The sequence below is a fragment of the Zootoca vivipara genome, chromosome Z2, assembly GCF_965207765.1.
Source record: "Zootoca vivipara chromosome Z2, rZooViv2.hap1.1, whole genome shotgun sequence".
Lineage (NCBI taxonomy): Eukaryota > Metazoa > Chordata > Lepidosauria > Squamata > Lacertidae > Zootoca > Zootoca vivipara.
In genome coordinates this window covers 26,206,061-26,350,239 of record NC_142585.1, presented here as the reverse complement: position 1 = coordinate 26,350,239, position 144,179 = coordinate 26,206,061, and the positions used below count along the sequence as shown (strand labels likewise).

The window sequence follows — 144,179 nt, the reverse complement described above, 5'->3', positions numbered from 1 at the left end:
ATGATTTTATCATCAGCAACAACAACACACGTCCAATAATGAGGGACATATTTTCAATACAGTCAATGTTGCAACTTTAATCTAGAACCATCTAGGAATGTTAAACATTATTCTTCAGATTCCTCCCCTAGCAGAGACCCCAAACAAATACATCTCATCTATCTCTCTTTAGCAAACGGTTCATCTTTCTTATCGTTTTTTTTTTAAAAAATTACTTTCAATAAAGCATCAGCTCAGCTTTGACGTTGGAGCTGCTGTTTAGACATAAAAGAGATAATAACAAAAGTTTTTAATTCTGCTTTGCCAAGGGTCTTTATCCAGGAAAATGGCTGACCACTATTTTTTTCTTATTTCAATCCACACAATAAATGCTGTGGGATTTCTGACCCAGGAACAGCATCCAATCCAACTTCCTTATACCTAGAAAGAATTATTACCCTGAATAACTTGGTACCCTGATGCAATAAAATTGCACTGGCTGTTCTGAAGGATGAAGGGTAAGAAGGTGGGTGGGTGGAGGATGGGTGCAGAAGTGAAAGCAAACCTCTCCTTCCTGCTTTCTAATTAGCAGCTCGTATGCTGCCTTGATAAATTTAAAGCATTTTCTCTTGCTCTATAAGGGGTCAGTATTGGAACAGCAATTTATAAGTTTTGTGGATGACCAGATTCCCAACATAAAAAGACAAGTGATGTTGGATACCCACAGGGTTGTCAGGGAGATCCACAGTTTGAGCACGTTAGAGGAAAAGGCAGGGTATAAACACAAGAAATAAATAAAACTAATTAATAGAGTTAAGTAATAGGAGCTAAAAAGAAGCCAAGTACCCCCACAAGTTTTACCTATTTATTTCTTCTTCTTTCAAAGCAGAAACCATCCACACTCGTCTGCCAAGACACCTTGCAGCTGCCTAATGGTGCCAGATTGGTCCGTGAGTGAAAGTGGCGTTGAGTAAGAGTGCTTATCTTTGATTTTCAAGGTCCTTACTAGTTTTCATTTGTTTTGATTTGAATAGTTTTGAAGCCAGCTGGGTCAGCAGATGTGTTCTCACCAAGGCAGACTAGAGGAAGGGACTATTGCTTCCCTCGAATGGCATACTATACTTGTTGATGCATCCTAGAAAAGCATTAGTTTTTTTTGCTGTTGCAGTGCACTGTTGGTTTTTTTTTCTTAAAAAAACACATTTATTGAAAAGTTGCAATACAGTTGCAATACATTTTCAATCAATGTACAGTTGTATCTTGGTTGCTGAACGTCTTAGCTGCCGAACGTTTCAGCTCCCAAACGCCGAAAACCCGAAGTGAGTGTTCCAATCTTCGAACATTTTTTGGAAGCTGAACGTCCGATGGAGCTTCTGTGGCTTCCGACTGAGTGCAGGAAGCTCCTGCAGCCAATCGGAAGCTGCACCTTGGTTGTCAAATGGTTCTGGGAGTTGAACCAGAGTTAATCCTGGAACCTTCAACAACTAAGGTACGACTGTATCCCCTCCACAGACACCTCTGTGATGATGGAGGCATGAAAATATCCTGTTCTTCGTTTTAGTAAAGCAAACAGTCTAATTTGTCAGCACCTAAATGATTAGCTGGCACAGTGGGTTAAACCACAGAGCCTAGGGCTTGCTGATCAGAAGGTCAGCGATTCGAATCCCTGCAACGGGGTGAGCTCCTGTTGTTTGGTCCCAACTCCTGCCAACCTAGCAGTTCGAAAGCACGTCAAAGTGCAAGTAGATAAATAGGTACCGCTCTGGCGGGAAGGTAAACGGCATTTCCGTGCGCTGCTCTGGTTTGCCAGAAGCGGCTTAGTCATGCTGGCCACATGACCTGGAAGCTGTACGCTGGCTCCCTTGGCCAATAATGTGAGATGAGCGCCACAACCCCAGAGTCGGTCACAACTGGACCAAATGGTCAGTGATCCCTTTACCTTTACCTTTAAATGATATTGAGCGTCAGAACAACTTGGCCACAATAAGGAAATTTTGCCCATGGTATGACTATTTTCCACCTTCCCATTTCGACTCTCTAGCACCCTATCTGCATAACCTAGCAATTCTAAAATATAGACGCGCTTTTACCCATGCAAGATTGAATGTATTGCCCTTGGGTGTACTTGAGGGATGATTGCAACAGATTCCACATGAAAAACGCTTCTGTCCCTGTGGAGATAGCAGTACCGAATCGGTGGCGCATGTCCTTCTGGCTTGCACTCTTTATAAAGACTTGAGGAATGAGATTATCACCCTCTTTTGCTGTCCATCCCGGGTCGCCCAACCACTGCCACAGTGTCCTTTCTCTTGGCAGATCAAGATCTGCAGGTGACAGCAAAGGTTGCAAGGTTTTTAGCTGGGGCAATCAGAATAAGGTCCACTATTTGACTGTTGATTCAGGACCATAAAGTGTGTTTTATATAATCAATTTTTTATTTCTGTTCTTTCTTTATCACGTTGGTGTTTTGTTGGTTTGGTTGATGGCTGACGCAAATAAAGATTCATTCATTCAATATCCTGTTCTTCAATAAAAGAGAAAAAAGGAGACCAGATCGTGTCAAGGTAACTTTTTTGGAGATGCCTTTGAATAATTGCCGATGGTTTGTGAGGCGTTCTGATAGAGCATGCTCCAGATGTTAATAACCCAAGCCTCTGTTGGGGTATTAGAAGTTTCCTTCCATCACTGGGCAATATTAGTCTAGCTGCTGTGAAGAGGATGGAAATTAATTCTTTAGATTTAAAGGTAGAATTTGGGGTAATTATAAGCTTGTGGTCATGTTAAGCTTGTGTTATCTACTAGATCCTTTTCACATGTGCTGCTGCAGGGCCGTCTCAAGCCGGTCGGGCGCCCGGGCGCAGAGATTGCTCTGGCGCCCCCGCCCTGGTGGGCAGGAAAGCCGGGCCTGTGCTGCTGGCAAGCCAGGTGGTTGCAAACTTGTATTTGTGAAGTTGGTTATTCATTGTGTTAGTTTGGGCCCAGTTCTCCAATGTTAAGGTCACTTTACATCCTGATTCTGTCTTCTGCAGCACCCCTCTTTGCTTGGTGTCATCTGCAGCTTGGATGAGCATCCCCTCAATTCCTTCATCCGAAATATTTATTTTAAAAAGTGGTACAAAAACCAACCCAGGACAGAATCTTGTTAGTTTTTTCCAGGATGCTGAGGAAACATTTACCCGCCTCCAGTCTACAGGGACCTTCACTTGTTCTCCAAGATTATAGACAGAGGCTCTGAGATTGCACCCACAAGCTCCTTTAGTACCCTTGGATGCAACTCCTTAGGCCTCAGAGACTTGAATTCATTTATTTAAAGTAAATAAAGCCCTCCCCCCAATAATTTTATTTGATACACATTTTGTTGTAATGTTCATGAAAGGAAATACCAACAAGAATTCTTTCCAACAATAATTCTTTCCAAGCGTTAATTCTATCATGCAATAGCAAGCTATCACTCAGCTTTGGAACACATTTTTAAAAGAAAAGCATGACCAGCTTTTCAGATACCTTTCAATTGAATAACTTTCTTAAAAAATGCCTGAAGTAACTGATATTATAGTTTGAAGTCTTGTTCATTCTGTTATATTTTACTCCAAGAACACCCATTTATCCTAGACAGAACCCAATGAGGCAGACATGTACAGTATATTCATGCGTATAAGACTACTTTTTAACCCAGGAAAATCTTCTCAAAAGTCAGGAGTCGTCTTATACGCCGGGTCGTATTTCTTATATGGCGAGTATATCCCAAACTCTATTTTTTAACTGGGAAAGTTGGGGGTCGTCTTATACACCCAGTCGTCTTATACGCCGGAATATATGGGTATGTACAAAATATGTATTTCAATGTCATCCCATTGGGATTCCAAGTTGAATTTTTGCAGGTAGCTCTTAGAAATTTTAAATAATCAACAATTTTTTTGGAAATTATAAATCGTATTTTTAAATCACTTTTTAACATTTTCAATTTGTAAAATTTAAAGTCCATCATGTGACATATCATATTAAAGCCCATGAAGTTCTACAGAGATTTGTGTTTTTAGTTTTGATGTATCTCAATTCTGGGCTGAGCTTTTAAGGTTTTTGTGTAGTCCAGCAAGGCCAAAATTGACAATTTTTTGACATTTCAAACCCCCATAACTCACAAACGGGATGAGATAAAAAAATTAAAAATGTAGATTTAAACTTAGTTTTATCATTCAACAAGTGCACAGAATATTAAGAAAATTGGCTGCCATGAGATAAAAAAGTTGGATCGCTTGATATGGAAAATTACCCATGACAAATATGGATGACCCCAGTGCTTTTACACTTATTTGCTAACATGCTGAAAAGAGGTGTGGGGACTGCTGGGTAGATTGCTGTCCACACCACTTTCCTTGTATCTCCATCAGAAAAGGGGCTAAAAGGTTCTTTCATTATTTCTGGATCAGGCCCCTCTAGCACCCCAACCCCACCTGCTCACACCCAAAGGTGTGTGCAAGGTTGCATGCAAATTACTATTTGTGCCCCCCATATGTGACAATAAAGAATCTGCCTCAAACCAGGTTGGGCTCCTTCTCTGTTCAGCCCAAGATTGTCTATGCAGACCAGCAGCAGCTATCAGAAAGAGGAAGGGCCTTTCTCAGCATCACCTCCCACCCAATTCTTTTGACCGGAAATATGGATGTGAAGCTGTTAGGGGAGAGCATTGGTGCCAAAATGAGTTTGGCGAAGAACAGATTTTTAAGGGAGTATTTCTGGTGCGCGTGTGTTTGGAACTGCTATGCCCTTATATGCTGAGGCACAACATCGGGAAACTTATTGAACAACAGGCAAGCTTTGAATTTGCGGGGGGGGGGGGGGGGTTTAAAAAAGAAATAAAAATCCAGAAGTGCAAACTTTGAAGGGGAAAAAAGTTGCATGATCCCTCTTTTCCACAAGGCGGCAGTGCACTGTTGGGAACGTGAGGCAAGACGCAGGCAGAATCTCTGGCTCACAGTAAAAGTCACCACACAGAAACAGTCAATATTGTCCACCTCTTTTACAAAGACTTCTAAGTATAGCAAACTCACCAAGGTTTAAGACCTTTAGAAGCCCTAAGCACTTAAAAGATTTTGTACCCACCCCCCATTTATCTCTAATTCAAAATATAAACAATAATAAACCATAAAAGAAAATTGCTGTTGCTCTTGCTTTTATACCTCAACCACCACTGTATCGCTCACAGTTCCTCCTAGCTTTATCACAAGCTCTGCTGTTTAAAACTACGATTTTAAGGGCTGTCCTCTCTTTTTCTCTCTGCCCTGACCTCATGAAAATTCAGGGTTCTGATGAGGCATTAACAAATCCTCCAATGGGGGTTGCATAATGACAGCCTTACATTTTTATGTATAGGAAGATTTTCTTAAACATGAGAAGCTGCCATTCTGGCTCATGTCTGAGCACGTAATGTTCATCTAATTCAGCCCCCTGCAGTGAGGAATCTCAACACATGTTTCCCCCAACCAATTTGAAACCATACTGGCTTTGCTATGTGCTAGCAGCTTTTTTGCTGCAGCCTGAACACTATCAACACCAATACAAAATAATCCCAGCAGTAATGCAAATTAACACTTTGGGTGCACACTTTGCTGTACAATCTAGACATATCTACTCAGAAGTAAGTTTCTTTATGTTTAATGGGGCTTACTCTCAGGTGAGAAGTAGGAACACAACTAAACTTTTACTCTCAGGAGGAAGCAGTAGGAACACAACTAAACTATTATGAACGAAATGAAATGTACTCTGTAGCATTTTAAAATCCTGTTAATTAGCTGAGTGATTTTAGCTGTGGGGGTAGAATGCTGGAAAGGGAAGGTATATCTTTTTTTTGTGCTGAGAACTTAGGAAAATGTGTCTCTTTATAAATTTACCTGTAAAACTGAAATAGTGAATAAATGAATAAACTATTTTAAAAAATGAAAACAGCATACTCTGCTTTCCATAGCGCATCCAAAGTCGAATTGAGAAGAACAGAAGATGAGAGGCAGGGGCTGCGGCAATGGATTGGGCTGGATACTGTCTTTTGAGCTAACCTTCATCACATATTTATTGGGGGGGAGGATAAAATGGAAAGAGGGAGAATCACATATGCTACCTTGAGCTTCTTCGAGGGGGAAAATGTGCAATAGAAATGTAATAATAAAGAAATAAAATTATTTTTTAATCCAGTATTGCAATAAAAAAGAACAACCAACCTGTAATTAATCAGACAGGGCAGGGTTCTCATCTATTGTGATTAATAAGAAATTAATACTTTTGTCAGTATTAATTTTTAAAAGCTGCATCAGTCGGCTATTTCGTTTCATGCAATATGCTTTGTCTGCTTGTCTTTTTTGCTTTGATACTTTTCTTTCTGGTCAGACAGCAGACATAACATTTTAATATGTTTACTAGCAAATTGCTCACAAAATGTAGAGGGACACAGAAAGCTGCCTCATACCAAGAAAGTCCTCTGGTCCATTTAGCTCACTAGGGTTGCCATATGTCGGGAATATCCTGGACATATCTGGAACACTGCAGCCAGAGGCAGTGTCCAGATGGATATCGGCAAATGTCCAGGAAATTCTGGACATATGGCAACCCATGTTGGCGGTGTCGTTTTTTGCTGAATTTCCTTTAAAATAGCTCAAAAACGGTTTTTTGTGATTTTGCCAAAAGAGCTCAAGAACTTTTGTGTCCGGATTTTCACTTTTTGAAATACGGCAACCCCAGTCTACACTGATTGGCAGTGACTTCCAGGGTTTGAGTTGGGGGTCTCTCCCAGTCCTACCTGGAACCAGTGTCAGAAGTGCCTTTTCTAGGGAAAAGGGGTGCCAGTACTCACCATGAAGTTGTTATGGTAAGTGCCACACTTTAAACTTTTTTCGTGGGGAGGGGAGGAGGTGCCGGCTCCGAGACCTTTGAATACCCCAGAAAAAAGCCCTGCCTTTTGTTATCTTGAATCAGTTGGCGCCACCTATTGTCTGTCTATTCCATTCACATCACACAGAAAGTACAGTACTGTATTTGGGAAAATTACACATTCCATTTTATTTTTCTAGGAAAAAATGATGAAGTATAAATGCTGGGTCTGGGGTGTGTGTGTGTGTGTGTGTGTGTGTGTGTGTTGCTTAATAAGTAGGAGGGACAACCCCAAGTGAAGCAATTAGCAAAATACCCAACAATATTCACTTTTGTGGAAAGAAAGGGCAGCAGCCTATCATTATTCATTACTTCCACCACACCCACAGCAGAACATTGAAGTAAACTGAACCTATCTTTGCCATGGTTTCCAATAATGTGATCTTGGTGCTGCTTCACTGAAATACAGAGCCCTGCTTCCACTTAATCTGTTTCTCCAAGGTTCTACTTTCTTTCATTTATTCATTTTACAGGTTAACTCCTGATAAAGGTGTGTTTAATAGGGTTGCCATATATTGAAGAGCAGGAGTACCTGGCGTGCTCTGGTCCATGGGGTCATGAAGAGTCGGACACGATGAAACAACAACAAAATATTGAAGAGCAAAAAAGAGCACAGTCTGAGCCACTGCCAGCCTGAGCCAGGGAAATATGCGCACAGGCATGGATGCATGGGGCTGCCGCGCCCGTGTGCCTCTTTTCCAGGCTCAGGCTAGCAGCAGCCGTGGCATGCAGAGCAGCCCGAACTCCTGCTGCCCAAGCCTGAAAATCCCACACATTTGCTTTAAAATGTAAAAATCTGCCTGGATGGGGATGTTGCATAGGCATAGCCAGGAATTTTGTTGGGGGGGGGGAGCAGGAGTTTTGTTAGGGAGGGGCCGAACTGACCTGATTGGTCAGTTAGTTAAGTATTTCTATTGTTTTACTTGATGGGAGAGGGACAGCTGCCCCCCAAGAGGACATGTCTGGGTTTTCCTGGATATATAGCAACCCTAGAATCATTGACGATATAAAGCTAGCATGGGTAGGTAAGAAGCAACATCCCATAATGATTGTCATTGTTTAACACCCACGATACAGGACATGATCCACTGGGAAGTTCTCTAGCAGAAGCTCCACTAAAACTAATGGGAGCTGCTCAGAGGTATGGTCATGTCCCCCCCACCCCAAGCTCCCATTAATTACAGCGACAGTTCTGCTGAAGAACCTCCCAGGGGACAGTGGTGGTGCACACACATTGAGTGTGGTAGGGCATAGGGCAGGAGACTTAACAGTTGGTGGAGCCAGAGCCAGTGACAGAAAAAGCTAAGATAATAGCTTGCCTTTACTCTTCTCCCTTCTGATTTCTACCAGAGACAACACTGCTACTAATGAGGAAGTTGACAGGCAATGCCACCCACTACAAGAAGCCTGTGCCCCATTCATCCTAATGCCAGTGGATCACATCCTGTATCACGTGTACTATATAACGGCAAGAATTGTCCAACCCTTCCACCAGCCCCAGTTACCTGTGTACATTGTCGTGGAAGTTACAAAGCAAATAACTTTTAAGGATGGAATCTAAGCTGAGGTTGCTTCTTCATAGTTGGCAACAATAGCATATTATCTGGGTGGAAAGGACCCATCACCTACCGTAGTAGGTCAGTTATCACATAGGAAATTGTCTACATCTGATACCATTGTCACCAACGAAGGTTCGTATTCATCTGTGAATCATCCTGTCTCATCAGAAAATCTGATTATAAAGACCTTTCTGGTTGGCCGCAGATGCTCTCATCATAATGAGTTTCATTTATTTAAGATAATGAAACAAGCACTTAGAGTTTAAATCAGATATTACAGATCTCTGCACCTAACATCATGCAACATTAGGTGACTGGCAGATGGACATGGCTTGCCAAAATGGCATTACTTAAATTCAGAGACTTAAAAGCAATCTTTACTCCATGGTTGCACCGGGGAGGAAGTGAGTTTCGGCTTTCAGCTATTCTTACCTCTTCAGAAAAAGCAGCACTCTAGTGTGAGTCAAAAGAACCTTAAAAAAAAAAATCCCAAAGGAGGCGTGCACTCAAACACACATTATAAATACATTGTCAACTGCTGCACAGGAACAATAAAAATGCAATATAATGCCTATTTCTGATTTATTGTTTATTTTACTGTACTGCAATTTTTTTTATAAGCCTCTTGATTGTAAAAAAAGAAAAAGAAAATTCAAAGCATTTTACAAAGGGAATAAAACAAAATTATCAGTAACCCCCCCTAAAACATTCGAAACATAAAATGACCGAGAAATTATTATTATTATTATTATTATTATTATTAATAATAATAATAATTTACTATTTATACCCCGCCCATCTGGCTGGGTTTCCCCAGCCACTCTGGGCGGCTTCCAACAGAAAAATAAAACACAATAGTCTATTAAACATTAAAAGCCTCCCTGAGCAGGGCTGCCTTCAGATGTCTTCTAAAAGTCTGGTAGTTGTTTTCCTCTTTGACATCTGTTGGGAGGGCGTTCCACAGGGCAGGCACCACCACCGAGAAGGCCCTCTGCCTAGTTCCCTGCAACTTGGCTTCTCGCTCCTTCAGGTATACTGGACCGACAGGCAGGTAGGGTCTGAGCCTGCGTACCAGATGGAGCTGATAGACAGCTGCCCTGGACACAGAATTGACCTGTGCCTCCATGGACAGCTGTGAGTCCAAAATGACTCCCAGGCTGCGCACCTGGTCCTTCAGGGGCACAGTTACCTCATTCAGAACCAGGGAATCCTCCACACCTGCCCAAAAAACAGATTAAACATACATCAACGTTCTACTTGTCTGCATAATCTTGTCTGAAAAAAATGTTTTTAGGAAGCACCGGAAAGGGTATAGTGATGGCACCTGCCTGGTGTCAATAGCTGGGAATTTCAATGAGTAGGTGCTGAATCATTAAAAGGTTGATTTCTTACAAGTGCAGAATGGCACCTGTCACACCTGTAACAATGCTGGTTCAGCAGAACAAAGTAGCTGAGTGGAGATTTATGGGGTAAGTTGATCTTGCAGGAAACAGGTCCAAAATTGTTAGGATTTTATTTACTAATAGAAACACATTGAATTTGGCTTGGTCGCAACCAATGCAGATACAGGTGTTATATGCTAAGGAGGTCTCACTTCTGTCAGCAATTGTGCTGCAGCATTCTGCACTATTATGAATAATAAATGAAACAGTTACCTGGTTTAGGTTTGTACATTAGTGTTCTTGGAAGTGACTTGATAAGGGATGGTCTAGATCAGGGTTTCCCAAACTTGGGTCTCCAGCTGTTTTCGGTGTCTAGCCCTGATCATCCCTAGTCAGCAGGACCTGTGGTCAGGGATGATGGGAGGTGTGGTCCAAAAACAGCTGGAGACTGTTGGAGCAGCATCAGTGGCAAGGCACCTCGGAGCCCACACAAGTAAACTGGGCCTGGGGGAAAAATGAGCAGGGCTATGTTGCACTCAGTGTTGCAGCCTGAGGGTTGGGTACTTTGGAAGCCTAGCATTATGTTTAGCGATGATATCTTATTCAGAGCAGAAGGGGTGCATTTGTCACTAGTGGGGAATGAAGTCTGGTCTCTGGATTTAGCTGAAGGCCTTTGAGATTGGTTGTGTGTGGTTTGGTGGTGACCTGCCAAAGAGGGTTGGCCCATGTGGAGGATAAGGCATTGGGTGGATCCTTAGTCTAGGTGGCAATGAGGCGAGGGGTGGGCCATAACACTCTTCCAAAATGGCACTCCTGGAGGGATGCCCTGATGCAATGTCCATCCTTGGCTGACCCTTAACCCCGAGGTTATCAACCAGCAGACAGGCTGGTTGATCCAGGGTACATACCTGATGCCTTCGCCAAAACCTACTTACATCAGTAATCAATAAAGCTGTGGCCTATTTGAACCCAATACCTTTTGTCATGTGTCACCTTCCTCTCTTAGGGCCCTGCCACCTGTGTGCTCCCTGCACACCTTTCCTTTTCCTTTGTTTCGTGAACAGAGTCACTTGATTCATGCATTCATGTGCCACTAAAGAGAACAAAAGAGAACAAACCAGCTGTCAAAGGCATCAAGCTACAGTTCCCAAAGTTCCATGTGAAAAGGGATTGACTGTGAAGCCACTCTGGAAATTGTAGCTCTGTGAAGGAAATAGGGGTATCCTAACAACTCTCAGTACCTTAACAAACTACAGTTCCCAGGATTTTTTTGAGGAAAGTCATGACTCTTTAAGGAAGATAATACTTCCGTGATCTGCATAGTACAGATGGGGCCTAAGAAATAGCCCCAGAGTTTTATTTTTTCCTCTCCCTTCTCAATCCGCTTTCCTTTTATGTTGTATTTTTTTTAGATTATAAACCCAAGGGCAGGGCCCTGACAAAATTTTTCAGTTGAAGCATGTAAAGGAAGTCAGCATTATTATCCCACATCTTTGCAGGTGGGAGGCTGGGGAGAGACAAAGGCTGAGATGATGACATACCACAGACCCTCCAAGTGTCCCTATTTTCTAGGGACGTCCCTGATTTAGAGAAGCCATCTCCATTTCTGATTTGATCCCAGAATGTCCCACCTTTCCTTAAGATGTCCCTATTTTCACTGGAGAAATGTTGGAGGATATGGAGTTATCTCACCCCCGAGCCGTCTGAAGGCAATCCTGTATAGGGAAGTTTTTTAAATAATAATAATAATAATAATAATAATAATAATACAGTAATAATAATATATGTTTTATGTTTTTCTGTATGTTGGGTGCTGCCCAGAGTGGCTGGGTGGGGTATAAATAATAAAATTATCATTATGGAATGGGACGTCCCTATTTTCATCAGGGAAATGTTGGAGGGTATGATACCTAAAGGAACCTCACAAGTGGGAAATCCCTGTTCTGTAGTTTAGTTTCTTTTGCTGCTTACAAACAGTTTGCTTGGGGTGTGGCCCACTGAGATGTTCTCTTGCTCAAGCCACGTTTGAAATTATTGAAGCTGTGTTCTTGGGCTGCTACTCATTTCAGTTGCATCCAAGAAGAAAAACCTCCCATGCCAGAATATTATTAGCCTTTATTGGAATAAATTTAAATCATAAAATCATACAGTGTCATCCAAATACATTGAGAATCCAAACACATACAACATAAAATAAAAGACTAGATAGCCACCATTGAATAAATCAGGCAACTTTAGATTTAGCTTTTAAGATCTTAGCTAAATACTGTACCCCCAAACAATCTTGGTAGTTTCAGAAGTATCACCCCACAACAAATATTGGATTACAGACTCTTTGTAAATCAATATTTTAAACTGTAAGGGAGCCCCTAGGAGATCTCTGTGAAGGGTGTCACGAAGAGGGCAATCCAAAATTATGTGATATATTGTATCTTGTGTTTTCTTAGTACAGAAGCAGGAAGGGGATTTTTTTGAAACAAATACTTTAAGGGGGGGGTGCATTTAGATGAGCTAACATAAAAGCTCTGCAATGCAATGGAGTTTCTAAATTATAAAAGTAATTTAGGCATTACTCCATGGTGGGGCTGCAATCCTAAGTAAGCAGGTGAACATGCAAAAGGCTGGAAGCGGTAGAGTTTTTGGATTTCATGGTCTAGCAGTCTCTGCTTGATGAGAGAGAAGATTTGTGTCTCATCTGATAGAAGGGAATCTATTGCAATCCCTATTTGCCTAAAAACCATGTAAAATTATGTGTGTATCTCAGTAAAGTTAGTAGACTTTTGGGATCTATGTTAAAGTGCATTTTTTGCCAGTATTTGAAAGTCATAATCCAGCCCCTAGATTCTAAGAGATGCTGGCCTAACTCTGCACACATAGCAAGATAGGAGGTGTGTTTTGGAGCTCCTAGAATTTGTCAGAAGGAGGATGCCTGTACACCCTCAACTTTGTTGTTAAAGTCAATTATCCATAAGGGAATCCCATAAAGGAGTTTTGAAACGTTTTTTGCGCTATAGGCCCTAACCACTGCAGGCACATTCTGGTTACCATCGAAAAAATAGAATTGATTAATTCATGCTGCAGAGCATTTATGTCAGAATATTCTCGTGATGAGGAAGGATTTTCCTTTTCCATATTTCTGTCCCTATCCTCCTTTTGATGCACCCTACCTAAGCCCAGCAAGAGGTGGAGCTGTAAACTAGATTCATTTTAAGGGCCTAATCCATACCTCTCTGGCAGCAGATCAGCCTTTCTTGGAATGCTGTTACAGGCACTTAATTGATCTTAACTGTAAAATGAATTTCAGCCTTAGGGTCTGTTTGGGTACCTCTGGTTACTGCATCTATTATAATGACTTTCTTTCTTTTCCTTTTAAAAATGTGCCACCAAACATATACATGGTCTTTGGAGGATACTCCCTGGACTCAGCTATACAGCTGCAAATAAAGCAAAAGTGTGTTGTAAGTGCAATATACAATGTGACACTAGATAGCAATAGTGAGCCTTATGGAAAATTCAATGTATTTTTTTTAAAGAAAATGCTTTTTAAAAAGCATTTTCAAAAGGTTTTTAAACGTGTGTAGATTCCACCCATAAAACATTTTGTTTGCTTGCCTTTATATCCCAGTTCCCTTCCATCATGGAACCTGAGGCATGTTGTTTCTAGGCAATTGTGCATTATATGTTGAGACACCAAGCCACTGCAGTACTGGAAATGACAGCTTTGTATTCTTATTGTTTTGTAATCCGACTTTTGTAACACTATTTTTAAATAAAAAATATCATAGCGCTTTACAACACATTAAAATATCAAATAAAACAATCCAGAACAAAACAAATTCAAGCTTCAAGGAAAATACTTCAGATCCTTCTCAAAATGACATTTTGCTTTCCCCATATTTATTTATTTACCTACTTAATTTATATAGCTGCCCCATAGCTAGCAGAAGTACTCTAGGAAGCCAGTGCATGGTATGGTTAGCGTGTCACACCAGGACCTTGAGAGACCAGGGTTCAAATCCTCACTCAGTCATAAAGCCCCCTCAACAGATCTATAGGTGTGTGCCAAGTTATGTGCAAATTCCTATATGTGCCCAGTATGCGACAAGAAAGATCCTCGGTATTGATGTTCCTCCTAATTTTCAAAATTGTTCACGCACCACCACCCCACCCCGACACACACAACTTGATATTTTGAGGACATTCATCTCTGCACTGCCAATAATCGGTTGCACATTTAACCCACAAGATGGCAGTCTGGTGACAAATGTGAATGACCCCAGTGCTTTCGCACTCCTTGGTTGGCTGACATGCTGAAAAGAGGGGTAGGAATAGTTAGGGGTGGAGTTTTTGTAGAGGAATATTGTTAGAGGGAGGGAATGATGGCTTAATCCATGGGTAGGCAAACTAAGGCCCAGGGGGCAGATCCGGCCCAATCACCTTCTCAATCCGGCCTGCGGACGGTCAGGGAATCAGCGTGTTTTTACATGAGTAGAATGTGTCCTTTTCTTTAAAATGCATCTCTGGGTTATTTGTGGGGCCTACCTGGTGTTTTTACACGAGTAGAATGTGTGCTTTTATTTAAAATGCATCTCTGGGTTATTTGTGGGGCATAGGAATCCCCCCCCAAATAGTCCTGCCCCCCACAAGGTCTGAGGGACAGTGGACCGGCCCCCTGCTGGTCTTAATCCCTCCCCTCTACGTGCCCGTTGGGTGCTATTTCCAGCTTCCCTGCCCCCTCTCACGAACAGCTTTCTCTGAGGACCAAAATAAGTTTCAGAGTGGGAGGGCTTGGGGAGGGCTTGTGGAAAGGAATCAAAAGATTTGGGCAGGGGGCAGGCAGGGGGCAGGAGATGTAGCTTGGGCAGAGAGGGTGTGCCTGGAGAGGGATGTACAGCCTAGGGAGAGTTCCAAGGGCCAGAGAGAGAGACCATGAGGGGTGCATTTGGCCCTCAGGCCCCCTGTCCCTGGATCAGCTGATTCTTAAACTCCCATATTCAAGACTCCTGGTGGGAATTTCCTGGATTTTGTGTATTTGGGCCCATACAGTTTATTTTTCTTCTGTAATTGAATGGAATCTAACTGGAATAAAAACCAGATGTATTCCCTGCATTATGTTGGCACATAGCTTGGAGTCAAGATGAATGGCAACTGGGCATTTGGGAACAATTTAGTGTAGGGGGTTGACAGTTCTGATAGAACGTCCATATTTTCTGAGCAGAGGTTGCTTTGCTTCATCTATTGATTAGATCAGCAAATGGGCTTGTGAGGCATTTTCTCTCTCCCCGCTTTGATTCCATGTGGAGTCAGTGAGCTCTTCCCCTTTCCTGCTGGTTGTATTTTTCTTGATTGCAAACTGAATTCATTGCTTAAACATGGCTCACCTGTAAATGCATTTCTCTGCTCTTTATAGTGTGGGGGGGGGCGGCAATGTGGGTGATCATATCAAGAGCCAAATTAAAAAAGAGGCAGAAAGGAACACACCCTGCCTGGATTTTTCAAGAATTGAGAGGATGTTTCCTTTGTCATTCTTTAATTCACCTTTGAATTTACATGAGAAAATTGTAGTTTAGGTATTGCATTCCTTGATAAATGGTGTGTGTGTGTGTGTGTGTGTGTGTGTGTGTGTGTGTGTGAGAGAGAGAGAGAGAGAGAGAGAGAGAGAGAGAGAACAATGGGATCGGAAGAACAATGGTGATCTGCAATTTTGGTGGCATTTGGCAGTCATCATACTGTAAATAAGAAATAAAGGAGAACACTTTGAATGGGAGGGGGAGTCTGATTGCACACCCCTCCTTAAGTCTGTTTTTGGTGATCGGTTCAAGCTGTTTGTACAGCCTTGGTTTCTCAGCTGTTCTTGCCGGTAAAAGGAGGATAGGCTGTGGAAGCAGAAGGGCAATTATTCCTAGTATGTAACCCGACAGCCGAGTGTTTTGCGCACAGCAGCTGAGCTCAACCAGAATCCACACACTCACACTCTCACGACTGATTACTCATCTCCTGCCAACAGACAGGTTTCCTCAGGGCCTCACTGCTATCTTGGGGAATGTCTGGCAACCATATTCTCCAGCCTGAGGACACACATTTGATTCAGCATTACAAACTCCAGTGCAAGTTCAACTGATGATGCATCTGTTTCACCAGGGATATGGGAGTTAAAGAGAACTCATAAAATCCCGCAACCAGTAAATTATGTGATTGGAACATATATCACTAGAACTTTGGGGCATGCAGTTAAACTGAATCCTGGAAGCTTCAAGTTAGGCAGAACAAAGTGCACAGCACATAATTAAAGTAACAAATAGGAGGTAGTGGTGGTCATAAACTTGGATGCTTTAAAAAAAGGGTTAGCCATATTCATGAAAGCTATGGCTATCAAAGCGCAAAATATGGTCTGAAGCTCAACATCAAAAAAAACAAGATCATGGCCACTGGTCCCATCACCTCCTGGCAAATAGAAGGGGAAGAAATGGAGGCAGTGAGAGATTTTACTTTCTTGGGCTCCTTGATCACTGCAGATGGTGACAGCAGTCACAAAATTAAAAGACGCCTGCTTCTTGGGAGAAAAGCAATGACAAACCTAGACAGCATCTTAAAAAGCAGAGACATCACCTTGCCGACAAAGGTCCGTATAGCTAAAGCTATGGTTTTCCCAGTAGTGATGTATGGAAGTGAGAGCTGGACCATAAAGAAGGCTGATCGCCGAAGAATTGATGCTTTTGAATTATGGTGCTGGATGAGACTCTTGAGAGTCCCATGGACTGCAAGAAGATCAAACCTATCCATTCTTAAGGAAATCAGCCCTGAGTGCTCACTGGAAGGACAGATCGTGAAGCTGAGGCTCCAATACTTTGGCCACCTCATGAGAAGAGAAGACTCCCTGGAAAAGACCCTGATGTTGGGAAAGATTGGGGGCACTAGGAGAAGGGGACGACAGAGGACGAGATGGTTGGACAGTGTTCTCGAAGCTACGAACATGAGTTTAACCAAACTGCGGGAGGCAGTGCAAGACAGGAGTGCCTGGCGTGCTATGGTCCATGGGGTCACGAAGAGTCGGACACGACTAAACAACTAAACAACAACAACAACATGGCTATCAAAGACTATTAGCTCTATGGCTATGTTTTATCTCCACTGTTGGAGGCAGTATAGCCCTGAGTACCAGTTGCTGGAAATCACAAGTGGGTAGAGTGCTCCTGCACTCAGGTCCTGTATTCAAGTTTCCCACAGGCACCTGGTTGGCCACTGTGAAAACGGGATGCTGGACTAGATGGGCCTCTGGCCTGATCCAGGCTTATCTTATGTTCTTAGTTGCATAAGTGGATTTTAGTTGTAGATTTGCTCCTGCTGGAGAAAATTATAGTGGAAATGGGCTTGCTTGACTGGGTGCCCTGTAGTCAAGGGTGAACAGTGCAAAGCAGTTGTCATAAACTGGCTAAATCCAGAGGAGTAGTGGGAGGCACCAGCCAGGGAAACTTCTAGGGAACCCCCTAGGAAGAAGGCTCAGTGTCAGCAGATTTTGTGGTGGGACAGTGATGAGTGGTCAGAGCGAAAAGGAGCAAACTGGGACAGGGGCGTACCCAGGATCAAAACTAGGGGGGGGCAAGCCATGGTCATTCAGGGGCAGGGCCAAGGCACGGGAGGGGAGGGGCCACAAAGTGGGAATGTGGGCGGGGCTACGGAGCCCAGGTGAAACTGACTCTGGGAAGAAGTTTCATCCTGGGCGCCGCCCCGGGGGAGTGTGTGTGTGTGTGTGCGGCCAGGTGCGTCGCAATCGGGGTAGTGGGGGCTCCGGGCTCCACTTTGTGGGGAGCAGCGCGGCGCCCCCTCGCCACCTCCACCGACAGCTGCCCCGCCTGAGTAGGAGGAGGAGGGAGGGAGGGAGGGAGGGCTGGCGGAGCAACCGAGAAGCTGCGCACTCAAGTTGCCTCTGCTTCCCACAGACCCGGCGGGGGCGCGAGCTGAGGTCCGCCCTCCTTTCCCTCCGTTCCTCTCCGGGGGCAAGGCCTGGCTCTGTGGCTTAGAGCCCCTCCGCCTTCTCCGCCTCCTGCTGCGAAGCCCCCTCCCCTTTCCGCGGCTTCTGCTGCCGCTGCAGCCCAAACAGAAGCGGTGGCGGCATCTGCTGCGCACTTGGAGGGCGCGCCAACCTGGGAGCTGCTGAGGCGCCGCGCCGCCATGGGCTATGGTTGCAGCTGCCAGGAGCGGCCCATGTGCAGCCCTCGGAGTCGGGGCCAGTGGGGTTGTAGGATGTCAGAGCTATTGCAGCTTTGGAGACATCTGTTCCCTATAAAATGAATTGTTATGACTCAGGTCTAAAATTTATGCTTTATTTTGGTGGGTCATTTTTTATTAGCCCTTAGCAATGAATCATGGCCATTAGTGCTCAAGAATGTGCTAAAAATAGCAGCTTCACCCAAGTGGGCAGTAACTGAGCCGCCAGCAACACTTGTACTCTAATTAGGAGTGGACAAGTCGAATCCATTTCAGTCCCTCTGTTTCTCATTTCTCCAGACTTAAATTCTGTGCATATCATTTTTGTATACATTTGCAAATATGTTTTGAAAGGGGGAAAGTCTGCCTGAACTCTCATACACATTTTCATGTGTATACTAGGGCTAATCAGGGCCAGCGCGTCCAATGGAGGGGGCGCTGGCCAGCCTGCCTGCTGCCCGCTGCCCGCTGCCACCCCCACAGTGCTGCCTGGGGCCACCTCCACTGCGCCTGTCAGCTGTTGAGAGGCTTCAGGCCGCTATCCTGAGGCGTGCATGCCTCCGGAGAGCGGCCTGAAGCCGCTCAACAGCTGACAGGCGCAGTGGAGGCGGCCCCAGGCTCGCGCTCACTGTGTGAAGCTCCGGAGGTGCGCGGGGAGCGCGAGCCTGGGGCTACCTCGCCGTGGCTCTCAGCTGTTTAGCGGAGGCGCCCCCAGGCTCCCGCTCCCCGCGCGAAGCTCTGGAGGCGCGTGGGGAGCACGGGCCTGTGGCTGCCTCCTCTGTGCCTGTCAGAGCGGCTTCAGGCCGCTGTCCTGAGGCACACGTGCCTCCGGAGAGCGGCCTGAAGCTGCTCAACAGCTGACAGGCGCAGTGGAGGCGGCCCCAGGCTCGCGCTCCCCACACGAAGCTCCAGAGGCGCACGGGGAGTACGAGCCTGGGGCCACCTCGCCGTGCCTCTCAGCTGTTTTTTATTTTATTTTTGTTCTTCTATTTTCTATTTTATTTTTTATTCCACTTTTATTTTTTCTAAAAAAGGTAAACAACTCTGGGAAATGGGGGGGGGGCGGGGACGCCAGAAGGTGATCTCGCCTAGGGTGCAAAAAAACCCTAGCACCGGCCCTGGGGCTAATGTCCAGATCCTGAACTGAATTGAAACAACGCAGGCTGATCCAGCCTTGGTTTGAGACAACCCCAGATGGCCTTGGGTCAGGTCAGCCTGCCCAGAGTGATGCAGCACTGTCAAAATGAAATGTACAGTAGAGGGGCAGGGGAGTTACGGTACCTCTTCCCCCTCCCTTCTCCCTCCTGTTTAACAGGGTTTGGAACCCCAACTGAACATTAGGGATAGGCTCCTGAATTGATCTGTGGCCTGGATTTGAGTTGGGTCAGCTTGGATTGGACTGGGGGACCCTATATTGAGTGAGACCTTGGTCCATCTAGCACAGTACTGTCTAGACCAGGCATCCCCAAACTGCGGCGCTTCAGATGTTTTGGTCTACAACTGCCATGATCCCTAGCTAACAGGACCAGTGGTCAGGGATGATGGGGATTGTAGTCCAAAACATCTGGAGGGCCGAAGTCTGGGGATGCCTGGTCTAGACCGACTGGCCACAGATCTGCAGGGCTTTTGGCAGATATTGTTCCCAGACCTATCTGGAGATGCTAGGGACTGAGCCTGGGGTCTTCTGAATTTAGGGCAGATGACCAAACTGCAGGAGGCAGTGTGCAAGACAGGAGTGCCTGGCGTGCTCTGGTCCATGGGGTCACGAAGAGTCGGACATGACTAAACGACTAAACAACAAACAGTTCCACCACTGGCCATATGACTGTTATGTCAATAATAACTAAGGGATGGAGAGCAAGCATTATTCACAACGAAAAGAAGGTGATAAAAAAGAAAGAAAGAAAAAGAAAAAGACCAAGGGCCTCCTCTTTTTACCTACCCTTCTCCATGATTAGCGATGGGCAAATATGACATTTTCAGTTTTTCTGTTTCTCATTTTTCCCACCTTAAGTACAGTTCTCCATATTTCCACATCAGCATGTGAATTGTTATTATTTTAAAAGGCCTCATACTAAATTCATCAGTATCTTTATGTGATTTTCTCCCTATATGCATATTTTTGTATGCAATTTTGCCCAGTGCAGACATTTATTTATTTATTCATTGCAAAGCAATTTTCCCTGGTATAATGCACTTTCTGCATACTGCATATAATCTATTCCTTTTCATGCACACTTTGCCCTGTAAAATGTATTTTTGCACACATCGCTTGGCTGGAGAACTGCATTGCAAAATTTAGAGAAGTTTAACTCTCAAAGGATGGCTGTGTTTCAGTTCACGTATTCTTTCAGAAATTGCAAATTAATTAGGTTCACTTTTAAATGTGAACTGGATTAAATTTCTTCTCCATCCCTATGAGCATAATGTAGATGACTCTCTTTCTTAGCCTAACACATATGCATTCAGGGGCTAGTAACCGCAGAAGACTTTTTGCGGTATAAATCTCCTGGCTCTGCCCAAGCAGCAGCCTACAAACAGCTTATGAGTCTTAAGGTATTATAGTTGCTAATGAAAAGAGCTATACATTTCCAAATCCATCATGCATCGTTTTGTGTTATCATTCAGTGCAGCAATGCCCAAGAAAAGGCAATGTTTGAAAGGCTGATTACAAATCACTAATAAAAGGGAAAATTGGGGGAAATGTTGCAAGTTCCTCCTGGAAATTAATGGCAGCTAATGAGCCATTGTCAGAAATTGCAGCAGGGTGGGTAGGTGGGAAATCCTGGGCCAGTAATTTCTTTTTGTGTTTGGATCTGGATCTAGAGAGCCAGAATAAGGAAGGATAGTTAAAGGTGGATTTCATGGAAGATCCCATACTGTTGTAAATTTGCATGGCATAAAATACGTTAAATGTTGGCTTTGTGGTGCTGGCAAATGCACTATAATTTTTTTTTGGCACATATGATGTGCAGGCATTCCAACAGGCTGTAAAACTGAGGGAATGGAGGGAACTTTGGCTCGGCTTTGCTCCTTTGCTCTCCCCTCAACTGGCGCCTGGCAGCAGCCTTGCCATCAGGCTACACTTTTCATCCCTGTTGGTTATTAAAAGAACTGTAACTTTAAAAACATCTCTCCGAGTTTGCTTTTTTCTTCCTCCCATCCCATTTCTTCATCCTTTTGTGTTGCATATTTTTTTTAATGTATGCCCGAGGGCAGGAGACTGTCTTGTTTTGTTTTAGTTACAGATAGGTAGCCATGTTGGTCTGACGTAGTCAAAACAAAATTAAAAAAATCCTTCCAGTAGCACCTTAGAGACCAACTACCGTAAGTTTGTCACAGGTATGAGCTTTCGTGTGTGCACGAAATGGTGTGGCGGCCATTTTGGAACTGGGCAAAGCAGCATCAAAAGTAACTTCTGAGCATGCTCCGCCCAGTTCCAAAATGGCGGTAGCGCTACTTCCGGCCTGCTATTTCTGCCTGGTCCCTTATTTCTCCGACAGCAACTTGGCAGGTATGCATGGTGGGGAGAGTTGGTGTTGGTGGGGTGAGAAAAGGAGAGACTTAAACCCTATGTGCCAAGTGTCCTGGAAAAAATGGGACATGCCATTTTTTCATGTGAGATCACAGTGGCCATTCGGAGGGGGCACAATCTCCCCCCCCAAGTGCTTTCTTGGGGTGAGATCACAGGTCACATGATTCTCCTGGAGCACATCCTGGAAGACACGCGTCCCAGTTTTTTATCTGAATGGATGGTATGCTTAAACTTATTCCATATCACTTTCAGGTCATTTATGTGACTTAGCAAGCCAGTGGGCCTTAAGCTGGCAAAAAGGGTGGAATAGGGATAAATTACTCCAGCAAAACTTTTACTGGTGCAAGTTAAACTGGCTTTGTTTGGTTAGGGCCGCTCTGTTAGTCAGTTAAAAGGCAGATGCTTCATTGACTAAAAGTTATTCAGTATGTTGACAGCCCTCTTGATAATGCATGCAATGTAGTGTGAATAGAATCCATGCCAGTTATAAAAATCCAACCCATTATGGGCCTCTCTTGATATTTTTTCTATCTTGCCAATTTTTTTTACTACTTCAAACTCCCTCTCTCTCTTTCCTCTGAAATCTATTTCCCTGGGATATGGAGTACAACTCAGCTGATTTCTTGTTGGGGTTCCACAGAAAAGAAATGCTGCATCTGGTGGGAATTACACTGCTCTCCTTGAAGCAAAACGGCTGCCTGTGTAGGATAGCCTGTTTCCATGATTCTACAAATGACATTTCAGCCCCATTGTAAAGAATACACCACCAGGAAATAACACAACTTGTGACTGATGATACATTGGATCTGTGCTAGGTGGGAAATAATTCACATTTCCAACGCAAATACAACATGATCCTTTTTGATGGATTTAATGGGATTTACTTCCCTGTAATTTAAAATCTAATGATAAAAGAATCATTCGGTCTTGTAGCTCAGTAACAGTTTTGTATGATCATGCATCTGGCACAGTTTCTATTTGTTATCAAATTATATGGTAGTGTTTAGGAAATTGTTTTATTCTTAGAGTTCAAAAGGTCAGGGGTGCTAACTTGGGCTCCAGATTGTGGGTGCCCAGAAGCGCACATGACGTAACATGGCGTCATAATGTAGCCACATGAGATTGCGTCACATTACGTCATGCATGCCACCTCGGAGCCCCAGATGTCACATCCGAGACCCTCCGTGCCTCCGACCCGACTTCCAGTTTCTCCCATAAGTTGAGTCGGAGGCTCCATGAAGCCTTGGACACGACCTCCGAGCCCCACGAGACCTCTGATGTGACAACTTCCAGGGCCTCATGAAGCACCAGAAGTCTCATCGGAGACTCCATGGTGTGGGTGCCGAGCACTCACAGTTTTTTGTGGGTTCCCAGGGCCCCTATAGTTGGTGCCAGTGCAAAAGGCTATTAAACAATATGGAGAAGGGCAGTTTATTGAATGAAGGATCCCATCTTAGGGTGAACACAGACTTTTTTCCCCAACTAAGTGTGTGAAGGATTGCTAAGAGTAGTATCAGCAGGTTCTTCCCCCAAGATGTGTTGGCCATACAATTTGCATTAAACATAGTAAGCAGTTGTCCTGTCTAGCTCTGTATTGTTTGCAGCAGCAGTGGGAGACCTCTAACCCATAAGTTTTATTAGACCCACCAGGCCTCCCCACGTGGCTCATGAGGACATTTATTTCAAGCTATGCCCACCTCCCTACACCTGATGCCATATATGCTCTTGGGCTGCTGGGCTGAAACTTGCAAAGTGATGAGCTGAAGGTGTATGAGAGCACCAGTTTAATTTCAGTAGCACCCTGTGTAAGCCCAAAATTTCAGTACCCCACTCCTCGCCTTCTGTTCTGCTCAATTCGCTACGTCATAGTTGTGGCACTCTAGGCTCAGCACCCAGTGCAACAGAACTGGTTGTGCTGCCCTAAATCCAACTCTGTTTCAAATGTTAATTGTTAGGAGTCTATTTTTAAATCCTTAACTTCTTTTTTTAATTGAGAAAGTATGGCCTCTACATTCCAAGGACATATTCATTCACTGCCAATGCATGCTGATTTGAAGCTATAGCTGCAGTGCTGTTATAATTCATCATCTGCTGAAACTCTCTGCTTCCTTGCAACCATTAGCTCCTATGGCAACCAGTTACCTACTTGGGCAATTCATAGTCATGGTGGGGGGAGGTAAGATTATGCTAAGGCAATTTACCAGGAAGTGTTTTGACTATTGCAGCAGCCTTTGTTTTCTGCATACATTGAATTATACAGGCATTATGCTTATGTGTGCATATGGGTATATTATATGCATGTAATATAGTGTTTCATATTTTAATAAAGCAAAGGGGAGCAAACTTGCTTTTGCTAGAGATAGAGGAGTAAGATGGGAAGTAGAAAAAAATCTGTGTGGATTAACTTGACATTGAGATTTTCAGAAACTTCCATCACTAGGTTTACCCTATTTCTGTTTCTTTGTTTTGAAGTTAGCATGAAAATACATATGCAGTTTTGTATGCTTTTAACACAATATATCCCTTTTTGCATGTATCTGTTTGGGGTGAGAAAAAAGAAATAATGTTACTCGTCTAGTTTTTTGGAGGGCAATCCATTAATAACAACAACAATTATTATTATTATTATTTATTTATACCCCACCCATCTGGCTGGGTTTTCCCAGCCACTCTGGGTGGCTCCCAACAGAATATTAAAAACACAATAAAACATTAAAAACTTCCCTAAAGTAGGTGCCAGGTAGGTTCATGGCCTACTCTGCTAAATGACTTCATCTTCATTATGAAAAAACTGGAATAGCCTCAGGTTTTTTTTCCTTGCTAGCTTCCTTCCCTTCTTGGAAGTATCCTCTAGGACTACAGTTCCCATCATCCCTGAGCACTGGTCTGGCTACCTAGGGATGGTGGGACTTGTAGTCCAAAAACAGCTGGACCATTATTGAACAACAGTGGTACCTCGCAAGATGAATGCCTCGTGCAACAAAAAACTCGCAAGACAAAAGAGTTTTGTTTTGCGCGAGGGACTCACAAGACAATGAGGTTTTCTATGACCACCACTTTGTCTTGCGAAACGCGGCCATAGAATGTAGCGCGGGAAGGCGGCAAAGGAAGATCAGCTGTCAGCACGGGAAGCTGACAGCTGATCTTCCTTTGCCTTCTTCCACGCTACAGCTGGTTTCCCGGGGCTTGCCAAGCAAGCGGTGACAAGCCCTGGCAAGCAGCACCCGGAGCCGGAGTGCAGTGGGCGCTGCTTGCCAGGGCTTGCTTGTCGCCGCTTGCCTTGGCAAGCCCCAGCAAGCAGCGCCCGCCATGCTTTGGCACCAGGGGACTGAGCCGAAGCGCGGCGGTGCAGGGGCTGCCCCCGCCTGTCTTTCCCAAGCCAAGGGGACGACAGGAGGCGGCAGCCCTGGCAAGCAGCGCCCGCCGCGCTTCGGCTCTGTTCCCCGGAGCCAAAGTGCAGCGGTGCGGGGGCTGCCCCCGCCTGTCTTTCCTGAGCCAAGCGAGCAAGTGCTGCCGCCGCCAGTCCCCCGGAGCCCATAGGAACACATTAATTAAATTTCAATGCGTTCTTATGGGGAACGGTGCTTCGCAAGATGAATTTTTCGTAAAACGAATTGACCGGTGGAACGAATTAAATTCGTCTTGCGAGGCACCACTGTACATCACTGGGAAACAGGTGCAAACCAACTACTTATATACATTTCTGAAATACATTTCTGGGCCACTCCCACTCCCAACCGTGTCTACACTTCCTGTCTACACTTCCAAACTGTGAATCAAGACTTAAGAGTTCAAGGGCCAATGGCAAAGGCCCAAATCCTGAAATGTTCTGTGATTGGGCAACATGTATCGAATCAGAACACAGGAGCTCAGAATCCTTAGTTCATACTCAAGCTCAGGCAAACACAGACCACTGAATTACACATCAAAACCCACATTTGGGAAACCTTGCCCTAGGAAGAGAAAAGGGAGAGCTATAATTTTAAATAGTTTTTTAGGAACGAGGAGGCTTGGGGAAGAAGCGGGTCACCCCAATCATAGGCACCAATTCCCAGGAGCTGAGGCACTTTGGGGCTTCCCTTTGGGGGGGGCATTGATCAGAGGGCAGAGGAAGGTGAATGTGGAGCTGGGTGTGACATGGCTTTGGTGGTTGGCAGCTCCTGCTGCTGCTGCCGCCCCTGACTGAGGCTGACTTCCCCTGTCTTTCCTTTGCACAGGAGGGGCAGGGGGAGGATGGGGCCACTGGCTACTGAGGCCATGTGCTGCCACTGGGTTGAGCTCCGCTCCCTGGCTCTCATGAAATTGCACACATGATGTCAGGACGTTGCATGATATTGCATGTGTGATGTCAGGACGTTGCATCAGACCCCCACAATCTTTTCCAGAAGTTGATGCTTCTGATCTCAATTGTGTAATCTCATCATTTACAGCAGGGGTTGTCAACCTGGTCCCTACTGCCCACTAGCGGGCGTTTCAGGATTCTAGGTGGGCGGTAGGGGGTTCTACGGCACAAGCTGAATCCTCCTTCCATCGAGTGGGTGGTAAGGAAATTTTACCATCAAGAAAGATGCATTAGTGGGCGGTAGGTATTAAAAGGTTGACTACCCCTGATTTATTATAACCTGCTCTCACTGTGAATTTGGAAAGGAATTCACTTCTATTAAAAGCTAGGAGTTAGGACTTGGCTCGAGAACTGCTTTGCAAAATTCTGAGATATGTGAGTTTAGAAGGATGGCTGTGTTTTGGTTCATGAATTGTTTTAGAAAGTGAGTATCAGGGAGGTTTCACCTTTAAATGTAAACTGAATCAAATTCCTCGCCCATTCCTAGTTTCTACTTATTCAGCAACTGCACTTGGATCTTATAATGCACGACTCCTACAGACCATCAGAAGTCAACACTAAAGGATTGATTCCTTGAATGTCTGGAATGAATATTGTCTTGTAAAAGCAGCAGTTACACAGGTCAAAGTTGTAGAATGGCGATCCTTCAAGTTAACATTGTTTTTTGAAAGCAGGCCTTATATATAAACCAAAATCTCTTAAAAGATGTGGACATAACTGTATTTAAAGTGTCCCTATGGTTACTCCTTGAGAAAACATCAAGAGTTCATATAATTTGTCCAAGAATGTGCATTTTATGATCATGCCATGCAATGACAGAACATAGTTCTTAGTATCTTAATTGGGGGGGGGTGTTAATTAGTTTGTGGGGTTTTTTTTTGTTTTTGTTCTTGTTTTTATTATGTATTAGGTATTTTTATCTTGTTTTTATGTTGTGAACCGCCCTGAGTTATACAAATGAAGGGCGTTATACAACATTAATAAATAAGAATAATTATAACCCTCAAATCTCAACATATTATTTTTTATTTTGTAGAAAGCTCCATGTTTTTAGCTCTTATTGTTGCAAGAATGAGCTTGATAGTGATAGAACTGAATGAAGACACACCTCTTCTAGCAGAATTTAACAGGAGGGGAATTATGACCGTAATAATTTATGAACAGTTTTCTCCTCCTGCTGCTTTTATGAGGAGTTGTTTGTGGCCTTTTGATGAAGGGTGGCACACGCATCTCATAAATAAGTAATGCATACGGAATTTCTCCCCCATTACGAGCATTTTGCCCATAACATTTAGCATAAATCTTAATTTATGCATAATGAAGGACCAATTGTCAATCACACACTGGTGTTGTCCACACATTATCTGGTTTAACTCCACCATTTGGGAACTGCTGTGATGACTTGAGTTTGTTTTCTCTGAAAGTGTATGATAAATCCCATCCAATCAGGTATGATGTAGTGAACAGGAGAATGCCATGAAAGCATGAAGTCAATCAGATTTGGAAGCCATTGTGACTCAAGTTTCATTTCTCTAAAAGGGTAGTGATACATAATTTATATCCCATCTCAAGGTCATGTTCATGGTTCTCTGCCCCCACCTTATTTCACAACAACCCTGTGATATGGTGACTGGTCACCCAGTGGCTTTCATGGCGATTTGAACGGCGGTCTCCCAGATCCTTGTTCAACACTCTAACCATGCACATCTCTGTGTAAGATGCAACACTGTGTGTATGATGTATACTGCTTGATAAAAACAATTGTACAATTTCCCTGAAGAGATCCTTCCAGTTTTTCTTTGCCCGAGGCCACCTGGCATGTTTATTAAGGTGAAAGTTGTTTTCAGCCTTCACATAATCACCCCCAAGCAGTTCTGTGTTTAACCAGGAGGTCACTGTCTTGGCTCAGTTTTGTGGTATCTCTCCCTCCCACCCCTGCCATTCATCACCACATGTACTGTCACCGGTGGACAAACACAGACCAAGTAATACCAACTACTCACATCTCAATCATCCTTTGCATATCTGAAAATGTGTATCAAGTAGTTCAGGTGTCTTCCACAATTTCAGGCCCAGGACCCACTTTTAACCCAAAAATGCATATGTGGACCCATTTCTTAATGGGTTACCATGTATTTGCAGGGTGTTAGTGCTCCTGTTGCATCTTGTTGAAGCTCATTCAGCCATTACTTTATTTTTTATTTATTGATGAGGTCTATTCCTAGGACTTGGGCACTTAACTTGGCTGGAGCCAAGGGGGAAAGCCAAGCTGACCCAGTGTGGCTGGAAGGTGTCACCCTTTGCTTCCACAGTTGAATCAAAGCCAGCCGTGGATATAAAGAGCAGGCCAAGAGAAGTGAGAACAGTAGAGGGACCTGGTAGAGGTGTATAAGGGATGTGAGGAAGATCTGGCTGCAGCATCTGTCACCCCATTGATTGCCAGGGTTGATTCGGCTGATCTGGTTAGCTAGGCAGGTGTCTTCTCCCTCCCTCACTGCTCCATGTGCGTCCCTCCTGAAGCTGCGGACTCAGTGGAAGAGGACAACCATCCCAGATAGAAGGAGTGTACCGTTCTTCAGTAAAGGGTATATGATAGCTGCACTCCCTTGCTAGAACCTCCAAACAAGTTCATGGTAGAGGTGCATAAGGTCATGCTTGGTGTGGAGAAAGTGGATATAGAGAAGTTTTTCTGCCTCTCTCTCATACCCCCTCTCTCATACTAGAACCCAAGACAATCCAACGGAAGATTCAGGACAGGAGGGGAGAGTGTTTTTGTGCTTGAATCCTGCTTGAATCCCACAGGCACCTGGTTGATCTCTGTGAGAGCAGGATGCTGGACTAGGTGGGCCATTGGCCTGATCCAGCAGGCTCTTATGTTCTTATGTAAAATGTTTTCCACAGCATTGGGGAATTCCCAACTCACTTCTGAACCCAATCCAAAGTGCAGCTGTAAATGCTACACCCCTCATAAAGCCATTAGGAGTACAACAGCGAGCCCCCCTGCACCTCTCCCACTGCTTAATTACCTTTGTTGATGTTCTGTTGGCAGCAGAAAGAAGATCTGTCTCTCCATTTATTTATTTTTTACTTTGTTGAGTTGTACTTGGGAGGGGAAAGCATTTCCCATTGCTCCTGGCCCCTGATATGTAGCCACGGGAGTGTGTGAGACATCAGCACAGCACAGCACAGCACAGCACAGCACATGTGTGTTGTGGGAGGTTGGGGAGGGATACCTTCCTCCTTCCCTTTATTCCCATACTGCCAAAGCAGCAACAAAGGTAAATGAAAGAGGTCTGGAGGTCATGGAGTAGGTAGGCAGGCATGCAGATAGGGTTGAATAAATTCCCTATTGTGGATTAAAATTTGGGCTGGATAAGAAAAATCACAGACCTTTAAAATTAACCAAATTCATATTTCTGAAACTGGGAATATGAATGGTGGCACCATGCCACTGGCAGCATCAGAAGCCCACCTGCAGCTATTGAGAAAATGGATTGCCTCCAGCACCTCCAAGTGATAATTTCTAAATGAACCATTGTGGGGCTAAGGTGGACCCATCTTTTTAGTTTGGCTTTCTTCTTCTGTGTGAAAATTTCTTTTCTTGTATATATACGGTATATATATATATATATATATATATATATATATATATATATGGAGGGGAAACCAATATTATAAGAGGGGGATAGCTAACTTGGTGTCCTCCAGATGGAGTATGGATTTTCCCATGGAAAATATTCTAGAGATACAAGGGTTACTACAGAGAAGACCCTTCCCCTGGTACTTAGTGCTGGGGAAAAGCAGTCCAGGATGCTGAGTACACTTCCCCTCCAACAAAAGCTTTTAATCCAGAAATTCTCCAAAACCAAGGACTTGGGTAAGCACCCTGGGGTATCAGTTAAGTAGAGAAGGGTTAAATCGCTCTCCCTCAGGCAGATGCAGTGGAGTAGAGAATGGAAGCCCTGGAGGACTGACTTCACCACCCACATAGTGCATGAGGGTGTGGGTAGAGGCAAATGATGAGTATAGGATTCCCCCAAGGAGGGTGTGGTTTGGAGGAGTGAATCAGCAATATTTATATATTTTATTTATTATTTTTATTTAGACAATTTCTATTTCACTTAATGCACAAATATCTTTAATTAAACCAACAACAAAAGTTACAAAAATGCACAGCAAAACCATCAATACAAGTTAATGATATCAGTTCCTTCTCATTCTGACACACCTCTTCACTCCACCCTTTTGGCTCTCACCCAGGGCCCAAACAAGCTCACAAGTCAACCCCAAAATGTCACAACCAAGAGGGTTTCTGGAATCTGTTTACGTCACCATACTGCTTGACTTTGTGAGCAGCCACTAAGATTGATGAAGCTTGAGCTCTGAACCAGGATGGGCTTGTCCTAAACCAGGGGTAGCCAATGTAGTGCCCTTCACATCCAATGGACTACAGCATCCCCTGGAGTCTATGACATTTAGTCAAGCCAGAGCTGTGATCTCTCAAAGACTGAGTGACATTGCTAGACAAGAGGACACTGCCCTTGTGAAACCTGGGATGTTCTGGGGGGATCAGATATTTCAGATTACACCAGCCCCTTATCTTGCGGAAATCCACTATGTGGAATACCGTAGACTCCTCACAGCTGCTAAGTTAACTGTCCTGGAATTGGCGGTATTGTTGGGAAGGTACAGGGGAGTCCCATATGCCCAGAGATCTTGTCATTGTGCCCTGGGAGTGGTTGAGTCTGCCCATTCTATGCAGATCTTAGACAAAAACTCCTAGCTCCACTCCTAGGCCAACTTAGCCCTGTAGCCAGAGAAAGACAGGTTTTGTTTTTACTGAATAATGTTACTGGAACAACAGCCTCCTTGGTGGCCAAATTTCTTTTTCTGGCCCTTAAATGTCATAAAGTCAAAATTGACAGCAATGACATGGGTCTAAATGTATAACCTACTTCATATTGCCAGTTTAAGTTCTAAGTTCTTTTAGATGTTTAGATGTTTTAATTTTTGTATGGATGAATGTTTATTTCTGACAAAGGGTCGAATAAAATCTGATTGATTTTTTTTTATTGACTACAACATCCATTGGTCATGCTGCTAGGGCTTATGAGAGACCTAGTCCAGAACGTGTGAAGCGCATCAGGTTGGCTATTCTTGCTGCAATCGAGTATGAGAAAGGAAAACAACATTGAAATAATTCCTATCATAATCATATATATCAAAAGTCCAATTGATTCCAACTCAGATTTGAACGACAGCTAAAACGCCTATTACCCCCGTCCAAGGTATAGTCCTGCTCCAATAACATATGAATGGAATCCATTGTTTTGACAAAGTCTCAGGTGAATAGCTCTCAACTTCCTATAGTGTTAGAAATAAGCCTGTTTACACATCAGCATAGTTTTTGAATTCTTACATTTCCAAGTTTCCATTCTCGCCAGATGTTCTTGTTTCTAGTAGTTAGCTAGAGATGTCCTACGTTTGTTCAACAAATTAGCCATTAGCTATCTGTGTTCTGCTGCAACACAGTGATTTGAATATACAAATGAAATAACTGGGCACCATCTCACAGTTAATATGAGGTGATAAAATATCCTCATAATAATTTTGAGCAGCTGGAAATTTCTTGGACCACAGTCTAAAGACTCAGTTCATTTCTTTATATCTGGAGTTGCCAACATGAATGTTGTTGGTCTGTAGCTCCCATCAGCTCAGTCAGCATGGCTATGGCCAGGGATTATGGAACATATAGTCTAGCAGCATCTAGTGGCAACATATTGGCTGTCCTGGTTTATATCACCAATATAGACCATTTATGTTCTACATTTTATGGAATGTAATGGGTATATAGAATACAGCCTCTGGCTTCTTCAGCAGCCTGCCTCATTTCTGTCTCTTGGCCCTCTCCTCTGTAGCCTCCTCTTCTGCCTTTGGTTCTGGACTGCTCTCTGCTCCAGCCTCTTCCTGCTCACTAAACCCTGTTACCTTTCCAGCTTCTGACTCCCTCATCTTCCTCTGACCACTCATCCCACCACCAACTCCTTGGCTCTGAGCTTTCTTCCTTTGGTGGTTGCCAGCTGGTGCCTCCTACCACTCCTGCATCCAGCCAGTCCATAGCCAGTCCATAGCAATATATCTTATCCAGTTACTGCATGTTTGTTTTCTGATCTCTGGTCATTCCTGGGCCTGATGGAGGACCAGGTGAAGTCACTGCTATACAAGGCTCATGTGTGCATGCACTCTAATTGCCTGTGCCCCAGAGTATCCTTATTCAACTGTGGGTCTCCAGAGGCTGTTGGATTAACAATGCTTATCACCCCTAGCTATTGGCTAAACTGTTTGAGGATTATGGGAATTGTAGTTCAACAATGTCTGGGGGTACAGAGTTGAAGAACTTTGCTGCAGAGCCCCTCAAGTAGAAAACTAGGAGTTGTATTCAGCTACTCAGAGTAGACCCATGGGTAGGCTGGCCCTGCCTTAGGCATTCATATGGCACTTTTGAATGCTAACACTTTGTATAGTTACCTCAGTTTGTGCAATTTATTTTAGAAAATCAATTCTAGCAAGTTCTAATGTTAGAACACACCCATTGAAGTAAATGGATGTAAGTACATTGATTTCAATGGGTCTAATCTGTGTATGACTAATGTTGGATCTCATCCATCAGCTCCATAATTCAGACATAAAGTTATGTCTAGAAGGCAGGACATTGTCAATGGCCACCTAGAGACTTTGTGGTTGTGGTGCAGTGAGATTCAAACCAGGAGTTTCCATGATGGCTGCTTGTAACCATATTTTCTTTCATCGCCCTTTTCCAAACAAAGGAGTGGGGGTGGGGGAGAAGGAAATCTCAAGGAACAGGGCAGCTATATATATTTAGCCAGATTTAATTGCTCAGGGTAAACATTGACTCTCTGCTACTGCTTGGCGGACAGAGCGTTTCCTTCATTTAGGCCAGGTAATTGGATTCAAGGAACTAAATTTAACCTACCATTTTATCTAAATGAATTTATTGATGGGAGGAAAATGGCTGCAGTTCCAGTGCCTCAGTCACTGGCCATGTCTGAAGTCATTAAGCAATGATGGCTTCACAAAACCGCCTTTTCCCTCTACCCAGCGAAAAGTGATGTAATCAGGGACAGCACCATCATTGAGGCCCATTAATGTCTCAACAAGCATCAGATTAGCTTATGTGAGGCTCCAACAAGGCACTAGCTGGATTCATCCTGGTGGCCCCAGGGCTGACTCTGACTCTGATAACGTATTTGACTCCAGAAAAAAAAAATGCATTTGCAGCCCCCTTAACTGAGAAAATCATGGGAGTAAAGTGACAGCAATTGTGAAAGTTATTTTTATGGGGAAATCATGAGGGAATCATGGGGGAACAGAAACACATACATGCAGAAAGTGTTGGGGAGTAGTGATATTGTCCAATGTGATGTTGTTGTGCCATATCACATCTTCTGGTGTGAATGAAAATTAGCATGACATGACAGTTTCTCGGCCCCACTCCTTTCACAGTTCCATAACAAAGCAAAACTAGTACAGTGGTGCCTTGCTTCTCAATCACCTTGGTACTCAATCACCTTGGTTCTCAAATGCTGAAAACCTGGAAGTAAGTGTTCCAGTTTTCAAACGTTTTTCGGAAGCTAAACATCCAATGTGGTTGTCAGCTATTGTTTCCGGGGCACCTGCACCAATCAGAAGCTGTGTCTTGGTTTTTGAACATTTTGGAAGTCAAACGGACTTCCGGAACGGATTAAGTTTGGTGCTTTTGTTTTTGCTATTTACCGGTATTTTGCATTTTTGTTTTTGAGGCTTTTTCAGTTAATTTGTTTTTGTGACTTTGTGGAACCCAGTTCAGCTACTGATTGATTGACTGTGTGACTGCGGAACTGGATAGTCATCCAAACAACGACTATCATCAGTGCAGGTAAGAAAAAATAATAATTTAAATTTTTATCATCTACAATACTGTCTTATTTATTGATTATTGCTTTTATTTTATGGATCAATGGTCTCGTTAGATAGTAAAATTCATGTTAAATTGCTATTTTATGGGTTGTTTTTAAAAGTCTGGAACAGATTAATCCGTTTTGCATTACTTTCTATGGGAAAGCGTGCCTTGGTTTTGGAACACTTTGGTTTTGGAACAGACTTCCGGAATGGATTAAGTTTGGGAACCAAGGTACCACTGTACTGTGGTATGAAAGGAATAGAAATGGTATCAGGAAAACTGACACAATATTCCCCATGTCTGATTGCACCCATGGAGGGAATGATTGCACATGATGTGCAAAATATAGATAGAGATTCCTTCCCCCGCCCTTCCATAATAGCAGAAATCAGGCTCACTTAATACACCTGATGGGCAGAAGACTCAGGGCAAACAAAGAGATGGTGATCTTTGCAGACAGAACTTAATTAAATTGTGGAATTTGCTGCCACATATAAGAGATACTCATTAATCTGTGTGGGTTAAGAAATGAGTAGACTAACTCATGGGAGATACCGGTAGGTCACTGGCTGCTACAACAGCAGGTCTGAGGAACCTGCTGGCTTCCAGATGCTTTTGGGTTCCAACTCCCATCAGCCTCAATGAGCATGGCCAGTGGTCAAGGATGATGGGTCTTGTAGTACAGTCTAACCTGGAGGGCTTTCACATTCAGAGGCAGTATGCCTCTGAACACCAATTACTGGGCAGCAGCCATATCTTCAGGAGCACTTGATTTCATTCTGCACATTATTTTATTTATTTATTTATTTATTTGTTTGTTATTAGTTGCAATATTTTTATATCTACAGCATTTATAGGCCACTTTTCAAGTGGATCGCACAAAGCAGTTTACATAAGATTATTACAACAACAGGTATAGTTTTGGGGTTGTTGTTAATTTTTTTTAAAAAAATAAATTGCAATAGAACGGAAAGGATAACTTCTTTGTTTAGAAAAAAAGTTGTTACTGCTTCTGCTTCTTCTCCTCTCCCCCAGGGCCACTGCTCTCATTGGGCCAACTAGGCAGCAGCCTAGGATGCAGACCTTTGGGGGCACAGTTTTATACAGATTAGTTTTTCTTTTACAGTATCTTATAAATTTCCAACAATATTTTACTTTTATTATTATATTTTATATTAATGCTTTGAAACTACTGAGATACCATTTTGGTATGTGATGCTTTAATAAAGATCTTTGATGACCCAAGCCTAAAAGGTTTAGCTGAGAATACTTCCCAAACTGAAGCTAAGGCCCTTGCTGATGCAAATTGTAAGTTCAAGTTTGTGGTATCCCTTGGTATATGGTCAAGAAGCTACTACAGAATAAAGCCACAATTTGATGTAAATTTCTACGATGCTGTCTTAGTCATGACCAGGCACCCCCAAACTGCAGCCCTCCAGATGTTTTGGCCTACAACTCCCATGATCCCTAGCTAACAGGACCAGTGGTTGGGGAAGATGGGAATTGTAGTCCAAAACATCTGGAGGGCCGCAGTTTGGAGATGCCTGGTCATGACCATACAATCTGTTCAAGAGAGATTCCAACAGCTACAATGTAATTTCGTATTTGGCTCCTGCGTGATATATAGAGTATCAAAATCTACTGAATATATACTTAAGGCCTGCAAGAATTTAGGAAAACCAGTGATGCACAATGGGAAACAGGATATTGATGCTGAACATCTGTGCTGTGAAGTTACAGCAATAGCTTAAAGACTGCCATAATCTATGCTATCACAAGGATAATTTCTTCTCATACTACAGGAACCCTGCAACTTATGCAGGGGTTAACATTCTGGGGATCATGCTGAAAGCCAAAATCATGTCTTGTCAAAACAGATTGGGTGCAATGGTGGATGGGATTGCCACAGTCTTTTCCCCTTGATGTCCCTCCAATGCCCCCTTTTAACTTTTTTTTTTTTAAAAAAAACTTTTCCCCAAGCATGTAAAGTTGAATACACACAAGTTAAATGCATGTAGGTTGTGAGCTTACGGTTCAACAAAAACTCATATACAATTTGCCTAATGTTTCAGTTCCTCTAAGGATCTTTCTCACACTCCTAGTGTCAGTGAGAAGTATTGAATACAGTTTCTCGAAACTGAAACTTATAGAAACTTACCTATGCTCAACTGTGTGGTAAAAGAGACTTGCTGGCATGACAAATATATTAGGGTTGCCATATTTCAAAAAGTGAAACAATCCGGACACAAAATTTACACTTCTGACATGCCATACATGCGCCCAGATGCTGTTTAGTAGGGCTGTCTCCCGGAAATTCCAGGTGTATGGCAACCCTAAACAATATCAATTGAACATGCCAGAGCATCAGTACTTGGCTTGAAGTACTGGCTTGACCAAATTTCCATAGGAAAAGGCATGCAAATTGCAATTCTGGTGTGTCTGAAATTGAGACTTTTAAGAGCCTTGAGTTTTAACACCATAATTAACAAGAAGATTAAAAGTGATTTGTGTGCTAAAACATTCTTTTTTCGTATTTGAGAAAAATAATCAAAGATTGTTTAATTACGTATACTTGGAATTGAAATTTAGACATCTGTTTTTGAAAATTGAAGTTAGCAATTTGGGGGTAGGGTACAAGTACCGGTAGTTAGCATTGCCTGGTCAGCTGTGCCTGTGACCATTCAGAAGCAAGCAATGTGACATCACTCAAACATGTAAACAGGGACTGCCTTGATTGACATTAAGGGGAGGCGGCAAAGGTGGATTTAGGGGTGTGTTCGGTTGCACTGCAGGGGTTACCACAGCTATTATTTAGGCTGGAGCAACAGAGGTTGAAGGTACCGCATAGGGCACTGCTGAAATTGAGACCCCAAGGTCCACCACTGGAGGTGGGTCCACAATGAAGGCTGGCTGGAGCCAATTGAAAGGACATGGGACTGTCCATAGAATAGCCCAGCGTCTTTTCCCCAGATGCATTTGCAATTCCTATTCGCTCCCATGTACCCAAACAAAGACATGGTATGGGAGTACCTGAACAGTTGTTGGGACTGAGTAACAATTTCCCACCCACTTCAGCCCACCGTTGGGCAGGACACTTGAGTTTTTCTGCCTGCAACAAACAGTGTATGGGGCACAGGGTTATTTCTTCAGAGATATGCAATTAATTCAGTGCAATTAGGTCACAAGTGGCTTTGCCAGTTCATGTAAAACATGATGTAAAAGTAAATAATTTGGTTGTTCTTATTATTTTATTATTCCTGTATTGCAGGGTGTTGGACTAGATCATGAGTAGGCAAACTAAGGCTGGGGGGGGGGCGGATCTGGCTCAACCGCCTTCTAAATCCGGCCCGCGGACGGTCTGGGAATCAGCATGTGTTTACATGAGTAGAATGTGTGCTTTTATTTAAAATGCATCTCTGGGTTATTTGTGGGGGATAGGAATTAATTCTTCTTCTTTTTCAAAATATACAGTGGTGCCTCGACTTACGAATTTAATCCGTTCTGAAGGCACCTTCGTAAGTCGAAAAAATTGTAAGTCGAAAAACGCCATTGGAAACACGATGTCCCATAGGAATGCATTGGAAACAAAAAAAATCGTAAGTCAAAGCAACCCTATCTGGTCGAAAAATCCCTATCTAAAACCGCTGCGGTTTTCCCCCCGGATGTCGAGACATTCGTAAGCGTGCGGCCATTAGCCCCATTTGTAAGTTGAAAAATTCTGTTGTTGAGTCACGAACGAAGTCGAAGTACCACTGTAGTCTGGCCCCCCACAAGGTCTGAGGACAATGGACTGGCCCCCTGCTGAAAAAGTTTGCTGACCCCTGGACTAGATAACCTGTAGGGGCCCTTACAACTCTACAATTTTATGAATCTATTATTCTAGCCCATGTTTTAAGGTATATACTTTCTCAAAGTAGATTACAAGATATCAGTGCAGCAGCAGCCCCAACCTGTTGCTCTTCAGATGTTTTGGACTACATCCCCCATCAGCTCCAGCCAGCATGGTGGTGCTGGTTGAGGCTGAGGCTACAGTACAACATTAAAATTTAGGATGGCAGTAAAAAACTAAACACAAACAACAATAAAATAACAGGAGGAAATAAAGCGGTTTTTAAATAAGACAAGCATAATTCTGGCTGAATCCAGGTCTTCTTGAATGTTTCCCCAAAAATTAACAGAGTGGGTCATGTGAATTTCCCTGAAGCCATTCCGGAGATACAGTGGCTACCACAGAGAAGGCCCTGTCCTTGGAACTCAATGCTGGTAAAAAGGACTCCTGGACATGGAGCCCTGGAGTGGGGCAGGCGGAAGCAGTGAATGGAGGACTTACCTTAGCAATCATGCAATGCCATAGGGTCTAAGTCAGGCATCCCCAAACTTCGGCCCTCCAGATGTTTTGGACTACAATTCCCATCATCCCTGACCACTGGTCCTCTTAGCTAGGGATCATGGGAGTTGTAGGCCGAAACATCTGGAGGGCCGCAGTTTGGGGATGCCTGGTCTAAGTCAAGGGTAGGCAAACTAAGGCCCGGGGCCTGGATCTGTCCCAATCGCCTCCTGTGGACGGTTCGAGAATCAGCGTGTTTTTACGTGAGTAGAATGTGTGCTTTTATTTAAAATGCATCTCTGGGTTATTTGTGGGGCCTGCCTGGTGTTTTTACATAAGTAGAATGTGTGCTTTTATTTAAAATGCATCTCTGGGTTATTTGTGGGGCATAGGAATTCGTTCACCCCCCCCAAAAAAATATAGTCCGGCCCCCCACAAGGTCTGAGGGACAGTGGACCGGCCCCCTGCTGAAAATGTTTCCTGACCCCTGGTCTAAGTGGAAGTAAGTAAGGAGGGCAAGCTTATCCCAAGGGGGTGTGGCTTGGAAGAGCTGATAATAAGGGACTGAACTCAGAAACAGGGAGGGGTTGTCCTAAATCAGGGGTCACCAATATTGGTACCCTTCAGAAGTTGTGGACTCCCAAACCCATAATTCCTGACTATTGGCTATGCTGGCTAAAGTTGATGGGCGTTGGTCTAATATCACCACATTGGGCACCCTGTTGGCTGCTACGCCTGCTCTAAAAGGTGCTGCTGTTGGCAGGTGCCTAAGGCACGCCTTTGCAACCGAAATATTTACCCATACTGTGGGCTTGGGGCTGCTTTTAATCAGGGGAGGCCATCCCTTTGCAGATCTATTGTTTATAATGGATGAAGTTGTGGTATTTAAAAATCATTCCAACGAAGTGCCTCCTTGTTCCCAGCCTTGTGGGCAGATTCTGTTCATGAGTGTGGCCGAGGAGCATCAGCTTATGCCATCATTTGCTCCCCCTCCTAGTCCACAAGGCAAGTGTGATTTTCATCAGGAATCAGAAATTCAGCTTACAAGACTTAACACCTTCATTACATCTGCAAATTGGTAGCACTGTGGCATAAATCAAATGTTGGTTGATTCCAGCTGGGTCTGGAAGGTCATTAGGACAAGTAGAGACAATGGGAGGTTTGCCTTGGAAAATAGTGAACAATGCGGTCAAGATGTAGCTCACTCAGCCCTCTTCATCTGCTTAAGGAAATATGGAATCACGCTCTCTTTCCTCTGTTAAGTTTGGAGAGGGAGAATTTTACAAAGTCAATCCATCATGAGCAGCAAGCCCACTGACACAAAAATACTTTGCAGAAGGGGTGTGTGTGTGTGACTCAAGGCACTAGGACCTAGGAGGAGTCCTAGCCAAACTGGCAGGAATTTCTTGCTTGGAGCTCAGACAACAAAGACAGAGTGTGGCTGGGTTTCTCTCTCTTAGCATCTCCACCCTGCGAGCTGAAAAACCGGTGAGTAGAGCTTACGATTTCCCAGGCAGAAAGTAACAGATGCCAGATGCACAAGGGAGGGGAAAAGAAAGACTTCACATTGCAAGTGAACAATGCCTCCCAACAAAAAATCTCTTGACTGCCAAAGTTGTGTTGAGATTGCATTGTTTTCAGAACATCGTTCCTAGACCTGTGAGCGTCTTTAAGTGCTGCCAGGGGGAAGCATTTTCTTAAACTTGGAGAAAGGAAGATAGGCTAGTGGGAATGGAAACTCATTTTGCTACCCAACAGTGACAATAGGGTCAGAGACAGGTCACTGGCACTGAAGAGAATGAATGAAGGGACAGGGCTTGGCTAGTGGATGAGAGGCAGAAGGAAAGCAACAGCTTTTTCCAGGATTTGTACCTGATTGCTGAGTCTAGGGCTTTAATCCCATTTCTGTTGTGTGAATCTGTGATGAGAAGATGTGAGCTGCATGCTAATAGCCCTGCACAGCCAAATGGTAGCGGTATAAGGTTTCCAGTCACCCAGAGCTTTCTTTCTGGTTTGGAGTTTTCCATTGCAAGAGGATACACTCTCTTGTGTCTTAGTTCATGCTCAAGATTATTTCTGTCATTCCTTCGCCCGCCCCCCTCTCCGCTCCGCTGCAGAAATTCAATTGACTCTCTTGTCCGCTCCCTCTTCCTATAGTAGTACTACGCCGCAGCCTCTGAACAATGAAAGGTGCATTTGTAGTGGTGTGATGCACATACCTTCAGCAATTAAAAAATGCTTCATTAAGCGGGAAGGCGTGTGGGGGAGGGGATTAAAAAAACCCTCTTCCTGATTAGATCATGCAGTATATTAACTGTGCAGGGGGAAATCTTGCAATTTAACATAAACTTATTCCAATGCCATTTGAATGTCAGGCATTCCCACCCACTGCCTCCCAGATTCTAATATCTGATAGCTAGATCAGAGGAGGTATCTGAGGGACTGGTCACAAAGAAGGCTGGATCCTAGCTAGAGGTCTTCCTGGTCTATCAGCCATTTCAATTTATACTCCCCCATTTGACATAGCCCTGTGATTCAGTCTTTCGCCCCATCAGTGCAGTGAATGGGCATGTTGAAAACCATGCAAGTGGAGCTGGTGCTTCAGTCTTTGGGATGCTTAATCCCTCAGGGTTGCTTAATCTGTCACTTCCTTGTACAGTATCCACCTACCAGCCGAAGTTCTTTTTTTCTGCCTACAGTCTGCAGCCCCAACTACACTGCAGTGAACTTCTGTTCACTGGTCTTTAGTAGTTTGGGATGGCTTGCATTCTGAAACGGCAACCCTGCACATTTCTGTCCCATTCTCACCTACTAAGCCAGATATAGCAAGGGATCCTTAGAATCCCTGGGGCCAACTCCATGCAATTGGTTGCATATTATTAAGCCTGCTCCGTTGTATTTCCTAGAGTACACCCACCCTTCCTGGCACTTGAACCACACCCCCACATACAAGGAAGAAACCTTCTATGGTGTTACTCCAGGGGAAGTAAAACATTAGAGCAAAAGTGTGGGTTTCTTTCCACATCCAGGACCACCTATTGCCAGCTATTGGGTTGACTCACTTAATTCCTCCCTTTGTATCTTTCCCTTCTCCTGTTCCTCTTCTGCCTCAGCTTCACACCTCTAGGGCTCACCGAGCTATGGAACTTGATTTTGGACACTTTGACGAAAGAGATAAGGCGTCCAGAAACATGCGAGGCTCCCGTATGAATGGCCTGCCTAGCCCCACTCACAGTGCCCACTGTAGCTTCTACCGGACCAGGACCTTGCAAGCGCTGAGCAACGAGAAGAAAGCCAAGAAGGTGCGCTTCTACCGCAACGGGGACCGCTACTTCAAGGGGATTGTGTATGCTGTTTCCGGAGATCGCTTCCGAAGCTTTGACGCCTTGCTTGCTGACCTGACCCGGTCTCTGTCTGATAACATTAACCTGCCTCAGGGAGTTCGCTACATTTACACCATCGATGGCACCAGAAAGATTGGGAGCATGGATGAGCTGGAAGAAGGTAATTAGTAGGAAACAATGATTGCTTGCTGGTGCAGGGAGGGCATGGGTGTGGGGCATGATCAGCTTAGAAAGCAATGCATAGGAGTCCCACTACTTCAGCCCTCATTAGAGAAGCATGGGTCATGATCCAGTATATGAATGGCAAGGGCCTGGTTCACAGGATTGTTAAAAGAAGCACCATTTTATCCATGGGTTCTTTTTCATGAATGGCAATAGAATTCATTCAGAACCTTGGGTATGGATACTATGAAGCTGCCTTTATTCCAGGCTGTTGATCCATCTGGCCCAATATCTGATGGGTGGTAGCTTTCCATGGTCTCAGGTGGATGTCTCCCCTCAGCCCCCCTTCCTGAGACTGCTTCACAGAAGACTGGGCACACATGCAAATCATGTGCTCAGTTCATACAGGGACTGGAAATAAAAACAGTGCCTATTAAAAAGAGCAGGAAGTTGTTTAATAAGGACTTTTCTCCCCATCATTTAAATGATGTGCTGGGGGTGGGGTGGGGGGTCTGCAATGCACAGTATATTTGCATGATTTCTGTACAAATTGTGGGCATGTTTCTGTACTATGTGTGAACATGGGTGTGCTTGCATGTATGTTCATTTGAAGTCAAGTTCATTTGGGGAAGGAGGGGGAAAGGTGCCAGGTATTCAAATATGTGCATAACAATTTGTATGTTGGTTTTGTTTGTGGCTTTTGGGTATTATGTTCAGTCTGTCCATAGGGATGTCCTTCTGTGGGTCATTAGTGAGGTGGCCTGAGGGCAATATGTGTACAGGGCAACTACCATTGTATGGAGGGGCATTAAGGACCATGTCTGTGTTTAGAGCATGTGTGCACATAAGTAGTCATGCCCAGTATATTTGCAGGATGCATGTTCTTGGGCCAGAAATATTACTAGAAAGCATGGTGTTTGTGTTATGCCATTTGGGATTATGTCTGTCTGTGTGTTGATTTGGAGTGGGGAGGAGAAGGCTGTTCTGAGTATTCCCTCAGGACCATGTCTGCAATATCACTCTCTGTGCCGCCTTGTACCCAATGCATCAGTGCTTCTGCTTTGTATTAAAGGGGGTGTGCCCAGGATTTCTGTAGGAGTGAGTGTGAATAAGAATGTGTATCCATGTGGTTGGAGGATTTGTGAAAAGTACTATTCCACATGGGTGTGTCTGGGTGAAGCTGTGTCTCGGTAGGGTGTGCGTGAACAATTTGCACTATGTTCTGCAAGGTATATGCATGCATTTATGTAGCCATTCCTTATTGGCATAGTTGTGTGGAGTCGCTGGTCTGTAGATGTGACTCAGTGCCTGCAGCATGCAAAGTCACCAACTCCAAATGCCCAAACCTCACATTGTGAGTCATGCAAAAAAACCATAGTAGATTGCCTTGAAACTTGTAATATCATTTAAGATGATTTAATAAAGCACATTGCGGATGTGATCTTTAGTTTATCATTTGTGCTAAAGGATGCTTTTTTATTGATCATCATTACTGCAACAATTTAAAAAAATGTTTTATAATACAAGTTGAGCTTTCTCATGCTTCCAGTACCTGTAGCTTAACAAAACGTTTTTGTTTTTTTGTGAGGGGGAGAGAGAAGGTTGGAGGGGGTGAAAGCCACATGATTTGCCATCCATGTGCATCAGTGTGACTGCAGGGTGTGTCCCTTTGTTTGGGGCGACTGTGTTCAGTGTCTCTATAAGGTGCATCTGTGGCTGCTCAGAAGGGATGCTACATGGAGATGCCCCAGGGGGAAGGTGTGTCTGCTGAAGTGAGAGAGATGTAGTAGATGTGGGTGTGGATCTGTCAAAGGGGAGCAGTTGGAGTATGAAAGGGGGCGGAGGAGGAATGTTTGCAGTGCTATGCCTGATAAAAGCAGGCAGGAATGGATAGAGAGATTGACTAAAAGAGGGAATTCAGGCATGGTGATGCAGCAGAGTCTGGCATGTCTAATATTTCTCACAGTGTTCCATAGCGAGTTTGCAGATTACTGCAGGGAGTCGTATTTTGTGATAAAGTGAGGAGTCATCCTTTTTAAAAAAAAGATCACCACTCTCTACGGTATATCTGAGAGGCAAATGAAAGGTTTGTTCCTAGTATGTATAGCTGAATAAGCATCTTTAAAAGCCTTGATTGTATGGTTCCAGTCCTTTCTAAAGGTGGAGATTCTGGAAATCCGTGCCTACAGCTGCTACCTTTTTTGTCAAGGTGGATGCACAAATATATTTCTGTTCATTGTGTTCCTGGAGATGCAAAGGTTAAATCCCATGTTGCTTCTCATCCCTCTCAGGCAACGTTTCCATGTACTCTTAAGTGGCAGAGGTACTCTGCCACTTGTCTTTAAGCCAGTGAGTTGCCATCTTGAATGATGTCATCCCATGGAAATGCTGTCCCTGAAGCTAGGATTTCCAACAATGACATCATGGTATCAGCAATCAACCAGGCCTGCTTTGTTACCATTTTGCCATGGGCAGGAAACTGATGTGCATCGAACATGAAGAGGGCAACATTCACTTGCGGTGCCTGCTGATGCTATTGAGTCTGCTGTAAGTCTTCATGCTTTGTTTCAGCACCTGAATTCCATCTTTAAACAGAAATCCAAGTGTTTTCCCCATTCACCTTGCCTCCTGGCTTTTTGTTAACACATATGACTCCTGCTCTGCCTTCCTCTTTTAGGAAGCAACATCTTTGCACTACAGAAAAAGAAAGAAAGAGAATAAACTCACCTGTACATGTACCTGTACATTTATGTGCCTTTGAGAAGAATGGGGATAATGAAGTTTGAAAATAGCTGGAGCAAAGCCACTGTAGTTGTTCCCCTCTATCTTTGTTACCTGTGTTATCTGTCTTCTCTTCCCTTCCAACTTTATGATTGTCTTGATCCTCCTCCCCCCACCTACACTCTATGGCAAAATCAAATTAGAATCTACTTGGGGCAGGGAGCTGATGTGTTTGCATTGCTACTCAGTAAGTCCCATGTATACTGTTGACGCTACTGAGATAATTAAAATCATAATCATAAAGCCACAAGGATTTACTACTAAAAACTCATTTGGGATTTGGGGTGGGTGGAGGGGATAAAATGGATTTGCTGCTAGAGTTACAATGGAACAATACCCTCAAACAAGTTCAGGATGAGTTGTTTTACTCCTGCCATTATATAATTCACATTTGTCCACATGCACGAGTGCATACACACAAGCAGGGGGCATTTGTGTGGAAGCCTTGTGGCGTAAAGGGTCAGTGCATTTGGCTGTTAACCAGGAGGCTGGTGGTTTGAGCCTGCCTAGGAATGGCTGTGGGCAGGATTCCTGCATTGCAGTGGGTTGGACCCTCAGGATTCCTTCCAATTCTACAATTCTAATTTTTATTTCCAATCCCTGAAAAGTACTGCTTTGCAGAATACTTTGATATGGCTATGACAGGCTTGTTCATACATCACACAATTGTTTAGGCAAGCCTATACAGACATATAGATGTTGATGTGCTTTAATCTCTTTTTTCCATTAACTTTAATTATTTTTGAATTGTTTTTAATTGTTTTGAACTGATTTGTAATAATTTTAATATTTCTTTCCAAGTGCTTAATGGCTTTACTGCAATCAAGCGGTGTATAAATTTTGTTAAATCAGTCAAATATATTACACTGGATGTAGGTGCAAGCAGCTAAGATTACACAGGTTTGTATGAAAGAATGATCGCTTGTTGATTTGTACAGTTCAACTATTCACAGGTCCACAAATTACATTTGCTGAATGTAACATGTGAACACCACGTAAATGTCTACATTTCATTTATCTTTCCTGGTATTTAAATGCAACAAGTTGTTCACACATTATACTGTGCACAGGTACAAGCTGCCTCTCTACGCACGTACAAATGTGTATTCTTGTTTATTTCTACAGTTCATCTATTGTGTAACACACAGAATGCCCATACACTACATGTTGCATGTGTATGAATGTACAGTTCAAATATTTGTTGAACAAGTACATAGACTGTACACTCATTGAATGTAACGTGCAGATACCCCTATGATGTGCTTGGGAAATATGGCAAACTGATTTGCCTCTCTTAGTTACTCCAGGCATAGGTCCAGAGGAATTCAATCCAGTCTCAAAACACAGCCCTTCATTAAGCACACACCCTGCTTTCTAACAGCACTTTGCCTGAAATACAAAAAGCTTTGCCGAAGCCTCATAGAATTGTAGAGTTGGGAGGGACCCCAAGGGCCAACTAGTCCAACGCCCTCCAATGCAGGAACTGGAACCTCTATTACTGTTCACATGAGGAGAAAGAGGGTTAGAGCCCTGTGCTTGTGTCACCATGTGTGGAGGTGTGTCAGTGGGTGGAGCTAATATTGAGAAATGTTCAAATACGGCCCCCACCCACCAAAAACAATGCTGATCAAGGTTTTGCACTTGGTGGCAAAGGATTCTATAATGCAGTTGTGGGATTTCCTGCTACAAAATATAGTATGTGATGCCGATCACTAGATAATAATACTCTAAAAGGGATTAGATACATTAATGGAGAAGGGAAATTTATCAGTAGTTACTTTTTAGGATGGCCCAAATCAAACTTGGGGTGTCTTTGGTCCTGCTTTACAGGGGACAATCCTCTATTTCAGGGGTGGAGAAGCTGTTTCAGAACAAGAGCCACATTATAGAAACCTTTCAGGTGGGCAGTATGTGGCAGTAGGGGCTGGTGCAGAAGCAGAAGACCAGTGGCTTTGGTTGAGATTACAGTTGTACCTCGGAAGTCAAATGGAATCCGTTCTGGAAATCCGTTTGACTTCCAAAACATTTGGAAACCAAGGCTCCTGCAGCCAATCGGAAACTGCAGAAGCCACGTCGGACATTCAGGTTCCTAAGAACATTCACAAACTGGAACACTCACTTCCGGGTTTGTGGCGTTCGGGAGCCAAAACATTCGACACACAAGGCATTTGGGATCCAAGGTATGAGTGTGCAATAATTTTATGTTCAGCACCCCAGTTGGCATCTAAGTGGGAAGGGACAGATGCCTTTACTATGAGGGTAAGGAAACATTTTCAGCCTGAGGACCACATTCCCTCCTGGGGAAACTTTTGGGGATCACATGGAAGTGGTGGGTGTGGCCAGAAGCATCAGATTTGACTCTATTTGAAGGTGTCCTTATTTGAAGGACTGCATACTCCAAGTCAGGTTTAAGAATAAATATGTATAAGCAAAGAAGAGAGATCAGGAGCCTTGTAGTTACCCATCAATCATTAATGCCCGGAGAGCAGACTGAGAAAGCCTATAGGTCACCTGATCTCAATCTCCCTCCTATGTACTGTACTTCTGCTTAAATTATAATCACTATTTCTAAATTTACACCTGTAATTACAAATCAGCACTTGCAAATTTTATGCACACACATGTGCCTTTTCTGCCTTCTCATCTGTCAGTGCAAAAATGGTCACCTTAATTGAACCTCTGAATACCAGCCTCTTATGTTCTGGCCAGTTTCACAGTCATTGGAAGAGTTCAGATGGAGCTTGATGGATCAAAGTAAAGCATAATCTGGTTTCTCTTAAAGTTCTATAAAACTGGAGTTTAAAACATAATTGACGTAGCACCTGGTACGTTCAACATTTGTACTGCTAGGTAAAATCTTATGTTCTGCATGCAGACTTTGTAAAAGGTGTTATAGGACTTTTGACAGCAGGGCTACAGAATGCCCAGAATGACTAGGCCCCTTTACTACAACTCCAAAACATCTGGAGGGTGCCAGAATGGCATAGGTAGCTATAGAGAACTCAGTGAAATAATTCTGCTATGACTCTGGGATGTAAATGCCAATGCTATATTTAATGCCTGAAAGGGCTGTTGGCAGCAGAGTGAGCAGCCATGCTTCCTTGAGTTTGCTGAAGGCCAGCTAGAATTGAAAATAGACATTAATGGCTACGATCTATGATATATTGCCAGCATTTGCACCTGATGTAATAGTTATAGCACAATGCATTTCATTTCAGGGAGTGACTTTCTTGCTCATGGTTTGAGGCAAGGTTCATGCATCAGGAATGCTAGAAGAAAACAGGTTTCCATGAGGAAAATGAAGTCCTTTGCAGAGTAGGTTTGGCTGTCTGTCCTTGCACATTGGTTTATTAGGCTACCTTGTCCCAAACTAAATGGTTTCAAAATGCCAATGCAATGCCATGGTGGAGCTGCTGCCAGCGGCGTAGCGAGCCGCCACGACACCTGGGGCGGCAAATTGCCATGCACCTGGGGGGGCGGCATCGCTACGTAACGACACATGTGTCGTTGCGTGGCAGGGTATCGCCGCCCCCCGCGCCTCCAAAGACGTGCACCTCCAAAGCTGCGCGCCTCTGGCTACAAACTCCAGGTAAAAAGCCCGTGCCGAGGCTTTTTACCTGGAGTTTGTAGCTGGAGGCACACAGCTTTGGAAGCGCCGGGGGGATGGTGATACCCCGCTACATAACACGCATGCGCAGCATCCTGCTGCGCATGTGTCGTTACATGGCGGGATATCGTCCCCCCCCCCCCGCGCCTCCAAAGCTGCGTGCCTCCAGCTACAAACTCCAGGTAGAAAGCCTGTTCCCGAGTGGGCTTTTTACCTGGAGTTTGTAGCTGGAGGCGCGTGGCTTTGGAGGCGTGGGGGGCGGCGATACCCCGCCACGTAACGACGCATGCGCAGCATTGCGCTGCGCATGTGTATTACATAGTGGGGTATCGCCGCCCCCCCGGTGACTCCAAAGCTGCATGCCTCCAGCTCCAGGTAGAAGGCTCGCTCCGCGCAGCGGGGGGGGGGAGTGCCACTTGGCGCCCTCACCTCACGACTCCCAAGCCGAGCCTCCAGCCTCCCGGTAAAAATAAAAAGTCCACTCGGCGCCGAGCGTACTTTTTACCGGGAGGCTGGAGGCTCGGCTTGGGAGTCGCGGGGTGGGGGCGCCAAGTGGCACCCCCCAGAGTGGAACCTGGGGCGAACTGCTCCCATCACCCCCCCCCCATTGCGACGCCCCTGGCTGCTGCATCTCCCATCTGATTCTTCCACTTCCCCTTTTGTATCTCATGTTTCCTGTAGTGTAGACAAACCGGATCTCAGTTTCACCTCATGGCGAGCAGGGGGGGAGGGCGTATGAAAGGATTATAGAATCATAGAATTGTAGAGTTGGATGGTACCCTGAAGATCATCTAGTCCAATCCCCTGCAATGTAGGAATATGCAGTTGTCCATTAAGATGAACAAAGTCTGTCTCCACCCTGTAACGTTATAAATTGTAGGCAGAATCTACAACAAAGTCAGGGAACTTTTTTTCTCCTGAAGACTGGATCCCTCAAATGAAAGAGGTTTGTGGCCTGCTTTGCCAACTGACTGTAGAATGGGAGGAGTGGAGAAGGTGGGGAGGGGTGTGCTTTAGTCGAAATGCATGGGCTTGGTTAACAGGTCTGGTGGGCTGTGATAGATCTGTTGGTCAGAGGTTTTCCATGTTGGATCTACAGGTTGTGGTCTAGTAGCAACTCAACACAGTCAATTTATTCATTCATTCATTTTATGACTGACACATTTCATTATTGAAACCTTAAAAAGGACTACAGAACTAGTAAATCATATGACAATAATGCCATACATACTGAATAAAAAAAAAACCAAATCCAATAAAGCAGCCACTGGAATGGCTTTTTGGAAAATCAATGTGTAAGCAGATAGCAGAGAGGCAGCATAAGACAGCCAATGAAAAGGAGTACTGTCATCTTGTTAAACGGCATAGGTGCCAACTCCCTGGAGTGCCCAAGCACCCACAAAATTTCCCATTAAGGGGCCAGGCACCCACAAATTTCAGTGCCAGGGCCAGGTACGCTGCATGGCACCCATGGCCCCGGGCACCCATGATCGCACAGACAGGTTGGCACTCCTGTTAAGCAGGGTCTGTTGAAGGGGGCAATATATCAGTCAAGCAAAGTCATATGCCATAGGTATTGCCAAATAAAGTCATACTTCACTGGGATAAGTGGCTCATGTGCCCCACAAGAGTCCTCCAATAGGCAGCAAAGTCCATTGGCTTAGTACTCCCCTTCAAAACCTTAAGATTATGACTTAATTTTTCTTAAGACAATTCAAACTGAACTGTAGCCAACCAGTAGGGATGGATCAACCAGTCTAATAGAAATATCTGTCAATTTTGCATGTCTTCAATTATCTGCATGTCTTCAATTAATTTTGCATGTCTTCAATCATAGGTCCATTCCATCTTGGTTTTGATTAATTTAAAGGAAAAAAAACACATGTGAAAAAATTCATATGTAAATTGTATGGACTTTAGGCACATTGTTCCCTTGCATTTCCCCTTTGATGGACAAACAAGGCAGGCATGTAAATAGGTCTGTAGCTTAGGGCTCTACTTGATATGGTGTTAATTTTTTGTGGATGCACGTTTGTTTGGTTATGCTCATCCCCACAGTCCAGAGGCTTCCCCACACATGCCATTTACATAACAAAAGCATACATCCTAATTGCATTGATGCAATTATAGTCACATGTGGCATTGTCTATATAGGAAGCGGTGCTGGTGGTCTCTCCAAAATATCACAGAATCTGACCTCTGTACTCCTTTGTTTCTATAGTATATTATTAGGGACACCTCTTCTAAAAGTCCAGCACATTCACAAAACATTCCCTTTTCTATCTAGACACACTTCTAGAATCCAGAAATATTAGCTGAATTAGCTTCAGCATGGTATGGTGGGCCCCCCCCTCTTTCTAACAGCTTGCGTCATTCTGAAAAGGATACAGTCGTGCCCCCTCAGGGGGGATGCCCTCCCTGCTGTGCAGATATTATATTATTTGTTATGCTAGCAGCTGTCCCTGGAGGGTCTGATTGATTTGTACAAACAAGGACAGAGGCTCTAGGAAAGACAAAGCTTGAAATATTTCAAACCTCAATATTTTAGGGGTTTTCAGAGCCTTCTTATGTGGGTTGATTTAAGGTTCAGGTGACAGAAGAAAAGGCAGATGTAGAGAAATTCCAGATGGGTTCTAAATGTGTAATTCCCACTCAAATTGTAAATCCCTGTAAAGTGAAAGCTGAGAAATGCAATCCACGTATGGCACATAATGGATGATGGGAGAGAGCTCAGCTGACAGCCAGAGAAATTGGCCGCTGCCCTCTGGAGAGTATTCATTCAAATGAGTTTCCATGGCTGAATTTCAAAATGGCCTCAACACAAAGTGTTCATATCCAACTGATTGCCAATGCAGAACCTGATGCTTTTTGAAGTTTGCATACAACATGTTTGAGGTGTAAAATATGTATTTTTATTACAGGAGGTGAAAGTAATCTCTGCATGTGGCAAACACACATGCTTGCAGTTACATGTGTCATGAGGTGAGATCGTCTGTACCTCCCTGATGTCTGCCTTTTGCTGGAGCTGCATCAGCAGAGATCATTCCATATCCAACTAAAGGGTTAATTCTGTTAGTATTCACAAGTGAAGAGGGGGCAGGTAGAGGTGTTGCTTAGCAACCAAGCAGAGTACCATTATGTTTGCTGCTGAGGTAGCATGTGCTCTGATTGATGAATGAGTTCTTGATCTGTATGTTTGGTTGAGTGTCTCCCTGCTATGTATGAGGCCTGAAGTAAGAAAGACAAAAGCCCTCTGTATATGTCTCCTCCAGTTATGGTATACAGTTTTTGTTCGGTTTTCCTCAGCAAAGTGTCATCAGCGTTTCTTTCTCTCTTTTGACTCCGACTCTGTTATTTAATTGACTTTACTAACACCTTTTCCTCCAGAGGGCTTCTTTCCCTCATAGGCAGCCATTTTGAGGGGCAAGTGCCCATGGTAGCTCTTATTTTTCTAAGCCTACCCACAAACCAGAGGCTTGTATAGTCACACACATCGCTCCATCCAGGCAAGAAAGCGGTATCACTACAGTTCTCGGACACACTATGGGTGTGCAAAAGTGTGTGAGGATGGCACAAAGCAGGGCTGATGAGGGGTGTGGCCCAGGGGAGTCCTGTGGGCCATATACATACAGGGTTATTTTCGACCAGAACTCACTGGAACCATGGATGCCAGTTTGAATAAAATGTTGGAGGGGGGAAGGTAAGCCTCGTCACGCGTAATTGATCACAAGGCATGGCGCACACACCATTTGAATGGCAATCCCTATAAACTTTTGGGGCCCTCAAATATTTTACTGGGGGGTGAGGGCAAAAGGACTTTCTCCCCTAGGAGCTGGCTGAATTGGAATTAAGTTCTGGCACCTCTCAGGTGGGTGCCACTGCCATTCTAAAAGAATAGCACCGGATATATACATACATAATTTTATAGGTATGCTGCCTTTCCATGGTTAAAGCCATGCTCAATGCAGTTTACCACATGAAAAAATACATAATTAGAAATATAACAAAAAGTAATCATAACCAGTGAGTAAAACATCAAAAAGTACACAACCAAATTGATTTTTTTTCACATAAATCATAATATCTAAAATAAAGATACCCAAAATTAATATCAATTACAGCAGCAACCCCCACCCCCACCCAAACCCCAGCCCAAGAGTCTGTTTAGCAGCCTCAGCTTTTGTAGCTGGAGTCAGTCCAGGCCTTCCCTTCCCTGATCAGGTGGGGAAAGTGCTGAAAGTCAGGAAGCAGGTTTTCCAGGATTCACAGCAAGAATAATCTTGGGCCTCTTCAGCAGCCTCAGCTTCTATAAAGAGCCCTGGAAGAGCACGTTCAAATGGTAAATTCCTGTAAAGTGAAAGCTGAGCCTTGGGTTCCCACCTCTGGGATACATCATGGGAAATATGGGTTTGCTACCATGATATGTAAGTCTGCAACTGTGGTCTTTCAGTCTTTTTTGAAAAACTCTTGAACTTTCAGCACTTTTACATATGTAACAAAATTTATAAGCTGCTTAATAAAATAAAACAAAAACCTGCAATTGGTTTACACGGTGCTTTTTTTTTTTTTTTAAGATGCCGGCACTCACCATGGCATTGTTACAGTAAGCGCCACACTTTTCATATTTGGGTGGGGGGAGGTTCAGTACCCCCAGGAAGAAAAGGACCGGGTTTATATAAAATAGTAAAAAAATGTTTACAGGAAAATACCAATAGGATTTACAAACTATCAAAACAAGCAGGTGAGCAAACATAATAAAACTCTCAGTATACAGTGGAATCTCGGTCTTTGAAGCGTCTCTGAAGCTGAACAATTTGGAATCTGAATGCCGAAAACCCAGAAGTGAATGCTTCTGTTTTCGAATGCGTCTCGGATGTCGAACAGCTTCTGAGGCGTGTTTCTCCATTGAAATTGCAGACCGCCCATTGCACCTCGCTTGTCAAATGTTTCGGAAGTCGAAAGGTCTTCTGGAATGGATTACGTTCGACAACCAATGTTCCACTGCATGTATAAAATCAAGAGAGTTTAAGAATGTCTGCCTTGCCTAAACAAAAGCATTTTCAGCAAGCATCAAAAAGAGCACAACAGAGACATCTGGTTGTAGAGCACAGGTGCTATCAGTGTTTAAAAGGGAAGTACGCAACTATGTCATAACTATGTCATAATCATAGTGCGCTTTTCCCTTTCAAAAGCTTGAAAATCCTAAGAAAAGATACAGACCCTGGGTCTGCTCTTTCTTCACCTCCTCCATCTCCTGTGGGGCAGAATTAGGTTAAGAGTGGTCTGGAGGCATTCTAGCACCAACCCAATAGTAATGTTTTGAGTTCTGCTAGGCTCAAATCAGATTTCATTAAGAGCCAAGGATTTAATAGGCTCTAATTCCTCCCAGCCATTATCTTCTAATCTCTACTCTTCTTCCTTCCCATCTAGCTGGTGCTGCTCCAGTCATTCATTCATTCATTCATTCATTCATTCATTTGTATACCATCCTTCAACGAAACAGGCAGTTCACAACATAAAAATCAAGCGGGAGAGAAAAAGGAAGAGTTCTCCTGTGACTGGAATTGAAATACAAGATGGACAATCATTCCAGAGTCACAGAGCCAATTCAGACCTAATAGTCAATCATGATATCGCAAATGGACCTGTGATAGAAGGTCCATTTACATCAGGCATCCCCAAACTTCGGTCCTCCAGATGATTTGGACTACAATTTCCATCTTCCCGGACCACTGGTCCTGTTAGCTAGGGATCATGGGAGTTGTAGGCCAAAGCATCTGGAGGTCCGCAGTTTGGGGATGCCTGATTTACATGCTCCCTTCCGCTCCCCTCTTAAAAACCATCAAAAGGAGATTAGAAACTTTAACTTCCACTTTTAAGCAAACCATAGTTTCCTGTTACCTCCAAATTCAGGAATAAGTGATTTGCTTAAATAGTGGTTTCAGAACATACTGCAGGTTGATTGCAGCTTCTCCCAAGTTTGGATGTACTGTGGGATGGTTGTTTGTTAATAATAATAATAATAATAGCAGAGGTGAACGTTAAGAAACGTTCACCTCGTCATAAATGTACAAAAATACGCCAGGTAGGATCATTCATGTAGTGGGGAACCGGTTTTCAGTTGATATCTAAGACAACCAAATACATTTGCCTTGTATTGGAGGTAAGTGTCACGATCCCCAAGACTCAGATTTCTGAGCATGTGGAGGGTGGGGGAAGTTTTGGTAATATCTCTTGGGAGTGCCCTCCCTGTGGAACACCCTCCCATCAGAGGTCAAGGAGATTAAGAACTATACAACTTTTAGAAAACACCTGAAGGCAGCTCCGTATCGGGAAGTTTTTAACGTGGCTGGGGAAACCTAGCCAGATGGACAGGGTATAAATAATAAAATTATTATTATTATTATTATTATTATTATTATTATTATTATTATTAACCAGACAGGCAGTCTGGTTGTCTGAGTGGTTAGCTACATACAATCTAAGAACAAAACAAAACAAAACAATAGGGAGCCCTGCTGGATCAGCCAATAGTCCATACACAGTGATACCTCTGGTTACGAACTTAATTTGTTCCAGAGGTCCGTTCTTAACCTGAAACTGTTCTTAACCTGAGGTACCACTTTAGCTAATGGGGCCTCCTGCTGTTGCTGCACCGCCGGTGCGCAATTTCTGTTCTCATCCTGAGGTAAAGTTCTTAACTCGAGGTATTACTTCCTGAGGTGTATGTAACCCGAGGTACCACTGTAATCCGTCATCCTGTTTTCACAATGGCCAACCAGATGCCTACATGATAAGCCCACAAACAGAATCTGAACACAGCACCACTCTTCTCACCTGTGATTCTCAGCAACTGGTACTCAGATGCATAATGTTTATGGCATTGCAATTAATATTCAGGGTGTGTTTCTTGAATTGCGGTACAGCCACTTAGAGTTGTCAAAAACAGACTTGCCTGTTACACTTCTGGTATTGCACTGAGTAAGTAAAAGAATTTCAGCTTCTTGAATGGTGTTGCATATGGTCCCTGGATAGGATTACGGCTCTTCTGTAAATATCATTGGGTGGGTGGGGGAAAGTTGACACATATTTCCCACTCTCCTTCAAGGGTATTTTTTGTCACTCATTCTCACCAATCCACTTGATTCCCAGTTCTCCTGAGCTGACAATTTGCATACCATTAGGGTATTCTAGTACCATGTGCTGATTAATTGATTGATTTCCTTGATCCATCGACTCCCTGTTCAAGAAAATTTACAAGCAGAAGTGATTTAAAATATATGCAATTTAGTTCCATAAAATTCCACTTGTAAAATCCAAGCAGAAACAACTCAATTAAAGCAACAATAAACTGTTCATTATGGAAAGCCTAGCAGCTTGGTAGAGATCAGATTTTACCCCCTCCAAGGAGAAAAGTAGAAGGAAGGTTTGCTTGATTGAAGATGGAGAAAAACATACACACATGAACATGACTAAATATATACAGTGGTACCTTGGGTTACAGATGCTTCAGGTTACAGACTCCACTAACCCAGAAATAGTACCTCGGGTTAGGAACTTTGCTTCAGGATGAGAACAGAAATCGCGTGGCGGCAGCGCATTAGCAGCAGGAGGCCCCATTAGCTAAAGTGGCACCTCGGGTTAAGAACAGTTTCAGGTTAAGAATGGACCTCCAGAACGAATTAAGTTCTTAACCCGAGGTACCACTGTAAATGTATTTCCTCCACACCAGCTCACCTATGCTGTTGTATGAGCATTAGTGCTGGAGAAACAATAGAATAAGTAAGTGCTTTTCATTCATTTGCTCTAAGCTTATTAGGAGGCTTCCTTGTGCTATAAACCTTGCCATATGCCGAGTGAAATGAGCCTCTCCTACTCAGCATCCTGAGCTTTCTGTAAACACCTAAGGACATGCAAGGACACAGGCACTTGGGGAGGGTGCTTTGAGGAAACAGTGAAGAAAAAAGAAGTCAGCATTACTGTAATTAGTGACCCTCAATAAGGAGAATTGTAGTCCAAAATATCAGGAGGGAACCAGGCTGGTGAAGACTTGACTGGACCTAGTGCAGAAGTGAATGCATCCCTTACTAAAACCCAGTGACATCTGCTTATCTTTTGCCATAGAAGATAGACTTCTTTTTCCTTCTGAAGGTCATGATGCAAATCAACATTTGGGGTTCACAGAAGGGATGTACAAAAGGGCCTTAATTGATTCTGACATTCACTCAGGTTTTCATCTGATATTTTCCTTTCTGCTGCAGTTGGTTTCTTTTACACAAGTTGTCTTCTGTTTCATCCTCTGCTGATGTGAAAACATACATATTCTTTTATGTATATCATGGCACACAACAGGCCTGCACGGTGCTATTTTTCTAGAAAAAGAGGTGCTGGAACTCATCACGAACAACTCCCTTGTTCTCTTAGAATGACAATGGTGCCCATCTGAGAACTGAGTTCGAGCAAGTTCCAGCTGAAAAGATGTCCTGGACCTGCAGATCTCAGCCATCAACAGATATTAAATATCAGTTACATTCCCTAGATGTTCCCTTTCAAAGTTAATGAGATTCCAGAGGTCTGAAATCCCCTGCTGGTCTGCTATGGCAAAAGAAAACCTCCAAAGAGTCTTGTGACACCTGAAATACAAAGTTAATGAACTGGCTAAAGGTCCATCACAAACCCATCTTTAGCTACAATTCCAGCAGTGGCTCCAGGAGGTTAATCTGGACGGCCTAGAAGCCTCCCTTCAACTCTTAATATTCTAAAATATATATTCTTGCCTTAATCCATGTTTTGTATGACAGGAGTGGGAAAAACCTGAGGTCCTGCCTAAGGTGGGTGGGGACAGAGGGAAAAGTAGGCAGAGCAATGTAGGCACTTACCTCTGTACAGCTAGGCAAAAGGCAGAGGTTCTGCACACTCACACCTCTTCATCCCAGCAAGCAGGAGGCATTACAAAGGTTCAACGACAGATTCCAGCCAGGCAAAAGCTCTCATTTAAGTAGAGCACAGAGCAGAGAGGATTGGGGGAGGCGGCATGGGGAACAGCCCTAAGGGATGGGTAGAGGTCCACATACGGTCACTGGAACTGTTGTTCCCTACCATTATTTATGACAATAATACTTGAATGTAGGTCACTTGCTCTGTGATGAGGAGAGAGCCAGGGGCTGGGGCAGGGCAAGGTTCATTCTAGATGCAAGATTCAAGGAGAACAGAGTTCTGACATTGCTTCAACATAAAACATCCTGCTTGTTTTCCCACTTGCACGGGAAGGTTCTCCTTTAATTAAAGGGGCCTAGCCCTCTCCCGTAGTCTCCTACTAAGGCAGAAATGAGGGAGTCTCTGGTCCTGCTGGCTTGTCTCTAATGGAGTAATCCAAATCTGAGGACATTAGTGCCACATTCTTGGGCTGGAAGGACACTGACCCCAGAGGCTTACCCTGTAGCAGCATGCCTTTATCCTTCTGGTTCAGACTATGGCTCTATGATCTGGAGAAGACTCTGACTCCTGGTTACCAATGGTAGGGGCAGAAAGAGATTTGGTCCCTAGGTGTGTATAGTCCTCCTGGTGTATAGCCAGGGTGTTTCTGTGCTTTGGCCTCTATATATTCCTGCATTGTGTCCTCCAGATTTAGGGTTGCAATCCAGCAACATCTGGAAGGCACCAGTGGAAGCCGTATGCCTGGTTATGCATGTGAAAAATCGTTTAGGATTCTTTTGAGAACAAAATTCAGCAATGATGCAAAACACACTAGGCATCCTAATCTGGTATTTGTTTACTCAGAAGTAAGGTCCAAATAAATTAATGTGCATAGGATTGTTGCTATAGTCTTTTTTTTACAAATATTTTTCATTCAATTTTTCCAATTAACAAACAAAACAAAACAATAATTTTTATACAATTCATCTTAAATTCCCCCATCTCGCCTTGCTCTGCCGAGCTGTGACCTTCCTCCCTCCCTTCATGTGGGTTTCTTATTAACTCCTGTCTTGCAGTTCCTTATTATCTTTATATCAGTCAATTCGTAGGATTTATTTCAATCCTGCAAGTGTTTTTAAACTTCTACAGTTTTTCTCCATGTAGTCCACAAATTTACTCCAGTCTTTTTGGAACCTTGTCTCTCCTTGGTCTCGGATCTTGCAAGTCAGTCTAGCTGAGTCTGCATAGTCTATCATTTTCATCTGCCACTCTTCGATTGTTGGTAATTCCTGAAGTTTCCATTTTTGGGCTAACAATGTCCTAGCCGCGGTTGTCGCATACATAAACAATACTTGATCTTCTTTCATAATCTCTCCTCCCATAATTCCTAACAAAAACGCCTCCGGTTTTTTGGGAAAGGTTTGTTGCTATAGTCATTAATATGATCACAGCTCTTAAATTGGCAGGCAGAAATTAATTTGAAATTATTGTTTTTTATTGTAGCTTGTCTGTTGAATTTGGGCATGGTCTAATTTTTCCCATGAGTGAGCATAAGGTGTTGGTTTGTTAGATATGTTGCAATGTAGAGAAGTAATTATATCGCTGACAGCCGTAGTATTAGTTGACAGGTTGTTTGATGCAGTTGCCCCAAGGCCATATCTCTTTCAGTAGATACAACAGTGCAGCAGAGACATCTTCCTATGGCTCCAGTTTTCATCAGAATAACTGTTCCTGCAAGAAGCAAATCAGAGAGAGAGAGATTCTCTCCCTTTATGTATATAAGAATTTCTTACTGTACATGATAACAAGTGTCTCATTTTTGATCTGGGATAGTATCCTCTTGGCAACTATTCTGTTGGTTGTAATCCTTTGAGGAATGTTTTGAAAGTAGTTACTTACTAAAATATAGATAACAGCTCCTTTTTTGTTGAAATACTGTTTCTCTTTATGGTTACCGTATATTCCGGTGTATAAGAGGACTGGGCGTATAAGACGACCCCCAACTTTTCCAGTTAAAATATAGAGTTTGGGATATACTTGCCGTATAAGAAATACGACCCGGAGTATAAGACGACCCCCGACTTTTGAGAAGATTTCCCTGAGTTAAAAAGTAGTCTCATACGCAGGAATATACAGTACATTAAATGCACTCAGCAATTAGGATAATGAGTCTGGAACAGACTCCCACAAGAGGTGGTGGACTCTCCTTCCTTGGAGGTTTTTAAGCAGAGGTTGGCTGGCCATCTGTCATATATGATCTAATTGAGATTCTTGCATTGCAGGGGGTTGGATTATATGACCCTCGAGGTCCTTCCAACTCTATAATTCTATGATTCTATAAATATGTGTGTTTACAATAAAAGCCTTTTCCTTAGCACTTCAGATGTTTATGAATGTTCTGTGGCATCACAATCACCTCAGACAATCAAAACAATGTTCCTCCCCTAGTCTTGACTGTTTGTCTCATTGTGTATGAGACTGTATGTCTCATATCACCTTGTCTCTAATAGTATTCTAAACCCGTTCCTTGGGGGAAGGTTTTTTGGGCATAAATGGCTGCTCCCTTTTGGAACTGCTTTTAATTGCTGTAGTTAACTCTTTTTTTAATGGTTGCTGCATTTTAAAAACCTTTCTCGCGCTGCTATTTCAGTGTTTAATGGCTGCTTAATCAGTGTTATATTGTGCTTAAAATGGTCAAGTGTGCATTAAGTTTAAATTGGTGGCAATGAAAGTTGTTTGTTAAACCTAATTATAATCTGGAAGCAATTTTGGGTGAGCGTGGGGGGGTTGCACTTGGGAAGGAAAGGGTTAATCTTCTTAAAACACGCGCGCGCACACACACACACACACACACACACACTGCATCCACTGCACAACTATTAGTTTTATATATTTTTATGTATGTCCCATTGGAAACTGTTTTCTGAGTCCAAATGGGGAGGCTAGGGAGGGGACAAAGAGAGAGGGGTGAAGAGAGGGGAAAGGAAAGAAAGTGAAAAGGCAGAATGAGGGGAGAGAATGGATGGTGTATCAGAGCCCTGATCTCACCTGCTGCTCCACACCTGGGCTGCATTCACTTCGCAGTTTATTCCATTTCCTTGATACTTCTCTAACTCTTCATTTCTACATTATTTTTGGGCTTTCACATCACCTAAGAGCCACTTCCAGAAAACTAATGGAATACAGAGCACACTCAAAGCTCATTTCCATGTTATTTGATTCCAAGGGGTGGGTGGTGGGTGGGATGTGTTTGCAGCCCTCTTTGCCTGGAAAACCACAGAAGTAAAGTGACTAAATCTAGAGCAATATGCCAGCGTGCAGACCTTTCCTGCGGTTTTCATGGGGGAATCACGAGGGGACAGAAGCACCCATGTGCAGAAAGGGTTGTTGGGGAGCAGTGACAATGGCATTCATTGTTCTTGTACCTAAGCTTGCCCCTGCCAAGGGCACTGGCGTGAGTTGCAAAAATCGTTCCTCTCTTGGTGCCTCAACAGAGGAATCTGAATTCTTGTGTGGGCCATTGCAGCAGCAATTCCAGGGGTGGGTGGGCGGGCTGGTCAGCCAAATTTCGTCCATGGGCCAAAGATTCCCCACCTCTGGAATAGAATGTGTGTCTGTGTGTGAGAGAGAGAGGGGGGGGGAGGAGGGAGGTATTTCTGGTACTACTGAAGGGGAGGGTGAGTTTTGCCCACCTCTGTTCCTGCTACTACAGCCTTTTGTTGTTGTTGTTGTTGTTGCTTAGTCGTTTAGTCGTGTCCGACTCTTCGTGACCCCATGGACCATAGCACGCCAGGCACTCCTGTCTTCCACTGCCTCCCGCAGTTTGGTCAAACTCATGTTCGTAGCTTCGAGAACACTGTCCAACCATCTTGTCCTCTGACGTCCCCTTCTCCTTGTGTCCTCCATCTTTCCCAACATCAGGGTCTTTTCCAAGGATTCTTCTCTTCTCATGAGGTGGCCAAAGTATTGGAGCCTTTAAAATTACATAAATACTACAGCCTTTAAAATTACATAAATACTGGGCCCTCACCACTGTTTTAGATATCCATCTGTGTTTAAGAAATGTGATTGCAGGAGGAGCTTCTCTTCCTCTGGCTCTACTTTTATTTGAAATACCCCATTGCTGTATTGTCACTGGTGTTTTCTAACCCCTTCCTTCTTTTCCGTTCTCAAAAGGGGAAAGTTACGTATGTTCATCTGACAACCTTTTTAAGAAAGTGGAGTATACCAAGAATGTCAACCCCAACTGGTCTGTCAACGTGAAAACCTCCGCCAACATGAAAGCGCCTCAGTCCCTGGCCAGTAGCAACAGTGGTCAGGCCAGGGAGAACAAGGATTTCGTGCGCCCCAAGTTGGTGACCATCATTCGGAGTGGGGTGAAACCCAGGAAGGCTGTCCGTGTGCTGCTGAATAAGAAGACGGCACATTCCTTTGAGCAAGTTCTCACCGATATCACAGAAGCCATAAAGCTGGAAACAGGAATCGTCAAAAAGCTGTACACGCTGGATGGAAAGCAGGTAAGACCATTTTGTTCAAATGCCCTCAAGCCTTCCAAAGTTTCACAACAGTACAAAGAGTGGAAGGAAATACACACATAGAATTGTGTGGCATTTGCTCCAAATACTCAAAAACACCATCAAATTCTTAACCAGGGAGCCTCAGAATGGGAGACCTGTTACAACACTGGTGTCTTTTCCTCTCCCACATGCTATTTGGAGTCTTCGGTCAGTTTAGAAGCCAGAATTGGAACTCCTTCCTAAATTGAGACAGTATCCTGTTCGGAGTTTCTCATTTTCTATCCCACATTCACTCCTGCCACTTGATCATAAGCAAGACCTACTCACATGATGGGTGAGCAGGTAAGCTGATGCTCGTGTCTACACTGAAGCTGTGTATACACTAATATCAGTCCAAAATAATTCATGTTTTTCCTTAACATGCTGCTTTCAATCTAGATTGATTCTAGGTCCTGCCATCTTCAAGGGTAGGTGTGGCTACTTGTCACTTGCTTGAAAACCCACCCCTTGATTAAGTTAATCTTGCCTTTTGCATCCTGCACATCTCCCAGGTGAATGAAGAAGGAAGTGGGGTTTGTAGTATTGGTGTACAGCCACTCACAGTCATTGTCGAGGTGTGGATATACCCTCGTGCGCACATACACTTTGCTAGGACAGCCTACATCTGTTTTCAAATTGCAGTGCAGTATAATGCAGAATCAATTTGCAAGAAGTTTTGTTTTTTAAATGAAACCAGTTTATTGAACTGCTTTTCAGGAGCAATTCAGCAAATAAATAAATAAAATAAAATAATGCAATAGATCTAGATTGTGTGTAGACTACATTGAAAAAGCAAGTACCGAGTCTCCAATTTGTTCTAGAATAAAATGCCATGTATATACAGTCTGAGCGGCGTAAGTTAGCTTCCTTCACAACTGCATCACAAGTCGTTCTAGGGAAGGGTCCTAGCTCAGTGGTAGAGCACCTGCTTTGCATAAGAACATAAGGAGAGCTCTGCGGGATCAAGCCAAAGGATTATCTAGTCCAGCATCCTATTCTCACAGTGGCCAAGCAGATGCTCATAAGAGACCTGCAAGCAGGACCTAAGTGCAACAGCATTCTTCCAACTTGTGATTCCAATCAGCTGGTTTTCAGAGGCATATTGACAGCCTTCTCCACTCCGAATTTATCTAATTTCCTTAAAGTTATCCACGTTGGTAGCCATCATTACATCCTGTGGAAGCAAATCAGGTCCTAGGTTCACTCACCAGTTAGGTATGGGATCCATCCCTGTCTGAAATCACTGTTGTGAGCACTGGCGGAGGAACAGGGGTCTGGGGGGAGCGCACCGCCCTGGCGGCATGATCCCGGTGGGGTGCCATCATGGCTGCCCCTCGCACTGGGTGACACCCCCCCGCAGGCGGCGTGCCATGCCCCCAGGACGTATGCCACGCCCCTGCAGGCAGCGTGCCACGCCCCTGGGATGCGCGCCAGGTTCCCCAGGGTGCACGCCAGCTATGCCCCCGCCTGCTCTCCACCGCCCCCGCCAGAGCTTGAAGCTCCGCCACTGTTTGTGAGACAGCATAATATTGACCTAAGTCAACAGTGGTCTGAATCAGTATAAAACCCCTTCCTTCCTTTCTCCCATATACAGATTCAGCCTTCCCCACCTTATGCCTGACCATTAGCCATGCTGGCCGATGCTGAAAGAAAAGTGTTCTCCACCCAAAGGGTACCATATTGGAGAAAGCTGGCTTAATTCATAAGCAGGAAAATCACATTAACCTCCTTTTGAAACTTCCTTATTTGTCCCTGGGGGGAAAATGAGTGAACAACCCAGTATGTTCAATATATGGGCAGCTAAGGGGGGTGGGGTAGGGGCAGCTGTCCCCCCCATCAAGTAAATCAATAAAAATATCTAACTAACTGAGATTCTGCACCCCCAACATAAAGCCACCCCTAACACAAATCCTGGCTATGCCCATGGTTCAATATGCTAACATTTAAATGTAGTTAATGAAAAACTGGGAATCTTTATCTGAACATCCTTTCAAATATTTGAAAGCTGCTCAGTGCAATCCTAAGCATATTTCCTCAGAAGTAACTCTTGCTGTGTTTCATCAGAACTATTCCCTAGTCAGCAGGTACAGGATTGCAGCCTTAGCCCTTTCACACTCTACAATTTTATAATCTGTTGCAATATCCTCTTCTCATTTCCCTTACCCATGTTTTTCCATATTCCTTCTCTGATACTAAAGCCATGCTGACTAAGTGAACATCTACTGAAGCCTAAAATTAACCTGCCAAAGTAGCCACCATCTGTTCCTATAGAAGCCAGATTTTTTCATGTCAGTGGTTATGTTACTAAATTGTCACTGGTATTAGTATCAGGCGAGAGAATGCAGCCAACCATTGGAGGAAAACAGATGCATCAACACCACTGTCCTGGGCACCACTGAACTGTGAATATTCTCCAAAGGATTCTCCCTCTGCTGCTGCTGCTGCTGTTGCCGCCACCACCACCACCCCACTTTAAAATAAACAATGCAGGCAGATTGTACCAGAGTATTGTTTTGGCTTTAGGGCACAGTCTCAACAGTTCTCAAGCTTCACACTAGTCAGAACGTTTTAAAGCAAAATGGGTTTCTGTCTGTCTAGAAACAAAGTGAGTTGGAGGAGTGGGTAGAGATCATTTGGGGTGAACAGATTACCTGGCATATTGCATCCCATTATTGCTGTGGAGGAGTCAGCTGAAAATGTTGTGCTCCTCTTTCCTTTGGGTTTATTACTGAGATTTTCCAAAAGTATGTCTGGAATTGGCACATGGACAGTTTCCTGAAGCTTTAAAGTGTCCTGCTGTTCATTGGTTCTCTCTCTCTCTCTCTCTCTCTCTCTCTCTCTCTCTCTCTCTCTCTCTCTCTCTCTCTCTCTCTCTCATTCCTCAGCCCCACCCTGCTGCTTCTAGTGTGTGCAGACAAATTAGAGTGCAAAAAGGAATGTGGATGCAATTCCTTTTGCACTGTACTTCATTGGTAACTGAGGGCCAATCCACACTTCCTCTGGTCCCACTGCTTTTCCATGGGGATAACTGCTCTTTAGTGTTCAATCCGGTTTCACCCGGATTGCCATTTATTCCAATCTATCACTAAAGAGCAGATTTTCCCTTGGAAAGGAGCAGGCAACAAGCTGGATGAGCCCTTAGACTGAACAAACACAAGGGACTGAGAATGCACATGTCCAGCAGTCTTAATGAAGTCCAGAAATAAAATTTTAAAATTGAGCCTAGGAAGCTGTCTTATACGGTATTGACTCATACCATTGGTCCATCTAGCTCAGTATTGTCTACACTGACTGTCAGCAGTACTCCAGTACTGCTGGAATGTTTTTTCAGCCAGGGTTTGAACCTGGGGTTTTCTGCTTACAAAGCAGAATCTCTAGTGCTGAGCTGTGGCCCTTCTCCATAATGCTAATGCCAAACTCTATCTAGCTATCTGTATACATACATTCAAATAAACTGTGCCTTTCTTTAGGGCTAGTTTTCAAAATGAAGAAAAGAACTTCTAGGTGAGCTGATCTAGAACCCTCTGGACTCCCTGCCCTTTGACTTCCCTACCTCCTAGGACCTCTTCCCCATCCACATCTGTTCCACAAAACTTCTCCTGCTCAGCCAAACTGACAATGTTGCCTTCCCTCACAGACTTTGGAATACAAATATTTTTACAGCTTTGTTCCGACTTGTGCATGCAATGGAGGGCAAGGGGAGTAAACTAGGGACTAAAGTGACATAAAGCTCACAGAGCCAATGTCCTAATTGCTCACAATAGTGAGCAGGCCTGATGTGAATTTTTTTTAAGGGCATCAAATGAGTTTTTTAAATGTTCATTAAAGGGCATCAAAGGATTTACTGGCATCATTGGAGACCTGAGGGAGCATCTCCACCCCCTTCATTCTGCCCAGGGACTGAGGTCCAGCTCCAAGGGCCTTCTGGCGGTTCCCTCACTGCGAGAAGCCAAGTTACAGGGAACCAGGCAGAGGGCCTTCTCGGTAGTGAAGCCCGCCCTGTGGAACGCCCTCCCATCAGATGTCAAGGAAATAAACATCTATCTGACTTTTAGAAGCCATCTGAAGGCAGCCCCTTTTAGGGAAGTCTTTAATGTTTGATGTTTTGTGGTATTTTTTATATTTTGTTGGAAGCTGCCCAGAGTGGCTGGGGAAACCCAGCCAGAGGGGTGGGGTATAAATAAACATCTCAAGTTCTTGCCTTGCTCATCAATTGAATGTTTCCATTAGGTTACAAGTGATGGCATGAGAATGTACAACATGCAGTCAGGATCTGCATGTTGTGCAGGCCTGCTGGAGATTATGCATAACCAGATATTGAACAAAATTCAGCCAATATATACACATTCCACAAGGCCATGGTCTTAGGCAGTAACACTTCTGAATACCAGCTGTTTGACACCACAGGAGAGGAAGATGCTCTTGTGCTTGAGTCCTACTTGAGGGTTTCCCATAGACATCTAGGTGGTCACTGTGAGAACAGAATGCAGGAATAGATAGGCCATCAGCCCGGTCTAGCAGGCTCTTTTCATCTGTGAAACGTGCACAATTCTCTCTTAATGGACAGGTTTTTGCTCATTCTGCACATATAAGAGCTATATTTGGGGGAAAGGTTATCATATGCACCTACCAAAAACAAATGGGGAGGAGGAACATTGGCTTGTTGTTCCATAGCTTTTATTTTCCTAAGTCTTTAGCTAAGTGCTGCTGCTGCTTCTAAATGTTACCTGTCTTTTCCAATGAAGTTATATACATATTCATGTGTCAGGACATTTGTGGTTTTACACACCAGAGAATTCCTAGCCCTGTTAGAATGTTTCCCTCTAGCAGTCTTTGCCTCTACAAGGATGTAATGTGGCAGGTGATAGGTGAACTCAAGATACCTGCTGGAGAAGCAGATGCAAATGTGTATCAAGGCTAGGTCACTGCTAGATTCTGCAGAGCTCTGTGAATTTGCCACTTTTGCTAGATGATGCATGAAGTGAGATAGTTCAAGCAGTGGAAGAAGAAGAAGAAAAGTTAGCGAACAGCCATTTCCACAGAAGGTACAAATACAAATGAAACCATTGTTTCCAGAGCTATGGTGGTGCCGTTCTTCAAGAAACAACACTTAACATGTTTGCTTCAGACCCATAACATTGACTACACATTGACATGTGGGTATTCAGTAGTTCAGCGACAGCTAACCTGGTCCCCTCAAAGTGTTGTTGGACAACAACTCCCATAAGCCTCCACTAGCATAACCAATGGTCAGGGATGATGGCCATTCCTGCTAGCTCATACTGATGAGGGGACCAAATTTTGCATCCTTGAAAGCAAGGTCCTCAAATCCAGAGAGAAATGTGGGCTTGGCCAGAGGATCATGAGGATGCCTAGGATGAAGGTTGGATTGGCCAGGTTTGGTATCTAATATATTAGGAGTCTGTTGTTTTTCAGCTAAAGCCACTGATATCAGGGATAATATCAATTGTAAAATGGTGAGAGAGATTTTAAATGGCAGCACTAGGGAGCAGATTTTTTTCAATGAATGATGACCTTTCTATTATATCCTACTTTGCAAAATGGAAGATAATTTAAAACCAGTTTGAGGAGGGATAGTTTATATTACATACACAGAGGAACACACACACACACACACACACACACACACACACACACACACACTGCAAATGTACAGCAGCTGGAAAAGTGCAGAAGGTCAAAGCTTTTGCAGCTCTGCTCCATGAAGAACAATGGAAATAATAAGTGGTATTGACTCCACAGGAATAATTATGCAGCCAGTCTGCCTGCAGGGGAGCAGGGGAGAACAGGACGGTGGGGTCCTTCGTTTCTATCCCCATTCCTCACCATCTGTTGTCTGCCACTTAGCTGATATCTGTTCCACCGGCAGGGCCTGAGAAAGTTTGTTCTTCTCTTGGCAATCTACAGATATCTGTCCCTACCATGTGCTGATGGGCTTGAAGGCTCAAGAGCCTGGTAGGGGTACTTGACCTCAGATACCATGTCTGGTAGAAGGGCAAATGGCACAGTCTTTCCATCCCTTCTCCTTTTTGACTAACTTACGTATATAAAGTATTTGCTTGAAATATACATCTTCTTTAAAAAAGCTGACTAGAATACTTGGTGTAATTGTATGTTCCTTATTTCTAAGCTATGTGAATAGAAATAAATGTATTCGTACTCTCCTCCAACATCTCATGGCTCCACGAAGAGGATTCTTATGCACTTGGTGAATTTCTGAGGTGCACATTCTTTTACTTTTCTGCCAAACTTTTTTGTATTAGGCTTTCTTGGCCTTGGTCTAAGAACTTATGGAAGCTTCTGCTGATCTGATCTTTTTATATTTTGATTTACTGCATGTTCTAGGTTGCTTTGTTGGGTGCTTGTCAAAAAATCAAGACATGAGCAAAAAATGAGAAGCCAATAAACCAAACAAAAAACCTGGTTGGAACAGTAAAAAAGGGTGGGATTAGTTATTTATTTACTTCAAATATTTACAGACTGTTTTTTATCTGTTCTGATTCTTCCAGAATTCAGTTTCATTGCGTAACCCCATGAGATTCTAACATTATGAGAGATGGGAGCGGGGGACCTCTCTCTGTCCACCTTTCTCCAAGCTTGAGGTTTCCAGGCCTGAGAGGGCCCTGAGCAAAGTGTCCTCTGGTGGGTCTCTTTCTCCATCAATGGGCCATGGAGGGCTTACCTAAAGAAAGAGACCAGCAGTCCACTGTGTATTACAAGATGGCTTAGCTGCCATTTTAATTTCACATGGTGCCCTGAGATAATGTCCCACTAGAGGCATTATGGGAAATTTAAATTGCAGTAGACTTGTCAGGCAACAGCCCTGGGCCATACCAGGATGCTGGGCAACAGCAACTGCCCTGGGACACCAGGTGCTGATGCTGACCCAGATTAAAAATTACTTGAATATATACTGAAAGGTTTGTGAACTTCTTAAACCTGAAAAGCTTTCCTGGAGAGTTCATTTCTGGACAACTCAGCTGTAATGGGACTGAAACACTCCCTCTCGCCTTCCTAATGCAGCCGTATCAGAAACCTTATCAACTGCTGGCAGACTGCAGGATTACATGTAAATGAAGTATCAAAGGCTAGAATTAGAATATTAGCTATGATGGATATGACTTTTGCATGCTCAAGTAGGCTTCACAGTGGATCAGTGGATTAAAAGCATCCTAGCCTAGATATCTTAATTCTTGCTGAAAGTTTAAGGCACTGTTTTCACTGAATTTTAATATGGTGTTATTACTTTCTATGATACTATGGATTTTCTATTATTTTAGATAACTGCAGTCACTGAGGTTTACATCTGGACAAGCATATGTCAGGATGAAATGAAAGCAATGAGACTATTATAGCCAAACATGCCAGTCAACAAACTGCTTCATTGCCTGTGTAGGGAATTTTTATTTTTAACTTTTTGGCATCATTTGTTGTTCAAAATTTGAAATGGAGTTTTGCTGATGTTGCTAGCCTAGATCTTTAATCCTTGTTTTTCAGTGTGATTAGGGACTTACCATCAAATCACCCATAATCACCAATGATTGCATGTTCTCTGCATATTTTTTTAAGCAGCAAAGGAAACTCTCAGCTGTGCATAATAGCAAGGATTTGGACACCTCTTAATTACTAATGTTAAGTATTCAATTGACAAATCATCCTCATTGCATGCTAATTAGTGTCACAGTCCAAAGAAGAGATGGGCACAATATAGACTATAAGCGCTATGAGGTCCAAGATGCCTGTTTTAGAAGCTGTATTCGTGCAGTCAGTGTGGTGTCCTCCGGATCTTTATTGGAATACAACTTTCATCATTCCTGATCTGATGGGTGTTGGCCAAGAGTTGACAGTGCCCACTTTGCTGCGACTGCTGCCATAAACAACTGCATATATATATATATATATATATATATATATATATATATGCAAATATGAGTACCAAGACAATACAACTAACTGGAGAAAATATTGCACAGCCCTCATGAAGAATTCCAACCATAATGTCTTCCTCAGGGTCTTGGTCTCGGTGCTGCCTTTGTAGAACTCAGTAGGGGAAAGGATGGTGACAAAACTCAAACTGTTACCCATTGGGAATGATAAGGGGGAAGGCAAGGAGCCCATCAGTAGGTGGAGACAAAGCCCATGACAGGCAAAGCCAGAGCAAAATAACACTCAGCACCAACCAATTTTAGTTCCTCTGCCCCTCTCCTGGACAATCACTGGACTGCTTGTAAGTAAGAAGATAAGCAGGCGGGAGCTTGCTAAGGGCAGGCTGTGTTTAGTGAGGCATTTGCCTTTATGGGTTAGCCTCCTTTGACAGCCACGTTTGTGCTAAAGCTAAAAAAATAAATAAAACCCAGAGTCTCATCCTGCAAAGCCACAGGTGTTTTGAAGGCCCAACCTCAGCACGAGAGGCTCTCCAAGGGCAATATTTAGGCCATGAGATAAAAACCTTCCTGATTCAATGTCTCCCACCTTCCCTTCTTCACGTGCTTCCTTCCCATAACTCATGGCTTTGACTGGTGTGTGTATTCCCATTCCCCCAACCTCCCATTGTGTAGTCTGGCAGCTGCAAGGACCAGTTGCTAGGTGACAGCCTCTGCAGCACAAAGCGCTCCGGCTGGGCAGGTCAGTCCTGCCATTTTCAGACAGCTGTGCATAATTTCTATTTGCCTTTCTCTCACTGTCACTAAATCACAGGGAGCCGAATCAGCATAAAACATCTAATAGAGATTAAAGGGCTGCACTTATTCTCATTGCTTTATTCTTCTTTAAAAAACCCTTCTTTGGTGAAAAGAGATTGCACATGGGTAGGCTTGTCTTTGACTAGAGCCAGAGCAGTGGGGTTAAAAATTAATGCTGGGCCAGAGTATTTTAATTAATTAATTTTTTTGCATGGGGGGGTTGTGTGTGTGTGTGTGTGTGTGTGTGTGTATGTATGTGTGTGTGTGTGTGTGTGTGTGTGTGTGAGAGAGAGAGAGAGAGAGAGAGAGAGAGAGAGAGAGAGATGGGGTGGGGTGAGATTACCTTTGAAGGAGAAAGAGCTGTAGCCTGTAGCTCAGTGGCAGAATACTTGGTTTGATGCCCAGCATCTCTAGTTTGGACTGGGAATGTCCCCTGCCTGAGATCCTGGACAGCTTCTGCTGGCCAATATACACAGTTATTGAGCTGCATGGGTCAGTGGTCTGACTCTATAAAAGGCAACTTCCTATATTTCTGCAAGGGGGCTATGAACTTAACTTCCTTTTCTTTGTTAATAGGGGGGAAAACGCCCCACTTCAGGGAGCTAGTGGGCTGACCTCAGTAATCCAAGGGTGTTCCCTTTGTAACTGAAGAACCTTTTACCCTCCAGATGTTGCTGAACTGCAACTTGCATCATCCCTGGCCATCAGCCATGCTTGCCTGGGGCTGATGGGAGTTGTAGTTCACTAACATCCGGAGGGCCGAATGTTCCTTGCACCTGGTATAGAAGGCCATTCCTAGGCAGGTTCTCGGGAAGGTGGGGGAGATGACTGCTCTAATTGAAACAGAGTTTGCCAGCATGCAAAGTTGAGATCCATTCCAGACACATTCTGTCTCTGTGCACTGCTAGAAGATCAGATCCAGATTCCTTAGATGGCATCATTGTAATCAATGTTAGTCCTACTCAAAGTAGACCCACTGAATCCCATGTGATTCAATGGCTATGTGTCTGTAAGTGTGGTGATTACAGAGAGTGAAAAGTCTTATATTCTATGGGCAGGGAGCAGGGTAAGGTGGAACCCTGATCATCAAATGCTGATTTTCAGAGTTGAATGAAATTGTAAATGGAGATAGTAAATGAAATTGAAATTGAAATTGTAAATGGAGATGAAGGTAGATAAACAGATGGTATCTGAACATGAGCACATGAGTGGGTGGGACATTTGGAACTAGGATGATCTTCATTCTAATCCTCTTTCACTCAGCTAACCCTTTTACAGCTATTATTATAATGCTCACACACCTTGACTGAATTTCTCGGAAATGAGTTCATTGGCTAGATACAGACGACAGCTGGATCTGCTGGGCTTTTGTCTTCTTAACAGTAGGGTTGCCATATTTCAAAAAGTACAAAACAGGACACCCCGAAAGTTGCTGAGCTTTTTTTAAGGAAACACCCAAAATTGTTGAGCTGGAAAAAGTGACTTTTCAGTTGATTTGCCTAGGAACCAGGACAAAGCGCTGCCTTTCAGAAATCCCTCCCCTCCAGACATCAATTTGGAGGTTGACATATGTCTGTTTCTGGAGACAACAGAAGAGTGTGCCTTTGGGGGTGAAGTCAAACGGAGAATTACAGCACCTGCTGTGGCTGTAGAGACTAATATGTTTTATTGCAAGTGGGGCAGATGAAGTTGTGTTGCTCCGCTACTGGAGAGGAAGAAACATCTCTTAATTGTGGGTTTTGGCCTACTTGTCAAATGCCACCCACATCACAAAAACAGAGTAGTCGCAGCGGTGTTGCATTCTTGCCCGTATGTGCATTGGGAGGAAGGATTTGTGTATCTGGCTCTGCTAGAAGTAAGAAGATTAAATCCTTCAATTAGCATAGGATTTGACACAGCAGATAAGACCACAGAGCCCACTGAGGTTTCTGCCTCTTCTTGATTTCCTATCAGACAGTGCAGCAGCTCAGATGCACCAGTGTTAATCAAGATGCCGTATGCTTGCTCAGACCTTAGCTTTTGCAGGGGCTTAAACTCAGAACCTGTTTTAATGGAAGAGGCCATAGCACAGTAATAGAGCATATATTTTGCATGCACAGCATGTCATGATCCAAGGGGAAGCCCACCAACAAGGAGGGGTGGTAGCCAAGATGAGGCAAAGTAAAGGTCAGAGGGAGTTCAAGGTGAAGGGAGTTTCAAGGTATTGGTTCAGGACCAAGCACAGTGTTCCTGCCACTGAGGCTGGACATCCAAGTTGTCTCACCTAAGTTCTGGAGCATCTGACTGAGTTTCAAAGCAGTACGAGATGATTATTAGTCAGAGGGGAATTGCCAGTTCCTTTGTCTGTAAACAATGACTTCTTTGTGGCAGTAAGGGTTTCCACCTGTGAGGATGTCTGCTTAGCGTTCCCTTGGGGCACTGAAGAGTCAGTAGACCAGCTGTCAGAGTCTGGCAGCTGAGGTGTCTCCTGAGGGCCCAGGGGACTAGAGTTCTGTTCCCAGCAGATCCGCAGAGCATGGATCCATCTTCACCTCAGAGCTTCAGTTGCCAAAGGACTCTGTCTCCAAGGAAACTTTATCTGGGGTCATGGTACCAGATCCCAAGTTAAAAGGTGGAAAGGCTAGGAACATCCTCTGCCTGAAGCCTTGGAGCACTATCAGCATGGATAACACTGAGCAAGATGGATCGTTGGTTTGATGTTGTGCAAGGCACTTAGGAGGGGGGCAGCAAGTAGTTTGCATCTGGCTAGCTGAAGCTTTCCCACCCCTGCCTTGCAGCACAAACACATGAAGTTTCATTATACGGAGAGGGGTCACTGTTCCATCTAGCTGAGTACTGCCTGCAATGACTGGCAGAGACCCCCTGGGTTTCAGGTAGGGATCTTGCCCCAGCCAAGTCCGGTAGCTGCCAGAGTACTCAGACTCTAGGGGCATATGTGTCAAGTTCCAAATAGTATTTATAGACCACATGGGGTATGGATGCTGATCAGAAGGTGTACCCTCCAAAGCCTAAACTGGAGACATATTATATGTGGTTCCTTTTTGTATGTGCTAAGCTGCATCTACAAAGACAGGACTGAAGCTTTTCCTCTGAACTGGTACATCATGTCAACATAGCTTTGCCAGTCTCTGTGGCTGGCTGGTCCTTTGGAAGGAATGCTGGGTGCATGTGGCTTATTAATTCCGCTGCCAAGTCTTTTCCCAAGCTGGCCTTTTGTTGTAGCTTATTTCTCACCGCAGAGCTCTTTTGATTCCCAGCCCCCTCCTCTCACTGGAGCTTCAGTTCCTCTTGGCTGCTTCTTGCTCACCCCATTGTTACTCCATTTTCAGCCTGGAACTGCATCTCCCCAACATGCACGTCCAGACTATTAGCAAAGTTGGTCCTTTCTCTCTTTTTCTCCCAAGTTCATGTGACCTGTGCCTTTCTTGGATCCAAATACTCCAGTGCATTGACTCAACTCATGTAAAAGAGACAAAAGAGTCAGCAAAACATAAGTTGGGCTCACCAGAGCCAGCTGGCAGTTCAGTGTGTGTGTGTGTGTGTGTGTACACACACGTGCGTGCATACAGGGGGGGGGAAGGTGGGTCACCAAACTGTTACAAATGCTTGTTTTGATCTTAAAAAAATGAACTAGAGTTCACAGAAACAGTTGTGGCTTTCCTTAGGAATTATACTGCTATGTCATAAAGTCCTGTGGAGTGGGGGCTGGCACATTCTGAAAACTGTAATTTTAAAACCAGCTGAGTGTGACTGAACATGCCCTGAATGATACATTCAGCAGAATCAAAGAATGCATGCTTTTTCTAGAGTTACACGCCTAAATGCTTTCCATATACACCCATACAGCCACCCACCCCTTTTTGTCTTTAGCGAACTAGCATGGCAGAGATGGAAGTTCAACCTAGCTTTCTCCCATGCATGAAACCATGGCTCAAGACTCTATCCCACCCCTATCAGACAAGGGCCTTGAAAACTCAAGAAGATGCAGAGGATTTGCATGTGAACCCAAAAGCAGCTGCCCTCTTAGAGAATTTAGCAGTACATTTTTATAGGGACATTACTGTCTTTTTTGAAGATTAATGTTTGTTCTGATTCAGCAGTAAACAGTAGGTTTTCCTGGGGAAAGCGGTGAAACAAATTAAAAAGCTTTCAGACCTGTGCCTAGTAATCACACAACAAACAAAAGTGTGAATGAGCCCTTACCCTTATTTTCAGGAGTCAGGGAACAGCTCATTTGGTTAGAGCATGGTGCAGATAACACCAAGGTATATGGGACAGTTGCATATTCCTGCATTGCAGGGGGTTGCGACTAGATGATCCTCAGGGTCCCTTCCAACTGTGCAGTTCTATGGTTCTATGAAACCCTTTTTATCCGAGAAGATCTGTTCATGGTGCTGAATGCAGGTTCCATTATCAAAACAACTCTGGGCAATGGAAAGGGAAATAAACTAGAATGACCCTTGGTATCACATCCTATTGGAAGATCTAGTTTAATTATTTGATCATCCTGATAGCCATACAAACTAACAAACCGGTTATGAAATGTTTATATTTTGGCATAAAGTCATGTCACTTTCCTGAAGAAAGGAGAGGAAAGTTTACCCTGATGTTAAGTAATATTTTCATTAACATTCATTATGCATACCGGTAGAACAATCGGCCAAAAAGGGAAGAAAGCAGGATTGTTTAACATTGTAGGTTCTTTTTGTCTATATTTGCATTACAATTTAAATTTAAACTAATATTCAACTTCCTCCTCTAAGTGTTGGGGTTTTTTTTACTAGATGTTTCACACAGCACAGGATGACATGCATGTACACCCCCCCCCCCAATTTTATCCTCATAGCAACTGTGAAGTAGGTAGGCTAGGCTGAGAGACATCCATGAACTTGCAAAAGCCAGCCAGCTGGTTTTGTTAGGATTTGAACCCAGGGCTCCTTGGTCCCAGTCCTATGGTCTAATCAGTATACCATTTCCCCTTTTGGCTGATGAGATGTCACTATGTTTACACACGTATTCCTACTTTCTAAAACCCCATCACAAGGTTATCTTAATATATCCAAAGTATACAGTTGCACTGTGGACAAGTTTCATTTCATCTATATGCTTCTTTTCATTTTGAGTTTGGAGCATTAAAAACACGTGAGATCAACTGCTGGTGCATGTTCATAAGTGTACTTACTTACTTTAAATTGTTATATATCCACAAGAGTTCATATAAACATGGAAAGTCAGGTCCTAATCTTATGTAGCTTAATTTTGTCAACACCGACCAGCAGTGGTTCTCCAAGGTTTCAGAATAGAGCCACTCCCAGACCCACTGGTGCTCTATCACTGAGGAATAGTCCTTCAGACATATTCTTATTTATTGAATTTATATTGAGACAGTGAGAGATTTTACTTTCTTGGGCTCCTTGATCACTGTAGATGGTGACAGCAGTCACGAAATTAAAAGACTCCTGCTTCTTGGGAGAAAAGCAATGACAAACCTAGACAGCATCTTAAAAAGCAGAGACATTACCTTGCCTACAAAGGTCCATATAGTTAAAGCTATGGTTTTCCCAGTAGTGATGTATGGAAGTGAGAGCTGGACCATAAAGAAGGCTGATCGCCGAAGAATTGATGCTTTTGAATTATGGTGCTGGAGGAGACTCTTGAGAGTCCCATGGACTGCAAGAAGATCAAACCTATCCATTCTTAAGGAAATCAACCCTGAGTGCTCACTGGAAGGACAGATCATGAAGCTGAGGCTCCAATACTTTGGCCACCTCATGAGAAGAGAAGAATCCTTGGGAAAGACCTTGATGTTGGGAAAGATGGGGGGCACTAGGAGAAGGGGATGACAGAGGACGAGATGGTTGGACAGTGTTCTCGAAGCTACGAACATGAGTTTGACCAAACTGCGGGAGGCAGTGGAAGACAGGAGTGCCTGGCGTGCTATGGTCCATGGGGTCACGAAGAGTCGGACACGACTAAACAACTAAACATACCGGGAGGTTTCAGGGCTGTTCACAGGACAAAATCAAAATATAAAACCACAAAAATATATAATCAAAATTAAAACAACCCAATACCCCCCCCTCCCGGAGCCACATTTTAAAAGGGCATAGAATGTCATTCAAATCAAGCAAAGCTTGGCTAAAAAGGAACATTTTTGCCTGATGCCTAAAGGTACATAATGAAGTTGCCAGGCAAACTTCCCTGGGGAGAGCATTCCACAGACAGGGAGCCACTGCAGAGAAGGCCCGTTCTCGTGTCGCCACCCTCCGGACTTCTCGAGGAAGAGGCACATGAAGGAGGACCTCACAAGATGATCTCAGGCACCACGTAGGCAGTGGCAGAGCAACTTGCTGCAGCCCCCGGAGTGGAGAACAAGCGGGGTTATGATTGTCATGCGTCCTGGGGGCGTGGTGCATCGCCCGCGTGGATGTGGCGTGCGTCCCAGGGTTGCACATGCTGGGGAGGGGGCAGCCGCAATGGCACCCTTTCCCCAAATGGTACCCGGTGCGGTGCGCTCCCCCGCCCCCCTTCGTACGCCAGTGCGGGTAGGTCCATATGGAAAGAGGCAGTCCTTGAAGTATTGTGATCCTGAGCCGTTTAAGACTTTATAGGTCGAAACCAGCACTTTGAAATGGGCCAAATGGGCTCCACGATGTGGAAGAGGACACTCAGGCGATTGTGTCAATACCAAAAGCCATTTGGGTATCCCAGAGGCCGGCCAGGGCTTCAACAGGGGCACCAGCCATATCAGCTGGAAACACACACACACACCCCGCCGTTTGGAATCCCACTGGATCCATCAGCCTCCGAGAGCGGACCTTCCTAATAGGTCCTCCGCCTCTGCGGAGGCGAAAAGGTGCTGACAGCCTAAATCAGGGGTCAGCAAGACCTCCCTCTACCTAGAACCACTGTAATTGTGCCTCCCCCTGCTCTCCCCCGCTCCTTTCCTCCAGGAACATCCCACCAAATGCCCTTACATATCTAACTGGCCAAGGCTCTCAGCAGCAGTCCTTATGAAGCCTGTCAGGCCCTGCACCCAGGCAGGTGGATAGAGGCACGAGGAAGACCCCCAGCAAGGTGGTCCCCGCTGCGCAACAGCAGCAGTCCTTATGAAGCCTGTTAGGCCCTGCGCTGGGCCAGGTGGATGGAGGCACAAGAATGGTCCTCAGGCTCTCTCTGGAAATGCTGTGATGAAGAGACAATGATGCCAGGAGCTAAGGGAATCTCTGGGGCTGAATCACTGGCATAGAAGATGTCAGCAGGGAAACATTTTCAAAAATGAATGATGTGGGAAGCACAATCCATGGAAGTTCTTCTCAGTAACCTCTGACAGAGATCTCTGCACAACATAGTTCTCTAGCAGCTGCTTCCTATGATCCAGAGAAATATTTTTTACCAGTATCAGGCTCTCTGGTGGCTTAGGATTCCTCCTCTATGACTGAAGCTCCCAAGGTGTCAGGCTCAGTCATTTCATAGCTGACCTTGGTGGTCTGCCATGAGGTTAAGTGGTAGAACAAATAATGTGGGCAAATGTGGGCGGGCAGGAAGGGAAGTCAATGACTGAGGCTCTGCTACTAATCCTTCCTCTTTGTATAGCTTCCCTAGTCCAATCCAGGCAAGCTCCGCCCCTCCATCCCTCCGCAGTGCTGGCTGAGGGATGGGACATTCAATGAAGGTGACATGGCCACCCACCATGTCACACCTTGTGTGGGACCATAGCCAAAAACACTGCCGATCCCTTACCATGCTTGCCACTCCTTCCCTCTTGGCACTGGGTACAAAGAGGCCCTGTGCTATGGAAGCCAGGCCAATCAGAAGTGACTAGGATATAAGCTGCAAAGAATACAGAGTCAAATCTGTACTAAGCATCTGTTAGTTATTAGCATCTAGTGATGCAATCCTTCTGACTTAATTCTCTTTAGCCTTTGCAGTTCTGCAGTATGTTTGACCCAAATATCCCCATTGCGGTTTTCATATTTTTACACTTCCGTTCACATAAATTGAAAGGGCTTCTCCTGATTCTGTTGCAGGAGTTGGTTTAGAGAGCCAGTTCATGGCTCCTTATCAAATTATTGCCAGAGCCCCAAAGGCTCTATGAAAACACCCTCAAAAACATTCTCCATAGGCCCGCCCCATTGCGTCTTCTGCTTATCTCCACTGCTTAAGTACTTACACTTTCAAATTCATTTAGACACAGGGCTTCGGGGAATTTTTATCCTCATACTGATAATAGGAGCATTGTTTGATTTGTTTCAGCCATTATCCTTTTCTTTTGTAGGATAAAAAATAGAGAGCATTGTATCCACTTAGGTACTCCATTATTTTATTGTGAAAGTATGTAGTGATTCTGCTGCTGCCCAATGAAAATGCTGCCACCCACTACTGCTGAGGTTGGAAGAAAGGATGAGATGAGAGGAACCATGATCTAAAGCTGTAAAGATCCTGCTGTACCAGCATGGATGTCTTTTAAATGGGACCAGGTAAATGCATGGATGAGCCAGTGTGATGTAGTGGTTAGATTGTCAGACTAGAACCTGGAAGATCAGGGTTCAAATCCCCACTCAGCCATGAAGCTCCCTGGGTGACCGCTGGCAGTCTCTGTCTCTCAGCCTAGCCTACCTCACATAGTTGCCACGAAGGGGATGAACCATGGGATCCTAGCAGTTCGAAAGCACATCAAGTGCAAGTAGATAAATAGGTACTGCTCCGGCGGGAAGGTAAACGGTGTTTCCGTGTGCTGCTCTGGTCCACCAGAAGCAGCTTAGTCATGCTGGCCACAAGACCCGGAAGCTGTCTGCGGACAAACGCCGGCTCCCTCGGCCTGTAGAGCGAGATGAGCACTGCAACCCCAGAGTCATCCTCAACTGGACCTAACGGTCAGGGGTACCTACCTTTACCTTTTATTGTATATTAAATGCTCCTACGTGCTACTATAGGGACCCAGGTGGCACTGTGGTTAAACCACTGAGCCTAGGGCTTGCTGATCAGAAGGTTGGTGGTTCGAATCCCTGTGACAGGGTGAGCTCCCGTTGCTTGGTCCCAGCTCCTGCCAACCTAGCAGTTCGAAAGCACATCAAAGTGCAAGTAGATAAATAGGAACCGCTACAGCGGGAAGGTAAACGGCGTTTCCATGTGCTGCTCTGGTTTGTCAGAAGCGGCTTTGTCATGCTGGCCACATGACCTGGAAGCTATACGCCGGCTCCCTCGGCCAATAATGCGAGATGAGCGCGCAACCCCAGAGTCGGTCACGACTGGACCTAATGGTCAGGGGTCCCTTTACCTTTACCTTTTTACGTGCTACTATACACATATATTTTGGCATCTGGAGTTAGGAACTATGAAGTTTATCAGTGGCTACTAGGCAAATTTATTTGTTAGAAACAATTGGCCTTCACAATGCAAACAGTACAGAAGTTTATTTTAGAATAGGTGGTACCCAGCACATGGGATACTATATTGTGCAATGAAATTATGAACTGTTGGGCTGCTAAGGTGAACTGTAGGCGTAGAGCATTTATTCCCACCCATCTGCAAGTAGCAGATTTTCTCCCTATTATTAAAAGAGGAAGCTACCTATTCCTTGGAGAATTAATACAAGGAGCAACGCAGTACATAATGAACAATATTTCCCACCTCTTCGTGGAACAGGTATGCAAATGACATTTTGCAGGTATCCTGGCATATCTCCCATCCAAATATGCTGTGGGCATAGTTTTAAATCTCAACTCTATAATTGCCATCCTCAGCATATGAATTGATGATTCAAATGAAGCTGGAAGAATTAGGGCAGGCAAAAGAAGAGCAGTGCATAGTTAAAACTGTGGAATTTGCTCCCACAAGTGGTAGTAATGGCCTCAATTTTGGATGACTTAAAAAAAAAGAATTAAACAAATTCATGGGCAATTAACCTATTGATGGCTACTAGCTATGATGGCTTTGTGCTGCTTCCATTGTTGGAGGCAGTATGTCGCTGACTACCGATACCAGTTGCTGGGTATCATAAGTGGGGAGAGCACTGTTGCACTAAAGTCCTGTTTGTAGGCTTCCCATTAGGGCATCTGGCTGGCCACTGTGGGATCAGGATGCAGGACTGGATGGGCCTTTGGCTTGATCCTATGGGCTCTTCCTATGTTCTTATGCTCCATTTAAAGAGCAGTGTGGTGGTCCTGAACCAGTTTCCTTCCCAAAGCAGCTGTTTGATGCTGCCTGCTTGCCTGCAAGGAGACATTCAGCAATTGTGTTGAAATGGTAATAGAACATCTTTTCCAGCTGTGAGCCTGAGCTGCTGCTGCTGCTGCCATAACCAAGTTGCCCATAAACTCTTTGTTTCGGCAACTGCTGCAGTGCAGGGGGAAAAGCAGTACAGGCTGGGCTGCAGCCAACCTTCTGGATTTGTTAATAGGGAAAGATTTCCAAAGGGAAAACTTTTGTCAATATGCCCTTCCCTTCCCTTCCCTTCGCTTATTTGTTTTGTAAGGTGAGAAAGACCCCCATCTTTTTATTAAATAATAATAATTTATTTCCTTGTTGCTTGGCAGCAATCCATGGTTTTAAACATTCATGGCACAAATTTAAATAGTAGCAGCAATCATGGGGAGCTACTGATCAGCAGCAAATCTACATTGCTAGCAATGCTTCTGAAATTTTAATCCCCTTAATGTCTCACTGGATTTCAAAGCTCTGAATTACTTGGTCTTCTTTCCACAGTGGAGTGAACGTATTAGGAATTCTCCACCATTCCATGATTTTTCCCCAAATTAAATTCTCTTCAAAGCATGGTGCTGCAGCTTCCAGTCCTTGTAGTTTATTTGCATCTTGTCATTCTACTCTCTGCATTGCCAAAGCAACCAAAGTACTACCTGCACAACCTACCATGCCAATTTATTGCACTCTTATAACAATGACTTTACAGGTGAAACTCTGAAATTAGAATATCATCGAAAAGTGCATTTATTTCAGTAACACAATTTAAAAGGTGAAATCAATATATGAGATAGATGCATGACACACAAAGCAAGATATGTCAAGCCTTGATTTGTTGCAATTGTAATTATTTGTTGTTAGGCAGGTTAATTATAAATGGAATGCAATTAATGAAATTTAATAGCGGTGTTTGTTTTTGTATGATTGTAACTCTTTGTTTTATTACTGTGGAATTTCCAAAAGAAAGCATTTGTCAAAATTAAAATTAAAATATAAAATAAGAAGTTGCATTACTGAAATCAATGCACTTTTTGACGATATTCTAATTTTCCAAGTTTCACCTGTACATAGGAAGTTGCCTTTACATAGGAAGTTGCCATTGGCCCATTTAGCTCAGCACTGTCCACCCTGACTAGCAGCAGTGATTCAAAATTCCAGACAGCCCCACCTGGCGATGCCAGGGACTGCAGCTGGGGCCTTCTGCATGCAAAGCAGATGCTCTATCACTGAGCTTAAGCCTTCCCCCCCTTAGTCAGGGATTGCTCTACCTCCCACCTTTGGTAGCAGATTTACCTCTGCCTCTTGGATCACTCTGGCTCCCTAGGATGACCATTGTCAAATTCCATTGGGATCTTCATTCTTGTATGAGTTAAACAGATGGGAGAATATAATCAGCTCTGTATTTCCTGTCGTATTGATAAAATGAAGGAAGTAGGCACACTTGGCATATCCCCCCCCCCCAATTTTACAACTCTTGAAGGTACATTCGTGAGCCATGGGCTAGCAATATCAGGATGTCTCTGGTTTTGCAGCCCAGAAATATGAATCTTGGGGGCTTATAACATGTATTGCAAATAAAGGAAATATAATGACAACCAAATTCTTCCACAGCTTAGTTTCAGACCAAAGTCAGAGAATACTTCTTTCCCCACACCCATCCATTCAGTCAGCTCCTAAATACCCTCTCATGCATCCATTCAACCAACCAACCAACCAAACCCTAAGCTCCACCAACTTGCCAGTGATTTTCCAACCCACCTTCCATCTCACCCCACATAGCTGAGAGTAGGGGAATCAATGGCAATAATAGGGATTGATTTGGATTGAACGAGAAAGGTTCCAGGGTTGGCTAAGGGTTGAGGAAGAGGCTGGACAATGTTGCTCCTCTGACAAGTCTGTATTGGTTTGGAATAGCTCAGAATAAACTGCGCCAAAATTACCCAATTTTTCTAAAGCTGGAGGTGGGGGTTCAGCTCTCTCTAATATGGGCTGCTCTTTAACCCTCTCAACTACTTTACTCCAATTGTTGAATGACCACTGAGAAGTAAACACACATTCACACCCACCCACCACCCCACACTCATAAGGAAAGAAGAGCTGCATTGAAATGGTATGAGGAACATGACAGATGGTGGGTAATGATGACAGATTGATTCTAGATTGACATTGATAGAATTTCACCCTTTGGCTCTTGAGTACCTAATGCATTCCATTTTTTGCCGTGGCACCTTCAAGATACAAATGTTTTTATTTGCATCTTTCTCATTTGCCTGCCAAATAAAAGCGAAGACTCTTCAAGTTCTACATTTTGTCCAAACATTGATTTGCTGTTGATTTGCTTCTGCCTATATACAGAGAAGGTCCAGGGCCCCAGAAAATCTGAGGAGTATGTTTATATTGAGTTACCAAATCCAGCCCTTAGGCTGACCTAGCCAAATGAGAGCAGAAGGGGTCTAAATCATTTCCCTGAAGACTGCAAAGGGATATTCTATGGACATAGAAGGCAGCAGGGAGCTGATGAGCCTTTGCATCTGGTTCGGCCATGTGGCAGAAGGAATGTGACATGTCCAAATAGCTAGGTCTGGAAGAGGTCTCAAATACCATAATCACAGGTGCAAAAGTGGATGGATTATCTTTAATGCAGAAATCACTGTCAGGCCATCTGAACATTTTCTATTACTGCCTGGCAAGGTGTGTAAGTAGATAAATATGAAGCAAAAGCAGTGTGGAAGGAAGAGGTAAGCAAAATCCTGCATTGGCACATTTGGAACTTCTGCAGTGGGGTGCAGAAAAGACCAGTAGTATGCAGAAGATACCTGAGTTATAATTTCTTTTTGAAAATTATTTTAAAATAAATTACTATTATTAACCATTATTCAACACTTACTACGTAACATGTCTCAAAGCAACTTAAAATTGTAAAAAAACAACAGCAAGCCCATAATGATGCAAATATAAAACAACATAGAGAGAATGATATGCTTACTAAAACTGCAATATTATCCTGCTATTTGATAAAATGTCAACTTCTAATCCAACCCATTTCAATGCAAAGCAAATGCAAAGTAATTGTGGGGAGGGGTCAGAGGTAGAGTGAGCTCCTCTGAAGGTGAGGATTGCCAGTGGCAATCAGGAAGAGCAACACTCCCATGCAACAGGTGATGATAGTGATCTGTGGTATAAAAGGTAAACTGGCGTGACCTCAAGCCTATGTCCCCCAACCCCAACATTTGAAACTGTTGGGATATTCAGACCAGACAAAAGAAAGAACTTTACTCAGTGCGTAGTTAGAACTATGGAACTCACTCCCACATGACTTTAAAAGAAGATTAAGCAAATTAATAGTGGGTAAGGCTATCAAAGGCTACTAGCCATGATTGCTTAACTTTGCCTCCAGTCAGAGGTAGGAATGCTTCTGAACATCAGTTGCTGGAAACCACAGGAGAGGAGAATGTTTTTGTGCTTAAGCTTGCTAGCTTCCCATGGGCATCTAGTTGGCCATTGTGAGAACATGATGCTGGACTAGATGGGTGACCAGCCTGATCCAGCAGGTTCTTCTTACATTCTAATGTTTTGGCTTACATTCATATGATGCCACTTGCATGGTAGGAATACGTACGTATAGTGATAAAGGTAGGTTATGAATGGGTGGGTGAATATTAGCTGCAATTTCCATTCTCTTCCTTTCCCTCTGCCTCTGCTTTCTGCTGCTTTTGATGTAAGCTCCCAGGTGATACCTCTTCCACCTGCACCAGTCAAGCAGTCCAGAAGGAGAAGCTGGATGAGAGCTGGTGGATATTATTATATAAAATCTTTCTACTCAAATATCATTTCCAGAATCTCATAGCTGGGGGTCTGGCCCCAAACATGGTTAGCAAAAGTGTAACCATAGAAAAATGCTGATGGGTTAAATCCAAATAAGAACCTGAAATTCATAGATCTAAGTAAGTAATGTTCATTATTTTCAATAGGTCTACTATGAATAGGAATAACATTGGTTACAAGCTCATGCTTCCTCAGTGCACTTTAAAAAAAATCCATTATAATGTAGTTAAAAGTGCATCTGCTATGGGGTAAGATAGATATGTAAAGCTAAAATATAGATATCCAACATGATTCTTTTATCTGGGAAAATTTGATTCCACAAAATAATGCATCATAGGAGGCAGGGGGGAAGGATAAATTTCATCTGATAAATAATTACAGGAGCATAAATAAAGCATAATTTATTCTTTTAAAAATATCCCTCGGGTTTGGCACTTCTCCAGAGCTCTTTAAAGCATAACATGAGTCATGGAAACCAATGATGATTTCTCCAGACAACCACAAACTCAGATAATTTGATATTGAAACGTCTGTGTTAGATGATTTAAGCAGTGATCTTTTCAAGAATTGAAATGCAAGCCAGCATTTTGCAATCGCATTCAAGATACTGTCTTAGAGCTCAATAAATCATGTGTTGGAAAACTTGTTGATTGCCTATTTCCTGGGTATACCCTTCCATTTTACCATAGCTCAGTAACATGTCCTTTGCATATAAAAGGTCCTTGTTTTAGCCTCCTGAGACTTTACTTAAAGGGTGTTTGGTGTGAAGGTAGTAGAAATGTTTGGAGAGCTGCTGTCAGTCAAAGTAGACAAGGGGTGGGGAATTGCAGCTCCCTTGTTCCTGTCTATTGGCCCAACTGAGGACTCGTCCACGTTTCCGTGTCTCTGGGATTTCTAGGCACGGTTCTGAGAGGTTTTTCTTTCCCTAGGAAAACCCACTCTTTACTGCTGAATTGGAACAAACATCAATCCACAGAAAACCAGATTGGAATTGGAACAAACATCAGTTGGCTTTTCTGCAGATTCAGCAGTAAACAGCAGGTTTTCTCAGGGAAAGTGACGAGGTGAAAGCAAAGCCTCTCAGAGCCATGTCTAGAAATCAGAGGAGAACTGGAAGTGTGGACAAGCCTGACTGGGGCTGATGGGAACTGGGGTACAGCAACATCTGAAAGGCCACAGATGGCCGGGGATGATGGGAATTGTAGTCCAAAAACAACTGGAGACCCAAGTTTGGGAAATGCTGCCCTATACCAAACAGTACCTTGGCAAAGAGCATATTATTATTATTATATATTAAATATTAAATTTCTACACTGCCCTTCAACTGAGGATCATAGGGCGGACACAAAAATACATACCATAGTAACAGACAAAACAACAACAACAACCTAACACCATTGATTCAGTTTTTGTTTACCATTTCATTGCGTTTGTGTCATTTCAGGACTTTGATTCAGATGTTTATGCATGATTTATCCCTGCCATGTAGGATGATAAATTTGCATGGATCACAGTCGCAGTCAGCCACAAAAATACACACACAATTTGTTGATTGAGCACTGGTGTACATTTTCCCATGTTTTATACCCCTCCTGCAAAAGTACTACACCATTGGCCATATGAGGCTTTGTTGCCATCCTTATAGATGAATTGTTTGTACAGTTTTTATTTTAGCAGTTGAGTGGCTGGATGGATCAGCAGTTTGACAATGAATAAAACAGCTTCATGTGCCATTACTAAGTAAGAAAGCAAGTCTCATGGCTAATGTGGGGTGAGGAGGAAGTGGAAGATCATGAAGTGAAGGATCTGTCATGTCCTGCTTGCACCAATGAATTATCCAGTTCCTGCCCAAGCTAGAGATGCTTGAGTAATTTATGCTTTGTGGATTCTGATGCAAACTGATATGATGTGAACCTCCTGGACCAAAGCGCAGATCAGAATATATTGGTTCTTTGGATTTCACACTTCTCTGACTTTTGTTAGAGAAGTCATTTAGAAATGTGTATTCACTTCTTTTTTTAAAAGGGATTCAAAAGTACAATTTATATGTGTATCTAAAATATTGGTGGGTGGGTGTGCTTATAGGGATTAACCCGGAGGTGGAACAGAACAAGTGAAGTAGATATGAAGCAGAAATAGACTGATCTATCCACCCCAAGAAAACCTCCTTTCCACGTGCTTTCAAAATTCTGCCACTCATTATGCACCACTGGAGAGGGTAGTGAAATGCAGAAGCGATCAGCACAAAGTGTAAACAGAATAAAATATGCATCAGAAGAATTAAATATGTATTGGGTTGGATTCTACAACTGTAAACCTGACCCATGGTGGGAAAAGAGCTCACTGTCTCTGACTCCATTCACTTCTACAGATGTTTCCCAAATGTGCTCCAGAGAGAACAGTGGAGCTGTTCAGTGGTTCTTCAGTGGTAGACTAGGCAGCCCTGTTTAGGGAAGCTTTTAATGTTTGATGGGTTTCTGTATTTTGATATTTTGTTGGAAGCCGCCCAGAGTGGCTGGGGGAACCTGGCCAGATGGACGGGGTATACATAATATATTATTATTATTATTATTATTATTGATAAATTTATCTACAATTTATCTACAGGGCATAGTGATTTAATGGTAGATACATCAGGGTGTTTTGGAAGACAAATCACAGTGCAGAAAACATTCATTGAGGATGGGGATCTTGAAAAATACCATACTACTAATGCTAGAATGAAACTTTCTAGTGATGAAGATTCAGCTTCAATTTGGGGGCAGCAGAGATGGGTAAAAAAAAACCAAGGGAGGGATCCATTGCTATCACGGGAATCCTTAGTGATTGCCATCCTGTCCCCACCCCTGCAAAGACCTAGAGCTGTGCTATCCGTGAAATATCATGACTCTGATCCTGGGGTGACACCCAGGCTCTCAATCACTGCATTCATTTTATGTAAATAGAAACAGGAAGGCAGATAATAAGCACAATGGCTTGGATATACCTTTGCTGCAATGGTGGGGGATCTTTTTCCTGACTAGGGGGCCACATTTCCTCTTGTGGAACTTGGTGTATGCCGATTGTGATTGGAGCTAGAGTCAAAGGTGGGCAGAGCAATGGGTGTGACCAGAGCAGGGCTGGTGAGGAGGTATGGTCCAACAAGGAGGTGTAGCCTGGCCAAGTGTAATGCATTTTGCATCCAGGACAGATATTTCCCATCCCTGCTGTACACATTTACCACAAAAGATGTATATTTAAAATATAGATATCTCATCAGACACAGGCAGTCCTCACCAAATTGAATTGTGCTGCAGGCTTGGCGGAACTTGCTGCCCAGAAATATATATTTCATCAGTTAATATGCCATACCTATAATTAAACCATACAATGGTCTACAACCATATGCAACTCCAGGCAAATTTCCCACTCCTGTTACTTCTTTTCTAGTAATCAAAGGAGACAACAAAGAGATTTCATTATATTTAATTTCTATCCTTCCACAGCACTGCTACATGTATGTAAATTTCGGACTCCTCGTTGCTTTCCAGAGTTTATTTCCCCATTGCCTGATTCTCAGAGTCTCCTTGCCCCACCCTACTTGAAGCCCTGCAATTAAAATCCTAACAGCTGCCAATAAATTATAAATAAACTCAGTTTCATATTTGAATTGAAATGCTTTCAGATGAACTAATACTGCAGTTTCTGGGTCCATTGGTATAACTTTGGCTGTCTTTTAAAAGGTGGTGTGCATTTATTATTTATTTCTTGAAATATTTTTAAACTATCCTTCCACAATTGGATATTGGGGCAGAGTACAGAATAAGACCAAATAGGGCATACAACTATATAAACCACCATCATTAATATATAAACCATAAAACGCAGTTAAAAGAATCTTAAAAGGTTTAGTTTAGTTTCCAGTACCATTGTCCTGGATTGCTACCATATGCATTTGCTGTCAGCCTTTGTTTGTTTAGTTAGTTATGACAGTGATCATTTTGCATGGGAGTTCTGTTCCTGGCTCCCAGGCGTACTGGCGGCATGCGCATAAACTCGCTTTGCTCCACCCCATCCCCTTTCTGCCCTGTTATGGACCCCAAAGGACCTGGACATCAGTTGCCCCTTGCAAAATGGTCGCCACCTACCTGTATTTATTTGTACCTTCTCTTCACCCATATGCTCCCAGTTAACAGAGGTACAAATTATCAGTGAGATGAGATCATTTATATATTTTAATGGTTTTTGTGGAATGCTCAGTCTAAAAAGAAAGATAAAGTAAGATTTAAAAAGAAGTCACAGGATAAAACCATCAAAAATACAGATTCAACCAACAGAATCTAAAAGCAAGTACACTGTGATTTTACTGGAATTCAGTTTGTGTTTTATGCCTTCTGGTTCACCAGAGTCCTGAAAAATTTCAGTCCAGGGTTGAAACAAAACTCAGGGAGAGGGACCTGTAGAGACTTGGCTGTACTGTACAGAGCTGAGAGGCAGTTCAAAACCTGAGGCCTTTATTCCACAACAGAATGTGGTTTCCTAAATTCTTCCCCTTGGCCCCTATGCCAGGTTGCCTGGAACCCTGAAACCCAGAGCACTCTGGATAGGGACTGGAAAAGCGGTACAACATTTTGTTGCTGGTTCCCCCTTGTTCTCTCTAATGCCAAACGGAGTGGCTGTGTTCCAGCCATTAAGGTAGTAAACTGCCCACCAACCCTCCATGAGCCCTGAAACTTCTCCCTCCCCCTACTCTGTAAACTTTGAATAGTACCACATGCTGGAGACACAGCTTAGAAGAGCCTTGCTTGTAAATAGATAATATTTTCCAGAATAAAAAAATAACTAAGGATCTGAAGGAAATCTGTCAAAAGGGTGATGTAAGCAGCATGAAACCCCCTTTTCCTGTGTCAGCAGTTACAACCTCAGTGCTTATCCAATAATTGCCATCAGCTTTGCCATGACAAAGTACAAATCTGATTTGCACAGAGGTTAAGAGCATCTGTACACTGTCTCTGCAGTAGCTAAGGGCAGCATAATTTGTAATTAAAGTCTTTAATTTCAGATAATCTTCATTAAGAATATTATATTTCCTCATATCCAATTTCTTCCAGGATTGATTGTCACAGATGTAAAACAGCAAGTCTTTTTTTTTTTTTTTTGCATCAAGTACATCTTTGGAGGACAAGCTGAATGCAAAACCACCAGTTAGATTTCTTATAGCAAAGGAAGACTGAGAGTTCAATAGGTATTGTTGCACGCCCCCCCCCAATCTCTGACCAGTGCAAGATTCCAGGGGTTCCAGACACTTAGCCAGGGTTCAGTTTCATCAGAATGAAGCACAGCAGAGACTGTGGTTTCTTTAGGATATATGGTTTGTTTACACATATATACAACCTGAGCTGCTGATGGAGAGACTCGTAGCATTAAGACAATCAGGTATTAATTCTCCCATAGCCACAGCCTTGGATCCCAGCAGAAATATGTCATGGCTCTGTCTCTGTAGTTGTTGCCTACTTCTAGCCCAGCCCTTTCACATAATTCCACACTGGCTTTTGACCTCATAAGGACCAGACTGTTGGGGGTGGGACCCATTTGTCCTCTGTTACCACTTCCTCTGTTACCCTACATCTCATACTTTGGGGCCATTTGCAAGAAACCGGCTTGGTTATTCCAACAACTGAATCCTTGCTATATCCAGGAATGTGAAAGGACTCAGACATGCAGCCTAACTTCTGCCCAACACACAAAAGCATATTCACACATTTGCAATATGAATATTGGGGCTTTTTGACTGGATAATTAAGTTGTGTTAAAACCCTCTTTGTGGAAAGGTCAACGACTCTACTCCATATTTTTAGGGAAGATCTGTAAACCTAACAAATAGTTATACATGGCGCAGACTTGACAAGCACATGCATATTAGGAGAGATTCACACTGAAATGCTACTACATTTTCATGTGATTTTTTAAAATTGAACTAATGTGGGGAATTGAATTTAAGATGGGGGGGGGAATGATAAACTGGAATAACCGAAATTGTCATATTTACCCATTTCTATCAGCCTGCTTCAGTTCCCCATCCCTACCATAGAAGGCAGGCAGGTGGAGCAGCCCATTTTTCATTTATATTCACCACAAGTCTTGTGAAGTCAGCCATTAATGTTCCAATCCTGCAGATAGTTTAAAAGATAATGACTTGCTGTTTTATTTTTTATTTTAAAAAAACTTATCAGGCCATAGACAGTGCTGCCATGGTATCCTTGACACAGGTATTATCTTTTCCTAATCCTTTATAAAGCTTGAGTATGAATGTTTTCCACCTTTTACTCCCTCTAATGCGGCGTGCTGCATCCTGATTTCAGACAGTGATCCCTGCAAACAAATGCTATGTGTCGGCAAAGCATGAAATTTTTAGTACAAGAGTGTGTTAGGAGAGTGGTGAAAATTTCATGCTCAACTATGCACAATGATCTGAATGGATTACATTGGGGAAAGTGTGCCAGCAATGATTTGCAGTGTGTTTTATTCAACACTGATAATGTCTCCATTTCCTCTGAGTCGAATGTGTTAGCCAGAGTTATTTCATTATTTACTAGATATTTTAAAATGTGAAATGGCCATCAACTTGGATGGCTTTAAAAGAGGAGTGGACAAATTCAAAGGCTACTAGCTCCATGCACAAAGCTTTGCAAGTTCAGTGATATGCCTTTGCTCACAGTTTGATTTCAAACTGTATGGGTAGAAATGGGATGTCATGGGATGGCGGGGGTGGGGGTGGGGGCTTATTCCTAGGTAAGTGAGGATAGGATTGCAGTCTCAACCAAGTAATTGTCATGCATTTTTAGGGCTGCCATATGTCTGGAATTTTCTAGACATAGCTGGGATTCGTCCTTTGGAAATGGCGTCTGGGCAGAATTTTTGGAAACCGGTTAAAATGTCTGGGAAAATCCGGGCATATGGCAGCAGCCCATATTAGAAGTTTAGAGTTTTGGCAAATTTCCCCCCAAAAAAGCTTTAAAATTTGCCAAGAATAGCTCAACAACCGTTGTGTTTGGATTTTGAAATATGACACCCCTATGCAGTTATTATTATCATAGCACTTGTGCTGAGTTTGTATGCTGTTTCTTTCAGTTGTTTAATCAAAATGGCTGCTAGTCCTTTTATGCACTGGAGAGTAACCTCCATTGAACACAATGGAAAATATTTCTGAGCAGGCCCCTCCAGGTGGGGGGCAAGCAGGTGCACTTGCCCCAGGCCTCAGAGGGCCTAGTTGACCCAGGCCCCCTCCAGGGACCAGCTGGCTTTTTGTTAGAATTTATAACTTTATTCTAACAACACTCCCTCCCTGGGCCTCAAACAAGCTCTGCTCCTGAGTAAACATGCATAGGCTTCCTTCATCAATCAGTTCAAAGTAAGGCCATCGATTGACTTTAATCAAATTATATAAAGTTAATAAATCAGCATCATCATCGGACAGGTGTAATATTTTCTTCGTGTGTGTAATTAGTTAAGGTAGATAAAAACAGCAACTTTTAATTAGCTGACAGTTCTAGGAAAAGGTCTCTTTCATTTTAGAACTGATTTCAATGAAATAAGCTAATGGAAAACTTACTGGTAGCTGGTACCGTATGTGTAGCTGAAATAAGTGGTGTGTCCTTTGCAATAAATTCCACATGCCTGAGTCCAGGGTAATGTAGCAAATGGAAAACACTTGTTAAATCATTCTAGTGCGCTGATATTATAGTGTATTCCATGTCCTAGGCATAGGGCATACTAGCATGTAATTGTGAGGACATTATTATTATTATTATTTTATGAATGTGATCCAGTAGGCTTCTTCTTAGGTTCCTATGCACAACGAGCCTCAGAATCCTCTGTAGCAAGCTGGAGTCATCAGATGCACTCAGAAGCCCATCGACAGGTCAGCTGATGCGGAAAGAATACCTTTAAGGTACAGGCTGGACAATCACCTTAGCTGCTTTCAGACCTTCAGTGAGCATGGAGCGTGAATGGGCAGCAGGTTTCTGTGTGCTGTGCTTGCCCCCAATTTATGCCAATTCACTTGAACATTTGCATAGAGTTTACACGTGTGCAACAGATATACGTGGTGTGTTGTCTCCTTAAAAACTGGGACCTTGCCTTTTCCAAGATGCCTGACTACATGGATAAAAGTGTCCACATGCAGAGGGAAGGTTAGGAATAAGACTGGGGTCTGCTGACTTTATCCATTTCCCCCACCCAACTCATGTTCTGAATGACAGAAAAGGACTCCTGTGTCATCATGTTATGTGAAATATTACAGCTTTTGCCACAACAATAATGTGTGTGTGTGTGTGTGTGTGTGTGTGTGTGATTTTTATTAATATTCAACCAAATATGGACAGAACATTAAGTTTCCCGCAATTCCCCCCTCACCCCAGAACAGAAGATTAGCATGTCTGATTTTGCCATAAGCCTGTGTGCATAGTTGATGGGTACCAGTCTTCTGAGTGTTCAATCAATCTGGACTTTGCAACTTAAAAGTAATTCCAGTAAAAACTCTGGCTTTACAAAGTCCAGAACATTGTAAGAAAAGAGGAAAAAAAGAACACAACTGCAAATGTGAGGAAGGGCTGGGAGATCCATATAATCTTAGCCTAGCAACAGCTGAAACCTGCTATACTGTATTATGTAAAATAAAATAAAATATGCCTAGACCATGATAACTGTAAAGAGCTGTGTACAGAACCATAGAACTGTAGCATTGGAAGGAACCCAAGGATCATCTAGTTCAGGCATCCCCAAACTTCGGCCCTCCAGATGTTTTGGACTACAATTCCCATCATCCCTGACCACTGGTCCTGTTATCTAGGGATCGTGGGAGTTGTATGCCAAAACATCTGGAGGGCCGCAGTTTGGGGATGCCTAATGTAGTCCAACCCTCTGCAATGCAGGAATATGTAGCTGTCCCATATGGGGATCGAACCTCCATCCTTGGCACTAGCAGCACCACTCTCTAATCAATTGAGCTATCCAGGCTGACAAAGTAAGAGCTGAGTAGATACTCATGATTTCCATATCAACTCACATAATAGAGTTCTTAGGGAACTGATATTCATGTGTGGAGTTTGGGTGTCAAGGAGGAGATAAAGCCAAGACTTGATACGAAGTGTTTCGATAATAAAGAAATGTCTACAGTTACTGTGATGAAAACAAAATGATTGGTGTGAGGCTGGTTCATGTGATAAATTTCCTTGTACTTTTCATGATGATCATTTGGGCATAGGCTGCACATGCAAATATTTTTGCACTGGCCCTTCATTTTTATTTGGAATGTACATTATAGTAAAGGCCAACTGAATTCTCAGAGGCCAGTATCCCATCCCATCCTATGCATAACTTGACATCTTCTCCCTTGGAGGTCTGGGATCTTAGAGCTAAACTCCTTATTAGGTTTCAGCTCCATAGCCACAATGGCAATATCTTAGCCTAGCCTTTGATAGCCTTGCAAATACACTATTTGCAACGTAAAGCGATTTTCCCCACACAGAGCATTTTTGTATTATATGATTATCAATATTTTGCATATTTAAACCCAATAAATGCAAGTTTTGTACACATTACTTGGCTAGAAATCTGCGTTACAAAATTTAGAAAATGTGAATTTTGAAGGGTAGCTATGTTTCACTTCTGTATTGTTTTGGAAAGTAGGTTCACCTTTAAGTGTGAACTGAATTAACCCTAATTACGACAGATAAAGGTGCATTGATGTTGTTGTCGTATTATAATGAGGATTATCTATCTATCATCTATCTATCGATTTACAAAAGTATGTGCAATGTTTCTTTTTTTCAAGGCACATGTTCTACAGATCAGTTTCATTTGTTGAGACATTAGTGTTACATTAGGAAGAAAGGGAGGAAAGAGGGAGAAAGAGGTGATGGGGGGAGTGGTAAGTGGTGAGTGGGGTTGGGTTGGGTGGCAATAGTTCTATTCTACTTAGTGTATGCATGGGGTTTTGTGGCAGCGTCACTTCTGTGGGTTCTCTTTACTATTCGCTTGTATTCCTTTGGTGGTGAGAGAGGTAAGGTGCATTGTTAACTGAGACCAGGGGTTGTCAACCTGGTCCCTACCTCACACTAGTGGGCGTATCAGGATTCTAGATGGGCAGCAGGGGTTCTATGGCACAAGCTGAAGCCTCCTTCCATCAAGCACTGTTGGGCGGTAAGGAAATTTTACCATCAAGAAAGATGCATTAGTGGACGGTAGGTATAAATAGGTTGACTACCCCTGACTAAGACTAATGATCTGTTTCTTCATGTCACTGGAATTGGAATGGAGGCCTCATCTTACTGTTAGGATCATGCTAAAAGCTTTTGGTGGTGGTGGTGTTAGTAGTAATACAGTACTTTAATTTCCATAATTAATAATAAAATTGTAATTATTTATCTTTCGATTTTGAATCTTGGTTGAGATGAATAAATATAGTTTGAGTTTCTGGAACTGTTAGACAATAGGTAGCCTTGAGAAAATGCAATGATGTGACTTTGGAGATGGGGAGATGGGGAATTGCTGTTTAAGATTTAACGCTGCCTATCTGCGAATTTGTTATTTTCCCCGCTCCTTGCTCAAGTTGCACATTGGTAAATAAAAAAAGTATGAAGTTAGAAAGTATAGATTAACTGCCTGAAATTTGACTTGTGTCTTAGTAGCAATCCAAAAAATTTTTCACTTGCTAAAAAACCTTAAAGGCATTGGTGTTTATGAGATCCGGGGGTGGGGGGTGGGGACATGAATTATACTAAATATTGCATCACATTTCTCCTTGCCCTGTGCCTTCCTTGGGGTAAGAGAAGCAGTAGATCCATTCTTAAAACCATCTGCCTCCACTGTTTCCCCCTGGGCTGTTAGTTGGATGTTCGGATCCTCTTCAAATGAATTTTTCCTGATTCCCAGGAGCAAGTGAACGTGATAGGATATAAATCAGGACTCTTTTCTCACCATAGAAATATTTGCACTCCCTCCAATTATACAGCCTCCTATTTTAACACTCCATCTATTTCAGTCTTACTGCATCACTTACTCAATTCATGTAGTAACCAGAGACTGGATTGGAGCTTGTTTCTGGTCCAATGGATGTATCAGGGTGTATATACAGTATGTTATATATGTATTTAAATTGGGCTGTGGGTCTCTTCACACTTCACTTTCTAAGGGGTGCACCTAAAAATGGAATGTGAGCGTGCCTCACATTTTCAAAATGTGTTCAAAAATACATGTGTCACGTGTACAATTGGGGCCTGGAACTTGCAGTTCAAGAGCCATGATTGCAATCAACCCTTATCATTCTTAATCTCTCTGGATACTACAAGTCCATTTCTGCTCTCCGCAGACCACCCCACTGAGAATTACAGGGCTGTATATGATGTAGCACTAAGTACCACATTCGATCAGCACAAGGATTTCTGCTTGTGCAGTGGAATCCCTCCTACCACCATGCACCCTCTAAATCAGTTCAAGGGATGGCACGGTGCATGTAGATAATAGAGGAGATGGGGCAGTGTCAAGAGCCCAGTGGTCATGACTGGCTTGGGGCTTGGGAGGCAGTTGTTAGATGAGAAAGAACAGGAACAGAGGCACAGAGGATGCTGGGAGGCAGGGAGTCCTGCTGGCCCCCATCCTGCCACAGCCATGGAAAAGAGAGATTGTCTAGAAATGAGGGAGGGTTCAAAGAGGAGAGGCTGGACAGGTGAAGGAGGGGGAGCCAGGGGAGCTGTCCTCCATCATGTCACTGAGAACTTGATGCCATCTCTGCTGTTGGGAACAGACTCATTCCCCACCCCCAGGAAAGCACTTACCTCCAAGCACACCAGTCTCATGGGGAGAAAGAGTATGTATTGAGAATGAGCATGCCACATAGCACCTTTAAAGCTGGTGGAGGACATGACGGTTTGTTGAGATAACTTCTCAGCTTGAATCTGGTTTTGGACTCCTGATGTTTTTTCTGGAACTCTCTAGTCATGCCTTTGGTGATCTGCACCTGTAGCCTGACCTGTAGCATTGAAAGCCTCAAATAAATCAGTATTTCTTTCTTCAGGTGTAAGAGCTGCTGTTGTAGTTTTTGAGACAGGAGCCAAGAGCGGGAGTTGGTTGATTGGGGCAAATCTTGAAAACACAACTGCAAAACAGAGGACTGAATCTGGTTGAGGAAGATTCCACAACTGTTCCTACTTGTGATACCATGAAAACAAGCATTTCAGTTTACAGTAAAGTGTTTTTAATTGTTGTATGTGTGGTTTAAGAGAAATCAAGGGAAAACAATGCAATACAACGCTGAAGTGCTGTGCCACTTTACAAAACAATGGTTTTTGTATCTTTAAGGAAGCTACTTACATTTGCTGAAACCTTAAAGCATCACTGTAAGGCAATAGCTGCCATTTCTGTTTTTCAGTATAGCTTCTGGTGCAATTTAGTTGTTAAGCAAGTCTGTTTTTAGCCTGTTGCTAATCTCTAAAACTGATACTCTAATACAGACCTGTGTGAAAACTGAGATTTAGCCAGTCAAAGAGTCTTCTCAGCCCCTTTCAGAATAGCTTAGCAAGTGACTTTTTCCCTAATACCTTGCAGCTAAGGAGGTTTGGGAGGAAGGCGGTGAAACCAGAATGTCTTAATTAGGGTGCTCTGCTAGCTGAATCTTTATCTCATATTTAAAGACTTGCTGACAGGAGGTGGTGAATGCAAGGATATTTATAGCCTAGGTTAAAATTCAGGAAGATTAAAAGTTTGGGAATTAACTTGTTCCTTTCTTAGAAAACAGAGCCCAACACATAGTTCTTTTTCAACTTACATATGAGAAGCAACAGTCACCATTATCTACCTGTAAATTCCACTGTACCAACACTGGAGTTCTGAATTAAAGGTAAAGGGACCCCTGACCATTAGGTCCAGTCGTGACCGACTCTGGGGTTGCAGCGCTCATCTCGCATTATTGGCTGAGGGAGCCGGCGTACAGCTTCCAGGTCATGTGGCCAGCATGACAAAGCCACTTCTGGCGAACCAGAGCAGCGCACAGAAACGCTGTTTACCTTCCCACTGTAGTGGTACCTATTTATCTACTTGCACTTTGACGTGCTTTCGAACTGCTAGGTTGGCAGGAGCTGGGACCGAGCAACGGGAGCTCACCCCATTGCGGAGATTTGAACCACCAACCTTCTGATCGGCAAGCCCTAGTCTCTGTGGTTTAACCCACAGCGCCACCCGCGTTCTGAATAGAGAGGGACAAATATGACAATTTCAGTTTCTCTGTTCCTTATATTCCCAGTCTTAATTTCAGCTCTCCACATTTCCACATCACATTTGGGGCTCAGGTTCTAATTCCATCAAAGCCTTAGAAATAGTGCAGAATAATTTTCTACAGAAACTTTTAGTCCCTCCCTTCAGGAACCTCTGGAGCTCTCTTATGTACAGAAATGGGGTAGCCAACAAGAGCTGACGGCACCCAGCTGATTTACAAGCCTGTCAACCGAACGTTTTCCTGCTTTGTGTTATTTGGAATGTGGTAATAACCAATAATGGAAATTTATAAGACAAAACCTTAGAGATAGTTATTACTTGAATTCTACACTAGTTGAATAAGAGACAACTTTGGGATTGGCTCTTCTGGAATGATTCCAGAAGACATTTGCATTTAATTAGGCATTCCATGGTTCCGATTTGTTGTTAATGTGCCTTTTATATAGGAATCTAACAGACTGAGTCCCGAAACCTTTGCTAATTCCTGGAAGCAGAATTACTGTAGCAGAAACAGTTCGCTTTCCTTTGAGTGACACTACTGTAACAGAATTGTTGCACATAAAGTGGCATTTTATGTTCTGTCTGCAAGAAAGATAAGAAAGAGCTACCAGTAGATGATATCACAAGTTGCACAAGAGATTTGGAGTTCTAATGGAAGTTAAGCTGGGTATGAGTTAGCAGATGATACTTATGAACTCTGCTGTCCTCTCTTTAAACCCTTGATGCCTTTTATTATATAATCGTCATGTGCTGTCGGGTATGGTTTGCATTTTGGCAAACTGGAATGAAATTGCAATGGTCCTTGTGTAATTGAAATATTTGATGATGGTTACAGTAAAATTATTTGATGATGATATTACCACATCAGTTTGTGATTTCTTCTTAAGTCCTCGTGGAAATTCATCACCATGATGATGTACCTTTCTCCTAATATACCAATTGACTTCTGCTTCAAATTAGCAGTAAACAGTGGGTTTTCCCAGAGGAGGCATTGTGAGAAAAGAACCTGTCAGGCTTCTGTGTAGAAATCATGGGACAAGTCAGGGGTCCCCAAACTAAGCCCCGGGGGCCGGATCCGGCCCAATCGCTTTCTAAATCCGGCCCTCGGACGGTCCAGGAATCAGCACGTTTTTACATGAGTAGAATGTGTCCTTTTATTTAAAATGCATCTCTGGGTTATTTGTGGGGCATAGGAATTCATTCATATATACATATACATAGACATATACATATATATATATATATATATATATCAAAATATAGTCCGGCCCCGCACAAGGTCTGAGGGACAGTGGACCGGCCCCCTGCTGAAAAAGTTTGCTGACCCCTGGGACAATTGGCAAGGGCAGAGGCAAAAGGGGACAGAGCAATGAATGTAAACTTCACCTTTGTACAACAGGGGTCCCCAAGCTTACCAGGCTTCGGGCCGGTTCCTTCGGCGCCGATCGCACAGAGGGCGGGGGAACGTGCTCCCATACGCATGCACACTCGCTTTTTCTGGCGCTGTGCGGCGCAGGAAATGGCTTCTGCGGTGCACTTCTGGTTCGGGTCAGGACCAGAAATAGCTTGTACATGTGCATATGGGAGTGCATTCCCCCCCCCCTGGCCCGCACGTGTGCACAAGCTATTTCTGGTGCTGCGCCGACCTGGAGATGGGCAACAGCACCGCGGCACGTCAGTAAGAGCAGGATGCGGGGGGGTCATTGGGGGCCACACAATTGGGTCGTGCAGGCCACATCTGGCCCCCGGGCCGTAGTTGGGGACCCTGACATAGATTTACAACCCCTCTTAGTCCTCCATCCTGACAAAGGCATTATCAGAGTTCAAGGACACCTTCAGGTCAGAGAAAAATGCCTGGGTTTAAAACAGGAACAATGAGGAGATGTGGTTTGGGGAGAATTCTAAGTTAGAGGGGCCTAGAGGGCAGCATTTACCCTCTCAGCACAATGTCCCCCCAACCCTGAAGTATGGTTGGGTTTTCATTTAAAATGCAAAATAAAAAGAGAGATGGCTTACCTTACAAAAAATGCAAAAAATGCAAGAGGCTGGGTTTGTTTCTTTATTAAGCTAGCCAACTGTTTTACAGGAGAGACCCACATATTACAGGTGACTAAAATGACAGTATAGAGATAAGAAATAGCCAAAAGGACTGAAGGGTCAGTAAGAAGATTTGTCTTTTAGGGAGAGCTATAAGCAACTGACCTCTTCTAATATATGAAGATAAATGGGAAGGGCCTTCTCCAGGGGTAGAAAACATTATCTAGCCATTTCTTGGAAGGGAGGGGAAAAAATTTTAGCAATGGTCATAGCACGGGTTCTTTGACTTTAACTAGTGAGTTTTGTTCGGCTGGGGTCTGCTGCTGCTGCTGCTGCTGCAAATGACAGTAGCAGCAACTGTGTTGTCAGCCTAGCCACCATTTTGCACCATCCATAGTGTCATTCCAGGGAAAATGGCAGCCCACACAGACACGCACACAGAGAATATTCAGATATGATTTTGCAAAATGGCCATCTTTCAGGGGTTGAGAAACAAGAAAAATATTTTTGTCTGTCACATTCTGAGCCATATGCTTGTGCTAAGTTTATGAGGTAGAAGATAGAGAGGCAGTCCTTTTTGTAGAAGAAACGAGCTGATAGTGGGATTTATTCATTAGATTAGTTAATAGGATTGGATAGAGGATTCTTGTCATTGCTGTTTTTATTGCACCTCCCTGCAAATGCTAAGTATGTGTTTTCAATTACTGCACCTTTCTGTGGTACATCAACTCTCAGTGCTCAGGCATTTCCTAAATGGTCAGAGGGAATTAATGGTTATAAATGCATATTGCAATGTTTTAAAGTGGATGTTCGAATGGACTAGTGATTTTGCCTCCATCTGTGCTACATATTTAAAGCAGTATCATACCATTTTAAGCAACCATGATATAGGTATGTCCTGTGTTGTCACGTTGTTGTTGTTGTTGTTTAGTCGTTTAGTCGTGTCCGACTCTTCGTGACCCCATGGACCATAGCACGCCAGGCACTCCTGTCTTGCACTGCCTCCTGCAGTTTGGTCAAACTCATGTTGGTAGCCATAGCTGCCAAGTTATACCTTTTTTTAAGGGATTTTCCCTTATGCTGAATAGGCTTCATCGCGAGAAAAGGGAAAACTTGGCAGCTATGTTGGTAGCTTCGAGAACACTGCCCAACCATCTTGTCCTCTGTTATCCCCTCTCCTTGTGCCCTCAATCTTTCCCAACACCATGGTCTTTTCCAGGGAGTCTTCTCTTCTCATGAGATGGCCAAAGTATTGGAGCCTCAACTTCAGGATCTGTCCTTCCAGTGAGCACTCAGGGCTGATTTCCTTCAGAATGGATAGGTTTGATCTTCTTGCAGTCAATGGGACTCTCAAGAGTCTCCTCCAGCACCATAATTCAAAAGCATCAATTCTTTGGCGATCAGCCTTCTTTATGGTCTAGTTCTCACTTCCATACATCGCTACTGGGAAAACCATAACTTTAACTATACGGACCTTTGTCAATGGCATTAAGAACAAAAGAACATAAGAACCTGCTGGATCAGGCCAATGCTCCATCTAGCTCAGCATGCTAATCTCACAGTAGTCAAACATGACTATAGGAAACCTGCAAGCAGAATTTGAACAAAAAAGTGCTCTTCCATCTGTGGTTTCCAGCAACTGGACGTCAGAAGGGAGGAAGACCTTAGCCATTGTAACTAGAAGCCATTGATAGCCCTGTTTTCCATGAATTTGTCCAGTACCCTTTGAAAGTCATCCAATTAAATCGGTGCTGGATTGCAGCCTAGCTTTTGGTATGTTGTGGAGGATGGGGGTGATTAAAACTTCCTTTTGCATTGTGAAGGAATCAAAGGTGCTGTTCCAAGGGGAGAATTTTAGGCTGGTCCTCCATGGTAGCAGAGCCTGGGCTCCTCTGTGAGGCCAGAGATACCAGTACACACAATTCTGCAAGCAGTTCTGCATAATGCACATTAGAGAATAAATTTTCCTCTAATGGAGTGTCTACAGATCTCTCTGGTAGGGTGCCCCAACAGTGGCTTGCTCCTGGGCCTTCCCCTTGGCCCCTGTGCCAGGTTGCCTGGAACCCTGAAGCCAGAGCACTGTCTAGGAACTGGAGAAGCAGTACAATCTTTTGTAGCTGGTTCCCCCTTGTTCCCTCTAATGCCAAACAGAGTGGCTGTGTTCCAGCCATTAAGGTAGTAAACTGCCCACCAACCCTCCATGAGCCCTGAAACTTCTCCCTTTCCCTACTCTGTAAACTTTGAATAGTACCACATGCTGGAGACTCACAGCTTAAAAGAGCCCTTACTTGTAAATAGATATTATTTGACAGAATAAAAAATAACTCAGGATCTGAAGGAAAGATTTGGTCTCCAATCTGTCAAAAGAGTGATGTAAACAGCATGAAACCCCTTTTTCCTGTGTCAGCACTTACAACCTCAGTGCTTATCCAATAATTGTCACCAGCTTTGCCATGACAAAGTACAAATCTGATTTGAACAGAGGTTAAGAGCATCTGTACACTGTCTTTGCAGCAGCTAAGGGCAGCATAATTTGTAATTAAAGTATTTCAGTTCAGTTAATCTTCACTAAGAATATTATATTTCCTCATATCCAAATTCTTTCAGGATTTCAGGATTGTCACAGATGTAAAACAGCAAGTCTTTTTTTTTTTTTGCATCAAGTACGTCTTTGGAGGACAAGCTGAATGCAAAACCACCAGTTAGATTTCTTATAGCAAAGGAAGACTGAGTGTTCAATAGGTATTGTTGCACGCCCCCCCCCCAATCTCTGACCAGTGCAAGATTCCAGGGGTTCCAGACACTTAGCCAGGGTTCAGTTTTATCAGAATGAAGCACAGCAGAGACTGTGGTTTCTTTAGGATATATGATTTATTTACACATATATACAACCTGAGCTTCTGATGGAGAGACTTGTAGCATTAAGACAATCAGGTCTTACTTCTCCCATAGTCACAGCCTTGGATCCCAGCAGAAATATGTCATGGCTCTGTCTCTGTAGTTGTTGCCTACTTCTAGCCCAGCCCTTTCATACAATTAAACACTGGCTTTTGACTTCATAAGGACCAGACCTGGGGTCAGCAAACTTTTTCAGCAGGGGGCCGGTCCACTGTCTCTCAGATCTTGTGCGGGGGGCAGACTATATTTTGAAGAGAAGAATAAGAATGAATTCCTATGCCCCACAAATAACCCAGAGATGCATTTTAAATAAAAGCACACATTCTACTAATGTAAAAACACCCTGATTCCTGGACCGCCCACGAGCCAAATTTAGAAGGGATTCAGCTGGATCCGGCCCATGGGCCTTAGTTTGTCTACCCATGGACCAGATTGTTAGGGACAGGACTCATTTGTCCTCTGTTACCACTTCCTCTGTTACCTTAACATCTCATACTTAGGGGCCATTAGCAAGAAGCTGGCCTGGTTATTCCAGGAATTGAATTCATCAACGTGTTAATGAACCTTTTTTCTAATGCAGTGGTGCCTCGCAAGACAAATTTAATTCATTCTGTGAGTCAATTCGTGTGTGAAGCAACTTGCAGGATAGAGTCATTCATCCATTGTGGGAGCATAGTGTGGTTGGAAAATTTATCTATAAATTATTTCGTAAGATTCTTGCTGTAAGCACCATATTGGGAAACCCAGATAGCTGCCTAAATTATTGTAGCACGGGAGCTAGTTCTTCACACCAAAGTCAGTAACACCTCCACTCCTAATTCACACTGCGGATGGAAGGATATGTCAATTTTGGTTCTTTCTCTCTCCTTTTCCCAATGTTATTTGTGTTTCAGGAGCAATTCTAATTTCTCCTAATAAACACTGTACTGTATGAAGTTTTCACTGAATTTTTGCAACTAATTTTAGCTAATACACTTTCTCCTAATATACATCTTTTTGTAAGCATTGATTGTTTGGAGAACTTCACTGTAAAATTTGGATATATGCAGATTCTGAGGGATGGTTACATTTCACTTCTTGTATTGTTTCAGAAAGTGCAAACCTGGTAGATTCACCTTTTAATGCAAACTAAATTCCATTTCTCTCCCCTCCCCCCTCCCCCCATTACCTAACAGACACACACAAACATGAGCTCTGACAGAGGCAAGACCAGGCTGTAGGCTTGATGCCATAATAACAACAATAACACCAAGACTGACATTGATTTTCTTCAGCATTTATTCCAGCAGGGAGCTATTGATACCAGCAGGAAAGGCCTCCATGTGCAACAGCTATAGAATTTAATGAGAGGCGGGCATGCCGAGTGAAATGTTCCTATGGAGCTGTCAGATACCAAAAACACATTCACGTTTCATACAGTTTCCTCTTCCTGCTTTGGGGATTTTCCGATAGACACCAAAGACTTCTGTTAAAAGGTAGCCACCCTATCAGTCTCTGAGTCCCTTTGCCCTTAAATCATCTCTGTGAGATGATGCAGGGCTTCAAACTCTCTCTTTCTCCCCTCCTCCCTCCATCCCATCTGCTTCACACATTAACGTTGATGGGTGTGCCTGGGATTTTGAAGAGAGAAAGAGGAAGAGAGAAAGAGAGAAGTGCACTCCAAATCTGGCATGTATTGGAAAATGTGTTCTGCACTGATTGTTTCTATGGTTACACACTAGAGAGCTGTGAAGAGGGGTGTGGATTGGGGAGAGACCCTTTAATTTGCACAGAAATAGCCAAGTGAGAATACTGAAAAGCAGAACCAGATAAAAGCCTGTGGTGCTCTTAATGCTAAATGTGGGATGGGTAACTTGTGGACCTCCATTTTTTTAAGGCTCCATTTTCTACTAGCTCTAGTCAGCTTGACCAATGGTCTGCAGTGACTGTGGGTGTTGTAGTCCAGCCATGTCCGGAGAGCAACAGTTTCCCCATCCCTGAGCAAAACCAAGCTGTGCTCCTTGCCTCTTTGTGATCCTCTCCCTCTCCCTCAGCACGAGGTTGTTTCTGCATTGCAGGAAGTGGCAAATTTATGGGAAGGCATAAGTAGGGGATGGTAGAGTCAGTGGGGACGGGGTGAAAGAGTAAAGCTGGGATCTTTGTTGCCATGGAATCAGCAGACCTGATTTCATGTTCTTGTCTCCCATTGCGTGGCGATGTCCCAGGAAGTGAACGCTGTGTTGCCTGTGTTAGCATTGCCACCACAGTTGTAAACCCATCTTCACGGACAACCATGAATGTGCAAACAGTCATAGAATCATAGAATCATAGAGTTGGAAGAGACCACAAGGGCCATCCAGTCCAACCCCCTGCCAAGCAGGAAACACCATCAAAGCATTCCTGACAGATGGCTGTCAAGCCTCTGCTTAAAGACCTCCAAAGAAGGAGACTCCACCACACTCCTTGGCAGCAAATTCCACTGCCGAACAGCTCTTACTGTCAGTCTATTTTTGGTTAATGCCATTTTTGCTCACAAACCCGTTCCATTCTATTTCCACAGTAGTCTGCCATTTGTTTTTGTATAGGCAATGCCCCATTTACACAGGGGTTGCATTTTGATGCACCACGCACATCAGTGGGGTGAGCATAAGCCTGCTCTGCCCCCTTTCGGTGCTGAAAATGGCATGTGCGCCAGCTGTTGCACACATGAAACGTATGCAAATGGGGAGCTGCCTGTATTTTTAAAAACCCACATGAAAATTCACATCTAAACAGATATTTAAATGTCTATCTTAAAACATGTTTTTCTCTCTCTAGATCATGGGTAGGCAAACTAAGGCCCCATCGCCTTCTAAATCCAACCCACGGATGGTCCGGGAATCAGCGTGTTTTTACATGAGTAGAATGTGTGCTTTTATTTAAAATGCATCTCTGGGTTATTTGTGGGGCATAGGAATTCATTTATTCCCCCCCCCCAAAAAAAATATAGTCTGGCCCCTCCACAAGGTCTGAGGGACAGTGGACCGGCCCCCTACTGAAATAACTTGCTGACCCCTGCACTAGATGCTCATTTCTAATGGAGTCTTTTGGAACATTTGTTAAGTGAAAAGGCCAACTTCCTAATCCACACATTAGTCTGGAAATGGTGGATCAGGTCTGTCAGTTCGTATCAGAATTCCCTAAGATTACATTCCTTGAGCATCCTTAGCCTAAGAAAAATGCCTTGACAGGTGTACCAGTAATATCCAGTGAAGCCAATGAATGTTATTATATGTAGCTTTGTACCTCCTTTTATGAAGTGGGTTCCTGTGAACTTTTAATACCTGTAAGGGTCACTGGAATGACAAGGTTCTGTTTCTCCTGACAGAGCATGTACTGGTGGAAGAAGCAGAGCATGCTGGATAGGTAAGGCAGATAAGGCTCTTGGGTGCCTCCAGACAAGGCACAGTTCCAGTCAAGGAAGGGAATTAAGTGTTGATTCCTTACTTTGCATCTAATGTTTGAAGAACCAGCTTGCCATCGGAATCTACCTTCCAAGCTAACTGGGTCTTCACTTCTTCTGCTCCTTGCGTTTACAATGTCCATGGGGTGCGTGGGAGAGTTAACGGTAGAGGTGGTGGTGTATACTTGCTAGAAACTAATATAATAATAATTAATTAATAATTAATTGTTAATCGTTAATCATTATTTATTATTATTATTATTATTATTATTATTATTTATACCCCGCCCATATGGCTGGGTTTCCCCAGCCATTCTGGGCGGCTCCCAACAGATTAAAAACAGAATAAAACATCAAACATTAAAAACTTCCCTAAACAAACAAAGCCTTCCTTCCTATTGTATGCTGTTTCTGCAATTCCTTACAAGTGGTGGAAGGAGGGAAGTCACATTAGATGGCAGTGGACAGAGAAGCCCAGGAGTTTCAAATACGTATCTGGACTTTACCCATACAATGTGGAGGAATAGGAGAAATTAATGCTGGTTTGCCATCAACCGGAATTGGAATCTACAACTATTTTAGTATTAATGCTTCGACATGTTTGCAGCACTGACCCGTTGCCAGAAATGTTGACTGTAGACCAATGAATCTCTTCTCTAACACAGGTCGATAATCCAACCTCTGACACCATTGGCTGTAAATACAATGTTTATATGGGGGGAAATAGCATCTCAGCTTGGGACTAATTGGATTTCTCATGTTTTGGAGGCACCAAAAGTTCACCAGACATGTTCAATTCCTTTTTAATGTTTATATTGGGCAACTTGGCAATTGGCCAAGTTACATTCGGCTTTATTTCAAAGTGGCACACAGTTGGGGGTGAGCAAGCTTATTATATAGCCTTTAAATAGAGCAGCACTTATTTATTCATGTGAGAGGGCTGAAATGAATGCACCCCGCAAGAAAAAAAATCTGCCCAAAAATTATAGGTCCAAACTGTTTCCTGAAAGATTTCCAAAAGCTTATCTTTATCACACCATTTTGCTGATGCTTAAAATCCTAATCAACTGCCTTTTTGGCACTGTTTATTATTTAAATATAACATCTTTTTTTCATACCAATTATGGCATAATCGGGCTGCCAGTCGAATCTGACCGTGTGTAATGTCATCTGTGAAGCTCGTTTGGAGTGAGGGCAATGACCTCGCTCTGAATTCATTTTGTTTACCCTCAGTGACATCATCACATACTTGAATATTGTCACTGCTAAGAGCAAGTAGATTGTTTTGAATTTGTTTATTTAACGCAGTCTCAGAAATAAACTTGGCAAGCTGTAGCGAATCTAAATGAGCTAGATTCTGCTGCCTTAAATGAAATCCATGAGATTTTAGAAGGTATTTGTTTCATGAAATAGTCTACAATTCGGCGTGGTCTTTTCCTCAACATTTTCCATCTGCTGACTTCCTTCTTCTACTCCAGCTCTTCAACATTGCTAAAGAAACAACTGTTATATTTTGGCAGCACAGATGGCATAATGCACAATATCATGTGTTACAAAAAAAATTAAAAATGAAACCGCAATACTAATAGTGGAAGTGCCACAAGTCGTGTGTGACGCAACACACACCTATGCCTTCAGAAGTTTCACTAGCCCTGGTGAAACCTCTTTGTCTTCCTTCCAAATCCCTCACTTTTGCTTGCAGAGAAACCTTCAAGTACTCTTAGAATTGGGCAAAATGTCGTACCTGTAAGCACCAGATGACATTGTAGAGCAAGATGGAGCCAATGGCCAGACCCAATTTAAGGAAGCTTCCTGTGCCTGTACTAACCAGGAACAACTAAAAGAGGCAAAGAAAATAAAAGTTTATGTTAAATAATCAACGAGTAGGAGAATGACTGAAGAATTCAAGCAGAGCAGGAATGGGGAATCTTTATGATGCTGAGGGCCACATTTCCTTCTGGACAACATTCTGAGAGTCATATGTCAATTGATGGCAAGGGCAGAGGCAAAAGGGGGGCATGGCAATGAATATAAACTCCACCTTTATACAGTAGACTAGTTTCTACATAGACTCCCAACCTCTCAGTCCTCCATCCTGCCAAAGAGGCATTATCAGAGTTCAAGGACACCTTCAGGTCAGAGAAAAATGCCTGGGTTTAAAACAGGAACAATGAGATGTTGTCTGGGGAGAATTCTAAGTTAGAGAGGCCTAGAGGGCCCCATTTACCCTCTCCCAGCACAATGTCCCCCAACCCTGAAGTATGGTTGGGTTTTCATTTAAAATGCAAAATAAAAAAAGAGATGGCTTACCTTACAAAAATGCAAGAGGCTGGGTTTGTTTCTTTATTAAGCTAGCCAACTGTTTTACAGGAGAGACCCACACATTACAGGTGACTAAAATGACAGTACAGTGGTACCTCGGTTTATGAACACAATTGGTTCCGGAAGTCTGTTCATAAACTGAAGCGTTCATAAACTGAAGCGAACTTTCCCATTGAAAGTAATGGAAAGTGGATTAATCCATTCCAGACGGTCCGCGGAGTAACCGTTCATAAACTGAAGCGAACTTTCCCATTGAAAGCAATGGAAAGTGGATTAATCCGTTCCAGACGGGTCCGCAAAGTACTTAAACTGAAGCGTTCATAAACTGAAACATGGGTGTAATTGGTTCCGGAAGTCTGTTCATAAACTGAAGCGTTCATAAACTGAAGCGAACTTTCCCATTAAAAGTAATGGAAAGTGAATTAATCCGTTCCAGATAGGTCCGCGGCGTTCATAAACCGAAAATTCATAAACCGAGGTGTTCATAAACCGAGGTTCCACTGTATAGAGATAAGAAATAGCCAAAAGGACTGAAGGCTCAGTAAGAAGATTTGTCTTTTAGGGAGAGCTATAAGCAACTGACCTCTTCTAATATATGAACCCTGTTTCTCATATTTTAAGACATACCCATAAAATAAGCCATAGCAGGATTTTTAAGCATTCAAGGAATATAAGCCATACCCCGAAAATAAGACATAGTGATAGGCACAGCAGCAATGCCAGCCGCGGCAGGAGGAGGAGGGAAAAAATAAGACATCCCTTGAAAATAAGCCATAGTGTGTTTTTTTGAGGAAAAAATAAATATAAGACATGTCTTATAATATGAGAAACACGGAAGATAAATTGGAAAGGCCTTCTCCAGGCGTAGAAGACATTCTCCAGCCATTTCTTGGAAGGGAGGGGGCAGAACATTAGCAACGGTCATAGCACAGGTTCTTTGACTTTAACTAATGAGTTTTGTTGGGGTGGGGTCTGCTGCTGCTGCAAATGAAATCAGCAGCAACTGTGTTGTCAGCCTAGCCACCATTTTGCACCATCCATAGTGTCATTCCAGGGAAAATGGCAGCCCACTCAGAAATGCACAGAGAGAATATTCAGATATGATTCTGCAAAATGGCCTTTTTTCAGGGGTTGGGAAAGAAGAAAAATCTTTTGTCTGTTACATTCTGAGCCATATGCTTGTGCTAAATTTATTGTATATCGTTAAATTAGGATTGATGGATTATTCTTACATATTTATGGATTATTAGCATTGTTAAAAGTAGCAGACCGTTTCTTTTCCTCATTTTTTTCTTTTGTTCAAATAAAGGGGAGGGGGGCGGAGAATCTCAAGTCAGCCGCTCTCTAAAAGTCTTCTGAGAGCCATTTCAGCTCATCTGTGATTTTAAGATTAGAATTGCATCTTTAAAGCAGGCAAAATGTACATTTAGAATATTTCTGTCTCCTATACACTGCATGTGGCAGGAAGGAACTAGATTGTCCAGGTTCCCATGCTTTCTGTTAATCATACAAATTCTACACATTAAACCCAGGAAATTGTGATCTGTAATGTGCCTTTAGGGAAACTCTAATGGTCTCCAAGAATCTACCTTAAAGTTATAGTTAGGTCTAGAGAAAGACAACTCTAAAAGGGTGGGGGAGGAAGGAAAGTAGGAAGGAATTGCAATACATGCAAAGGATGATGATTCAAAATGTAGTAGCCAAAAAATAAATTGAAATTTGGATTTTGGAAAGCATTTCTACACACCACCACATGCAGGTTTAAATGGCATTGCAGGTGGGTTGAACTAATGGCCCTTGTCGTCCCTTCCAGCTCTACAGTTCTATGAAATGACAAGATCACTTGCCGTTTCTCAATGGTCTGAAAATCCCCTATAGAACATGTGCACATAAATGCATATCTGCAGAAGTTTCTCCCCATCCACCTCATATTTCGTGTCCCATGGCATGCAGTGAGCATGCTGGTATAATCTGCACCTAATTTGGGAGAGTATCCTGTTTACAGTGCCAAATCCTGCTATTGCTATGGAGAGGTCACTACTCATTTAAGAGAGGTTTGTTTTTGTTTTTTTTGTTTTGCAAAAGTCATTGTAATATTTGTTGTGTGTTTAGACTCAGAGACCTCCCCCCTAAATAAATTCACACTTGACTCAAATTTTAGTTTTGGTTTTTGGCAGAATTTAGGCCACAATTTTACTGATTACAGAAAGCGAGTGGTTGCATCTAAGCTCTGGTTCGACTAGCTCCCTGCACCCTTGCAGGTAGCTCTGACTCAGGGCACCAGCATAGGTCAGCCAAGGGTGATCACCTGGTTAGGCGAAAAGCAGGGAACAGACTATGTCCGTCACCCAGATGTCCCCCCTGGACTCAGGCCTGGGCACAACCCCCTCTCAGGGGTTGACCAAACCATTTGAGTCCCTGGATTCCTTTATCAGAATACCCTTCACATTGGGTTGGCGAGAGCGTTCTCCCATTCCTATCACCTGAACCAGTGCCTATCTGCCACATGAGCACCCGTGCTCGCCGCTAACCACTCACTCACTCACACCTGTAACCAATCCCTTAACCCGCTGACATGGCAGTCAGCCACAAATCATTCCCAATCACAAACAGATGAACCCCATCAAGCCTGTAAAGGGACGCATCACGGAAGGTAATACCCGGGTGACGGATCACCGTCCTGCCCAAGGCCAGAACCTTCTTGGCCCCTGAGCTCTGGAAGTGCCTCCTGGCCCTCTCGGTGGCAGCTGGGTATCGGCTTCCTCACCACGCACGTCGCTGCAACAGCTGCAACCAAAAAATTTTTGAGTCCAGGAAGAGCTGCTTTCAACTCTTCCAAGTCCTCCTGCATGTGAATCTGCAAGCTCAAGCTCAGAGCTTCCGGCACATCGTTCTCGCCCAGCTGCATCACCATCACTGCAGGCATGCCTTCTGCAGACACCTTTGCCTGCGCCGTTGGAAGAAGCTCCTCCCAACACATTCCTTGTCTGGACACCCAGGAGATGCACACGTGGTCGGGGATTCCGAGCCTGCGTCCGAATCCAGACTCCGTCGCCCTCCTGCTGGCCCAGTGGACAATGTTGTGCCCGACTATCCATATGTGCAGTGTAGGCGGAACTAGGAATGAACAAAACAACATTAACAACTGCACTTCAGCGCCGCATCCGAACATAACCCCTGTATGCTTCAGATACAGAAGAACTCCCACAGAAATCACTTAGAAGATATCTGCACATTTTGTTTTGTAACTTTTATTCTCAGAGAGCTACGGACTTTTTAAAATGAAAGCTGTAGGTTTGGGGGCTGCTGTTCACTGTGGGCTCTGTACATTCATACCCCCATTCTCACCTCTTGGCATCCCTGCCCAACACGCCCTTTCCTTGTCCTTACTGAACCAAAGCGATGGGTGTTTTACTCTCTTCCCCCCCCCCCTTCAGCCCCTGCCTCCTTTCTGGAAGGAAAAAAAAGGAGCTGCCTCCTTCACAATTTGTGGTTCTTGCCTCCACCAACTATCGGTTCACAGAAAGTGTTTGCTTTTAGTTTGTTTTTATGATAAAATGCACCACATATTAATGTAGTGCAACAGACTATTCCACTCCAAGACATCTATAGGGAATCAGGGTAAAAGCCCATTCTGAGGCCTGTAGCTGTAGCTGTAAACAGAAAGTGGTGGAATGATTAAAAGTTTTGCATCAGGGCTTCCAATGCGGCAACCCTGCCACCTTTTATTCATCTTACAATATGACATGTCATGTTCCTTTAAAAAGCTAGATGCACATGGCTTTTTTCAGGGGGAACTCACCGGAACTCAGTTCCGGCCCCCCTCAGGTGGGCATCATTGCCATTCTAACCGAATGAGGGAGGTGTTCATGGTGAGTTCTGGCACCTCTTTTTCTAGAAAAATACGATAGCACTGCACTTACATATGTGGGAGAAATTTGATTCAATGACCCTACTTAATCCATGGTCTCTGAAACAATATGCAAAGTGAAATACAGACATCCCTAAAAATTGCTGTGTAGTTCTCCAGCCAAATAATGTACTGTATTCAATAAGCCATATACTGGGGTAAAGTGTTTCATTAAAAATACATAAATTAGCGATCATAACATACAATAGCCATGGTGCCTGGGCCTGATGGGAATTGTAGTCCAAAACATTTGGAGGATACTAGGTTAGTAACATAAGATAGGAAACTACCTTGTATTGACTTAGACCATTGGTCCATCTAGTTCAGTACTATCAACACTGGCTGTCAGTGGTTCTCCAGGATTTTGTGGGATAACCAGCCTCATATAACCAACATGCTTAATTCTAATAATTGCATGAATGGGTTAATGCCATAGAGTAAACTATCCTGCCGGGCTTAGGTAGGTCACTCACCCTCACCTTGGAAGGAAAGTAATCAAGCCTAGAGGCTAATCTGGTTGCTTCTACTTGGCTGCTTTGCTCTTACAAGCCATTCTTCAATTTCTCTACCAGTAATTTAGGAACTTTCACCACTGTACATAAGCCATGTTTTACTGCATGTGCAACTTATTCTGGATGCTGTATGGAAAAGCTCAGTCAATTCCATTTTCAACTTCTCCCGACTGTTAGCCTTTGATTCCATTGCCTCACTGTCCCATTGACTTATTTGCCCCACAATTCCCTGCCCCAGCCAGTCAACATATCTGTTCTTCCTTTTGTGCTACTGAAGGACCTGCCTAATTTTGTCCAACTTCAGCCTTCTTCCCCTCTGCTGTGTTTGCTGCATCAGTATGACCTACAACCATTCAACCAGTCACTGGTGGAGGAAGGTGGAGACAGTGGGTGCTGTCTGCTCCAGGTGTCATCCCTGAGTGGGGTGACATCGCTGTGCCACCCCCCTGGGATGCACGCCCCGCCCCTGCAGACAGCTAGCCCCGCCCCTGGGTGCACAGCATGTGTGCTGCTCCGGGTGCTAGAGCAGCTAGCTCCACCTCTGCTCAGTGTTCCCATTTCTCAAGATGGACCAATTGCATAAAGGTACCATATTAAATGTCCTGCTATTACCCATTCCATTCATTGCAGTTTCATTGTTTACTCTCTGTGTTCAAAACAAAGGGAGCAGAGGTCTTCAAACTATGAAATCTTGCAGATTTTCTTTGTTGCTGTTGGCTTGAAAGCTGTTGTGATTACATTATTGCCAGTGCTGTGCTTACTCTAGCTTCAACAGCTTGCTACCTTTGCAAACAAGCTGCTTTCATATTTCCTGTTATTCGACTTAATAAATTCATCGCTAGGAGCATAAAGAAGCATTTAGAACAATTAATGATGTGCCGGATATCTGCTTGGATATATTTGCATTGACATGCCCTTTCTCCTGGGATGCCTCTGCTTCTCTGGCTAATTATTGAACTTAATTAGAACAGCTGATGGGGGGGGGGGACACAAGTAGCAACCAGTCTTTTAAAGTGTGCCAGGATTACTTAGAGGTAAAGTATTCATTAGCCTCAGTTTAGAGCATAGCTGCCAAGTTATCCCTTTTTTTAAGGGAAATTCCCTTATGCTGAATAGGCTTCCTCGTGAGAAAAGGGAAAACTTGGCAGCTATGGTTTAGAGTCAGCAGAGGACATCACCAGTGTTAAGTTTCCCATGTGGCTCCCATCAGATTTAAATGCACACCATGTGCACTGGACTTTGTTATAACACATATATTAGTATAGCACACCAGCTGTGCACATGCCCAACCCATATATAAAACAGAGAGCACAACCATCATCAATGCACCCATCTTAATTTAAACATACAAGTTGATATAAGCCATCCTACTGTCCAGATAAGTTGTTGTTGTTTAGTCGTTTAGTCGTGTCCGACTCTTCGTGACCCCATGGACCATAGCACGCCAGGCACTCCTGTCTTGCACTGCCTCCCGCAGTTTGGTCAAACTCATGTTCGTAGCTTCGAGAACACTGTCCAACCATCTCGTCCTCTGTCGTCCCCTTCTCCTAGTGCCCTCCATCTTTCCCAACATCAGGGTCTTTTCCAAGGATTCTTCTCTTCTCATGAGGTGGCCAAAGTATTGGAGCCTCAGCTTCACGATCTGTCCTTCCAGGGAGCACTCAGGGCTGATTTCCTTAAGAATGGATAAGTATAAGTATCTGCACACAATTGCCATTTAGAAGAATCATGTTCAACTTTAGCCAGGGCAGTGAAGTCCTCAGACCATTGCAAGTTGACAAGTGTTAATTGTTGGCAGATGTATATTCTTCCAGGTTTGGAATATAAGTCTCCTAGCAACCATAAGGTATGGCATGTGTAAGCCACCTTCAACATAAGAAGCAGCACCTAGCCAATATTTTAAATAATAAACACTGCATGCAGATGAACTGAGAAAAATGAGAAGTGCACATACTACATATATGGGAAGAGGTAATACTTTACTTTTAAGATGGAGGGGAACTGGATTTTTCCAGTTTCTCCATAACCATTGATAATCTGACTGTTAGTGCAGATAACATCAAGTTTGCTCCCCCCCCCTTTAATCTGTCTGTGTCCATATTTGAATTGGAAATGTGAGGGTGGGAGGAGACACAAAGAAGCCAAAGCATAGCCTTAAACAAGAGTCAGATCATGGATCCATCTAGCGCAGTGTTGTCTACACTGAGCAGCAGTGTTTGAGAAAGGGGAAATTCCCATCTCTACCTGGAGATATTGAGGATTGAACCTAGGAGCTTCTCTATGCATGCATGATTCTTTCTTCCATAAAGCCACAGACCATTTTGTAATTGCATATGTCCACTACTCCTTGTGTTTATGCCTACTGCTCTTTAAGTTTATCAAATTATACATGGTGTGGAGAAAGAACAGGGCTTCTCCTTTTCTCATAACACTAGAACTCATGGACACCCAGTGAAGCTGAAGGATGGAAGATTCATGACCTACAGAAGGAAGTACTGCTTCATATACCACTTGTTTCACTCATTCCCACAAGGAGGCAGTGATGGCCATCAGCTTGAATGGCTTTAAAAGAGGATTGGACAAATCCATGGAGGAGAAGGTTATCTATGGCTACTAGCCATGATGGGCATGTTCTGTCTTTGCAGTTGGAGACAGTGTGCCTCTTAATGCCAGTTGCTGGAAACCACAGGATGAGAGTGCTCGGGTCTTGCTTATGGGTTTCCTAGAAGGCAATTGAGTGGCCACTTTGAGAGCAGGATGCTGGACTAGGTGGCCCACTGGCTGATCCAGCAGGCTTATACTGTATGTTTCCCCCCCCCCCCTGAAATTCTGAAATGTTTAAGAATGGAGCTGTGGTGGAGTCCTGATTTATCAGTTCCTCTTGAAAGAGAACTTCAAGCCATTTAGAACTCCAAGCTCCAGGGAGATCTTTGAATTGGAAGAACTTCAGACATTCTCCCCTTAGCAAATTTGATGAAGGGAGGTTGCATGAAACACTTATGTGGGTAAGGGCATGATGTGTGTTGCCCATATCAGCTATAAACTGGGTCTCGTTGTTTTCACCATGTAGGTGAATCGGTGGGGGGTGGGGTGGGGTGAAGAACCCCACCGCCCACAGATCAGAATCCAGAAAAGTCATATTTTCCCCAAAGTTCCTGGCTTGGAAAATGAAAGATGTGTGAAAACCAAAGAATTGCAATGACAACTATTCTGTAGTTTTATCTTTCTGTCTGTTTAGTTTTAATCTCCAATAATAGTCACCCATCTGAAATGCTGAGGCCCATTGAGGTAATGGAAAGCTTTGCGTCTGATTTATTATAGCCTGAAATTAATTTATTCACAGTCCAATTCAGATCAGTCTGTGGCAATGGAGATGAACTACTTCTGGCTCAGTAGGCAGTATACCCACTAGGCATGGCACTCTCTGCAAATATGCAGGCAAACTGTGAATGCTACAACATGGCTTGTGTAGGGCATTCCTGGTACTTAATTTGTGCAGTGGAGGAGGGTTTGAAGTCCAAATCCATCTTGAGGGCATGCCCTGATCTTGGAAGAATGAGAATGGATTGTGAGCACCCAGTGTTTTAGGAGAGGCATTCTAAACAATCTGTACATAGTGGTTGGCTAATCTATGGCCCTCTAGATGTTATTCATCCCGTCAGCCCCAGGCATCATGACCAATGGTCAGTTATGGTGGGAGTTGTAGCTCCAGTGCTCAGGTTCTGCTTAGGGGTTTCCTAGAGATCTCTGGTTTGCTGCCATAAGAACAGGATGCTGGACTGGATGGGCCATTGGCCTGATTCAGCGGGTTCTCCCTATGCTCTTATGTTCGTTTTCATGTAATTTTACAGGATGATTCTGTGCATGTCTGTGCTGAAGTAAGCCCTATTGAACTCAATGAGACTTCCTGGTGTGTATAGATCTGCAGCATTACATCTAAATGTTATGCACATCTATCTAATCTGTACATGCCTATAGGATTGCAATTCCTGTTTTTCTTAGTTTCCACTAAATCAAAGCTCAACTTTGACTAGCAACAAGAGACTCTTTGTCCCAAACACAGAGTGGTTTTCACCACGTCAGGAAAAAACAACTACCCAGTAGCTAACAATAGACATAACAAATACAGAATTCCAAAGCATTTATACCAAGTTACTAATCAAATTGGGACACGGGTGGCACTGTGGGTTAACCCACAGAGCCTAGGGCTTGCCGACTAGAAGGTTGGCGGTTCGAATCCCGGCGACGGGGTGAACTCTCGTTGCTTGGTCTCTGCTCCTGCCCACCTAGCAGTTCGGCGTTTCTGTGCGCTGCTCTGGTTCACCAGAAGCGGCTTTGTCATGCTGGCCACATGACCTGGAAGCTGTATGCCGGCTCCCTCGGCAAATAACGCGAGATGAGCGCCACAACCCCAGAGTCGGTCATGACTGGATCTAATGGTCAGGGGTCTCTTTACCTTTTACTAATCAAATGCATATTGAACAAGATGGATTTTTGAAACACTCTTTGAAGAAACTTTTTGTGCAGAGGCTCTTGTTTCCCATCCTGGTAGTCCTGTTGTTCTGACTCACCTTAAATCTGACCTCTCCAAAGTTTAGGTGACACGAGTTACTGTGAAATTATTGCTGTTTCCAGTAGATTCATGAAGAACTTATTTATCTTCTTGTTACTGTGTAATCGTAACTGATATTTCACATGTAAGGTACAATTAAGTTGTCATGACTGAAGCTACCAAGGAGCACATGGGAGCTTTTTCTGACATCTTGCTTATTATTTGTGTTGCCTCCATTGTTCTTGGCACCCTGTGACATGGTAGGATAGTCAAGCATCCCCATTGCTCTTATGTAATCATCATCTAAAGAAGGAAGGAGCGCTGGTGGTCACATGGGATCCTGTCTTGCTCCTGCATTAGCAGGCAAACCAAACAAATTTATCCCCTATCCTTAACTGAGAGGGGTCCAGGACTGGGAAACCTGCCTGGATGCCTGTAGATGTCACACAAAAAATTGGCTTGTGAAATGTAGACTAGAGGCTAAGCCCACTCAAATCAATGTGTTCATATTTATCATTGAAAGCATTTTTGCCCTGCTTGTTTAACTGGAGAAAGGTGGAGGGACCCAGTGAGGCTTACAAATATCAGTGAAAGACACTGCTCTCTGGTTTACAATCTAAAAGTCATAATTTAAGATAAAGGGGATCGAGAGGGAAGAGGTGCAAAGCCAACTCAGGGGCTAGCTCTTAGTTACAGAGCTCTTGCAATAACCAGATACAGTAGACTAGAACACAGCGGAAGGAGAGAAGGGCCCAAAGGTTGCTACTCTCTTTTTGCCACTACCATTTTGCATTGTGCAAGCTGCAGTCCCTCCAAATGTCTCTATTTTCCAGGGATGTTCCTGAGTTAGAGAAGCTGTCCCAGTTTCTGATTTGATCCTGGAATATCCTGCTTTTCCTTAGGATGTCCATATTTTCATTGGATAAATTTTGGAGGGTGTGGTAGGATGTCCCTATTTTCACTGGAGAAATGTTAAAAGGTATGGAGTTATCCAACCCCCGAACCATCTGAATGGAATCCTGTATAGGGAAGGTTTTAAAAAATGTTTCATGTCTTATTATGTTTTCATATATTGGAAGCTGCCCAGAGAGGCTGGGGCAACCCAGTAAGATGGGTGGGAGATAAATAGTAAAATAATCAGTATGGAATGGGATGTCCATATTTTCATCGGAGAAATGTTGGAGGGTATGAAGGTGCCTGGTCATTGTCTTCTTCTTTACAAAAAGCCAATAGTTTATCCTTGTTTTTCTGGGAATATATGACATTTTGCAGCAGGCTTTTGGGAAATGAAGAAATAGCAATGGAGAGAAGGGGTAAAAGTAGCTTTATGCTTGCATGAAGCCTGTTCTGTAAGTGAATGAATTAAAACTACAATGAATGACTTTGTTCTCTTGATAGGTGACCTGTCTCCACGATTTCTTCGGTGACGATGATGTGTTTATTGCCTGTGGTCCAGAGAAATTCCGCTATGCACAGGATGACTTTTCTCTGGATGAAAATGGTAATATCAATCACACTGTTGTTGTACTATCTATAAACTTGTGTGTTGTAGAAGGCAGTGGTAAAATCTTTTTGTACCTTTATCAGCCTGAAGTTGGATTGCTATAGGGCTTTTTATTTTAGATGCATGCACCAGTAAATACTAAGGGTGTGTGTCACTTCTGTGACAAGGTAAACCGAGGTGATTTGGGGAAGACTGATATATCTGAGTTGGATTGTGCAGTTAACAAGGCATCTTGAGGTGTAGCAGGCACTCCCTAAGCTTCAGAGTGACCCTGGCAGTTGAAAAAAGTGCACAACCAAAATCCACCTGGAACGAAAGATGGTATTCAACCAAATAATTATGGCAGTAGAACTCGTTTTGCTTGCACAGAGGGACCCCCCCTCTTCTCCATAGCACCCTATACAAATCTGTTTCAGAGGGTTGAGGGAAACTGCATAACAGATTTAGTGAGTGCGTGGCTAGAGGAGAAGGGGAGAAGATTCTGTTGTACAAGGATAAATCCTTGCCCTGATGGGATCTTTCCCTTAGTGCTGCTTTGAATACAATCCCAAGCTGACAGGGCAAAGTCCTAGAGCTCAAGAGGGCTAGGGGTAGATGTGGTGGGAGCTTCATTTTGATGGACAGGTCTAACTTTTAATCACATTTGTTTTCCTGGAGCATTTGAATAACAGTGACAATTTCATTTTGATTTTTGGTAGTGGGTAAAAACAATGGCTGACAGTCAATGAAGTTTTACTCAGAGCAGAGCTACTGACATTACTTGGCCTAACTTAGTCATGTTAATTAATTTCAGTGGGTCTACTCTGAGTAAAAACCACTGTTTTATGCCTCTCATTCTGCAAATCAATGACAAATTCTTCATTATATCCCCAAAAATCTCAGGGCTGGTGGACAGAAACCCACATCCAGAAACCCTATTGGAGTAATAGGGTCATTTTGGTGTGTGTATGTGTGACATTTTTCCTACCACGGGGAAGATGTTCATGTGTGTCCCGTCCCCCCATTATTCCTATTGTACTAATACCCAAAAGGTAAAGTCCTCCTTTGCTGAACAAGTACTGCAGCTACCATTTAAAAATTGGACAGGCGTCCTCTGCTCAGGAGGAGTGACAATGCCTGCAAATGGCATCCAGTTCCATGAGAAAATGGAAAGTTATAGCTTTTATAAAATAATAATAATCAAAATATAAAAGTGCCCTATATGAAAACCATTGAATATATTTACCTATACTTTGGCAGACTCAATCCATTATTGAGGTTCTGCTACGCCTACAGATTCCATCTACTTCTGAGAAAATAAAAGGTTATAGCCATGTTTAGATTCCCTGTTATAGTGAGGGGGGGCAGGGGACAGACACATCTTTGTTTTTAACAGACCTAAAAATTTGGTCCTGAATAACAAGTCAACTTGGAGGGATGCTGAGTAGCTCTGAAACAGACTAGGCTGCTTCCCAAAGTTAGAGATATAGTGCCAATATCTGTCAAATATTGTGGTGAGTGCACACCTCTAGAAAAGGCAGCTTGAATTTTATACGCACGTGGTTGTTTTGCTGTCTGTGAGTTTTCAATCTCCCCTTCCCACCAACACCAAGTCTGTCTGCCCATGTTAGTTAAAGCTTATGAATTGTCCACCTGGGTGTGCTTGTCTCACTTTTAAACTTCTGCTCCTGAGTATCCCAGCATATCTCCCTTGTCCACTTCGTGAAGAACTGAGACAAGTGATCTCCTCCAGAGAAATTGTACATGTCTTATCCAAACTGCCTCTCCAAATGTTGCTTTAGCCAAAATCCTTTGACAGCCTAAGAATCGGCAACCTCACCTCTTCCTTGAGAAATATTGCTAAACTCTTTTGTCTCCTCTTAAAAATCCTGTTTTGCTTGAAGGTGAATTGTACTTTTGGAAAGGTTGTGATGGTAGCATTTGAGACGGGAAATTCTAACATCCCAATTTTCTGTCTTATTTGTGCCATGGCTCACTCTGTGCTGGCCTCAAGCCACTGTTAGGAGGCAGACTTGATGCCTGTATTTCAAGTGAGGGGATAAAATAATCTCCTTTCAGAATATACTACTAACTGGGATGTACTCGCCTATGTAACTACACACCAAATTTCAGATTCTCTAATGGGGAAATGTGTTGCTACCATTGTTGATGAAACCCTAGAGTCTTCATAAATGCATAGATATCTGAAAATGCAGTCCATGAATGTAGATGTCTGGGTTTCCCACTGATTGAGCAGTTTACGCATGTTAGCATCTAATGGGCAATGACAGATTTGCCACAAGGCAGAATAGGTGGTCTCATTAATGGTGCCAACATTATACACTTCACAGGAGCGGCAGGATCTGCCAGGAAATGTCATCTCATTATAGCCATATGGATGCATTTTGTATAAGATACTTAATCACTCCCATTAATTTTTTAAAATATTGATTTGTCAAGTGCTTCAAATGCAGGATGCAGCACCCCAAGAACTCCCCCCTCTCCCTCCCTCCCTCCCTCTTTCTTTTTTTGTAAACCAATGCTCTGTTGAATTAAATCTCTTAAACTCAGTAGAAGGCCCTATATAGCTCCTTATCCATCTTCCAAATTGAAAAGCAAATAACACTATGTAGAACAAGCAAATCTATGCCAGTTTAGCTTAAGTTGCATAATTAATACTGCTTGCAGCATTCAACAAACCTGGCTGAGAAATGAATGGCAGAGGATTTCATCTGTCACCCCCCCCTTTCCTGACATAGATCTTCAATCACCCCTTCTTCCCTGGCATGGATAGAGGCACTATTTTGTGGTTCACCTCAGGTACCGGCCCTGATTGCATTGAGCCCCTCAGTGGGCAGATCCAATGTTGCTGGCTTCTCAGCTCTCAGTTAATTCAGCCAACTAGGAACCTCAGCAGGAAATGTGCAAGCCACCAGGACCATAACAAGGTCTAAGCCTCTCAAGTCATAATGTGTGCTTATTATGCAAGCTCCAAAATGTGTCCCAAGAAAACTGACTCACCCCTTCCTCGCTGCCTCCCAATCTAAAGTCTTTGCTAGTTTCCCCATCATTTCCACTTGACTGAGATGGTTTTTGGTGGGTGGCAGCTCTTGGTTTTCCTCCCAGCCCTACGCACACAAAAGTCTCAGTCATCGTTTATGGAATCAGAAAGTCTTCGTGAAACTTACATGTTGGCTTGGACCCAAGAGTCTTATGTATATTTTAGCAGTTCTCACAGCTCCAGGGAAGCTCTCCTTCTGTCTCTCTCTCTCAAGACAATTTGAAAAAGAAATCCTGACAGGGCAACTTGACAGGAAGCCCAGCCTGAGGTGTTTGAACCCAAAGAAGACTGGGCATTCTGCCAACCAGTGGAACATTTTGCTTGCAAGTCCTCAGAGTGGGAGATGCAAAAACTAGTTGTTTATTGTGTATTATGTGTTGCTAGTGAGAGCCCTGCTCAAACTCCAGTGTATTAGCTTGTATTATTAATTAATTAGAATTATATCTTGGCCTTCCTTACAAAAGAGCCCAGGGCAGTAAACAGACAAGCCATAAAACAGTTAAAACATCTAAAAAGCAATTCCAATGCAGATGCAGACTGTGGAAGATCTCTGCTTAGAAGGCTTGCTGAAAAAGAAAGGTCTTCTGTGGGCATCAAAAAGATGACAGAGGTGCTGCCTGTCTGGTATCCAAGGGAAGAGAATTACGAATGGCAGATGCTGTCACACTAAAGGCCTGATTCCTATATTGTACTATATGGATCACCTGATAAGGTAGTAAGAGGCCCTCATCTGCAGACTTCAGTGACTGATTGAGTATATAAGATATGAGATTATCTTACAGATACCCTGATCCCAGGCTATAGAAGGCTTTATACACCAGAAGCAACACCTTGATTGCAGTCTGGTAGGTAATTGGCAGCAGTGTACATGAGAACGGGACTGTTAGGAACCACATCATCTTTGGCACATGCACACCCTCACACACCCACACCACACCAGCTCTGCAGTCTGACTTGTGTGGGCCAAAAGGGCTTCAGACTCACAGGCATCTTCTCTTCTATCACCACAGCAGAGAGATCAAACACTTGAAAGTCTCTGCAGCCACTGGTTTGGCTGTTTTAAGTCATGCTGCCCATCCTTTGCATCTCCAAGGCAAAGTGGACTGTATTCAAGGCACCTGCAGCAACAAAATGCATCTCTCTGTAGCCCTGGCATTAAAAAAGAAAAGAAAATTCAGTAATAACAGATTCAACAACTAACAATTCGCTTTCCTGACACCTAAAAAAACAGTCTAATGATAGGGTAGCAAAAGCCAGAGCAGACTACCTTGCAGCTGCACCCAGAATTACTCCTTAAACCAAACCCTGCCATCTTCAGGGGCAGACCTATAGCACAGGGAGAGTAGCTGCAGCCTTGAGGTGCAGCCGCTGATGTGAGCTTCACCCCATGTGTTATCATTAGAAAAGAGAAGCACCAGGCACCATCTACTCATTTGTAAAAGCACCAAGACTGTGTCCTCTTAGACCTTTGCCAGCCACACACACATTGTTCACAGTGGATAAAAAGCTTAAATGAATAGAGAGTCATGGATAAGATCGGAGGAGGAATCTGTTTTAAATGAGTTTATACCCAGAATTTGGTGGTTCTGACCTGGTCAAGCTTTGTCTACATGTTACTGCCTCTTGCATCAGGCCTCTTGTGCATGTTTATTAAAAAGCCCAACTAATTATATGCAAAGTTACACAAGCAATAACTATGCATATGAAGAGTCAAGCCCCACATAGTACTATATTTCCTGCTGTGTAATTTCATAAGAATGAATACATGAGTATTTTTATACAATGTTGTCTGTATCTGTTTTTGTGCTGGTTACTTTGGAAATATATTAATATAATATGCATATAATAATGTGAACATGGTATTCTTTTAGCAGAAAGAGTAAAAATCAAGGAGCAGGATGAGGTTTAGGGGAGAAAACCCACATCAGTATGGATAGGCTCAACATCAAGATTTCAAGAAAATTTCACCCCTTATCTCAGTCTAAGCTTTTTTTCAGTTGCTTGCTTAGTTCTTTTTTGGGGGGGGTCCCCCTTCAAATAAATTCCTAAGGCTGGTAACCCCCCACCAGAAATACAGTTAAAATATGCAAGACTCTACATGTTTTTAATAAGTAAGGTTGGGCACTTTAACCCCTAGTGCTTAACATTTATTGTTAGTGTAATAAATATTCATGCCATTCCATCACATTTTGGTATATAAATGCAATCAGGCATTCAGAAACATAAAGACTTTAGAAGCTAAAGGACATCATTTGATCTTCCCATTCTTCAAAACAAGTAAGGTTTTTGGGGTGAGGAGAAGATGGATGTTCTGTGTTACAAATGGGCAGAGAAATGATACTTCAGTTTTGGATGGATTGAGTGGATAGGCAGATGAATAGATTGAGAAATGCTGTTTTGAGAGGTTCAGTTCAGTGGTGTTGGTCCCCAGCATTCTGAAGTACATATTGGAGTTATGTGAGCATTGGGTTGCCCCAGGGTTGCCCTGGTGTTTGATAGGGCCCATCTGCACTATACGTTTAAGGCAGTATCATTCCACATTAAGCAGTCACTGTTTCCTTCCAAAGTATCTGGGAATTGGGGCTGTGTGAGTGGGATAAGGGTCTCCTAATGATTTTCAACATACTGAACAAACTACAGTTCCCTGGATTCTTTGGGAAAACAATGACTGTTTAAAGTGATAGGATTGTGCTTTCGATGTATAGTGCAGATGGGGCTATAATATGCATCCAAGCTCCTATACAGGCATTAGAGTCTCTGAATTGGACCATGCCCTTGCCATCCTCCTTTCTCAGGCTTCTATTTCACAGCTCAGCAGCTAGAGTTGATATGTCTATGGTGCCTGATGTCCCGCAGATGCATGTCTCTTACTGTGATGGTTTTTGTCATGATGACATGAGTAATTCTGATTGCCTGACTAGAGGATAGCTGACAATGTGAGGGACATCGGCGGCTGCCTGATGTGATGTCCTGATGCTTGACAAGGCAAAGTATTCTCTATCTCATATTTCTCTCCTGCGTTCACCTCCCTGCTTCTGTGCCTCTGAGCTCCTTTGAAAGAAGGTTATTCCATCTCTTTAAAATCTATTAATCTTGGCAGTGTCTTAGGGCTCCCTAGCAAGCCTGACTCTTGGAGATTGTTATAATCTTGCTTTCTGCCTCTCGAACCCCCATGCCTAGCTCTGATGGTGCGGTTCTGAATATATTGGCATTTTCCATGGTGACATTACATTATACCTGTAGTGCCATCTCAGAAGACACCATATCGTTGTCGTCCCCCCACACTAATCGTAAGGAAACTTGGGGGATTTTATTGCCAACCTCTGTTCTGACTCTCTCTCTCTCTCTCTCTCTTTCTTCTTTCTTTCTTTCTGTCTGTCTGTCTGCCTGTCTGTCTGTCTCTCTCAGTGTGTGTGTATTTTATCTATTTTTCAGTTATTTTGATTGGTATAAAATAGGATTCTGCCATCTTGGTTTTTTGCTTTGCTGTATATAGTTAATTGAGTTAAATTCTGTTTTTTAATAATAATTATGGATTTGAACAGGGCATCAAAATTCTTTTTCTTGCAGAAATGTTCTGTAGGGATCTTCTTTTTTTATATAAAGTGCATTGAAAGGGAGTTAGCAGAATACACACCATCCTCAAGAGAAAGAAAGGAAAAATCCCAACTACCTCAAATAGCAGCAACAAACACCATCATTTCATTTTGGTATTCTTATTCATCATTCCATTTTGGTGAGCGTCCCAGGGGGGCGGGGGGGGCATGACACCTCCCCCCCATCAGGGATGACACCTGGGGCAGACCGCACCCACCGCACACCGCTTCCTCTGCCAGTGCCCACAGGCTTACATTCTAATAAACAAACAAACAAATAAAAATACACCACACAAGGGAAAAGGGGCAAGGAGGGAAGAGAATAAAAGCAAAAATAAAATAAAATAATATCAAGCTCCTGTGTTTAGACAGCTGAGGCAGCATGGCAAAATGGCTGCCCTCAGATGACAGTGGAGGGAGAGAAGGCCTCTCGGAGCTAGCCTGTCACAGCTCTGTTTCTCAGCTCTCCCAGTAGCTGCCCTTGATTGGCAGTCTCCTTTACCCATAAAATAAATAAATGGAGATACCACCCTCACATATACACACTGACTCACCCACCCACCCACCCCCTTGAGCCTTAAATTAGTTATGCAATTTCTATTCTCCCAATCAATGCTATTATGAACATCTACTGATATTTCTTAAGGCAGGCACCCCCAAACTTCGGCCCTCCAGATGTTTTGGACTACAATTCCCATCTTCCCTGACCACTGGTCCTGGTAGCTAGGGATCATGGGAGTTGTAGGCCAAAACATCTGGAGGGCCGCAGTTTGGGGGTGCCTGTCTTAAGGGAAGAAATTACGGCCTTGTGCTTTAGAGCAGGCATCTCCAAACTTCGGCCCTACCGTTAGCTAGGGATCATTGGAATTGTAGGCCAAAACATCTGGAGGGCCACAGTTTGGGGATGCCTGCTTTAGAGCAAGATCTACAGCCCCACTTGCAGTTTTAATTATTTCCTTCATTGCTATAGTGAGGCCTCTGCTCTCAAAGCAGTGGCTACATCCTGCCACTCCTCGCTAAGTTCCTTTAAGAAATTGCTGTAAAAGCTCAGCCATGGTTTGATTTTCATGCTATTGCAGGCAGCTTTCCATTCACTGCTGGCCTGAAATTTTTAGATTAGCTGATCACAATTGGGAAATATGACTTTTTCTCTTTCTCGCCTCCAAGGCTCTGATGCTTTGCTTTCTTGTGCTAAATCTGCAATAGCACACTGAGGGCTGATTAAGGTTGAAAAGTATTTTAATTTGGTTGTGTGAGTAGGTTTAGATAATCTAAACCAGCATTTTATGTGATGATATCATCACACACAGCTCTTGGGTGTATAAGATTACTTTGTTCCCAGCTCAGACCTTGCGATCCGAATTGTGGGTTCGCTGCGGAATCTGTAGGTTAAATATCTGAGTTATATGCAATATGTTGTTTGGGATTAGATAGTACCAGGAATGATCTCATAGTAATTAGGCCAGGTTTTCCAGGAGAAAGTGTTGGGGCAAAGGGAAAACTGCTTGGGCCCTAGCAAGTATGAGACAAGTGGGAAACCACTTGAGCCCGTGCTTTCTAAGACAAGTGGAAGTATGGTCAAGCCATTGGACAAGGCTTGCTAAGAAGTGGGGGAGGCATGGCTCCACCATCACCTGCAAGGAAGTCTGGATGTGTCAGAGGGGGTAGAAATTCATGTTAAGCAGGTAGCTGCTGTCCATAAACCAAGTAAGCACTGGTCAAGAAGAATCAACTCCAGAACTCTCCAGGAGTCCAGGGAGATGGAAGAGAGCAGAAACAAGAGATTGGGGAAAGGAGAGGAGAATTCAGGTTGATTTAATTGATAGTGGCTCTCTAAGTTTTCAGGCAGAAATCTTTCCTACCTGAAGATTCCAGAGACCTTTCAAATGCAGATCATGTGCACTGCTGCCTCCCTCGATGTTTAATTGTAATGCCATGCTTAAAAAAACAACAGCATACTACCATCTCTCTAGGTCAGGCTTCCTCAAACTTGGCCCTCCAGGTGTTTTTGATCTACAACTCCCATGATCCCTAGCTAGCAGGACCAGTGGTTAGGGATGATGGGAATTGTATTCTCAAAACATCTGGAGGGCCGAGTTTGAGGAAGCCTGCTCTAGGTGCTGCAGATATGTAAGACACTTAAAGGATCAATGCAATCACTTACTTTGGTTTTTTTGTGTTGTTTATCAGAGTGCCGGGTAATGAAAAGCAACCCTCCAACTACTCCAGGCAGCAAGTCCTCCCCAACACCTCAGAAGAGCTCTGCAAAGAGTCCAGCTCCTGTGCGCCGGAGCAAATCCCCAGCTGATTCAGGTAACCATCAGGATGGTGAGTGACACTTCTTTTCCCAGCAGATAAATGTTGGCTCCACCTGGATCTGGGTGATAAGTTAGCATCAGGGTCATTGAGTCATACCTTTCTCACTCATGTGTCACACAGGGCTGGCAATAGGAGAGTTGTGTCATTAGGCATCTGCCAATCTCTAGAGAACTGGCCCTGTTCGCCTGTTGTTGTTGCTCCTCCTCCTCACCACAGTCACCTGGCTGTCTTTTGCCAACTCAGAGTAGGGATGCAGGTTTCTCATTTTTCCAAGGTTACTCAGGAACGCTTGTTGAAAAGCTCGTTGAGCACACTCTATCAACTGAATCACCTTTTTCTGTATGCTTGTTGACATTCTTCAAATAACTCTAATAGGTTCATGAGACAGGACTTGCCCTTGCAGAAGCCATGCTGGCTCTGCTTCAGAAGCCATGCTTGCTCTTCTATATGATGATACGCACACACACACACACAATAATTTTCACCAGTTTTCCTGGGACAGACATTTAGCTAATCTGTCTGTTATTCCCAGGAGGCTGATCTAAGGGAGAAGTTACATAATTTTGTTTGAAGACCAGCAATTGCACAAATGATGATGATGATGATGATGATTTTAGAACTCTTGGGTGGTGCCATCGGGACCCAGTGATTTACCAGTTTTTATTTTGCCTATTACGCCTAGAACTTCATTTCTCATCATTGGTATCTGTCTTAGTTCCCCAGCCCCGCCTCCTTTAAAGGTTCTTCAGGCAAAAATATACACAATTTTTGCTCAGGACACCTAACAGAAAGAAAATAAAATATAATAAAAATCCAGCAAAACGGTAACATGCAAAAATAAAAAAGATGCAGAAATTTGAGAGTAAAGCCTATTACTAAACATATATAAATTCAAACTCAGATCTATGAATGGCACATTTCTTGACTAACAATGCTTACAAATAAAATCAAAATAAAAAAATTCCTTCAGTAGCACCTTAAAGACCAACTAAGTTTTTATTTTGGTATGAGCTTTCGTGTGCATGCACACTTCTTCAATAAAATCAAGTCTTCATTAGGCAAAACATCCATTATGACTTGCCCAACATGTTTCACCCTATGGATGTCTTCAGTGGCTCATATACACTAAAAAAAATTGTAACTTTTTAAAAGAAAGAGTCCCACAAATTCATCAGGGCAGTTGATTAGCCCTAAGGTCATAGATAACTTCAGTGCCCTACAATTTAACCTGCAAATAAACACAGAATCTAAGACCATAAGAAGACCCTGGCTGCTGAATCAGGCCAAAGACCCAACTAGTCCACCATCCTTTTCTCACAGTGGCCAACCAGTCACCTCTGTAGGAAGTCCATCCACAGGCAGGATCTGAGTGCAAAGCGTGCTCTCTCCCCACATAAAATTCTCAGCAACTGGTTTTAGAGGAATGCTGCTGCTTCTGACTGTGGAGGGAGAACATAGCCATTGTTGCTTGAAGGCATTGACAGCCTTATCTGTCATGAATCTGCCTAATCCGTTTTTAAGCCATCCACTACCTCTTGTGGTAGTGAATTCCCCGAGCAAAAGGCAACTTTTTTCTGTCTTGAATCTGCCCCCTCAAGGCACTGGCATTCTGCTAGTTCATATGAAACAGCAATGTTTGGTTTGGGGGTTGCTTTTTATTATTATTTTTACATGAATGACAAATAGGCTAAGTAAGTTTTGATTTGTGACAAATTAGAAGAGACACATGAGAAGAGAAAAAATGGTGCTGAATAAGGACACCATGAATAAAACATTATCTGGCCTGATTTTTGTGTGATGCTTATCTATTTTATTTGGTTGAAACAGCATATTCCTGAAACTTTTTATCTGTGACATGCTTGACAACTTATTCCTCACCCTTACATGTTACAGTCATTTGGTCTTTTGTTTGACCCAGACGTCTTTTCCAAAATCTAATTAGGCTGGAAATAAGCTCAGCTTGATTAGTGCAAAACTTGATGAGGGAATCTGTGCATATCTTTCCTGTTTTTTGCTTATACCCTGTATAAGAAACTGTGTCTAGATGAATTTATTCATTCAATGTTTCTGCCACCCCCATGATAATCTATGCCAGCACTAGTGATACTTGCTATATTCATGCCAGTGACTGAAATTTTAAGACTGGTGATGACATCAGACATATTATTTATAGAGAAGTCACAGCTGTTTCTTCACCTACAGTAGAAAAAAAACCCCTCAGCTTCTATCCAGTTTTGCAGCTTGTATGATAGTTTTGCATTGTACATGGATGCTGTCAATTATTATTATTATTATTATTATTATTATTATTATTATTATTACCATCATCATCATTTCAGGACTAGCCCTCCGATGGCTGTTCACTGCCTACTAAAACAAAATTGCATCACAAAACAGCAACAACAAAAATGCTAGGGTAGTCAGTAATGCATAGCTAAATTTATATTGTACAGCACTTAGATATTAAAATATATTAAGTGATTTATAAATCTTTTTAAATAAAACAAAGGGGAAGAAGGATTTGCATTGAATCTGCACAGGTTAATTTATACAAAGATGCAAACGTAAAATGTAAAGATATAATTTAATATAATATGTACAGTAGAGATGTAAAGATGCAATCCATTTCGCCACAGTGGGGGCAGAGTGTGACCTGGTGTCTTGTGCGCCTGATTAGTCTGCTGTCCAGTTGCTTGCTGTGGATAGGCAACTTCAAGGCTTGTACCTGGCAGCCCTTCTAATAGAGGACTGCCCTCTTTAAAGCAAGCCACTTGACCACAGTATATAAATCCACAATCTCTACTGTAACAATAAATCATCAAAGACCCCAATAGACTGAAACAAATATTACCTGCAACATAATGTTATAACATAGATTGCTGCACAGCTACTACAGATCCCTTTCCTGGATATCCATTCCATTAATCTGGCCCCTCCCCTCTTATGCTTTTAGTGGGCTCCAACCCCTTTTAAAAGTACTGTACACGAGAACCTAATGTAAGAAGCAATTACTTGACCCAAAGCATTCACAAGTGATCAGCTGCACTGTGGATTATGAGAAACACGGAAATGTTCTGTTTTTAATAGAGAAGCTTGGAGTCTTTAAAATGATATTTCATAAGATTGCCTTCAAGCAGTGTTATTTATTCCCACTTCCAAGTTTTATTTGAACCATAATGACCTATTCATTCTGCTATTATTTCATGCATCAGTCTGAAGTCATACCCAGATATGATCAAAGCTTGCTTCTTAGCCAGCCTTGCAAAAAAAAAAAAAAACGTAGCATCTTTCAGTTAGATGTATTTTTCATCCCAATATATATCAGTACTAAAATATAGTTTACAGAGAAGTTTAAATGTATGAGTTATTGCTGGCAGAGTGTTACATCCTACTAGGATGTAATCAGATCAGACCCTTTAAAATGAATGGTCCTATGTTTGTCATGTCTATTAATTTCACTTGGGTCTATCAAAAACATTTTTTTAAATGCCCATGCAGATTTTCACTACAGCAAATAACAAACAAATCAAGAATTGTAACTATACTGTGAGAAAAGGAGCTTTCTTTCAAGGTTCAACCTAGATCAGGTGTTCTCAAAGGTGTTGTAAGAGACACCTCCAAATAAAAAAAAGAGAGAGAGCAAAGACTCCCCAAGTGTAACCAGAATGACACCATTAGGAAAATTAATCATTTTCTATAATGAAGTTCAATACAAAGGAAGGCCTCAAATGCCCTACTTTTAATAAAGCTAATGCATCTAATTAGATGTAAGGGAGGTAAAAGGAAGCTAGAACTACTTTCAAAAACAGTGGAATCATTTTGCAACCAAAGAGGTAACCAAAATATAAACTGAATTCTATTCTCTAGCTCAGCACTAGTTTGTACTAATTGGTACTTTTGTACTAATTGGTCTTTGCCAGTTGACTTTCCAACCTCGGCTTCCTAGCTATATCAAACCTTCGTTGTGTGATGTGGAGAGGATTCCATGTTGCTTTAAGACCAATTAACATTCCCATGCCCTTTTCAAGTACCAGGGGGAAGATCCATAGGACATTGATTTTAAATTAAAACATGACCTTCTCACGCTAGTGTCTAGCAGGCTGAGCATGAATGGGGAAGGCACGATCTTCTAGCCAATGAGAATCTGGATGGGCGCTTCACATTCATTGCTTCCCTAAAGGCCTGCAGTGAAAGGGATGCATTTTCACAAGACTGCAAGATCTAGCAAAACGTCCACAGAATGCCAGCCTGGCTTGATTTTTGAATGTTTACCAAGAATCCTTATTACAAGAGGATATTTTGCCGTCTGGGTAGTCTGCAGAGGAGACGTCTAGGTTATTACTTAATGCTCTGGTCTGTATATAATGTAGCAAATATTGCATTGTTTTCCTGCCCTCATCCCATATTCGCCCCCCCCCCCCGCCCCAATCTTATGTTCTCTACAACTCTATGAGGCAGGTTAACGTGAGCATTTTTGACCCAAGATCAACCGGTGAGCTTCATGGTGTTTCACACAATTCTTATTGCAAACAGAACAGACAGAAAGGAAAGAAAGAATGAAAGATCCACTCACATTAACAATAAGAATACTGTAATCCATCAATCCTAATTTACGCATATGTATTAAAATAGGCAGTCCATACATATACATTGTTGTTATAGCACATGTGGTATATAGGGGGTTTCTTTGTAGACTTTCAGAGCTGGTAAACCTGTATTTATAGTTTAGGCAGCCAAGTTGAGAACATGTTGGGGAATTTTCCTTAAACCAGCACATTCAGAGCACATAGCACCTCACCCCAAAGAATAATAGGAACTATAGTTTGTTAAGGATGATGGGAGATTTAGCTCTTATGAAACCATGTGCTTTGAATGTATGATGTGGATGTGACTCAATTCAGACTTTTGGTCCGCCCAGCTCAATATTGTATCTACACTGACTGGCAAGAGCAGTTTAGGGTTTCAGGTAACAGTTTTTCCCAACTCAACATGGGTATATCAATGATTGAAACTGGGGCCTTCTGTGTGTAAAGCAGGTCCTCTGCCACTGAGCTACAACTTTATCTATATGTAGATAGTAAGGGTAAGGGGACCCCTGACCGTTAAGTCCAGTCACGGACGACTCTGGGGTTGTGGCACTCAGCTCGCTTTAATGGCCAAGGGAGCCGGCGTTTGTCCACAGACAGCTCCCGGGTCATGTGGCCAGCATGTGAACCCGGGTCATGTGAACCAGAGCAGCGCACGGAAATGCCGTTTACCTTCCTGCCGAAGCGGTACCTATTTATCTACTTGCACTTTGAGGTGCTTTCGAACTGCTAGGTGGGCAGGAGCAGGGCCCGGGCAACGGGAGCTCACCCCGTCGCGGGGATTCGAACCGCCGACCTTCTGACTGGCAAGCCCTAGGCTCTGTGGTTTAGACCACAGCGCCACCCGCATCCCTAGATAGTACCTCACATGATTGAATACTTCTCTGTACAAATGCATACATAAATAAATCCCTGCACATAGAAAACGAGCTAGGGCATAACCCTTTGCCTGATACCCAGCTTTCAGTATGGAGGGATTTAAAAAAAATTATTTATTTTTTGGTACGGTCATACTTTGGTTGTCGAACGCCCTGGAACTCGGATGTTTTGACTCCCGAACGCCGCAAACCTGGAAGTGATGGTTCTGGTTTGCAAATGTTCTTTCGGGGGCCTGAACATCTGATGGGGCTTCTGCAGCTTCTGATTGGCTGCAGGAGCTTCCTGTAGCCAATCAGAAGCCACAATTTGGTTTTCGAATGTTTTGGAAGTCAAACAGACTTCCGGAACAGATTCCGTTCAAATTCCAAGGTATGACTGTATAAAGGACTATTGATTTGTATGTGCTGCTGAGTTGCCACCTAAGGAGGTACCACTAGATTACAGGTTTACCATCTTACTGAGGATAAGATATGTTTGCAAGAATTGGGGACAAAGAGAAAGAATTGCTGTTCAACTCCAGGTGGGGAAAAATACATTGATGTGTTCACAAAGTTATAGATAAGTAAAAAGGGGAGGGGAAACTGCTAACATTATCTGCTAATGACATTTAAAGATTTTCTATGGAAGATCTGCTGGCCTGGATTTCCCCCCCTTTTGTGGAATAATACCTTTTGTGACTTTGCAAAAGTGCATTGTGCTGATGAAAGTTAAAGAAGTGTTAAAGTGCAAATTTAAAGTGCACAATTTTCAGCTCCAATCTCATCTTTCTTTGGAAGGAAAGGAAGGATTTAAATTCAATCAATAAAAATAATTCAATCAAAACTATTTCAAACTCAGCATCTCCTATCCTTCTTGCAGCACCTAAGTCATGTTTTCAAAAACATGACCTGTTACTTGCAAAGCAAAATATGTGTAGACAGACAGACAGACAGATAGCTGAACTGTGAGGTTGGAAAAAAAACTTCATCTGAACCAGCAAATCATGATTTAAAAGTTCTATTTTGGAATCATGCTTCATAAATTGGAATGTTTCAATGGGAAATTAAATAGGCATTAATATATATATATATATATATTGTCTTTATTCATTGCTGATTTACCCTTTGCTTTGTACAGCCAATGGAACATCAAGCAGCCAACTGTCCACACCCAAATCGAAGCAGTCTCCAATCTCCACACCCACCAGTCCAGGGAGCCTCCGTAAGCACAAGGTATTACGTTTCTTATACCTTACTAAACCTCCTACATAATTATTACCTGCCTGCACCACTGCAAGAGTTTGTGAGGGCGGGAGGAGTACCTGGACTGCTCCACTGGAAATAGCCAGATGGTGGTAAGGCAGTCACTGGCTCAGCTGTAGTCTAGTAACTATATGGGATCTCTGTGCTTGATTCTGCATGGGGCTGACATTTTGGTTGGTAGTGCAGTCAACTGTTAGGGCTCACCCACACTTCTGTGCCGGTTTCCCCCAGGAAAACCCGATCTTCAGCGCTGAATTGGAGCAAATTAGGTTTTCTGCAGATTGATGTTTGCTCCAATTTAGCACTTAAGAGTGAGTTCTCTGGGAAAAGGCAAAACCACTTGAAACCATGCCTAGAAAGCACAGGACAAGTGGGAAACTGCTCAGACTTGTGCTTTCTAGGCATGAGAAAAGTGGAAGTGGATGAGCCCTCATACAGAATTCCTATTGTGCCATGCTGTCCAGGCACAGACCCACTCTTTAAAGCTCTGTGTCCAAGTGTGGGGTTTTTGTGGGTTTTTTGTCCAGACACTGTTTTACCATTGAATTGAAGCAAATGGCAATGCATAGAAAACCCAATTGCCGTTTGCTCCGATTCGGTGGTAAAACATGGATTCTCCCAGGGTAAGTGCTGGAACAAAAAACCAAAACAAAACTGTTTGGACACGGAGCTTTAAAGCCTGGGGCTGTGCCTAGAAATGCAACACAAAAGGAAGTCTGGATAAGTCATTAGCCTCAGCTGTCCATCTAAGGGGATAGGACACCTTCACCGCATCAAAGGGATGATGGATGGGACCATGTATCATCAAATCTTGGGTGAGCACCTCCTTTCCTCAGCCAGGGCATTGAAAATGGGTCGAGGATGGGTGTTCCAGCATGATAATGACCCAAAACACACGGCCAAGGCAACAAAGGAGTGGCTCAAGAAGCAGCACATTAAGGTCCTGGAGTGGCCTAGCCAGTCTCCAGACCTTAATCCCATCAAAAATCTGTGGAGGGAGCTGAAGGTTCGAGTAGCTACACATCAGCCTCGAAATCTTACTGAAGAAACGTCTGACCTCTGTAATTGCCAACAAGGGTTTTGCCACCAAGTGCTATGTCATCTTTTGCAAAGGGACCAAATACTTATTTCACTCATTATAATGCACATCAATCTCTGACTTTTGTCTTCTGGGTTTCTGGGGTTTTTCCTGTTGTTATTCTGTCTCTCACAGCTACAATAAACCTACCATTAAAATTATGGACTGGTCATTTCTTCGTCAGAGGGCAAACAGTCAAATTTAGCAGGGGATCAAATACTTTCCCCCCTCACTGTACAGGCTTTAATTACAGGTTTGTTGCAATTTCCTGACATCTCTTTCTCTGACTCTTTAACACTCTATTTCCCCACATGAATGCTTGTAGGGACCGAAAAAGTATTGTGCAAACCAACCCTTAATAAGGACAGTCAGTCAGCAGGAACTTTCAGAGTAGTTTACATCAAAATTCTTTTCACATCCTAATTGTGTGTGTTTCCTCTGCCCAGATTTTCCCCACTGTATATTTTCTATAGGAACTTTCTGCTGCCATCATAATGAGATACAGCCAAGTGAGACCCTAGGTGATCCTCTACAATGTCTTCTTAATATGTCCTTAAGTGAAAAGGACAACAGTTCAAGGGGCAATAAAAGTTCCTTTGAGCAAGTGATGCTTATACATGAAACTAAAGGAACTGAAATGAATGTGATGGCTCTATGTATTAACTGCATCCATCACTAATGATGATTTTGTTCAGCGTTCCTGGGGCTTCATTTGAATGGTGGTTTTGATTGAAACTGTAGCAGAAATATGTTCTGAAACACAATACCACAAGCTCCCTCTGCTCACCAATGAAACAAAAAATGAAGGTTTTAGGTCCTAAACCTATTCATTCCCCACATTTCATCAGCATTCAGTTCACATAGCATTTCATTTTTTCACCTATCTGTTTCACTTTCTGGAAGGTGTAGATTTTCAAGGAAAGATCAGCACCAGAAAAGCTATGAATTAGGGAGATACTCCAACTATGTCACCTGTAGGCTGTAGTGGACCACGGTGGAGCAGGTGCTGTTACCAGCTTACAGAAGATTTTGGGTAGCTGGGATGAGCTTTGGGTCCTTTAAATGCATTCACTGAAGATTTAACACTACAGTATCAAGAGCAGACCTTAGTTATATGAAGCCCTGCAGGAGGCCAATTGATGCCCTCCCCATAGCACTTGTGCTTGCCCAGCTTTGGGAAGGAGGGAGGACTCTAGGACCCTGTCAGAGCCCCTTCAGACATTGCAGGGGTTTGGACTATATGGCCCTTGGGGTCCCTTCCAAGATTCTATGCTTCTATGACTGAGTTTACTTGTATGCCGCTTTTTGCACAATGAGCTGCCAAATTCAATCCCTGGCACTATAAAAAGTTTGTGTCTGAAATGCAGGAATACCATTAAAATTCTAGACAGAAAAGAACTTTTTGAGGCTGTGTTTGGATCAAGCTGTACTTGCTACCCAAATTCCTACTATGGAGCCAGAAAATCTCGACTTTGGCAACATCACTACTTATTGGAACTGGGGGGGGGGGGTGTTTGACGACAAGCAAGTGGAAACTGGGCACCCCACTATATCTTTTTTGTTCATCAAAATGCTCAAATGCTGGCAATTCTACTCCATTAAGCAATGAAAGACATGCAGATAATTGCAAAGCTTTAGCAGGCATTTTGCTATTTCCTTATAAGGATACTGTTGAGATTAATGCTTCATTCTGCCAGCTGCAAAGTACTGTATAATTGTACTTTGCTAGTGCTGAGACAGCAGCCTTCTGGGATAGGACTGCCTGTAGCAGCTCTAGATGCCTGTAGCAGCTCTAGATTTTCCATCTCTGCTGGTTCATGGTATTGCATGCAAACGCATCTACAAACATAGGGTGATGGCGTTGTTCTCATCTGCAGTGACAGGTGGATCATGTGAAAAAATGGTTCACCAACAGAGGCAGGTATCTTCCTATATACATAAAAATGTAAGGCTGTCATCACGGAGCTCCCATTTCAGGATTTGTAGTGCCACATCACAATCCTGATTTTGTATGAAATGAGGGAGGGTGAGAAGGGAAAAGTGGTTTAGAGCAGGCACCCCCAAACTGCGGCCCTCCAGATGTTTTGGCCTACAACTCCCATGATCCCTAGCTAACAGGACCAGTGGTCAGAGATGATGGGAATTGTAGTCCAAAACATCTGGAGGGCCGAAGTTTGGGGATGCCTGGTTTAGAGCAACAGAAGATGCTTGAATACAGCAAGGATAGAGAAAGCTGAGAGGAAAATAATGGTTCTAAACAACAGCAAAGGTTTGAGTAAAGTACCTTAATACAATGGAATATTTGAGGGCCCTCCATCCTTTATCTCTCTTACATGAGGCAGCTGAGGAATGGAATAGAGAAGGTTCAGTATAGTGATAAGATGGTACACTGAACGGTGAAGAAGTGGCTGTTCTAAACAAAGACAGACGTTTGAGTTGATGGAAAGACACAGGGGGGAAATGGCAGTTTAACAATGGAAGAGGTTTGAGTACAGTGATCGGGAGATGACAATGAAGGGAGGGGAAGCAGCAGTTTAAAACAAGATTTGGGTTAAAATCAGAATTCCCTGGAAAGAGGAATAGATTTTTAAACCACTCTGAGAATTGTAACTCTGTAAGAGGAACAGAGGATTGTTAACTATTCTCAGTACCCTTAGCAAACTACAGTTCCCAGGATTATTTTGGGGAACCCATGTTTAAAGTGGTATGACCCTGCTTTAAATGTATACTGCAGATTGGGCCTAAGTCTGCAATGGTTGTTTGTGCACTGAGTCACTGAAGCAATTCCTCATTGATGCAGGAGAGGCTAATTGTGGGAGTTAACACGTTTTCCCTTTCTCCTTACAGGACTTGTACCTGCCTCTATCCTTGGACGACTCTGATTCCCTTGGAGACTCCATGTAAAGACACCCCCTTCCCTGTGTCCACACTCCATTTTAGATATAGCACCACACTTCTGCCAAAAGGAGCATAGAGGTCACTGGTGCAAATCCAAGGATACAAAAGTTATGTCTTTTCTTTTCCTTTCCTATATTTCTCCTCTGTGCCACAAAACCAACACCTATGAATCCACAGAGATAAAGGGATACCTATCATCTGAGTAATTTCATAGGAAAGATAAGTGGTCATTATTGGCAGCTTGAAGTCAGAAGGCTTGAATCCTCATGCTCTTCTCACACATTCTAGCTCAAACATTTTATTTTCTTCAACAACAACAACAACAACCCTATGATGTACTGGCTTTTTTTCTTTTCTTTTTTTGCTGCCGGTCAGGTGACAACTTTCTTTTGCAAATGTTCCATTAGCATCTCTGTCCAAAAGGCCAAGAGTGGAAACAGGTCTATCCACCAGCACCCCCCCCCTCCAAATTCCAATGAATACCAGCAACTCTGCAAAAGCAGACCTGTTTTCAATGTTGGGTCTCTGAGTTTAACACCTGCATATTGTCTGATGTTAACTCACAGCCAATGGGAGGCAACTCTTGTCTGTTTGTGAACATCCATATAAGTACAAGGGTGATTGGACAATGCTAAGAAATAAAGAGCTACATATCGTGATTTTCTCCTCAAAAAGGACACAGGGATATGTTTTAATAAACACACAAAGTTGTTTTAGCGGGGTGGGATTTGGGAAGCCACCCTGCTGGCTCTGCTTGCCAACTCTGCTCTCGATCTTTTCCTCTTCCTCAGTTGCACCTCAATCTCCCAACTCACCTCAGCTGAGCAAAATTCACCTCGGCCTCATCCCCTCACCCAACCATATTCTCTTCAATTGCCCCAAATCACCTCAGCCCCATCTTTTCCTCCCCTTCTGTCTCACTTCAACCCTTCCAATGTGCTCAGCCCTAGCTTTTTTTCTTCCTTCTTTGTCTGGTCTCCCTCCAAATCACATAAGCCTTATCTTTTCCTTCTCCACTTCACCTCAACACCCCACCATATCCATGCTCTCAGCCCTGTCTTTGCTTCCTTTCACCTGAGCACCTTGGCCCTATCCTCAAATCCTTTGTCTTCCACCTATACTCAAGTCCTACCACCTGTCCACCCTCATCATCAACCCCACCCCCATTTTTGATCAGATAGAGGCACCCCACGGCTGTAGAGGTGATGCTCCACTGCCCCTCGATGCCCTCTGCTTTGAGGCCATTGGTCACACATATTTATATATACATACATATGACCAGCAATAAACATGGTCTGGTTGATATGAAGTTACTGAAATGGTATCTCTTTATCTTTGTGGAGACTATCAATGCCTTGCAAACAGCCAACACTGAAAACACTGTGAAAAAAAATTGTTTTCAGGTCTAACACCTTCAGCTTATTATTAATTTTTAATAACAAGAAATCTATACAACTTTTATAGAGGAAAACAAATAATGTTAGCTGTGTCTTAGAGTCAGTTCTTCAATATCCTTTTTTTAAAGAAAACTGGTGACTTTCTTTTGCTTTAAAAAAGAAACAAATTTTTAAAATATACAAAAAAAAAAGGTTCAACACAATAAGTGTTTTGAAGTCACTGCCAAACTGACATCAAAGGTTCATAAAATGGGAGGGGTCTGCATGGGGTGGGGGAGGGATATGGCAATTAATTCAAAATGGTTAATATTTTGAGAGTGTTTGTAACATGCTTAAGGTTATGTTTTTAATTTTCTGTATTTCAATAATTCTAACTATGGCCAGATGCTCAGACTGTAGAACTGTTAGGGTGTTCATGATACGGTATTATAAACTTTTATCTTGAAGCGGTGCATTATAGTGAAATGGGAAGAAAAGGAATCCATTCAATTTTTAAAAAATAATCATTGATGCAAAGTTTACAGTTTTATACAGACCTGGCCATTTTATTTCCTGGGCCTGGATACAGGTACCAGATAATACTGTGCATTGGATTATTCCTTATTTGTAGGAATAAGATCTCCATAATCTTGCAAAATGTTATCAGAGCAATACCCATATAACCAACCTTGTGGATTGCTTTCCCCACTCTCCTTTAGATTCCTTTGCAAACCGTTGTGAGTTTAGAATGTATTGCAGCAATTGTACTTTTGATAAGGTTATGTTTTCATTTTGCAATTTCATTTTGTGAGCCACCTTGGGCAATTTGCATAAAATCAAAAGGCATATGGAAATTACTAATAATAAATAATACTTCACACTGGGGTACTTAACTCTACAACAACTCTTGGCTATTAGAGGAAGACAGTGCTTGGCCCAAAGTTGGTATTTGGTGGTTAGCTTTTGCATTCCTTACCTCTGTCATCTTTGTGATTCATGTGGCAATGTGGATAAACCAAGCTTGCAGTTTTGTTTTAATTATTTTTAAAATACAAGGTTTCAGACTACCCAATGGCTGCAGTTTTAGTAGAGACCCTGCATCACAAGGACAAGTGAGGATCTACCCTTTGTTGAACCAAGCAGTTAAAAACTAGGATTTCCTTACCTCTATGCCATTGTTTGGCCAAAGCTGTCTAAACTTTGGTTCAGAAGATTCAGCATTCATGTAAGTTCAATGGTCAGATCACTGTGGAGAAGGCTGGCTTTGAGGACAAAGCACAGGGAAGGCCTACAGGGAAAAAAATTAATCCCCCCAATGCGTGTTTGATATCTGGCAGATCTGGTGTATGAATTGGAGCAGGTCTCTTAATTTCTCGGTGCCTCAATTTACCGTATCTGTCAAATAAGGACAGTAATACTTTCTCTACCTCATGGGGAGGGATTGGGAGGGTTGGCCAGTGAGTCCTTTCGTTGATGCCGTTAAATATTTTTGGATCATCTGTTGGGAAAGTGCTGTCTATGACCTCCTAGGACTAGTGTTGAGGAAGACATTGGTAAAATTGTGGGGTTTCTTTGGTCAATTCCAGTGATGGCTTCTTGGGGTTAACTTAGAAGGCACTGTTGCTTGCTAAAGCTGCCAAGTGGCCCTGACACAAAGCCAGTTCATACCCACAGTTGTCAGCACCAGAAGCAGCAAACCCTGTATGCTCACTGACCTCACCCCTCACAGAGGGGCACTGTGTACCATATGAGGCTCTGAATCCTGAGCATGAGCATAACATAGATTGCAAGCTGCTTAAGCCCACACTCCAGTCTACTTGGAGATGTGTTTTGCTTGTGGTGTTTGATCTCCTGTTCTCTTTCCTCTCAGTCTTGATAGGCTGCTCCCAATTGCCCCTCAGAGTGTAACCAGGGGCATGCACTGGATGAATGTGGAACTGAGGAATTGTTTTCTGTTATAATATGATAGGGAAGCAGTACTCCACCATAGCACCGTTCCTTAGTAATATGGAGGAATAATGCAAATATTGCTCCATCCAGGAACTAAAGGTCTTTGTAATAATGTACAATCCAATCTTCACTACTTCAGTAAGCAGGAAGAAAATGATCCGCAATACAGAACACACACCACCTCTCCTTTTCCTGTCCCCTACCCCCCAAAACAGATCCAACACACAATTGGGTACAGTCCATTTGATTGCTGGTTTTGTGCAAGGCCCAAAAAAACTGAGCCTATGATTGGCAGGAATACTGTAGTCTTTTGAATGTTATACTCTGTTCTCCCCTCTTCTTCATGTCCACAGGAGACAAAGTTAGATGGCTAATGCTGTTAGCCACGATAGCTACATGTAACCCCAGAGGCAGTAAACCTCTGAATGTCAAATGCTGGAGGCAAACAGTTGGGAAAAGCTGTTGACTTCATCCCCTGTTTGTAAGCTTTCCAGATGCTGGCCCCTGTTGGTAGACAGAATGTTGGGCTTTTGGTCCAATCCAGCAGGGCTTTTCTTATATTCTTAAGTAGAACATTGTTTACATGGAGTATGTTTCCCATTTACCAACAACAACAATGTGTTTATTTAAACAAGTAATACAGCTATAGGCATTTTTCTTTGATTGCACTTAATAGTGGCATATCTGAGAGCCTGGACCAATATGGACTCCCTTGCCTGATGTGCTCCAATAATGCACATCACCCTTCTGAATAAGGGCCTGGCAAGATGAGGCTTTTGTAATAGTTTATGTTGCCACACATTGCATCAGCAAGCAAATATACAACAGCCTAGTGGAAAGAGAAGGTAGATCTTTTTTTTCCCACAAGGAAAAGAAAAGCCATTCAGACCTGCAAAAGTGAAACAGGGTAAAGGGCCAGACTCCCAGGTTTTAGAAGCAATTCTTCAGGTAAACGTTCTTGAACTGTAGGTAGAAATCAGTGACCATGTCGGATGTAAAACTGCCTGTATAGTTGATGTTGCATGAGTCTTTATACAAAAATAAAAATAAAAAATGCATGCAGAATAGCAGTGTGTACAATGCTAGGTGTGTTCAGCTCTTAACTCTTGGAAAGGTTATTTGGAAAGAAAGAAAGAAGGATTACAGGGCACTTCTCTTATACCTGATTCGTTGATGCAAGCACATGAGATGGGTGGTCTCAACACTAACACTAAGCCAGCAGTGACTGTCTAGGAGGGTGGTTTTCCATATATCCCAGCTGGGGAGAACCATTTCTACACTGGCTAATCTCTTGAGGGACCTCTACATTTCAGAGGATGCTGTGAGTGTTCTAGGGTGAAATACTGTACATGCAAACAACAACAACAACTGGACAGGTCTGTGGGGCCTCACTCTCATCCCATGTGAACTGAAAGTAAACCTAGAACTGGGGCTAGCTTCATGTTTGGCAAAGTGTTTGCTGATGGACTGCCAGTGCTTCTGCATCAGGCTTATTTGATGGTTGTATGCTGGGCAGCAGTGGTGCTCTGATAAATGCTGAGCATTGGGAGTCCTGAAGGCCTGTTTTAGTTTGAATTGAATGTTTCATTTCCCACAAAACCTCTGACTGATGCTACATTAGGGCTACAAGTGACATTATAATGGCCATCTAGCATTTATTGAGCGGCTTGCTCAGGCACCTGCAGGCACCACCATTGGGCATGTTGTTGAGACTACCCGAAGCTGAGCCATGGTCTCCCTAGAGCACACACACACATTCTTCTGCAGTTAGAGAAAATGCCAGAAGATTGGGAACAGATGGCAAGCTCTAGGAAATGCCTGGCTCCTATTACGTATTTTCTCACTGAATAATTGTGACAAAGTTCTAAAGGACCTCCAGAAGTTCCTGGAACACAACTCAGAAACCTCTGATCTAATCATTGTCACTGGCAGCATGCCTCTGAATTGCAGTTGCTAGTAACCACAGGAGGGGATTGTGCTCTTGTGCTCACGTCCTGCTTTCAGACCCCCCACAGGCATCTGCTTGGCCACTGTGAGAACAGAATGCTGGACTAGATGGGTCACTGACCTGATCCAGGTACAGGACTTCTGTTCTTAGTGGTTTCCCATTTTTGTCCAGTCAGTGGAGCTGCCCATGTACATAAAGGGTGAAATAGTTCTAGATAGTTGCTGGGGTTGTTCGCCGGCTCCCTATTCCCCCCAGTATCAGGTTCTTGTGTAAAATTAATTATACACTATTGCCAAACACAAGGCTGGCCTGAGGCAAAGGACAAGGAAGTACCACCCCCACCATCCCATTCAGTGCAGAAGCTGACTGCACTGGCAGATGAATCTTACTGAAATACTGACAACATGATAGTGTTATCCACCACACCTGAGGGCAGCAGGTTGGTTTAAGCGGGGCCTGAGAGACCTGTGGCTCACAACAGTAATAGTCAGGGGGATCCAAGGGGCACCATCACCTGATTAAGGCAATTGCCTTACTCTGCCTAATGGTAAG

At 43.2% G+C, this 144,179-nt stretch overlaps 1 protein-coding gene across 2 annotated transcripts; it reads left to right on the top strand.

The window, feature by feature from the left end:
• Positions 1-39,620: 39,620 nt before the first annotated feature.
• On the top strand, positions 39,621-142,743 carry DCX (doublecortin). 2 transcript variants are annotated; one of them, XM_088664644.1, is made up of 7 exons: positions 39,621-39,701; positions 41,327-41,717; positions 61,200-61,540; positions 118,611-118,713; positions 127,543-127,680; positions 134,253-134,347; positions 138,303-142,743. In XM_088664644.1, exons 2-7 carry the CDS (start codon positions 41,354-41,356, stop codon positions 138,357-138,359), a joined length of 1,098 nt encoding a protein of 365 aa, XP_088520770.1. In that variant the 5' UTR covers positions 39,621-39,701; positions 41,327-41,353; the 3' UTR covers positions 138,360-142,743. The 2 variants fall into 2 exon arrangements, with proteins under 2 accessions (XP_088520770.1, XP_088520771.1); XM_088664645.1 differs by having other exon boundaries at positions 127,543-127,665; positions 138,303-140,624.
• The last annotated feature ends 1,436 nt before the right edge of the window (positions 142,744-144,179 follow it).

Coding starts and splice junctions, on each gene's coding strand:
- DCX (XM_088664644.1), top strand. CDS start 41,354: ATGGAACTTGATTTTGGACACTTTGACGAAAGAGATAAGGCGTCCAGA. Junction 61,541..118,610: donor ACACGCTGGATGGAAAGCAG/GTAAGACCATTT, acceptor TTCTCTTGATAG/GTGACCTGTCTCCACGATTT. Junction 118,714..127,542: donor CTTTTCTCTGGATGAAAATG/GTAATATCAATC, acceptor GTTGTTTATCAG/AGTGCCGGGTAATGAAAAGC.